The sequence below is a fragment of the Ursus americanus genome, chromosome 16 (assembly GCF_024610735.1).
Source record: "Ursus americanus isolate L20-20 chromosome 16, mUrsAme1.1.p, whole genome shotgun sequence".
Taxonomy (NCBI): Eukaryota; Metazoa; Chordata; class Mammalia; order Carnivora; family Ursidae; genus Ursus; species Ursus americanus.
Window position 1 is genome coordinate 16,829,566 of NC_142142.1, and position 121,896 is coordinate 16,951,461.

A 121,896-nucleotide genomic window follows, 5' to 3' on the forward strand; every position below is an offset into this window, starting at 1 on the left:
TGTGAGAGAGTGGTCAAGTTTCATTCTTTTGCATGTAGCTGTCCAATTTTCCCAGCACCATTTATTGAAGAGACTGTCTTTTTTCCACTGGATGTTTCTTCCTGCTTTATCAAAGATTAGTTGCCCAAAGAGCCGAGGGTCCATTTCTGGGTTCTTTATTTTGTTCCATTGGTCTATGTGTCTGTTTTTGTGCCAGTACCATGCTGTCTTTGTGATCACAGCTTTGTAGTACAGCTCGAAATCCGGCATTGTGATGTCCCAGCTTTGTTTTTCCTTTTCAACAGTTCCTTGGAGATTCGGGGCCTTTTCTGTTTCCATACAAATTTAAGGACTATTTGTTCCAGTTCTTTGAAAAATGTCCTCGGTATTTTGATGGGGATAACATTGAAAGTGTAGATTGCTCTGGGTAACATGGACATTTTAACTATGTTAATTCTTCCGATCAATGAGCATGGAATATTTTTCCATCTTTTTATGTCTTCCGCAATGTCTTTCAAGGACTAGAAATCCTTGCAACAGCAATCAGACAACAAAAAGGGATCAAAGGTATCCAAATCGGCAAACAAGAAGTCAAAATGTCTCTCTTCGCAGATGACATGATACTCTATATGGAAAACCCAAAAGAATCCACTCCCAAACTATTAGAAGTTATAGAGCAATTCAGTAATGTGGCGGGATACAAAATCAATGCTCAGAAATCAGTTGCATTTCTATACACGAACAATGAGACTGAAGAAAATCAGGAAATCCATCCCATTTACAATAGCACCAAAAACCATACGTTACCTTGGAATTAACTTAACCAGAGATGTAAAGGATCTATATTCTAGAAACTATAAATCACCCCCTTCCTTTTCTTAACACTGGAAAAGTAACCATCAAAAGAAATTGGCTATATCATGGATTTCACATGCTCTGGAAGCAGTTCATGTGTAAAAACTGTTGATCCAGGAAGTCTGGTGCAGAAATGATACCATTATCTCTTTATCAATTACTAAGGAATATAAGGAAAGGAAGAGGAAAGAAGAATGGAATTAACATTTAATGAGCAATGAATAGTGCTTCTTATCCTACTAGGCCTTTGCTATACAATTCACATCTTTATATATGACAATAATAGTAGCAGGGTAGATTTGTTACCCCCTTTATAGAATGAGAAAACAAGGTCATCAAGATTACACAATTAATACATGGTAAAGCTAATATTTAAATCTGATTCTGATTGACACCTAAATCAATCCTCTTTCTACTATATCTCCATTGCTTTACAACAAATTAATGACAAATATGTGAATCTTCCTCCCAAATTTCATCATTTTAAACTGAGGTTTCTTTCAAGTCTAGCTCTTTGAAAAGCCCTAAGCTGAGGAAAGACCTACAGAAACATACATGTTTATGAACTTCAGAACAAATTTCACTACAGAATGTAAGTTTCCTAAAAGCTGCTCTTACACAGCTGCACCCCAATTAACCCCAGATGAAGATCTTCTCTATCACAAGGGGAAGATTTTGAAGGGTCAGTTGGGGAAGTGGAAGGCTTAGCTGAACATTTGGGTCTTGTAAGCCCCTTTAAACCTCACGTACATGCTGACTTGGTACTTTTTTCCAAAGCTGCTATATGTGATGAGTCCCCCAAATTATATCCCAGTAAGAAATTAAGCCTTGTTAATGGGAAAGGAGTATCACCCACTTTTATTTTCATGCAAATGGTCCCAGCAGAATGAAAAGGGGGACAGTGAAAGTGATGACACTGATCTAATTATCTGCAGGCCAGTATCACCAAGTTCTTGAAAGGAACCCACAGAATGGCCTGACACAGACACACAAAACACAGCCAGGAAACAATTGGGACCTTAGCAACAAGGCGAAAAATGGCTCCTCTGTGCATAAAGAGCTGTTTTATGAGCATTTCTTGTTACTTTCCATTAAGTCCCACTACCTCTTCCAAAGAAGGCTACAGTCTATTTTTAATCGATGCTCCATTGCCTATAATCAGTGACATGTACCATTCCAACTTCTGCTTTCCGGCCTATTGTCCTCTCACACAGCTTCAAGCCCTGGTTTTATGGGAAATGTAACACATAAGAATAAGACTTCAGTGGATACAAAGCCTCAGCATCCAAACACAACCTATCCCTCGTATCATCCTATTAACCACTAAGTGAAGCCAGGGTTAAAATAAGGAAAATGAAATCCAAGGAGATGAGGCCACTTGACAAAACATTCAAAGCTAGCAAGTAAAAAGAAAAGAGCCCCAAGTCTAAGACTCTTTTCACTGCACCATACCGCTGCTGTGTTAAGATATCAACAAAAGGAAGAATGAGAGGTAGACTCCAAAAAGCAACATTCAGTGCAATTCAGCAAACATTTTTCTGATTTATGCTTTAGTTTCCTCAATCCAGCCTGCTTTACCTGGGTTCCAAGGCCCTCCTGACCCCTACTGAGGAGTGTCTTCTCTAAAGGGAGCATCTTCTCACCATTACCTTCCAATCTGCGGCTAACTATAGTCCTATATCAAATCCTGGCTGCCATATCCCCTCCTTGTAATTATCTAAGTATTGTCACTACCTGGGACCAAATCCTGCCCTGCCTTGTTTCCAGATAAAAGCCTTTACCTCCTAATACCAGCTCAGATCAAATCAAGTTCATCAACATCCCTTAGGCTCTTGGCCATGTCCCTCAGGGATCAGATTTACAGAGAGTTTACTTCCCCTGGCCCTGCCTAAATCCAGCTCCATCCACTTCTCTAGGGTCTGCTGTTAAGGTCCCACACACTCTAGCAGAGGCAGTATCCCATAGGCAATTACCATAGCCTTTGGAGTCAGGCATTCAGGCCTGGATTTGAATCCCATTGGTGAGCTAGGCAAATTATTTCAGCTCTATGAACTTCTATATTCTTATCTGTCTGTGGAGAATGATACATGTACTTTGTGAGGAATCAGCACACAGAGATAGTCTAGTAAAGGCTAGATGTGTCCAAAGTCATAATTCTCATTTATATTTAATCAAAATTCTTCCTACTTTTATTTAAGAATAACTTCACATTCAAGTTAAATGGTGATCAATTGCCTTGCTACTTAAAAATAGCTAACAGTATTTACGAAGTAAATATTATTAAATGAATGATTAAATAATTGAATGAATCAAACCATTGGATATACATGGTATAAATGAATCAGTTCAGTTAACAAATATATATTAAATACTATCACGTCCCAGATACTATGCTGAGTTCTAGATGAAGAGCAGTGAGTAAGATAGACAGGATCTCTGCTCTCATAGAGTTTACAGTCTGACACTCTCTCCTTCCTTTGGTTTTTGATACAAAATCTATGATAACATTCAACAAAAAGTATTGGAATTATTTGCTTTGGAAGCTGTTTCTTCCATTGGCTTGTGGGCACCATGAAGGTAAGAGCTGGGTCTTTGAAATACCATATGATTTCATCCATATGTGGAATTTAAGAAACAGATGAACATAGGGGAAGGGAGAAAAAATAAAATAAGACGAAATCAGAGAGAGAAGCAAACCAGAAGAGACTCTTAACTGTAGGAAACAAACTGAGGGTTGCTGGAGGGGAGGGAGGAGGGGGATGGGGTAACTGGGTGATGGGCATCAAAGGCACGTGATGTAATGAGCACCTGCTGTTATATGCAACTGATGAATCACTAAATTCTACCCCTGAAACTATTAATATACTATATGTTAATTTCATTGAATTTAAATTAATTTTTTTTAAAAAAGCTGGGTCTTCATTAGCTGCCCCAGGGCCTGGTAATGATTCATGACTTTATGTACTAGCCCAATTTCCCATTCTTAACAGAGATTTTGCTCTCTCTCCTCTGGACTTTCCTCAAGTGTGCACATTCCTGTTTCTCTTCCCTGACAAAAATTCAGGCAGGAGACTGCCCTAGAATTTATCCCCCAAGATCTGGTGGGAGTGGGGGTTTGGGCAGGGAAACACTAATGTGCCCAGTTGCAATTTATGGATCCAGAGGGTGACTTTTAATCGTATACGTCTTAAAGGAAAATGCTGATGTTGTAACAGAAAAATGAGTCCAAGATAGTATGTCAACTGAATAGAGCGAAGGGGTCGATGAGAGTCAAACCGGGCACCGAGGAATAGGCCCATGGTGACACCCAAATTAATTCTGGAGACCAGGATTTCCGGCTGCTCCCTTGCTGCTCCTGCCATGCACTGGAGTCAGTGGCCTTGGTTAGTTGAAGGAACAGAACTATGTGTACACTGTCAACCTGTGGAGCGCCAAACCCACTCCAGGACCAAACAAAATTTGGACCAAGACTAAGTTAACTTCAGAGTGGTCACTCATTTCCTTGCCAGGAATATCAGCTCTGCCTTCAGGGGCTAGGGCCTGACTAAAAAAACGAATTTGATCAGCAATTGGACACTTGTACAAACAAGATATGCCGGAGTTTCTTCACCTGCTTTCTGGTGCCACAGATGGGGGAGGACAGTTAACACACACTAACAATAATATGCTCTTACTTATGATGGAGAATGGGAAGCCTACATGCAATTTTCTTGCAGTGGTCATCATAAGCCTCTGAGAGCATGTGGTTTTCAATTATTTCCCAGAGAAACATTTTGGAGTACATGATGCCCAGTAAGTAATTTCATAAGGCAGATAGTAGCAGAGCTGCTGGGGTTGGGAGTGAGGATCAGAGGTCTGGAAGGCCTGCTCAGCCCCCTCCTTGTCCCTCGCAGTTGGTAGGAGTGGGGGGAAGGGAGCAGGAAGGGAGAGCGAGCTGGGGAAAGGATGAGGACGTTGTGGTTCATAAAGAGAAACCACAATGCTGCAGAGCATTGGGATTTCATATTCTTTCAGGGTATTATATGCCAAAACAATGGTGAATGAGAATGGTCAGGAATGAGTAATAACTGGCTGCCAGGATCCTTGTTAACCATGGTGATTATCTCCCAGCCAAAGTCAACAGGCAGCAGACTGATAAGAGACACATCAGTTCTTCTGTTCACAATTCATTTAGAGCTTTAAAAAAAAAACATGGAAGCCAATTTATTCAGTCAAGCTAGGCCTCTAGTCAGCAGGAAGGCATTTGTTCCTTATCCCTCATCTTCCCCGACTCTTCAAAACCAGAGAAGAAAAGGTACCAAACCAGATGGTCAGAAAGATCTGCATTCATGCTGGACCTTCTTTCAAAGGCTCTGGAAACAGAAGGATGCAAAACTGTATCCACCTATGGCCAAACATCTTGAGGGTCCCCCTGTCCCACCACACCCGGCTCTGGGCAGCTGCTTCCCAGCTGCAGGGATTGCAGCCCTCAGACTGCAGAAAGGGAAAGAAACTGTTGCCACTTACCACCTGTCAAAAATTCAGACTCCGCTTGTCCTGAACAGCAGTCAGACACAAAAAGGCAACCATCAGTCAGAGGATAAGAAGAACATGAGGCGGGCCAAGGGGCCTGTATCCCACTTGCAGGGAGAAGAAAGGAAGGTAACAATGTTTGCCACTGTCTTTCTGTCTAAATAGGAAGGTAAAGTCTTATGATGTGTGTCTCTCTAGGAATAAAAAGATCAGGCTGAAGGTCTCCATTCCACTTCTTCACTGTGTGCCTTCCATAAACTTACCGGAATGAAGACCTGTTTCCTCCATCTTGTAGAAGGAGGATAATATGAACACCTGCTTCCAGGTTTTTGTGGAGGTCAGCTAAGAAATGTGATAAAACTTGTGAAGTGTAAAGTACTGTATACGTGATTATCAAGAGTATCTTAAGACTCTCTGGAGATTATGTGTTTCTGAGTGTGTTTATCATCTTACCATCCCCTTGTTTCTGTTCTCTCCTGTGTATAACCATGTTTGCCCAGTGGGACTGAAGGAATCAGCAACTTCAGCACTGCCTGGGACGACAGCCTGATTAGATCACCACAGCAGCTGTGAGGTAACACAAGGCTTTGATCATTGACAGGCTGGGGGTCCTGTGTTTCCTCTTACCAGTTATGTGACGTGTGACACACTATTATTCTCTAAGTTTTTGTGTAACGTAGGGCTAATAGCATATACTTTTGAGGTTAAGTTTAAGTGACATACCGCCTAAAGTGCCCAGCTTGGGGCACCTGGGAGGCTCAGTCGGTTAAGCAGCTGCCTTCTGCTCAGGTCATGATCGCAGCGTCCTGGGATCAGTTCCGCACTGGGCTCCCCGCTCAGCCAGCAGCCTGCTTCTCCCTCTCCCTCTGTCCCTCTCCCCTGGCCTCATGCTTTCTCTCTCTCAAATGAATAAATAAAATCTTTTTTTAAAAAAAAGAATTTTAAAAAATAAAATTAAAAAAAGTGCCCAGCTTATAGATCTTGCTTGTCCAGATCACTAAGACAAAACATCTGGAAACTGGTACTCCAGTTAATGGGGATGTAGATTTGACAAACTACCATTTCATGTTTTCTTTAATTGCTCCAGTCTTCCTTAAAAGTTGAAGGAGCAAGAGGATTTAAAAATTTCAATTAAATGGTATCTCTTTCTCTTCTGGTTTAAGTCTCTTTTGTGTATCCTGGTGTCTTTGTGGTAAATGCTGAGGCTTTCCGTTTTCTCCTCCTTCCTCTGATCCACCCCAGGAATGGCATTAGGGTCTGTGAGGAGGGGTGACTTGGGTTGGGGGCAGCTGGGGAGGAGGGCCCTCATATCTCTTCAGGAAGTTCCTTATGTCTGGCCCCTAGACTGGTGCACAGAGGTGTTACTGATCCTACCAGATCTCTGGGGGTATCATACCCCCAATCTCAGCACATCTGAGCCCCATAACCAACATGAGCAGAAACTTCCAAATAGTGTGTATTCAGGCTGGGGGCTGGGGGAACCAGCAGTGCTATCTTATGCCATCTAGCTAGACGACTTCTTAGCCACAGCTCCTGACTCTGCTTAGACTCAGTGTTAACCTGAATGCACAACTTCTACCAGAGGCTTGTGGCATCCCTGGACCCTGGTCCCAGGCCACTAGTTTCAAAGCTTTCAGTTTCCTCACACTTACCTGAAGACTTCTATGGTACATGCACACACACACACACACACACACACACACACACACTCCCTACACACATACCTCAAGATCATACCCTAAAAAGGGGTCAGGGGGATGAGGACTCTGGTGTATATCTTCTCCTATCTCTTCCATGCTCTCTCTTCTTCCAACATTAACAATGCTAGGAGAGGTGGAATGACTGCCCTGAAGGGCAAAACTATTTCCTGAAATTTTTGTTTCAATTTTACATGAATATATTCGTGTCTCTGTGTGTGTTTGTGTGTGCTAGGTGATGATAAAAAATGTATTTATTACCATGAATTGTGGTCAAAAAGTCTGACAATCCCTGGCTAAAATTAAGTTCTTGTTAAGAAATTTAAGCTTTGCTTTTGATATATAAGAGTAGCTTAAGACTGCTAGAAATCAAGCTTTTCTTTCAAAAATGCCTGACTCTCAAAACCATTGTCTGTCTAAGGATTCAGCAAAGAATTCAGGTCTGAAACTAAAAGCTGAATGATGGGCACTTGACTTTAGGTGGTATCTGGCCTTCCAATGAAAGATAACAACATTGAGTCATTGAGTAAGAAGCCACAAGACAATAAAATTTATATTAAAATTCATCAAATGGTCTAAAAAGTATGATCCTCGATATACCCTGCAGAAAAGCATGTACATCACTGGCAGCCCTGGCCCAAGGACATCACCAGGATTCCATCACTTGTTAATCCCTGATGTCTTGACAGACATCTCAGAATCAAAGGTGTTCTGAGTGACGTCTATCCCATCACAAATGGTCTATTAATAATCCAGTGATCATCTTCAGCCAAACTGAGTTATTCATTATTCCTAGAGCCAAATTTAGGGATAGGGCAGCCAGGCCATTTCCCAAGACCCCAATTTATAAAGAGAGTGAAGGCAGGTCTGGATTATATAATGTCAACACAAACAGTTTTAAACAAGTAGACAGCTGCCCAGTTTTGCCAGAAAAAAACATTCACTAATAGAGTCAGGAGCAAGCCTCTGAGCACCTTGTGCTGTATGGGAAGAGTGCCTTGGAGTCTGGGTTAATCCAGGTAAAACCACCTCTCTCAGAATTCTGTGCTCCTGATGGGGCCCTCACCTCTCTCTCCTCCCCTGGCTCAACACCCATAGCCTCATACTACCATCTGCCTTGAGACCATCAGAGTTAATCTCCTATGCCCTTTATACCTGCTAAAGTCAGACATCAAAGGGAGTCTGGACATCCTCATCCTCTGGGCTCTCATCTGCACTTGGTTCTCTATATCTTCTTTTCTGATGCCACTGACCTCAGGAGGTACCTAAGGAAGCCCTTCCACTGTATCCCCCTGGAAATCAAAGCCAGTCATCAGCAAAACCCTTGCATCCTCAATCTTGTACTTTGCCTTTGCTTTCTTGTTTTAACAGAAGCCTGACCCTTCTGGGAAGACATTGCTTCCCCAGCAACCCTCTCAAGTAGTTGGTTTTCTTTATCTCCAAATTCCCTGGACTATGGAGCTCAGGTGGAGAAAATGTTCTCCTTGCCCATTATAATGCCTCTGCATCTCCATAAAACTCCTAGTTTTAAATCATGTCACCAGACCATACTGCCCACTACCCACTCTTGGTTGCTGTCATCTACTAACCTCTAAGTCATGCCTCCTCATTTCTTGGAGAGTGTACTTCACTTTTATTCTCACTTAGTTATAATTCAATCATTTCAATAATTATAGATGTTCCTCCCGATATTCTGGTTTCAGTGTTCCCTGACCTCATCTCCTCCAATGATATTATTCTACAGTTCAACCTCGCCACTCATTCCCGTAGTCTTACCCTACACCTTACTATTATCAATAATAGCATTTATCTAGTCTCAGTTTCAAACATGCCACCTTCTGATCACCACTGCCTCTTATCCTTCCAGTCATAGTATTCCATGTCCAAGAAATCTTTGACCACACAGTAACCTGCAATCTACAGATTTCACTCCTTTTCACTACCCCCCACTAGAGCACCCTTCTGTGGCTTCACTCCTCACTTTACCCAGCTCAGAGTCTATACTCTGTCATAATAATTGCTCCTTATGTGCACCTTCAACTCTCTTTCCCCTTTCTTGCTTCATTGTACTCCTCTTGAAAACTCCAATCTCAGTGAAAGCCACCTCTTCACTTCTCCCAGACTGCTTCTGACCAGCTGAACCTGGTTGGAGGTAAACACACAGCTGTGCTGACCAGTCTGCCTTTCTGTTCATGACTCCTAAACTGGGGCAGACCCTTGGAACTGCTCGGGAATCATCTCCCTGATCTAGGCACTCTCCGGCTTTCTTAAGGAAGTATCTCACATGTTTTCCTCTCTTTAAACCGCCACCCCTTCTTCCATCATTGTTTCCTCTCTCTCAGAGGAAGTAGAAACAGTCAATAGAACTTCCCAAAGCTGCATCAGCCCATTTGCCCTCATGCGTATGTCTGTGCCTACATTCTCCACCTTCTCTCCTGTTACTGTGAATAGTCTTTGCTCCTTCCTAGAGCCAATTCTGCTGGCTGTATTTTGAAAGCATCTAAAATCCAACCTCTTCTCCATACCCACATCATTACCTCTTTGGTCCAAGATACTAAACCTGGTTTATTCAATAAACCTCCTAACCAATGTCCCTATTTCCTCCCTTGACTCCTAATTCTAATCTCCAAATTTTTACAAACGTGTCAGATTGAGTCACTCCTCTGCTCAAAACTGTTTAGTGGTTCCCATCTCCTTCAGAATAAGAGCGAAGGAACTTCATAGAGTAAACCATTCTCTCTTCTCTGAATCCTGTATGTACCACTGTGATAATATTTCTCACACTGAATACTAATGAGCTTGTTTACCGGTCCATTGTTGCCCACTCTGTTAATTCCTTGAGGACCTGGGTTGGGGGCATTTTCTTTTTCTTTTTGATTTTTGGTATTCCCAGCTCCTAGCCCAATGCCTAATACCTAGAAGGAGATCCATAAATATTCACTTAATTTTAATTGCACATAACCACTGTGAGTCTGCCTAATCCTAATTTTCCTTGAAGAAAAGTCCCAGGTATATTGCCAACTAGACTATAAACTCCATGAGGATAAAGAGTGCATCTGCTTTTTTCACAGCACCTACCATGACACCTACTACACACTGGGTGCCAGGTAAATGGCTACTGAATGAGTGAATGATGAATAAGTAGTGAAATAAAGGTCCTACACCTCAGGCTAACTACCCCCTCCCCTCAAATGTCACTGTCATCTCCAGAACAGCTCCTTGTACTTTTCTGAGAGAAGGCTTAGAGTTGTTAACTTCTTTCAGCAGTGCCGAGTTGGCAAAGGGGAACTGCGAGCCCCATTTCCCGGGCTTAGCTGGCTGGGCTCCGAGCTCCATGGCTGGCCCTGGGGTAGGGGGAGAAAGGGAAGGGCAACTATAGATCACTGCTTCAGTGAATGAGCAACACTTGCTTCCGCAAAGAAAATATCTTCTCTGTTTACCTTTACCTCAACTCAGAAGAGCTCCTGACCAGCCAGCTTTGTCCCCAGACTCTTTCTCCTCAATCTCAGGAAGCCAGGAGCCAGAGCCCACTCCCTCTGTTCTGGTGTGTGGTCTGAGTTTCAATTCTGTCTGGCAGACAGTATGGAGGACCCCAGGTCAGCGGGGTCATCAGAATGCTAAGAGGAAATCTGATTGATGAGCAAGTGTCAGCAGGAATGAATGGGAGCCTTAATTAATGACTTCTGCCCTGTTTCAAAGAAAGGTTCCCTTACACCCAGTTCTCTCTTTTCTCTGAAAAAAAAAATTGGGGTGGGTGAGGAACTGAGGAAGAAAAGGAGGAAAAAACACCCCTATAATCCAAAGTTTTCTAAATGACATAAAGGAGACTTCAAAGACAGACATGGTCAGTTTTTTATGTGCAAGACTGGTTCAGTGATTCTCTCCTCTCTTTGTTTCCATGGACAGCTAGGCTCCATTCCAAAGCTAAAAAATAAAAGGCCACATTGTTCTGAGGGGAGCTAGCTTTTACAAGAAATTTCCTCCTCACCACTGGGGCAAATTAACTGCCTCGGCCCTGGGTGCTCTGGGAGCATTTCTTCCAGAGCTGGCTCAGCAGGCCAGCCCCCCATTCCTGCCCTGCTCACTCTCACCAGAGGAGAAGCATACCCAGTCCACTCAACAGACTTTGAAAACTGACTGGCCTGGTGAAAGATCACAAGTCAGAGTGGTAAGTGTGGTAACAGAGGCCTGACCATGTGCAACAGAGGCATCATTAGCTTACAGAAAGATTCTAAGAATGGGCGGTGTCTAAATTGAGGCTTAATTCAGGAACTTTAGTTTATAACTCAGCATTGAACATCTGCCACATGCCTGGTCAAGGAGCTGAATGATGGCACAGAATGTAAAGAGGAAAGTTTCAAATCACAGCTTAGCCAGTCACTTAAACTCTCTGCTCCTAGAATCTCACCTCTAACATGGATTTCATAATATCTATTTCCAGGAGTTGTTGAGGAAGTAATGAAATGAGACAATATAGGCAAAATTCTTATATATAGTACGTGCTTGGCACATAGAAGTTAATCAATAAATGATAGTTTAGAAAGGGGAAGGGCAGTTAGTCCCTCCCGGGAGCCCTGTCAGTCTAGGGAAAACAACAAATATGAAAAACAAATAGTCCTATTGTGCGTCTAAGTCAGTTGTGGCTGCTGTAACAAATTAGCATAGACTGGTGGCTTATAAACAACAGAAATTTATTTCTCACAGCTCCGCAGGCTGGAAGTCCAAAGTCAGGGTGTCAGCACCGTCAGATTCTGGTGAGAGCCCTCTTCCGGGTTGCAGGCCGCCACCTCCTTGCTGTGTTCCCATTTACGAGGGCTTCACTCTCATGACCTAATTACCTCCCAAAGGCCCCACCCTCCTAATAGCATCACATTGGGGGTAGGATTTCATGAATTTGAGGGTAGAGGAATACAAGCATCCGGCCCATTGCATTCTGTGATATTACAAAGGCTACAAAAGGTGTGCACAAAATATAAGTATGAAGTAGAGTGTGCACAAAATAGTAACCCTCAAGGGAAAGTTTCCGCAGATTTAACAAAGAGCCAAATTCGATCTGAGTGTTGAAAATGGAGTAACAATTCACCAAGTAAAGGAAGCTGGGAGGACCATCTGTGGGGGAGGACTAGTGAAAGGATATCAAGCAGCTACTACGGGCTGTATGAGTGGAGATTCCATAGCAGATGGGATATTGGAGATGACAGAAGCCACAGAACTGGTCAATGGATTGGACATGGGTTGAGGGCAATGAAAGAAGTCAAAGACGGCTGAGGGTGGGCTTGGTGGCAGGAAGATGGTGATGCTCCAAATTAATCTTACAAGAAACAAGGCAGAGCTGCTCACTCAGGGTAAAGAGGAAAGAGCAGATTGAGTAGATCCACGAATCCCAAACAATGGGGTAATTTAGATGCCTTTATGCTTCTGGAAGTGATGATCCAGAGGGAGGAAACCTGGCCAACTTTGCTCAACATCTTTAAATTGTAACAGACCCCACACTTCTGCAATTCCATCACCTGTATGAATTACTGTTGAAACCCTCATCTGAGAGCAACCCTGTCAACCAGGTGAGTACACCTGCTTTCGTTTAAAGAGATGAGACAGCTGGAACAATGAGTAGCCTTTAACTGAAAAAACTATATGTCTGTTAATGAATTGACTTAAGTGACTTAACTGATTGTGTTTGAGTTAAAATTCAGGGATTCAGTTTGCTGAATTTTGCAAAAAACTCCTGAAACTAGAAAGTCAAAATCAGGTCTATGTAAAGTTAATCTACAAAAATTACTCTTTACAGATAGTTTTTTTTTGACCACTTGTACATTTTTTTGCTAGAAAATACATGCATATGGTAAAGAAATTCTCAAGGTATGAAACATTACAATGGAAAGGAAATCTACCTGTCCGCCAGTGATTCCCATTTATCCGTTCCAGAGGTTAACTACCAATTTCCTGTGTATCTTTAAAAAGAATATATTACCTGGCAAAATATATTCTACACTAATAAAAGCTTGTTTGCATACTTTTTATTTACACAAATGTTATTATACTATACTCACAGTTCTGTACCTGTATTTTTCCACTTAGCAATTTATCTTAGATATTGTTCCATATCATTATAGATAGAGTTGTTCTTTCTTTTTCACCATCTTAGCATTACCAAAAAAAAATCTTTATCAAATATTCTGGTGTATTTTTATATAAATATTCTGGTACTTTGCAGTACCAGAATAAAGCCCAAGAAGTGGATTGTTCCTTATTTATAAATTGTATATCCTGATTGTTGAGATTTGTCTTAGTGAGTTATAGATGTTTTTTATACACTTATCATGTGTCAGGCACTGTTCTAAGCATGTTACATAAATGAATTCTTTTGGTTCTCATAATAACACCATAAGGTAAGTTCTATCATAGCATCCCAATTTTCTTCAATGAGGAACAGAAGCTCAGAGAGGCTTAATAGTTTGCCCAATGTCACACAACCACAAAGTGGTAGAGTTTATATTTGAACACAAGCATTCTGCCTCCAGAACCCAAGGTTAGCTGTTATGCAATACACCTTCTCAGCACTGTACCCCTCTTTTTCATCTTATGTCCTCCATGTACTGTATGGCATTGGATGAAGGAGGGCACACATGAATACTTGACCCAGTAGGGAGACCAAAAGTGGAGGAATAAGGCAACTCAGAACAACAACAACATAAAAAGTGCTGCCCCTCTGTGCTCTGTCAAAAAGGGATAGAAAGTAGCAAACTAGTTTAGAGGAGATCAACTTGTGGCCAATTCACAACTAGTGAGTCCTTAGGCCCAGGGTAATCTGCATGAGTCTTAGAGCCCCTTGAAGAACGCTAATAAGAAGAGCTTCATTCACCAAGGTATTTCATTAGGAGTCTGGAGGCAATTGGAACTGCTGTCTTTCAGAGACTGTGCTCCAGTAGGCTGTTCTTGCTCTGGGTTTTACCCCCTTCCCCACTCTCCCCAAACCACTACCACAAATGCATTTCATAAGAAAAAGAATTGAGAGCTTTTATATCCATAAGACATAGAATTTGAAGAAATCCTTGAATCCCAATCAAAAACAACCCTCCACTTGCTCATCAAGATGGGGAAACCAAGGCCCCAAAGAGGAAGTGACTCATAACAGCTCTTTCCATAGCAGCCAGACCTCAAACTTTGACTCTGGTTCCCACCCCAGCACTTTTTATACTGCTGGGGAAATATAATTAAAAACAAACTCTCTTCCCAACCCAGAAAACTTCTCCACAAATGTTGAAGAGAAAGAAAACAATTTTATTATTGAATAAGCATTAAACCAGAATATGATGCATATAGGGGCAATCAATCCACAAAGAGATTATAAAGACAGAAAAAATCTTACCCTCTTATATAGTTTTCTATGAGCGGAATTTTTTCCCTTAAAAATTCATAGGTTGACACCATAAACCCAGCACCTCAGAATATGACTGCATTTGGAGATAGAGCTTTCAAAGAGGAAGTTAAGGGGCACCTGTGGCTCAGTCGGTAGGGTATGTGACTCTCAGTCTCAGGGTCGTGAGGTCAAGCCCCATTTTGGACATGGAGCCTACTTAAAAATAATAATAATAATAAACAAAATAAAAAAATAAAGAGGTAGCTAAAGGGAACACCCTAATCCAATCTGACTGATAGCCTTCTAAGAAGAGGAAATTTGGCACACAAAAAGCTACCAGGGATGTGCACACAGTGGAAAAGTCATGTAAGGACACAGTGAGAAGGCAGCCTTGTGCAAGCCAAGGAGATGCCTCAGAACAAACCAAACCTGCCGACACCTTCAGCCTCCAGAAATGTGAGAAACTCTATTTCTGTTCTTTAAGCCACCCAGTCATAGTATTTTGTTATAGCAGCCCTAGCAAACCAAGAGCCAAGCAGATGCAATCCATTTCATGCATGTTCTCAAGATAAACAATAACTAGTCCTCGGGTAAGAGGACTTGACAGCACCATCTCCCACACACATAATTCATCTTAGATTCACCTGGTAACTGAGGTGGCCATCCATGTTGGCTAAATGGCTTTATAAAAAAATTAAAATATAATTTTCATATCCTTATGAAAAGAGGTAGTTTTACAACTTGGAGCTAGGCACCCACTGAAGTTAGGTTCCTACCTTTCCCATAGAACTGGGATGTAGGGATGCTATCTTATTCCCTTGATGATTAGGTTTCAAAGGGAGGGTTCACAAGATCAATGGTGGTATCATTGCACGGCAATGTGAACCATACTTAACCCCACTGAACCATTCACTTTAAAATGGTCAACATGATCAATTTTACATTATTTATATTTTACCACAATAAAAAAAAAAAAAGAAGTCCTTGAGAAAGACATTCCTGGGTTGTAAAACTGGCAGGATGCTTTTTAAAAGATCTATATACATCTGAAAGTGTCTGAGAAAGCTGAGAAAGAATTTATAAGTTTTCTAAAGAAAATGCTGTAAGAAAAAAAGAAGGAAAGCCTTTCCTCTAACTCTCAACAGGGAGAATTAAGTCTCTTATTTTTAATTTGTATTTGCCCTTAAAATCTGAATCTTATTCCCTAATTTCACACTTAAGGAAACTGAGACCCAGAATGATGAAAGAGCTTGCCCAAGGTCACCACTTGGTGAATGGCAAAGCTTGGCCTTGAAGTCAGGTGTCCTGACACCCAGGCTAGTGCTCACTTTTGAGATCCCTCCAGAGACAATAAAGCCCTTATACCTGCGTCTGGAGAGGCAGCATCTTATCTTGCAGCTCACTGCCTGGCTACCACGCATCTTCAGTAGGCAATATCCTTTGGCAGCCTCTGTGTGGTTAGAGCCAACATGACGTCTCATCTCAGTTTGGGCCAAATACAAACTACCAAGAAGCCTCCTTAGGGTCCTCACTCCCTGCTGCAAGGGAAGGAGAATGAGACCGTGAATCGTACCTCTGCCCCAGCACCTAGGGAAGTTCTTCTGCTTCCCTCCCTAATCTGCCTTGACTTGGACAGGTGGTATAATTTCTGTACACCCCATCTGCGTCTAAGCCAAGAAAAGTCCTGCGAACATAGTACAGAGGAAACAAAGCTTGAAGGGGTCAGAGGAGAAAATCCTCTGTGTGCTTGGTTCAATGTGATTCCACCTCCAAGAGCCTGGATTATATTGTTACAAGTACTAACACTAACAGCGACTACATTTCAACAACACTTAACAGTTTCCAAAGTATGGTAAAACCATTATTATCGTCACAACAACTCCCTGAGTAAAAAAAGGAAGACTTTTATACATACTCACCCACCTACCTTCCTCTTCCCCTACCACACACACACACACATACACACCCCACTTCACCTTCCAGTCAAAATACACACATACATGTTTCCCCTCACATCACACCCATTTTTTTTTAAACTTTCAAGACATTCAGGAGGTTGACCAAGATGGCAACAGAGGGGCTTTTGACCTCCCCTCCTCCCATGGACACACTGAATATACAGCTAGTCAGGGCAATTTCCTCTGAAAGAAATCCAGAAACCAGCCAAGCAACTCTTACACATCAGGCAGATGAAAAAATGCCCACATTGAAATGGGTAGGAAAGGCTGAGACACAGTCTCATTGTAGACTTTACCCTCAGGGCAGTGCCATGCATTTGGGAGGGAAATCCTAAGTCCTGGCTTCTCCCTCAAGTGCACAGAGTTTGGATCCCATTTTTAGTGCTCTAACTCTTAAGACTCCTGAGTGATGGGTCCCAAAAACAGCTGGCTCTGAAAGCCAACAGGGATGACATTCACAAGTCCCACAGAACTATAGTAAACAAAGAAGCAGTTCTTAATGGGTGCACCATTACTCACTACAGCTATACCCCCTGGGATCAGGGCAGAAGGAGCAGGCAAAAATGCCCATTTTCCAGTCTTTCCCTGAAAGGAGTCCATCTATATACTTTTGAAAGCTGCTGCCTAAGGGTCAGGCTTCTAATTTACCACAGTGAACACCTTCCCCACTTTCTCCCTCTCGCCTGCTCCAAGTCACCAGTATCAACCTGGAAGGGGGTATACACATGTCTGTGCCCAGTTTTTGCAGCTACCACCCAAGAGATGGGTTCCCTTATCATCTGCCTTTGATAGCCGATAAGGCTTGCATTCACAAGTCTCACAGGAGTGTAGCAAACCAAGACAGAGTTCTCAGTGAGGGCAGGAGTATATGCCTGTGGCTACACACTTGGGCCAAGCACAGAGGAAGCAAGGAGAAACTTGCAGAGATGTATGTCTGCAATCTCACACAGTGTCTGCCACAGAACAGAACTCCATACATACTGAGTGAGTAATTAGGAATGCGTTTATGATGGCTAAACCATTTGGGACTTTTGAAGCAAGAGAGTGACTTAAGATCTGTGTTGGAAAGGATTACCCCGACTCTAATGCGTAGAATCTCCTAAAGCAGTTTTTCTTAACCTTGGCACTTACTGATATTTGAACTGGTTAATTCTTTGCTGTGGGCTGTCCGGTACACTGCAAGATGTTTAACGACATCCCTAGCCTCTAGCTACTAAATACAGTAGAATTCAGTTATGAAAGCCAAAAACGTCTCTCCAGAAACTGGCAATGTTCTTTGGGAAGCAAAACTGCCCCTTGATGAGAACCACTTTCCTAAAGGGAAAAGAAGATGAAAGATCATTCTGGTGGCCATTCACCAGATAATGTTATAGGAGGAAGTGCACTCAACGTTGGTTAAAAACATCTACAAAGTCCTGGGCACTACAAATATTACCATATTTTAAAGAGGAATATGGGATAAGAGAGCCCTACCCCACACCACCTGCCCCCAGAAATCCCTTCAAGATTACCTGAGGTCAAGCTCCCAAATGATTAAACCCTAGGACAGACACCACCATTTTCCCTGGCCCCATTTGAGTACAGTGAAGTCTAATTCCCATGCCATGTCAAAGAGGAGTATTTGACATTACTCCATGGATATTAATTTAAGTTATTCAGGGGAGGCCTCAGAATCACTTTTCAGTCACCTCCAAGGGAAGACAGAGCAGAATTTTCCTTGGCACAAGCTGGTCAAACTTCAGGACTCGGTTGTCTTCTTCCTTTGTCCAAGCCCTCATCCATCCTTGGGGACCCTCTCCAGGACCACACAACAGCTGGGCTAAGGGCTAAGGCCTAAATGCTGGAGCTGGCCAGCATTTCTGGGGAGGTCCAGCTCAGAGGGCCCCGGCAGGTGACTCTGCATTCACTCAGCAGCCTGGGGGCTCGGTTGACTCCTCTCTGCTCCCACCAACACCCGCTGGTTGCTGCTGGTATTAATAACCTGAGCAGCAGGAGACTTCGCACCAGAATCAGGGCTGTCTGGATAATTATCTAGTGGCCTAGGACCAGTCAGTAAATTACTCTGTGACCTGGGAATTCAGCAGGTTACCACCATCACTCAGGCCTGCTCACTTTATTGCTCTCCCCTCCTGCTGCCCTGGCATTTATTTGTCTAGTTTACATTCAGAGCATTGATTTCATGCCTTTTGTTTTCCATCTTGGAGGTAAGAAGTAGCCCCTTTGAGAAGACTAGTTCTCAGGTCAGTGTAGTGACATGGGGAGGGGGAATATTGGAGGCTTTGTTTTGTGCAATCTTTTAGTATGTCCCCAGCACATCAGCACCTGCTCTCTGTAGCACTCCCAAGTGTTTTCCAATCTTTTTTGTCAGAGTTGTGACACATTCCACTAATCTACCTGTTTATGTAATCTTGCTTATTGGGGAAAGGAAAGTCAGAGAAAGAGAATCTCTGTCACTCCCACCTCACACACTACATGTCAGCTATAACAAATGGGAATAGTACATTCAAGCTAGTGCTCCCCAGTGCAGTAGTCTTTCTCCTCAGAGCATTTGCTCCCTTTATCTAGAGCACTCTTTGCCCTCCCCTTCACCACACTCTCACTCATCTTTCAGGTCTTAAGTGTCACTCCCTCACCCAGAAAGCTTTTTCTCACCCATCCGTTACACTGTCCAGTAACTCATGCCCCTTTAGGAATACCATAGCCATCCTAAGGGTTTTGCATTATTATAGGACCTGTTTTCTTGTTTGTCCTGTCTTTCAGATTATGAGCTCTGTAAGAACAAGAACCAACCCACATCTCTGCAAGGCCCCCATTTAAAGTAGCCAACAAAAATTAATAAATAGACACAGGAAGGTATCCCCTAACTCTATCCTCCAGAAAAACCTGATTCCCAGCTTCAGTTCAGCGAAGATACTCACTTACATATCCAACACCATTCTCCAAAGATGGCTGTTACGAAGTTTCCCAGTGGGGAAACTATAGCTTTAGCTAAGGACTTTATTTTACCCATTTCCTAGAATTATCTACTACACATCTCCCCTCTTTTTGATTTACCAATTTTTTTTTATCAGAGAGAGAGTGACCACAAGCAGGGGAGTGGCAGGCAGAGGGAGAGGCAGACTCCCCGCTGAGCAAGGAGCCTTAGGTGGTACTCCATCCCAGGACCTTACGATCACCACCTGAGCCGAAGGCAGCGGCTTAACCGGCTGAGCCACCCAGGCGCCCCGTCAATTTACCAGTTTTTATAAATGTACCTGAAGATAATCCTGTATTTTTTTGTAACTCTCATTAAATGTTTACTTTCACTTTATAATCCATCTAAAAAACACAGATATTCCTGGATTAGCTCATTAAACTGCTTCATAACCTTTCTGAAGACATTTGTATGCAGTCAGCCTTGATTTCTTCTTACACTGAATGAATTCATGATCTCTTATGTGCCCTCTAGTCTGAAAGTTTTCTCATTCTAAAATTTGAAGTATATTTTGTACTTCTGCACCATAAAGGTGGCAACAATTCCCACTTTGCTGCAAAACCCTTTTGACAAACATAATATACATCAAGAAATTAATTAAAATAAATAATTTACCTACTTTTTTCACACAGGTACAGTGATAGATCATAATCTGGCTCCTATGTACTCCTCCAACCTGCCCCACTCCACTACTAATCACAAACTTCTTTCAGTTCTAGTTCAAACTGCACAAATGCTTTTCTAGCCAAAGTACATTTACCTATGCTATCCCATCTGCTTGGAATGCCCTTTCTCCTCTGTATACCTAGAACATTCCTAAATCTGTTTTGAAACCCAGCTACAGTTAACTCCTCTGGGAAGTCTTTCTTGATTTGATGCATAGTCCAGCATAATGAGTAAGGCTTTAAACTATCAAGTCAGACAGATCTGGGGACTCTAATTTGGCTCACCACTTATCACAGTGGAAATGTGATTTAGCTGATCTAACCAAGCCTCAGCCTCCTCATCTGTGAAATGGGCATGACAGTTCCTACTTCACAGGGCTATAAGGACTGAATGAAGTAACTTAAGCATTTGGCTAAGCTCCTGGCAAATAAAAAGCACTGTATAAGAGTTAGCTATTATTATTGACCCTGAGTTAGAAATAATCAATTCTGATGCACATTTATCAACTGAATTTTACATGTCTGCCTCCCCTACAAGACTGTGACTTCCGTAAGGGTTAGACACCTGTTCATATATGTATTCTCAGAATTAGGCATCATGTCCAGCATATAGTAAGTAGCCAACAAATGATTTGTTGAGTTAAAATGAATTATACATTTAGAAGAGAATTCTTAAAGCAACAATTAAAAATAATACTTTAAATAAAGTAAGATAAAATTTTTTTAAAAGTGTACAATGTTATTTGACAATATGCTAGATTGACTCTGGCACTTCCATACTTATGTTCACATTTTCAGTATGGTTCTCACAGTGACTTTAAGCGGCAGGAATTATTATCCCGAGTTCACAAATTAAAGAAATAGACTTAGATGGATCTAATTTTGGCCCAAAGTCAACAGAGCAATTTGCAGAATCCAAACCTGTATCACTTTTCTCCCCTCTTACGCTTCCTTTTCCCCACCCATCTCCCTACCTCCACGCCGGCCCCAAAAAGGAACAGCTAAGCCACTCTTTAACTCAGGTGTAAGATGTTAAGCTACTACAAGTGATCCTTCACCCAGCACTCCATGAAAGCAGGCGCTAAGACCTGGGCCCTTCTCAGAGGTACCATTCCCGCTGATGACCACAGCCTCAGCTTTTCCACACACTGTGGAGAAAGTAGGCATATGTTGTATGTTTTGCCCTCAGCGTTCAAAGGAAAACACTTGTTTTCTGCCAGTCCTTTGGGTTCCTCTAGACTTTCCCTGTGCTTTTGTGCAGCTGAGAAGGTGAAGCGTAAGGGTATCAAAAGTGGAAAACAGTCCCTACCTCAGGAGACAGGCATTTACTAGAAGAAAGAACCGACCAATGGCTTCCCAGAGCATTGTTCAGCCACATTAGAGAAGGGATTAAGCAGATACATTCAGCTATTCTAACAGATTTTCTTTAAGCCTTGAATACGCCTCTCACACTCACTCAGATAATCACATTAGTTTTGTCATTAAAAGCTCCCTTTTATACAAAGTACCTAAACCGCTTAAACCACCCAGAGAGGTTGCATATATTATCAAACACCAAGACAAACAAAAGGGATTTTCTGTTCCACATCTCAGTCTTCCTTAGTCCTCAAAAAATTTGGGAAATAGAGGAAGAGATGATTTTTGAAACAGACAGTGACAGGACAGCAATTCTCACTCCTCCCTTCCCTTGGCAATGGAACTGGGAAGACCGGAAAACTCCTTCAGCACTGAGGCCAGCAGAAAACAAAAGTTAAGACAGAGATGAAGACAGTAGGGCAAGGAGGGGGTAGAAAGAAGCGTGCTTGCATCTCTGCACAGGAAATTGCATTTGGAACCAAAGAAGAGTAGAAAAGCACAAGATTTGGGATCAGACAACTGTTGCTTACTAGAACTGGGGCCATGGTTCGGGGTGGGAGAGAGTCACATCATTTCTCTTGGCTTCATGATCCTCCCCTATAAAATGGAGGTAATATCTGCCTTGCCTCCCAGAGCCCCAGGGATGTTGAGGGGCTCAAATGAGAAAAGCAGGCAGCAGAGTTCTGAGATCTGTAAAGTATGATACCAGAATTAGAGGGGAGGTTTCCCTTGGTTTTTGGTGCGTGGTACATAATGTATACTGATTTTTTTGGTGATGGGTAGTGAGGAGGGCATGTGTTGCATGGTGCACTGGGTGTTATACGCAACTAATGAAGCATTGAGCTTTATATCGGAAACCAGGGATGTACTGTATGGTGACTAACATAATATAATAAAAAAACATTAAAAAAAAAAAAAACACTGGGCCTCTTGAAAACAACCGGCCTTGCCTTTGAATTCTTACTATCTAACACTATAATGCATAGAATTGCCATTCAGTAAATGTTTCAATGAACAAATGATAAATGAACAAACAATCTAAAGAATTACAGTTATTTGGCCCAGGAAAGGTAAATTCAGGGAGTAACTTAAGAATCAGTCTCTACAATAAAGGTTATTACATTTTAGAGAGGAGTGTGTCTGTACTAAACATTCTGCTATTGTATTATTTACAATGTAAGACTAATGCGTAAATTGAATTAACGATGTTTTTCATCTCCTTTGTAGGGTAAAACTTGAGGAAAGGGCCTTAAATTACAACAGAGATTAAAGTTTAGACTAGAGTTTCTCAACATCAACATTATTGCCATTTTGAGTCTAATAACTCTTTCCTTTGGAGGCTATCCTCTGCATAGTAGGATGTATACTCACTGGATACCAGCCTACCCCCAAGTTGTGATAACCAATAATACCCTCAGACATTGCCAAATGTTCCCTGGTGGCAGGGGGGCGGGGAGGGGGCAAAATTAATACCAGTTGAAAACCATTTGCTTATAGTATACTAAAGTCTAAATTCCTGCTGGTGAGGGTTTTTGTGGCATCAGAAAAAGAGATGGTGGAACTCTGACCGTAAGTTCCTTAAAGAGAAAGCCCATGGTTTATTTTACTGATTTATATTGTACCTTCCATTCTGAAGGTAGGAAGTTTGATCAAATGAACTGACATCATGGTAACATAAAAAACATCTTCTGTCAATTGCAAGGGAAATTTCTTTTTAAGGTTTTATTTATATATTTGAAAGAGAGCGAGAGAGCATGAGCAGGAGGAGTGGCAGAGGGAAAGGGAGAAGCAGACACCCCGCTGAGCGGTGAGAACATGGGGCTCGATCCCAGGACCCTGGGCTGAAGGCAGACGCTTAACCAATTGAGCCACCCAGGCACCCTCTTTAAAAAAAAAAATTATTTATTTGAGAGAGAGAGCATGCATGCAGGTGTGGGGGAAGGACAGAGGGAGAGGATCTCAAGGAGACTTCCCACTGAGCATGGAGCTGGACGTGGGGCTCAATCACAACCCTGAGATCATGACCTGAGCTAAAATCAAGAGTCAGATGCTTAGCGAACTGAGCTATCCAGGTGCCCCACAAGAGAGATTTCTGAAACAGGAATCTGATAGATAGCCTTTGATGATGAGAGAAGGAAGCCTTTTACTTATCATCTAGCTACTTCATATAAGTGCCCATATTCAAGGGCACTTATTGTACAACCTCAGTGTCATAGCACTTTACATAGCATCTGAGCAAAAAGTTTCATTTAGAGTTTAATTTTCTTGAAGTTATTGACTTGATGGTTTTCTGTAAATCTTTTTTTTTTGGCTATTTATCTCTAGATTTCAGGAGCTACAAAACAAAGAAAAATACTCATTAAAATCATCCCCCGAAGCTACAGAGGAAGTTTGATAACAGATGCAAACAGCTCTGCAGTGGAAGAAGCATCTGATTCCTTATCTCAGCTCTGCCTCCACCTGGCTGGTGAGCTACCGTTGGTCCCACAGTAAGTTAACAGTATATTCAGGTGTCTGAGCTTGTTTTTTTCAAAATACTTCATTTGTGTTATAAAACATCATTCCTTCACCTTCTTCAACTGTCTACTAAGGCATTAGAAACTGGCCAAGAAACATCTATCTGGCAAAATTTGGGCTGAGAGTGTTCCTCCAAACACTGTAACATCTATTTCTAGATTAAGCCAGATCAGCAAAAAATATATATTCCAGGAGTGTGTGTCATTACCTCATTATAGAATAATTGTTGTATTACGGTGTTAAAACTTCCTCTAGGGGCACCTGGGTGGCTCAGTCAGTTAAGCATCTGCCTTCAGCTCAGGTCATGATCCCAGGGTCTTGGGATCGAGCCCAGGCAGGGCTCTCTGCTCAGCGGGGAGCCTGCTTCTCCCTCTCCCTCTGCCCCTCCCCCTGCTTGTACTCTCTCTCTCTGCCAAATAAATAAATAAAATCTTAAAAAAAAAAAAACTTTCCTCTACACTAAAGGATTGTGTATGGACGAAAACAATGAAATTTAGCAATATGTATAAAGACGATGAAGATCTCATCACATTTTTCCCCTCTCTGAGGCTCCATCAGGAAATTCCTGCCTGGGCTTCTCCAGATTGATTGGTCTGGTTTATTTTTATGCAGAGTATGAACTGCTTAACTGATTTTGTCTTCTTCTTTGCAGATGGCTGCTAGAAAACTTAGCCAAATTTTCTTGGCCCGTCTTTAAAAAATATATAGAATTCCATGGCAGTATTTCTCAAGGAGTGTTTGGCAAAGCACTAGTTCCTCAAATGTTGTTGAAAAAGGGGTTCTGGATCAAATAAGTTAGGAAAATGTTGCATTCTTCACAATGCACATGGTGTATCAAAGCTTGAGAGATTCTGTAGTAAAGATAATCTGTTTAAATTTACTTTAAACATTTTCAAACATTTGAAAATGTTCAAACATTTTCATCATGTATACCTTCTTGATGAAATACCCACTAACATCTGGCCTTATAGCATTCTGTGGAACCTATTTGATAAATGCTGCTTTACGATTTGCATTCCTAGATCCACTTTACATCTCTAACCCTTTTAAATCTCTTCTGTCCCACTCTTGGTGTGTTTAATGTATATCTTTAGGACACCTTTAGAACCAGATGTGACAAAAATTTAAAAATTAATATTAAATAAACATGTTAGCTATATGACCTTGGGCAGGTAACTTCTACACTCCAGGCCTGAGCTTCCTATTAAAGGTTTCAGCCACATTAAACATACATGTAGAACTAAATGATCCAAGACTGCGTTTACACTCTGCAACTGGAAGCTTCCATCCTCCCATCTTCATTAGAAGGTAACAAAATCTATTGGAACCAGCCCTTTCTTTGACTCTTTGCACTGAAAAATGGCTTCAGATATATCTATCCATTCGCATGTCTCTGTTTCTAATGGACTAGTTCCCGCCTAACCTCAAGACAGAGTTACATTCAGCCCCCTTGACAAAGGGTGCCAGGTTCACAGAGTGGAAAAGGGAGCCAGGAGCATACTCAGTTGAAGAGAGAGTAAATCAGGAAGTCCAAGTTCTAGCGGTATTGAGTACTAAGACATCCCCTTTCCAAAATCTAGGAAAGCCTCGGACAGGAGGTCACATGGGCACATCAGAGCTGTGAAAGGAGCTTGGCTACAGAGACCGTGAGAAAGCTTGGCCTTTCCACACTGAAATGTATCTACTCATATAAATTTACAGAGGGCCTACTGAGACCTGGCTGCCAGACCCCATCCTAGATGCTGATTACTAGAAAAAATAAGTCACAGTTCCTGCTTTCAAAGAGTTTGGTTTTCCTAAAAAGAGGGTGAGAACATTTAGCAAAGTATCACAATTTGGGATATGTATACTAAATTAGAGGTAGTTGGGCACCCTTTAAGGTACTAGAGTTGCAAAGATGAATAAAACAGACAATCCTTACCTTGGTGGAGCTTACATTGTCACTGAAATACTAAGTATGAACTTTGTTCTTTGAGAGCATAAAGAAGGAAACCATTCATTCCCTTTAGGAAAACTGAGAAAGACTTCACAGTGGAAGTAATCAAGTTGACCTGGGCTTTGAAAGATGCACACAAGTTTGTCAGTGAAAACATATTGGAGGGTAATGCTAGGAAAGGAATTTCAGAGGAAATTTGGAGTGACTGAATGGTAGGGCATAAGGAAAGTAATAGGTGACAAGCAAGAACAGGAACTGAGTGCAGAGAAGTAGATCTCAATTTAAGCCATGGTTGTGCCACAGCACAAGTGGTAGGTTGGCTAAGTGGTGCCATATGTACATATGTTTAGGGCTTAATTAATGTATCATGGTAGGTACAATACAGTAGTGGCTCCTGAAGTTTCCTGAACACTAGTTCCTTGAACATCCTATGCTTTGATTACCATCTATTCACCAAGGCTTTCCAGCCCAGACTGGATTCCAGATCTTTACATCCAACAGCCCTACTTGACAGCTAGCTCTAAATGTGGTTATTTCAAATTGCATAAAACTCAGCCTGACAAAACTGAACTGAACCCATAGTCTTCCTGCCAAACCTGGTCACCTTCTACCCTCTGGTGCTTTTTGCCAATGCACAGCACTACATCTATCCAAGTGCATAAGACAAAAATCATCCTTGACACCTGCCCAACTCATATGTCAGAGAACACATCACCAAATCCCATTGACATTCCTTACTAAATCTCTCCCAAATTCATTTACTTCTCATTGCCAACTCTACCACCCTAGTCAAAGCTACCCTCTTCTCTAACCTGGACAAATGCAAAAATGATGTGGTCCCCACATCACATGCTTGCCCCCTACAATGCATATTCCAGCATGACCTTTTTAAATGAAAATGTGTTGTCACCCCCAACCTAGAATCATCATTGATTTCTCATTCCTTATAATGACTCCTAATCATGGTCTACTTGAATGAGCTTTCTCCCTGCCCAAATATGCAGATTCATCTTATGTCACTTTCCCTGTGGGCTGCTATCCTACAACAGTGGCCTTATTTCAGGTCCTGGAATATGCTACACTCTGGGCTTTCGCACATGCCATTTTCGCCACCCCTCTTCCTATATAGCTTCCATTCACACTTAGATCACAGCTAAAACATCACATCTCTAAATAGCATTCTCTTCTTCCTTCAGACTAGATCAGATTCCCTGCTAATAACCCCCACTCTTCAGGGCACTTATACCAACTCGTTGTATAACTTGCCATTTCATGTCTTTCTACCACTAGAACATAAACCGTATTAGAACAGATACTGTGTTTGCTTTTTCACCATTGTTTTCTCCAGGTCCCAGAATGTCTTATGCCTTGTAGATGCTCTCTGAGAACAGGAAAAGCTTCATTCTCCATTACCATTTTGGAGAGTCACAATGCATATTTATAGACTAAAAACAAAAAAGAACAAGTATTTAACTTTGTTTAACCCATCATTTTCCAAACTAGCTTAACTGTGGATATTTTTACTACATAAGTATTGGCATTTTGTTGGATACTTATGTTCTGGAAAGCACTGTGAGGTAAATATATATATATTTGCCTGAACTGCTTCCTCTCCGTCCTAAACAGTGTATCTCTGAAGCCGTAGCTTTATAACCCCATCCCTCCCTAAACACCTAAGAGTTGTAGGCTTGTGAGGTGGTGCAGCCACAGGGGCCTGAGGACATCATGCTGTGAAGTCATCATGGGCCTTGTACCAGCAGAGAAGCTGGTCTGCAGAAAAGAATGAAGCAACCATGGAAAGAGACGCTTAAGGCAAGGATCCCACACTCAGATGGAATCAGGCAGGATAACAGCAGTGAGGTGAATTGATGGAGCATTTCCTGTCTCGAGATATTCAAATTCAGAATTCTTTCAACTGGTGGTTCTTAAAGTATGATCACCCAGTATCACCTAGGAACTTATAAGAAAGGCAACTTCCCTGGGTCCACCCCCACAACATACTACAAACTCCGGGGTGAGGCTCAGCAATCAATGTTTTAACAAGCCCTTTGGGTAACTGTGATGCTCATATACATTTTATACTGCTGGCAAATTATAAAAATCTGAGGAACAAATCTCACCCACAGGCTGGTGACCTCTGTTGAAAGTGAGATGAAACAGAAAGTAGCAATCTTGACTTTTCATGACTTTCTAGACCCTGGTTCCACCCCCTCATAATTCCTAGTTTTATTCAAATCCTGGAGCTATTCCTGCATAGTTTCAATAAATTCCCTCTTTTGCTTAAGCTGGTTTGGTGAGGTTTTGTTGCTTATCCAAACAGACATTTCATTATATCAATTTAAAAAACAACAGCAAAACAAAACAAAACCTGGATTCAAGTTCTGGTTCTACCAGAAATGAGCTGTGACAAGTCCTGTCTCTCTGGGCCACAATGCCATCACCTACAAATGTGAGTCTGGACTGGATGATAGCTGAGGTGCCCTCACCTTCTAATATACTAGACTAGACGTTGATTCCTCTGGGTAATCTCTTGATCTTACAGATCCCTTAAGAAAAATTCCTATTTCTTTAGTTATATCTATTGACTCCAGGTAGTTAAAGTAACAAAAATAGAAATAAAAACACCCCAATTCTTTAGGTCTCTCTTTCCTTGTCTTTCAAAAGCATCATTTATTAATGAGAGAAATGCTTTAAATAAGGTTTATTTCATGTTCCAATTCTTTTTCAATTTAAAATTAAATTCTAGCATATTATAATTAGGCTAACTTAAGGTTGCTGTCTGTAATGAAACATACATTGAAAAACACGTACATAAGACCAAATTATACTTGCATAAAAATATAGCAATTTTTGGCAATACGTCTCTTCACAAAAATGTAACTCATCCAAACAACCAATATTAAATCAAATGGCGAAATATTTTAAAGATCCTAAACAAGTATAAGGTTTCAAGGAAAATATCACAAAATCAATAGTACCTAAAATAAACAGTAAGCATCTCCTCTATTAAGCCCTTAAACCCTGCATTATATAACTTCTTAGGTGATACAGAATAAAAACTAGTATTGTTTCAACCCTTAAATTCTCACTTCAGCAGACTTTTCTCTGATGCTGAAACTAAAATAGTGACCAAATGCTTTGATGGACAACTCATTACAATGAGAACTGAAGGCTTCCGAAACCAGACAAAGATTTTTTTCTGTATCTCCCAGATGCCAGGAAAGTAAGGGAAATATTTCAGTTTCCCACCCAAGAATGCACTCTATATCTGCAATTTAAAAAAATAAGTGCTTTAGAAATGACTGAGCTCAAGGTACAGTTTTTGAAAAGCAGAAAATGTTCCCAAGGCAGGGTGAAGAAAAAAAAATTACTGAGAGAAAATAAAAAGAAACAAGGGGGAAGAAATCTTTCAACAGAGTAGAAACTGTTAGTCTCTCTCTGTGTCCCTGAAAGGTTTTGATCCAACCCTATTTGTTATCCTAGAAAAGCTCTTCTGAAGAAAGGTTTCAGTGTAAGAACTGCTTGAAAGAAGCCAACCCCTTGGAAATAGGAATGGCTCGGCCATTTATTAATGTCAAATATGCTGCCTGCATGAATTAGTCAGCTTGTCTTTTGGAAGCCATACAGAAAAGTTCTCGTGCACCTGCCTCTTAGGACCCTGACACTTCTGACTTCAATGACAGCAGTAACAACCACCAGAAAATAAAATTTAAAAAACAAAATGCTGAATATAACTACATTCTATCTTCTAAATAGTTGATTCATCAATTTTTAAAGGCTTCTCGCTGAAGTATCGTCAGTGACTGCAGTATATAAAAGCTTGCTCGGATGTAAAAGCAAAAGCAAACAGAGTCATTCTCCTAAACTGGCAAAATGTAACCAAATTACCACAAAACTGACCTTAGGAACAAAGAGAAATGGAGCAAAAAAAGGCCAGATTTCTTACTGGCAGTACCACAGTGGCAAATATCCCAGAATGGAGAAAAGCTGCCAAATAGAAGAGAGAAAATTAAAGGACTTTCCAAAAGCAGCCAAGCCCAGTGCACACAGCATTCCCAACAGCTGGAGTGAGCTTCAGAAGCAACACACAGGTATAAGGTCCAGCCTTATTCTTTATTTACAGCACAGTTCAAAGTCATTAAATCAAGTACAAAAGAAATGGCTTCCATTTCCTGGATTGGCATCAGAATCCTTCCTACCAGCTGCAATTACATCATTTTTATCTATTTTCTGCTTTTCTTTTTTTCGGGGGGAGGCATGGTGAGTGACAAATGGACCAAAGAGACTTTAACCTCAAAACCAAAAGAAAGCCCTGCTTGTGGAGAAACAAAGGAAGTGACTCTCCCTCTTGGAAAAGGCAGTCAGGACCTCTGCTCCAGTTATGAGGGCCACTGATGGTGTAGGAAAGCTGTCACAAAGAGATTCTTCCTGGGAGTGGCGTGAAGATGGCGAGGACCCGGGATGGGACGGCTGCTGTCCCCACCATCACCCTCTCTTCTATCTCAACCTTCGCCCCACCAAATCTAATGACAAACAAGGAAAAGTAATTACATGTAGAAAACCAAAATGAATGGGAACATGGGTAGAATGAACATAAAAGAAACTGAAAATGATCAAAATTGCTCAGTGCTTCTTTCTCAGACTGGCATAGAAATCTCTGATCCACTGCTTCATGTGTCTAACTTCCATGGAGCGGGCTAATAGCACGGTCGTGGGATCAAAGGCATTTCTGGCTCGGAGATCTAGATGATGGGCCCCTTCTGGGATGGTGATTGCAACCAAGGTGTCTGTGATATCCTTGGTTACTCCACCTCCTGACCAGGGGTCTAGTTCACCATTGCTAAGTGAGGGAAAGAAGAAAAAATAAGATTGTTAGTTTTTCATAACTATACCCGGATAAGATAGGAGAAACCTATTATATGCATAACATCTAAAATTACAAGTTCATAACCTGGGGGATTTGATCTGAGAATCTAATCTGTCATATAAAAAGCTGCTTCGTGCTGGAGTTTTGTAATATTTCTGCAAGCAGATGCAAGAAACAGAATTAGAGAAGGCTAAAGGTGGTTCTCCATGAATCAACCCAGATTATACTAGGACTCGGAATTCAAAAGGCTGAATTTCAATCCCAGCTTCACCCCTCAAAAGCCAGATGACACACAAGCTACCCGACTCAGTTTCCTCATCTGTAAAATAGAGATAATAAGGCCGACATCTTAAGGTTGTTATAAAGGTTAAAACAGATGGTAGGTATGGATGTACTGAATAAGCACAAGTGTCAGGCACAGAGGAGTCCTTCAATTTATACTGGTTTCCCTTGTTTCTAGGACCCAACTACCAGAGTGATTAAAAAAAAAAAAAACTCTCATATTTAAAAATGCTACCTATCTCAGATGTAAAAACAAACTAACGAAAAACTGCTTTTTTTTCTTTTTCATTTTTTTTAAAGATTTTATTTATGAGAGAGAGAGAGCGGGAGAGAGAGTGAACAGGAGAGAGGAGCAGAGGAAGAGGGAGAAGCAGGCTCAATGCTGAGCAGGGAGCCTGACTCGGGGCTCAATCCCAATGACCTGAGCCTACAGGCAGATGCTTAACCAACTGAGCCACCCAGGCACCTCTTTTTTTCTTTTTAAATAATACTTTCATCTTATTACAGTACTGTGGGAAATAGGATGGTAGAACTGAAAAAATTCCCCTGGATATGGAATCAGGGACTTCGGGCATTACTCAAAGATCTTCAGTTTATATTAGCTTTTAAGTTAAAGAAATGGTATTTTATTAGTCTTGGCTGGTTCACACAACATTTCAGAATGATGTAAACAGATCAGTCATTAAAACTGGCTATTTAGTTTAGCTGAGTAAAAACCCAATATTCCACTGGTAGCATTCTTAACAATATTGCTAACATTTACATTTCGTATAAATGGAATTATACAATATGTAGTCTTTCGTGATCAACTTATTTCACTTTGGCATGATGTTTTCAAGTTTCATTTATGTTGTAGCATGTATCAGTACATTATTCCTTTTTATTGCCAAATCATATTCCATTGTATGGATATATCACATTTTATTTATCCACTCATCAGATGCACATTTGTATTGTTTCCACTTTTTGACTATTACGGACAACACTGCTCCCATGAACATCTCCATACAAGTTTTTGCATGGGTGCAAGCTTTCATTTCTCTTGGATATATACCTAAAAATGGAATTTCTGGGATATATGGTGACTTAACCTTTTAATGTACTGTCAAACTGTTCCCAAAGTGGCTACACTATTTTACAATCCCACTAGCAACATATTGTTTCAGGATTTCTTTTCCTTTAGTGCCCGTGGCTCTTGGTCACACCACTTCAAAGAATGAAGAGGTAGACCAGATGAACAGTGGTGGGCAGCAAAGCAAAGTTTATTAATAGTACAAAGCTCCCAAAGAGGGAGGGCACCTGAGAGGGTTGCCCTCAGAGTTTCTAAGTCCAGGCATTTTTATGAGATTTCTGGCAGGTTGTTTTAATCTGATTAACCCTCCATGCACCTGTCACCCAATTAGGTTTTTGTCCATGCACTCATCTACCTATTAGGTAGTTGTTCACGTGAGGAAGGGTGGAGGGCTCCTTCCAGAGTGGTGTTTCGAAGACTTGGGGATCAAGAGGTCTGCAGCTGCCACTGCCCTAAGGCATGCTGGCCAGCCACAGGCTACCAGATCAAGCTCTTTGCTTAAATACCCAACAGGCTGTTGAGCTGTACCTGGGGCCAGGTTAGGACCCGAAGGCCATTTCCTTCTTTTCTGCCGTATACAAGTTCTAAGTCCTCCCAGTAGGAAGACTTAAAGCTGGGGCACTGAGTAAAGCCTAGAATAACAGGATGGGGTCTTTTTCCTTTTAAAGGTAGTTTCCTTGTTTTTTTTGTTTTGTTTTGTTTTTGTTTTGTTTTTGAGAACGAGAGATAAGAGTCTGAGTGGGGCAGGGGACACAGGGACAGGGAAAAGCAGGCTCCCCACTGAGTAGGGAGCCCAACGTGGGGCTCTGATCCCAGAACCCTGAGATCATGACCTGAGCCAAAGGTAGACGCTTAACTGACTGAGCTACCCAGACGCCTCAAAAAATGTTTTGGCAGCGGCCAGATTCAAACCCACGTCCCCAAAGAGACTGGAGCCTTAATCCAGCTCCTTAGAACCCTCAGCCACACTACCACCTGAGCATCCTGAATCAAGGCTAGTTTCCTCTTAAACGCCCCCCCCCTTTACCCTGCCTGCCTTTCTTCCAACTATCCTCCATTAATATAAGGGTTTCAATTTCTCTATATCCTTGCCAGTACTTATTATCTTTTTGGTTATAGCCATCCTACATAGTTGTGAAATGGAATCTCACTGTGGTTTTGATTTGAATTTCCCAAATGACTTACGGTATGGAGCATTTTTTTCATGTGCTGAATGGCCGGGTGTATATCTTCTTTGAAAAAATATCTATTCAGATCCTTGACTGTTTTTAAATTGAGTTATCAATTAAAATTATTTGATCCATTTTGAGTTAATTTTTTTATATGGCTATGAAATAGGTATCCAACTTCTTTCTTTGGCTTGTGAATATCCTTTCTCCCAGTATCATTTCTAGAAAAAAAACTATTCTTTCCCCAATAAATTGTTTTGGTCCTTGTCGAAAAATCAATTGACCATACACATAACAAGGGTTGATTTCCTGATTATCAATTCTCTTCGAAAGATCTGCATGTCTTTCTTTATGACAGTATAATAATGTATTGATTATGGTAGCTTTATAATAAGTTTGAAATAACGAAGTATGAGTTCTTCTTCAAATTTGTTCTTCCTTTTAAAGATTGTTTCGGCTATTCTGGGTCCACTATATTTTTATATGAATTTTAAAATCAGCCTGTCAATTTATGCAGAAAAAAAGCTGAGATTTTGATAGAGATTACACTGAATTTGTAGATCAATTTGTGGAAAATTAACACCTTACCAATATTTCTTCTTCCACAAGAACATGAGATGCCTTTCCTTTATTTAGATCTTTAATTTCTTCCAACAATGTTTTGTAGTTTTCAGTGTATAGGTCTTATACTTCTTTTGTTAAACTTATTCCTAAGTATTTTATTCTTGATGCTATTGTAAATCAAATTGCTCCCTAGCATTATTAACTCCACACCTGCATAAGGTGGTTTAGAGTTTACAAAGCCTTTCACATTTGATTGTTACAACAACTCTGTGAGATTGGTTTAATTACAACTCTTTTATAAATGAGAAAACTAGTATCCAGAGAAATTAAATGACTTGCCCAAATCATTCGGCTAGAAATGGCAAATCTGAGATACAAAATCAGGTCTTGTAACCCCAGTCCAATGCTCAGTCTTATACTACATTGCATTTCATGGACATGGGTTGGAAATGAACAGCACATACCCTCTTGACTTGTGTGGTGCAGAGTAAGAAGAGCATGAGCTTCGGGATTAGACACACCTGGGTTCCAGTTCCAGGTCTGCTTCTCAGCTTCCTAATCTCATGGAAGTTTAGATTCCTCAAAATGAAATAAAGACTGAAATACCTAGATTTAAGAATCTGGCAACTATTAGATCACTTTCTCCTGATACTGCACCTCTTGGTATATCTTTATCTACATATCACTTGATTTCACTTACAGAACATTTTTATGTGCATTCTGACATTTGTTTCATGTACATTCCAATTTGCTGATACTGTTACAAAGCCTGAAATAATAAATCTTTAGGGTCACGTTATCAGATATACGAAATAGTTCCCATAATCTACATAACCACTTTTATAAGTCTCATCTTTAAGTACAATCTATACACAGACTACTATCAAATAATGCCTTTAACGAGGACCTTTCCCCTAAACTTCAAAGGCAAAATTCAACTGCCTACTTGACATTTTTACATGGAAATCTAATTAGACATCTCAAACCTACCAGGTCCAAAACAGAGCTCTTAATACTCCCCAGCTCCCAACCAGCCCTCTCACTATCTTCCCAATCTTTGTTAAAGGCAACCCTATCCTTCTAGTCAGGCCAAAAAGTTTGATGTCACTCTTTAACCTTCTCTTTCTTTCACGTCCAATCGGTCAACAATTCCTGTCAGTTATATCTTCAAAAATATATCCAGAATTTCAACACTTCTCACCACCTCCACTGCCACTGACCCAAATCACCATTATCTCTAGCCTAAATAATGTTTTAACTGACCCTCCAGCTTTTACTCTTATCTCCCTGCTTAGAGCAGCCAATTTGATCTGGTTAAAACCTGAATTAAATTATGTCACTTCTTTGCTCAAAACACTGAGTTTTCCCATTTCACTCAGACTAAAAACCAAAATCTTTACTAGGATCTACAAGTCTCTACATGATCTGGGCCCTCTGTAGCTTCTGATTTTCTCTCCTGCTACTCTCTCCCTCATTAGTTCCACTCCAGCCACACTGACCTCCTTACTAGACCTGGAAGAGAACATGATAAGACATGTACCTCTCAAGGCCTTTGCCCTTGCTTACTCCTTGGTTTAGAGTGTTCTTACCCCACCAACCCCATAGCTACCTTCTTCCACTAGATCATTTTTCAAAAGTTCCCCTTTGGTGAGGTGTTCCTTGGTAACTCTCATCTAAAATTGCAAACCTCGGGGTGCCTGGCTGGCTGAGTTGGAAAAGCATATGACTCTTGATCTCAGGGCCATAGTTTCAAGCCCCACATTCACTGTAGAGATTACTTAAGTAAATAAAAGAAATAAAATAAAATAAAATTGCAAACATTTTCCCTTCTCCCGACATTTCACGGCCTCTCCCCTGGTTTATTTTTCCTCCTTAGCACTTAGCTCCTTCTATCATATTTATAGGTACAACCTTTACCTATTTCTCCAACCAGAACACCATGAGGGTAGGGATTTTGTCTCTTTTGTTTATTACTCTATCCACAGTGCCTAGAACCAGGCTTGGCACATGGTAGGAGCCAAATATTTATTGAATGAATGAAAAAAAATGTAAGTGTCTAGCTGTCTGTGGCCTTGTACTAAATGCCCTACAAAGGGATCTATAAATATATGTATGCAAGTTCAGGAACATGAAATTACCTCAGTACTTTTTACAAGGGAAACCAGAGTTAATATAAGTGATTAATATAAATACAGAGAGACTGAACTTCACCTGTGTATACTAGTGGCAAGAACAACAAATTAAGATGATCTAAGTTGTATACCCTTACCAACCCATGACCTTGGGTAAGTCATCAAACCTCTGTGAACCTTAATTCCCACATGTATTACAAAAAAAAAATTATTTTTTAAGGTTTTTTTAAATTTTAGAAATAGAAAGAGAGAGAGAGAGAGAGAAAGCAGCAGGGAGGGCCAGAGGGAGAGAGAAAATCTCCGCTGACTAACCCCTCAGCCTGGAGCCCCTAACAGGGCTCAATCCCTTGACCCATGAGATCATGACCTGAGTCGAAACCAAGAGTCAGACAGCTTAACTGACTGAGCCACCTAGGCAACCCCCCAAAAAAATTTTTTAAAGAAAAGATAATGCCCCTCCCTCACAGAGATACTGTGAGGTTCAAGTTAAATAATAATGTGACAGTAAGGTATAAACTATAAAATAATACACAAATGTGCAGTATTATTATAATTATTATGATCATATTCCGTAAGCATGAGAAGTGTTAATACTTCTGAGAGGTAAATGAATCATGAAAAAGGATGTGAAAGCATATCTCACAAAAATTTGGCCAGAAAAGTAATGTGATCAACTTTTTCCAGGTAAATGTACAAACTAAATGAGAAAATAAGCACTTAGGTACATTATATATATGTGTGTGTGTGTGTGTATATTTGAAATACAATTTTAGTCTACGACCAGATCACCCTCGTCTGATCTCAGAAGCTAAGCAGGGTCAGGCTTGGTTAGTACTTGGATGGGAAATACAATTTTAAACTCCCTGTTCTAGGGGCACCTGGGTGGCTCAGTCGGTTTAGCATCCTACTCTTGGTTTCAGCTCAGGTCATGATCTCAGGGGTCGTGGGATCCAGCCCACCATGGGCTCCCTGCTCAGAAGGAAGTATGCTTGAAGATTCTCTCCCTCTGCCCCTCCCCCAACTCATACGCTCACCCTGTCTCTCAAATAAATCTTTAAAAAAGTCCCTGTTCTAGTCTCACCACACCTTTCTTTACAAACCAAATTAATTCAACTGCACCTTAATAACATCGTTCTTGGGGGAAAAAAAAAACCACTTCAAAAATGTAGATTTTTGATTTTGTTAAAAACAAAAAAGGTAACTCACATGCAAAACAGCAGCCTTAGTTTTCAACTACCAGATAAATTCTTAAAGTAAACTATACAAGGGGTTAGATTCTCTTAAGTGAACAAATAGCCTTTATCATTATTCCAATTTGACAGGACCAACCCAGATAGGAAACTCTCCATTATTTGCAAAACAAAAAGCCATCCCAACAGCCACATAATAAGCAAACTGCATTTGATTTAAAAGGTCATCTGAATCAGCCCAGTGGCTTAGCAACAGTGTTTGGAGTTGCCGAGAGACCTAAGATGCACATGGACTTGAATTTCTTGGTCCTAGACACGTGAAAGCCAAACCAGCCACTGGGACATTTACCAAAAAAAAAAAAAAATACTGGCTTTCATGAGAGAGTCTAGATGCCTGGATAAAATTCCCAACAGCAAGCTTCTAATCACTGGCAACAATTAATTTGCCTGAGAAATGATATTAAACTAACCAGCTCCTCAGGGACTTCCTTTTGGATTTATATTTAAATAACTAAGCATGACCATTGGTAAGATAATTTCTTACCAGTTGGAGTTGGGGGGAAAATAAATCCTTCTAACAAAACAACTGTGGAATAAAAAAAAATTACTGAAATAGAATGATTAATGGCTACTATTTATTAAGTCCTCATTCATTCAACAAATGTTTACTGAGTATGTACCATGCATTCAACAGTGAGCAAACAAAATCTCTGCCCTCATGGTGCTTACTTCCATGATAATCTATTTACTCATTAAAGTAACCCTGTTTCGTAGTCATTATTTCTAACTTATACAAATTGGCAATTTGCCTAAGGCTTTCCAGCTAACTTGGTCTCCCTGACTTCAAAACCCAGCCTTTTAACTTAACTGACAAACCTCCTATCTGATAAATAGACTGAACTTTCCATTCAGAAAAGCAGTCACAACTGGATTTGTGTGAGATGACCTAAGGAGAGAGGCATGGACATAAAGATACTTTCCACCTGGTTCCTCAGACATTTTCTTACTCATCAACCAAAACCTTTTTCTAGCTAGTAGCCACTAAGTAGCCAGAACAGAGACACCTAAGGCTGTTTCTTTACTTTAGCAATGTGTTTTCTTCAGAAAAGCAGGAAAATTTTGATTTTTTAATAACTTTAAAATTTTTACATTGGATTTCTCACACCTAGCAGCATAAATATTTCTTTTTAAAAGTAGACTTGCCATTGCAAAAAGATAAACCAGTATCTTCACATAGTCCTGCCTTTAAACTTTCATATGCCTCTGAAGACTTTCTAAGCTTTGTATTTTGTTCCTTGTTTTTATCAACACACACATTTCTTGGGCATCCAATATGTGCCAGTCACTGGAGTAGGCGTAAAAGGCACAGATACGATTAAGACAAAGTCTCTGCATTGAGAAGTTTACAAACTCATGGGGCAGAAAGAAACACAAATAGATAATTTCCACACAGAGTGGTAAGTGATATTCACAGGCCTAGTGAAGCTAAGGGGTTGGGGGAAATCTAAACTCCCTGGGATTAGGGAAGGTTTCTTGGAGGATGCCTGAGTCTTAAGAAAAGGAGAAAAAGAGGAAGGGAAAGGACATGCAAAGACAAACAGTTCCCTGTGGCTAGGACATAAACTCAAGGCAGAGAGTGTATTTCCATTTACTCATTCAACAAATATTTTTTGAGCATACATATTTGTCAAATCTGGGCCAAATACTTCCTTGGGTTAACTCTTAAGTATCACACAACACTGTGTGGTGAGTGGTATTATTATCATTAGCATTTTACAGAAAAGAAGACTGAGGATCCAAGAGCTTAAGTAATTGTATTTAAAACAGCTCATCTGACCTTTGCACAGTTCTGTTAGAAAGTCTCACCTTAATATGGAGTTAAAAGTTTAAATACCATGCGGAGATAAATTACCAAAGGAAAACAAGAAATTGACAAAGTACTTCCTCTTCTGAGGAACAAAAATGAACTTGGACACCCAAAGTTGTGTTTAAGCCTTTTTCAGTCCTTTAGGTCCCTTCATGTTTTCCTGATTTCACACACCCTACTTTGGCACAGTTTCCTTAAATAATCTATATTTAGATTTATTTGCTCAACCATCACTTTATAAGGTTGAGCTAAAGAGTATAGTTTTGAAGAATCCTACTGAGAACAAGAAAGACAATTTAAAGAAATTAAACGAAAGAATCTTTAAGTTTTCCATTTAAGTGTTTCACCTTTTATTTGGGGCAGGTACCCTGCTGGGTGAGCAAAACAGCTTGAATCTAATAAGACGGAGGCTCTTTTGCAAAGTAGGCAGTGCCACCAGCCTAAATCCAGAGAACAATCCTTCAGCTATTGGCCATGTCCAGAAGACCAAATTTAACACTCGTTTTAAAGAGCTTGTAAAAGAATGACATTTACAGTTTAAACAATGGCTCTAGGTTAAGAAGTATATATACTATCTCGACTATTTCCATGTAGATTTGGGGAAATTTTTTGAATAATTGGTTGTTATCTTAAGAGCTGACAGCCTTGTGTTCAAACCAAAATATGGAAATTTTAAAGTCACAATCAGATACACACAGGAGTCTACTCAATTAAGTCTGACATGAGCCAATACCAAATACACCCCTTCTAAAGAAGCAGTGTAACATAGAAGAAAAAACACAGGTTTTGTAGTCAGACAGCCCAAGGTTGAAATGTGGCTTTACCACTCAGTAACTATAACAAAGCTAGATGAGGTTTGGCAACTGACTAAACACAGTGACCTTCACTTTCCTCCTCAGTGAAAAGGGGACTGTAACAACTACTTCACGGAACTGTTGTAAGGATTTAATACGGCAATTTATTTAAGGTGCTTCACATAGTGCCTGAAACAGAACAGAGTAGGCACCTAAAAAGTTTATTTATTAAATAAATATTAAAAAACCTTTATTAACAATTAACAATAGCAACAACAGCAACACAAATTGAGAGCAGCAGATGATGCTTCATTTTGTGCTAGCGTTTTTTTTTATAAAATATTCAAATTTTGTTGCTATTATCCTTTAAGCACGTTGGTAATAGAGTATAAAATCGTATTTCTTACGCAGCATCCTCTGTCTTTCAAGAAAGACATGACGGATACCACTACTGCATTCTATATTGTTTATTGTCAGCATTTTTCTTGTTCTATCTTCTCAGCTATTCTACAAATATCTCCATCAACCGAAGTTTTTCTTTGCATCAGTAAAAACTCACCTAAAAATGATGTTCGTGTGTGAACTGATGTTTTTGCCTCCATACATAGTAATGATCCAGGCAGGCCTTGGCCTTACACCCCACTGTTTGAAACAGTCATCAGAAAATTCCCTCAAGTTCCATAAGTGAGGTTCAAACATATCATCAATACCATTAGTACAGAAAGGCATGACCATTTCTGTGCAGGCCTAAAAAAGGAAACCGAAAGAGAATCCAATAAGAAAATGAGGAACAGAGTTAAATAAATTATCCGAAGTCATACAGCTAGTAGCAGCAAAGCTAGGGTTTGAACTCAGGCAGTCTGGCTTCAGAGCACCTGCTCTTTACCTCTGTCATACCACCTCTCATTATTCCTGGAAAGGCTCAGCTGAGAAGTTACAGAAGTTAAGGCTATATATTCTTCTTTTGTAAACTGCTTTCCTTCACATCTATTATCATAATTAATCATCAAAACAACTCTGGACGGAAAGTATTATTAATAGTCTCATACAGATGAAGGAATGGAGGCTCAGAGAGAGTCAAGTTAGACTGCCCCTCTTTTCTGTATCCATAAAATGCTTCATTTATAGGACTTACCAAGATCTATTGTAACATAAGTATCTTTTTCACTGAGCTATATTTGAAGGAGAGATCTGTCCTATTTACCTTTGTATCTTCGCAGCCTAGAATGTTGTCTGACATGCAGTAAGTACCCAGAATATCTTTGGTGATGACTAAACACAGGAAGGAAAGAAGGAAGTAAAGAAGGAAGGAAGGAAGGAAGGAAGGAAGGAAGGAAGGAAGGAAGGAAGGAAGGAAGGAAGGAAGGAAGGAACTTATCCACAGTCTCACATTGTAAGATAATGGAGCCCCGATTTGGATCCAGGTTAATGACAAAATCTTGTGAACTCTGTTACAGTACAACCATATCAGTGAAAAGTAAGTTTCACTTGAGGAAATGATACACACTTACCTGATAGCTCCAACCCTGGGTTCCCAGACTGCTAGTTGTTGTCTCTGATATATTCAGGCAGCTTGCCTGGCCTGAATAATTGTAATAGACATTCAGAGCTTGGAAAATATTCTGCAGAAGCTGTGCATCAGATACACTAGGATTTTTCAAATACTGGCACACTACCTGTCATTTTAAAGAGACATAAAGGAAGAAGAATAAGAATATATTTATAAAATCATAATTTTTAATGAAAAAAAGAAGTATGATTTTGATTTGCCTATAAAACAATCTTAAACATCTAACAGCACTGCTTGACAATTTTTATCTCTTGAGTATAATCTTGTTCATAAATGAATAAATCATTACTCTACAAGTATAAAATTTAAATTACTCTCTTAGCTATAGAAATAAACCAAAGACATTTGCACGGCATGCAAAGTCCTCCACATCTACCACTGTGGCCTCATCGTTTGTTCCAGTCCAGCAAAACCATTCCCACCACACCAGGCTCTTTCTCTCCTCTTTGTCTGAAATACCTTTTTCCCACTCTCCTACTCCATTAATGTCTGGCAAACACCAATTCATTTTCTATGATACTTAGCTCAAATATCACCTCCTCTATAAGGCCATCATTAGCTATGCCCTCAAGTTGGAAAGAACTAAATCACTCGCTTTGTGCTTCTACTTATGCCCTGTACTTGTTTCTAGCACAGCCCCTATAGTACTGCACTGTACTCATTTGATTCCATAACCTCTCACTCAGCACTCAGCAAAGTAACTGACAACTAAATGCTAGCTGAATGAATAAATACATTTTTATGAAACTGTAAAATTTATAATATTTCTTATGGAGAAACTATACGAAGCTCCAATGTCCATGGTGTGATAAGAAGCATACCAAGTACCAACCCAGCTTCCAAATGTTCTGATCACTAGACTATAATCAGCGCCCGAAATTCTAGTATTAAAAATCACAGACAATACTCAAGGTTAGGAGTGAAGGCATAAGTGACTAGACAGGGGCATGGGGAACTTTCAGGGGTAAGGAAATATTCCATATCTTCACAGAGGTCTGGGTTATACAACAAACAGTTCACTTGCAATTTGTGCAATTCACTGTATATAAATTTTATCTAAAAAAATCATAAATACTGAACTCTAGTTAATGATGATAAAGGTGAAGTGTTCAAGAGAAGTGTACTGAGAAATGAACCACGAGAGACTATGGACTCCAGGAAACAAACGGAGGGTTTTAGAGGGGAGGGGGATGGGGGGATGGGCTAGCTCGGTGATGGGTATTAAGGAGGGCACATATTGCATGAAGCACTGGGTGTTATACCAAAACAGTGAATCATGGAACACTACATCAAAAACTAATGATGTACTGTATGCTGACTAACATATCATAATAATAATAAATAAATAAATAAATACCTGAAAACGTGGAAAAAAAAGTGTATTGATATCTGCAACTTACTTTGAAATGCATTTAAAAAATAAAATGGAATGAAGGATAGAAGGATGGCTAGGCAAATATATACATGCTAAATCAAATACAGCAAAATACTTTTCTAGAATTTAGGTGGTATTTTTATGGGTGCTCACTGTCCAATTATTTTAATGTTTTCATATTTGAAATTTTACACAATAAAATGTTGGGGGAAAATCACAGGCAATGGAATCACAGCGGAAAAACAACAATAACTACTAATTACTGAGTTCCGGGTTTATAACCATTATATCATATAGTCTTCAAACAATCTTATCAGATATATTATTGTCCACTATTTTGCACAGAGAAACTGAATCTTAGGTTAAACCACTTTATTTGAAGTCACTCAACTGGTAAATGTTAAGATCTAGATACAACCCCAGATCTCTCTAGTTACGAAATACACATCTTATTCATCATGCTACACAGCTTAGAAAGCTTCTCTTGTAAAACTGCAAATAGCCACAATGGCAAGGAAAACACATTCATTAAGCTTGCATCCTCTATTAACATCCTGACATGAAGTCAGTGATTTGGCCCTTTCTCATTTCATATGGAAAAAATGTATACAGCAGGCAAGTTCTGATTAAAAGAGAGAGAGACGTCCAGAGAAGAAAGAGCCAAGAAAGAAAGAGTCTAGTTACTCTACTTCAGGGAGAGACTCTGGGCAGCAGAAGCCACAGGGCCTGGGCTGGGGATGTGCTCCCACTCAGGAAAGGAGGACACTGAGAAAGGAAGTGAACAGCAGAAAGCAAACCCAGTCTCTCATCACAGTTTTGCTTAGGACCAGTTTCCAGCAACACCTTTCTGATAAAAAAAAAGAAACACGAAAAGGCAGAAGAAATGAATCAGGGAAAATTCAATGTCTCTCCCCAAATGTATTCAGCACAAAAACATTTTTGTGAAATGTTAAAAAGCTTTCATAGTCAAGTAATTTTAAGAAATGTTATACTGGCAAATGTGAACAGTTTACTTGACTGCAGGATTCCTCGGGGACTTTAATATGCTCAACTGCAATGTGTCTTTCCAAAAGGGAGATAGAGCATGCACTATTCCCAGTAAGTTTTGGAAATAACAAGTGAAAGAAAAGTCAGAAATTAAGATGTCCAAATAACTTGGATATACCTTAAAAAAGTAACAGCAATTAAGGAGGGCACGTGTTGTGATGAGCACTGGGTGTTATACACAACTAATGAATCACTGAACACTACATCAAAAATTAATGATGTACTCTATATTGGCTAACTGAACATAATAAAAAAATTAAAAAATTAAAAATAAATTTTTAAAAAGTAACAGCAAGGTCAATAAGAATAAGATACACCTAAAAAGGTGTACATAAAGAAACAGAATTGAGCAAACCTATCAAGCCTAAAGGAATAAGAAAATGCAAGCTGAAGAAAAAAAACCAGTGTTTTACTGTTCTGACAACTTTCAATTATTAATGGTAGGTCAAAAAATGCCTAACATTTGAATAGCACTTTTCTCAGAACATGTTCCTAAGAAATATGCCAATCAGAAATAAGAAAATATGGAAATCAAGAACCAGTCACAGAATTTGTTGAATTACTTATTGCCAGCAGTTGATCAGCATTCCTTCTTGACTGTGGACACTAACAGTGGACTCAGCTCTTTGCAAATGCAGCATAAAACTATGGAATGGACCCATGGAATGCATAGAAGAGCATTAAGTTCGAGCATAGCTCAATAGAAGAGGCAGGGTAACCAATGTAAGCTGGGCAGGAGGAAAAGGGAGTGCTGATGGGCAACAACAAACAAGTAGCCTAACGCTTTGGAAAAGAACAGTAGCAAGTTAAGTGTGACTCACATGCTGGCATCAGATCCCCTCTCAGAGCTAGAACACTGGCCCTCTGTCAGGCAAAGAAAAGGAGTCCCCATGAATAGCCATCTCTGCAAACAGCAGTTACTGTCACTTCTTAAAAGACACAAGCATGGCTGGGGACTGGCACCAGCTGACAATACTTGGGTTTCGGCAGCCCCAGTTACACAGAGAGAACATCATGGTCAGAAACTTGGCATCTCATAGAATTCCATGTCCAGATTAAGGCCACCCCTGGGTCCACTGTCCTCTGTGAGGTCAGGGCTCCTTTGGAGTACTGGGTCCAGCTCTGAGCACCACACTTAAAGAAGGACAATGACCAGGATGGGAAGTTGAGGAAAAGTTGAAGCAATCCTACAATTGCTCATTTGTATCATTCCCAATCTTTCACACTACAAAGGCTATAATATAAATAACCCTGGGGCTAAAGCTTTACATTATAACCTTAATTGTTTTATTGAGATAATTGACTCAAAGGAAATAAACATTTTTAAAAAGATTTTATTTATTTATTTATTTATTTATTTATTTATTTAAAAAAGAGAGAGAGAGAGAGAGCAGGAGCAGTGGGGAGGGGCAGAGGGAGAGGGAGAAGCAGGCTCCCTGCTGAGCAGGACCCTGGAATCATGACCTAAGCTGAAGGCAGGCGCTTAACCAACTGAGCCACCCAGGTGCCCCAGGAAATAAACACTTTTAAGGCCTTTGCTACACCCTGTCAAGCGGCCTTACAGAAAGAAAGTACCAATTTATAATTCCACTGGTACACTAGATAATAGAAGGCCTAAAAAATATCACTTAAAATTTTTTGTAAAATATTTACAAATTTACTAAGGGAATTTTATTATTTTAGTGCTCCTAAAGTTCCTTTCTAGTTCAAAACCTCTGTGAGTCCAGGTATCATCCTCTAGCATAAAGAACACAATCTCTACATATCTTTATGTACTTTCTTAACAATTATGGTAGTAAACAATGAATGAAGCTTTAAAAAAAATACTGAATTTATACTAGCAAAACCTCAGCACTATTTCCATGCTTATTCAAAAGGAGATAATCATGGGGCGCCTGGGTGGCTCAGTCAGTTAAGTGTCCGACTCTTGATTTCAGCTCAGGTCATGATCTTGGAGTTGTGGGACCGAGCCCGCACTGGGCTCCATACTCAGCGCAGAGTCGGCTTGTCTCTCTCCCTTCGCTTCTCTCCCCAAACCTGCTCACACAACCACTCTTTCTCTGTCTCTCTCTTCCCCATTTCTAAAATAAATAAATAAATAAATAAATAAATAAATAAATAAATAAATAAATAAATAAATAAATAAATAACTTTAAAAACAAAACACCAACAAAAAAAGAATAAAAGGAGATAATCATGTGCTTTTATTAAAGATCCACAGAATGCACAAAACACTTATATAAATGTTAAGTTGGAACCACATGAAATTGCCATGTTTATAAGTCAAACACAGTCAGATATCAGCTTCTTTGGTTCAACCTCATCTAATACTCACTTCACCTTAAGCCTGATAATTTGCAGTTACTAGCCAGTTGATGAGTACAAGCACTTGGCCTACTGATTGTTTATTTAGGGGCTATGATTTACTCAGACAACAAGGAAAGAGTCCCTGCCAACCACTTCCATTCAGAATACTCACCACCCATGTAGCCTCTGTACTATATTTTCTATTTATTTTGTGGACACTATCAAATTAGCTTCTTCCAAACAATTTCTACATAAGGTATAGCATCTCTACTTATGCCGTAAATTCACTGATATGAGGGCATCTGGGACTGAGGCTGCTAGTACAACTAACGAATATTCCTTGAGGTCAGGTACCTTCTCTACAATGAGCCAGGGAAAAACATAAGGCCATCTGCATATCACAGAGGAGAAAACAAGCTCGGAGAGGTCTGGCTACAGATATACAATCTTAAAACTATGAATACAAGTTCTGAACCCAGACTTTGGCCACAAAGTCCTGGCATAACACTGTCCCTCTTTTTTATATAACAACAATAATAGCTATTGTTATCATTATATAACTAATATCAATTTAGTGTTTACTATACACGGGGTCCTATTAAATTCTCATAATAACCCTAATAAGCATTACAAGTACTATATCCCCACTTTGCTGATGAGGAAACTAAGGCACAGAGGGGTTAAGAAACTTGCCCAAAGTCATACAGCCAGGAAGTAGCAGAGCTGGGATTCAAATGCAAGACTCAGTCTGGAGCTTCCATTTGTAAAAACCAACACTACACATATTCAACTTCAAAGTTGTAGTATAAGAGAAAAATAACACAAACAGTGCCTAAATATACCTATAGTCTCCTGCTTAATTTTTTAAGCAAATTTTTTATTCTTAGGTTATCTTTATATTTTTCTAAGTTTGTCTTAGGTAACAATTTTAATAAAAGGGATTCTGTGGCAATATAAAAATCATACAACTTTTTTACTATGCAACAAAAAACTGTAAAATAGTAATTAATATGAGGCTCAACAATCAACATATGAAATAACTTAATTTACTTTCTATTTCCTAGAACATAGGTGAACATTCAGGAAAAAAAACTTAAAAAGAGCATTACACATCCATTTTAATAATTCTGGTTTTAAAGAGTACAGAAATAGATAGAACGTTCCAATCTTAGTACCAAACTAATTAGCTCTGCACCCAAATATTCAAATTCTGCCCTTTGACCCCACATACACTAGAGAAAGTAAAGATAATGATTTGTTTAAAAGCTTTATGTGTCCCCTTACCTATAAGGATATGCATTTGAATAAGAGAAAGAAAAGGGGGCAAAGAAATTTGTTTTAAAAGAAGGAAAGAAGATAGGTTAAAAAAAAAAAAAAAGACCAACCTCCTCTCAGAAAGTTCGGTCCATCCACATTAGAGAAAGGATTAAGCAGATACATTCAGCTTTTCTAACAGATTTTCTTTCTCTAAGGTTTCAATACCCCTCTCACACTCACAGATAATCACATTAGTTTTGTCATTAAAAGCTCTCTTTTCATAGAATGCACCTAAACCGCTTAAACCACCCAGAGAGGTCGCATACATTATCAAACACCAAGACAAACGGAAGAGATTTTCCATCTTATGTCTTATTATTTCACTATATCTATCTGCACGCTCAGAAAGCTAAGCCAAAAGATTTGGTGAATTATCAGCTACAAATTTAACTCAAAATAAACAACCTCTATAGTATCCTTAAAAACTGCTCTTTAGTGAGAAGAAACCTAGCAGTTTTTATGCTGACAGAGCAGTCAAATGACAGAGAGGTTTTCTATTTCCCTTTTCTCTTCTTCCTTGTGTTCCTTCAGCCAAGTCCATGATTATTTCTGCATGAATGTTGCAGCTTCTGTTAACAGTAAACAAAAGCAAATGGAGTCTGAGTGCGCAAAGCCCACAAACAAATTAAAAAGAACGATACTTGACACGGAAAAGGCATTCAATCACTGCCTATGGATCCTTCAGAACCATACAAGGTCGAGGCAGAACTGGAAATCACCTACTTTTTTTCATAACTCAACTGTTACATATTATCTTACTATCCTAAGCCTGAGTTACAGACTTAGAAAAGGACGGCTGTTTGTCAGCCCTTTAAAAAGGAGGAAGTGTATCAGAGGGAGGAGGAGTCCTGGTTAAATGGAACTATCCAAGTGAAAGAGCGGTCCCCAACCGGGTAGTGTTCCTGGGATTAGTGGGTTGGGAGAACAGAGAACGAGGTCAAGAAAGGAGAAACAGAATGAACAGTGAAAGAAAGTGATCTGAAGCTAAAAGTTTGGGAGGGAGACATGTAGGAGAAATATTCTGAAATCATATAGGATGGAAATGGAAATAGAGGCAATGGAAATTTCTCAAGCAGAGGGCAGAGAGATTTCTTTTGGTGGGGGTGCAGGCAAGAAACAGAGTCATAAATATATTATAAGCAATCAAGAATTCCTTAATATGCCAAAAGAAAGGATAAAACCAGTAAGAAATAACTGAAGAGAATGACAAGAAGTAGTCTTGAAGAAAAGTAAAAGGTGACTGTCGGGCAAAGACACAAGTTACCTTGTCTTAAACTTTTATAATGTATATATACAAAGGATAAAAGAAGGATTGTGCTAAATCAAAAACAGATGACAAAATATTTGAGATATACTCCACTAACTTTGAGTGAATATTTAGGAGAGAAAGGATAGAATATTTATTTACATTTAAGATGCAACAGCAAAATATCTCAAAAGGAACATTAAAGAAATGGGGAGAAAAGCAAAGTTAGTGTTCCTTGTTCCAAATCATAAACAAATGAACACTAAAAAGCGGTATTCCTCTGGCTTTTTTCTAAATCAGGGGTCGGCTCCCAGGCCAAATCCAGGCTACTGCCGGTTTTATAAATAAAGTATTATTGTGACATAGTGCTTCTTATTGATTTATATTTGTCTGTGGCTACTTTCTTGCTACAGCTGTAGAACTAAGTAATTGTGGCAGAAACCGAACGGCCCACAAAACTATCTACTTCTTTAAAAATAAAGTTTGCCAAGGCCCACAAAACTATCTACTTCTTTAAAAATAAAGTTTGCCAACCTTCATTCTAAATAACAAAGGAATTCCCCATATGTTTTTATCACCTGACAACTCATTTGTTCTTCAAGTGGGCATAAAAATGCAAACGTAATTCTCACTTTGTACAGAGAATACAGTTAAATCTGATAGTTGTCTAAATGCGGCTGGTGATCCACCCAAAACTTCAGCCAAATCCTCTCCTAATCCAGTGCAATATGGTGGAAGATCAGAGGTTCTGAACAATGGTAGACCCAAGTTCAAATCCCACTTTCACCATCTCTTCACTGAGCTTAAATTTCCTCTCCATAAAACTCCATAAGTTTCCTCCACTGTACCTCTTTTTCCTATATTATAGGGATTAAATGGAATAGCATATATGTAAGTGTTCTGAAAATAGTAAAATAATACAGATAAGGCACTATTAGCACAAAGACATATATGGAGGCTAACTGACCCAAATTTAGTTTTTTCTCATTATTTTGATCCAGTTTTTCTTACCATGAGAGAGATCAGTTCTTTTAAATAATTCTGTATTGTCTAAAATCAATTTAATTCAATACACATTTACTTCCGGCCTGCTATGTGCAAGACATCCACTTGGCATTCTACTTTTTAGATGAAGAAAAGTATCTCTAATAGCAAATGACCTTGTTCCATTTGGGTTACAAAGTTTTAAGCAAAATGTTCATTTAATATTAAGTTCAAAAGGACTGTTTTAAACTAAAAGTGGTTTTGAAAACTGGTTCTCATATTATCAAGTTTATTTACATTTTCAGCACTCATTCTAGCTATAGTTTCAGTTATATTCTCTAAACTTAACCACCAAGTTGGCTAAACTTTGATTTTAAAACTAAGAAGAATGTTTTTCATAAAGAAATGCTTTAAAGGGGATACACAATAAAGAATTTTGGCGTGTAAAGAACATAAAAATTTATGATGTAATGTGTCTTCACACTTCCCAGAGCATTTTCACATCTAATATTTTATTTGATCCTGAGCACAAACCTACGGAGAATGTAAGTATAATTATCTCACTTTGCAGAGGAAGACGTGGAGGTTGGGAAGAAGACAGCCTCGCCCAAGATCACACAGCTGGTAAATGGTGGTTCTAGATCAAGGATCCAGAGTCAGTACTGTTTCCACTTCACCCTGCTGCATGGAGATCACTCCTTTATCATAAGTGTAGAACTTAGAACACATTAGCAGTTGACTGAATCATGCACTGTGATAGCAGTTGCCATTTATTAAGCACTAACCATATATGACATAAGTCTACGTGTCTCACATACATCACAAAGCTGTAATAAAGTAAATTGTCCATGCAAAGTGGACAAGACTTGGCATATAGTAATCATTAGCAGCAACTCCTGGTCTTACTTCTAATTCATACAACTCTATAGTCTATACATTTTTGTCTCCTTTATTCAAATGAGAGGGAACTGATGTTTAGAAAAGATAAGGGATGCCTGGGTGGTGCAGTTGGTTAAGGCGCCAACTCTTGGTTTGGGCTCAGGTGGTGATCTCAGTCAGGATCATGAGATGAGCCCCACATCAGGCTCTGCACTCAGTATGGAGTCTGCTTAAGACGCTCTCTCCCTCTCCCTGTTCCCCCTGTACTCTCTCTCTAAAAAAAAATGATAAATAAATCTTAAAACAAGAAAAAAAGAAAAGTTAGGTAAGATGTCCAAAGTGAGTAACCAGAAAGTGACAGAAGCCAGGCTTTCTGCCCAGGTTAGTCAAACCCAGAGCCCTTTGTCACTGGAGATTCCTTTGATGCTAAAAGTCACAGAAAGCACCAGTTTAAAAAATAAAACAAAATTCTGAAACTAATAATATACTATATGATAACTAACTTGAATTTAAATTAAAAAAAAAAAGATGCTTTCTAAAAACAAAAATAGAGAGAGAGAGAGAAGTTCATATTAAAAGCGATGAAAGGACATTTTCCTGTTACCTTGATAGGCCAAGCAGGCAAAGGCTGTAAAAAGTCAGACTCATAAGGGTAGTCCACCATTGCCAGATTTATCCAGGTTTCAGAGATCCAGGCTTTCAAACGCTGGACATCCTCAGTATTTGTTAATGCAGTACATAAGTCAAGGGCTTCAGAAAGCCAACGCAAGCCAGCACCTGAGAACAGAATCACATTGTTGGGAATCTAAAAAGCACTACTTGACAGAAGACTTTACTTGGTATTTTAGAAAATTCAATCTTCTATACCATTTCTCCAAGAATGCTCTTTCAACATTCAATAAAATACTTTTAGAGCCTCTGGATAATCCCATGATAAATAAGTTGTCTATCCTCATGGAGTTTGCCAGAAATTACATGAATTATTCCCTGCTTCAAAGATACTGTTGAAATAAGTAAATAAACAAATGGAACACTAGAGAGCAATCAGAATGTGTAAACCACAACTAAATAAAACAAATCGATGTTTCTAACATAGCGTCGAGCAAAAGACAGCAGACACAACACATACACGCCATGTTCCTGATTACACTGGATGATGAATATACTATTATACCATACTGATTATGTTTTCCCTTGTGAAAATTCATCAAGTGATGTATTTTGATTTGTGTACTTTTTTGTATGCTTTACTTAAATAAAAAGGTCACTGAAAAACTGCGAAGTGTTGAAATTAACAAGTGAAAGGTAAAAAACTCTGTGATTTCATTCTATTAATTAAAGCTTACCTGTTCTTGCAAATCGATTAATAGCATCCCAGGAGCTGCGGATGGTTTCTGAACAATTTGGACCACTTCTCTTAAAATCTTTAGTTACAATCTCCATAAATACACCACAAGGTACCAGATTACCAAAATGCCAGATGGGGGCAGAGGCTGCTAGAGCTCTAAATGGTGAGAAAAATAAGAAAGGAGAAAAGAAAAAAAATGTAACTCACTGAATTCAAGTTTTAAAATTGAAACTGATATTGAACAAAAATGGTGAGAAAAATTATAGTTGTTAATGAGATAGAAAGTAGAAATATCAGTACAACAGAACATGTTTTACCCAAAACAAATCTCTAAGTATGCCTTGACAATCATTAAGAAGTGCTCATGTCCAACATAAATGCATTTACCCAACCACCATATGAGGATATTTCATCCTGAACCAGGCTGCAAGCATGCCACCGTAAGAGCCCCCTACGGCAATGACAGGTTGATTTTTAGCTCCTGGGATTGTTCTTTTCAAGTGTTTGATTAACACTGCAAAATCAGCCAGAGCTTGTTCTGATGTCAGAAAATTCAAGTGTCTGGAATCCTAAAGAAAAGTAACAAAGAACACGTATAAATGTGCACATAATAGCAGCTTAGGCATAGCATAGATCCAGGAAAAAAGCCAGTCAGATAAGCTTTTCTCCAAATAGAATTTCTAGGCAATTGAGTTAAAATGCCCAGTCAACATAATAGCAATGCTGATTTAAACAAATCATTAAAAAAACAATTTTAAGTTTGTGGGATGAACATAATGTATTTTGCATTCAAATGTAATTTCTATTAAATGTTATTTACCAAAGATCTCGTTGAGGTTGTTGAAACAACAGAAATAATCCGTAACTTACATTTAATAGCAAATGTGAAAGAATACAATTCTCAGCTTAACAGACAATTGCTGTATTATAATTTTTCTTTTAGAACTTGAAACATTTAAAATGGCTACCATACAGGCAAAGGCAGACCAAATCCTGTGAAAAATTGAAGAATCATCAATAAATCTCATCCTCCCTAATCGGAAAGATAATTCTTATGTCTGATATACAGACAACTGGAAATTACCCTGTTGTTTACAATATAAAAATATAAAATATAAAAACCAATAGAGCAACTATATTCAGGCATTAGAAAACAGGCAACACAAGACATTGATCCCTGAGAGAAGGATACTCATAAAGTATGTTCCATGATCATCTAATTCTCTGCCTAGAGACAACTGCCTCACTTCAACATAAGGAGGTAGAGTCCTGCTAAGCTGAGGAGGCTAATAAAGTATCTACCTTTAAAAGATAAGGCCTAAGTCCTCTGTCTTTGAGCTTGGACTGGACTTAGTGACTTGGTTCTAATCAATAAAATGTGTCAGAAGCGGTATGTGACTTCCAATGTTAAGTCATAATAAGCACTGGAGTTTCTATCTTGCTCTGTTGGATTATCGACTTTGAGGGAAGCCAGCTGCCTTGTCACAAGGCCACCCAAGTAAGCCTTTGGAGAAACCCTGGAAGAGACAAATTGCAGCCTCTTGCTAACACCCAGCAACATTTTGTCACTCATGTGGATTCTCCATATTGTGGAGAGGGTTCTCTGGCACCAGTCAAGCCTTCAGATAACTGTTAGCACCAGCTGATACCTCAACCTCATGAGATACCTTGAAAAAGAACCTCCTAGCTGAGCCACTTTTAATTCCTTACCCACAGGAACTATGTGACAATAAATGTTTATTGCTGTTTTAAGTCACTAAGGTTTGAGGTAAATTGTTACATAGCAATAGCTAACTAGTACAGCTATATACCTATTAGACTGTCCTATTTGATCTTCACGCTTTGGTCTCACCACCCTGTTTGACTTCTGCCATCATTTGGCACAATCTGAAATCACATAGTTCCCATCTTTCCTCTTTCCTATGTATGTCACCTACTCCTTTAGCCTTCCCCCTTATCCAAGATGTATACCTTCTGACCTCTTATCTCCTTTCTTATTGTCTGTGACTAGTCTTTTACTACCAGTTTTCACGGCACTATGTATAGTTGAGTGCGATTTTCTTCTAATCCTCGCATAATATTTGTAATATTATCTCCCAAGCTACTGACAAATTCTGTAAGCACATGAAGAGAAAGAATCATATCAAAGAGAGCCCTCTCCATTTTGCTAACAAAGTATGAACCAAAGGGATCTAGGAGAGGATATTATGTTCCTGTCTGCAACAAGCTGACTACTTCCCAATGATTTCAGAACCTATCAACTCTCCTAATCAGATAATTATGCAGAATAAGAAGCTAAAGAATAGAATTTCCCATGCAGCCCAACAAATATCAGCAAATTGTTCTGCTTTTCATTTACAACACAAGGACTTTTTCTTATTTATTTATAATATGAGCCAATAAAACCCCTGAGAACAAAAACTAAAACTTTCAAAAACAGGCAGCCTAGAAAATTACTGTCCCCAAGTTCTTCTAACTCAGAATTCCCCAAAAGGATGGTATGTGTATACTGGTAGTATGCATGATGGTCTTAGATAAGGCTCAATCTTTTTAAAATTCATACTTGTTTTAATGTCATTTAGAAAAACATAACTAGTACATAAAGCCCTTGTTAAGACAATGAAAAGTTGGAAAAGTGAGTTGCTTAAAGAAAAATATTACATAAATAATAGTGCAGATGGCAAATTCATACACCCAAAATCACAAAGGTAGTACATGAGTGACTTAGTTGTGGGAAAAGTATCCTTTTTATTAGATATAGAGTCTGTAGTCAAGGCCAAAGCTCCTTGTGAGATCAGGAAAGGCCAGAAGGGAATCCAGGTGGCCTGCTGGACTCACTGAAACAGGGATAATTTGTCCTCATTTTATTGAAAAATATCTTATTAAACATTTGAGTCCTCATTCTATTTTTCCAGTGGTAGACCCAGTAATATAAGTGTATAATTTAGAGAGAATTATTTACTGACATTTTTTTTTAAAGATTTTATTTATTTATTTGACAGAGAGAGACAGCCAGCGAGAGAGGGAACACAAGCAGGGGGAGTGTCCTCCTAGCAGAGGAGCCTGATGTGGGGCTCGATCCCAGAATGCTGGGATCACGCCCTGAGCCTAAGGCAGACACTTAACGACTGTGCCACCCAGGTGCCCCTATTTACTGACATTTTTGAAACAATGAGAAGCTCCCTTCACAGTCTCTGCAGCCATAACTTAAGATTTCGCTGGTGAGAGTTAACCACATCACACTGAGTTAAAGACAGACCAACATTATAAATGATAATATTATGGTTTTAAAAAGGCTTAATCTGTCTGCATATAAAAAGGAAAGATTAAATACAAATTTTTGAAATTTCAAGCTGATCAAATTAAAGCTATCATTTCTTTCTTAGAGTGGGACATGTTATTAGAACATGTAATATCCTAAACTTAAAAAAAAAAAAACTTTTAAACTTAAAAATAAAAAGTATACAGGCACACCTCAGAGATATTGCAGGTTCAGTTCCAGACCACTGCAATAAAGTGGATATCGCAATAAAGCAAGTCAAATGACTATTTTGGTTTCCTAGTGCACATAAAAGTTATGTTTACACTATACTGTAGTCTATTAAGTGTACATTAGTATTATTTCTAAAAAGATGTACATACCTTAATTTAAAAATACTTCATTGATAAAAAATGCTAACCATCATCTGAGCTTTCAGTGAGTTTTCTGAACTTTCATCTTTTTACCAGTGGATGATCATGCCTAAAGGATGATGGCTGCTGACTGGTCAGGGTTGTGGTTGCTGAAGGCCAGGGTGGCTGTGGCAATGTCTTAAAATAAAACAACAATGAAGTCTGCCACATTGATTGATATTTCCTTTCATGAATGCTTTCTCTGTAGCATGTGATGCTGTTTAATAGCATTTTACCCACAGTAGAACTTCAAAATTGGAATCAATCCTCTCAAACCCTATAGCTGTTTTACCAACTAGGTTTATATAATTTTCTACATTCACTGTCATTTCAACAGTCTTCACAGCATCTTCACCAGCAGTAGATTCCATCTCCAGAAACCACCTTCTTTGCTCATCCATGAGAAGCAACTCTTCATCTATTCAAGTTTTATCATGAGATTGGAGCAATTCAGTCACATCTTCAGGCTCCACTTCTCATTCTAATTCTCTTGCTCTTTCCACCACATCTGCACTTACATCCTCCACTGAAGTCTTCAGCTCCTCACAGTCATACATGAGGGTTGGAATCCACTTCTTTCAAACTCCTGTTCATGTTGCTATTTTGACCTCTTCCCACAAATCCTGAATGTCCTTCATGGCATCTAGAATGGTGAATCCTTTCCAGGTTTTCAATTGACTTTGCCCATATCTGTCAGAGGATTTACTCTCTGTGGCAGCTACAGCCTTATGAAATGCATTTCTTAAATAAGATTTGAAAGTCAAAATGATTCCTTGATCCAAGGGCTGCAGAATGGATGCTGTATTAGGAGACATGAAAACAACATTCATCTCCTTGTACATCTCCATCAGAGCTCTTGGGTGACCAGGTGCATTGTCAATGAACAATAATATTTTGAAAGGAACTTTTTTCTTCCTGAGCAGTAGGTCTCAACAGTGGTTTTAAAGCACTCAGTAAACCATGTTGCGAACAGATGTGCAGGCACCAAGGCTTGTTTTTCCAGTTACAGCGCACAAACAAAGTAGATTTAGCATTGTTCTTTAAGGCCCTAGGATATTCAGAATGGTAAATGTGCTACATTAACCCCTAACAAGAGAGTCAGGCTGTCCTTTCGAAGATATGAGGCCAAACATTGACTTCTCCTCTCTAGCAATGAAAGTCCTAGATGGCATCCTCTTTCAACAAAAAGCTGTTTTGTCTATAATGAAAATCTATTGTTTAATGTAGCCACCTTCACTAATTATCTCAGCTAGATCTTCTATATAACTTACTGCAGCTTCTAAATCAGCACTTACTGCTTCATCTTGCACTTTTATGTTACGGAGATGGCTTCTTTCTTAAATCTCATGAACCGAACTCTGCTAGCTTCAGACTTTTCTTCTGCAACTTCGTCACCTCCCTCGGCCTTCATCAAATTGAAAAGAGTTAGGCCCTTGCTCTGGGTTAGGCTTTGGCTTGAGGGAATGTTGCGGCTCGTTTGATCTTCTATCCAGACCACTCAAACTTTTTCCATATCAACAATAATGCTGTCTCACTTTTTTGTCATTTGTATGTTCACTGGAATAGCACTTTAAGTTTCCTTCTAGAACTCTTCCTTTGCATTCACAACCTGGCTGAATGACTGGCACAAGAGGCCTAGCTTTTGGCCTCTCTCAGCTTTCAACACGCCTTCATCACTAAGCTTAATCATTTCTAGCTCTCTACTTAAAGTGAGAGACATGCAACTCTTCATTTCATTGGAACACCTACAGGCCATTGTAGGATTATTAATTGGCCTCATTTCAATGTTTTTGTGTCTCAGGGAATAAGCAGGCCTGAGGAGACGGAAAGAGATGGGGGAATAGCCAGTCGGTGGAGCAGTCAGAACAGATACATTATTTATTAATTAAGTTTGTCATCTTATGTCAGCATCTTAGATGACTGATCACAGATCACCATAACCAATATAATAATAATGAAAAAGTGTGACATATTACAAGAATTGCCAAAATGTGACACAGAGACACAAAGGAAGCAAATGCTGTTAGAAAAATGGCACTGATACACTTGCTCAACACAGAGTTGCTACAAACCTTCAATTTGCAAATAACACATAATCTGTGAAGTACAGAGAAGTGAAGTGCGATAAAACAAGGTATGCCTATACTTACCTTGAATGATTTGTTACCAAAAGGTAGGGACTCCCCATAGTATCGATGTTCTGCAAACACCAACATAGCCTTCAGTTGATCAGCCACATCCCACATGAACCCCTGGGAAGAATTTACAAATCCACAGGATAAAAATCAAGATATGAAAAAAGTCATCGAACCTTTTGGCAACTCATATGAAATGAATGTTAAACCAGACCAAAGAGAGATCTAAGAAGCTGCACAATTTATATTTGTTCTATAGATTAAAAAATTGCTCTTTCATTGTTACACATCAATCTCACACTATATCAGAGTGAAACAATTAAAAATAAGCCCAAGTCACTCAAACACTAGTCATTCCAACTCTCCTTATTCTAACACTCTAACTAATCATTAATTAATCTAACTAATCAATATTACATCAAAAATTGTCTTTAGGGGCGCCTGGGTGGCTCAGTCGTTAAGCGTCTGCCTTCGGCTCAGGGCGTGATCCCGGGGTCCTGGGATCGAGCCCCACATCAGGCTCCTACACTGGGAGCCTGCTTCTTCCTCTCCCACTTCCCCTGCTTGTGTTCCCTCTCTCGCTGGCTATGTCTCTCTCTGTCAAATAAATAAATAAAATCTTTAAAAAAAAAATTGTCTTTAAATTGCACTGCGTACCAAATAGTCTAGGAAAGAACTGAGGATATCTAAGTTAGCTGCCTACTCATAAACATTTACAACAGCAAAGAAAAAAAAAAATACAAATAAGCATACTGGACTCCCTTAGGTTCCATATTAATTTTATTTACTTGAAAATAAGCATACCTGGCAATAGCTAATAATAATCGACTGCTTACAATGTGTCAGGCACTGCTCTAAATACTTCATATATATTAATTCACTTAATTATCACAACAATCTAGGAGATAGGCACTTTTATTATCCCCCATTTTAGAGACAAGGACGCTGAGACACAGTAGTTTAAATATTCTGTGACAGTCACACAGCATAGAGCCAACATTCAAGCACTGGCTGTCTGGCTTCACAGAACAATCATCAAGTACTGTTCGACCTCCTATGTCCACACTTAATGCTGGTGATTAATCAATCACTACTGCATTTTTTTCACTTACCTCAAATGGTGCCCTCAGAATCCTCCTTGACAAAGCACTCTAGGCAGCCAACATCAATCGATTAGATTTAGATTTAGCACAGATTAAAACTGTTTGTCATTCCTAGGGCACACTGTTGTTTTTTAATGAACTGCTGCTCCCTAACAACAACTAAGAACCTCTAAAAGGTTCTGCTCATTTTGATCAATAAATGAACAATGAAAAGATCTGTATGCATGTGATGATGGAGAATTTAACCTGTTATCTGTGATGATTTCAATAACCCCACTTTCTCTCTTAACACCTTGCCCATTCCCTGACATTTACCTGCAGATCCTAGAACAACCAGCTCAAGCATGCCCTCCTCTGCCTGCCCCATTTTGGCACTGCCCATCATTCCCACCTCTCAACACCACTGTGCTAGGCATAGCTCTCTATTGCTTGTTGCAATATTTGCTTATATGAGTGTCTTACCCTACCAGACTATGAGCTTCTTACGGGTAAGGATCATCTATCAAAATAGCCCCACCTCTGGGGAGCTGAACTCAGGCTTTGAAAGGAAGCCATTTAATTGAACCGATTCACATTATAATAAGTGATTATTTACCTGCATCTATTTCAGGCTCTTTTTATTTTTCAGAAGAGGTCTATGTAATATATTAACATTTAATAATATATAGCATTGTCCCAAGTCCCTCTTATTTAGCCCTCACAGCAACTCTATGAACCAGATTATTAATATACCCATTTAGCAGATAAGAAAACTGAGGCACAAAGTAAGAAACTGCCCAAAGTCACACAGCATAATGGCAAAACCAGAATTCAATCCTTATCAGTCCTTATCAGTCTATCACTCCTGACCATTCTGCTACAGTGTCTTTTAATAGATGAATGTCCAGAATATGTGAATATGCAACCAGAACATTTTAGTATGTACAGGGACATGTCTAAGGCTGGGAAAAAACCAGGACTCTCCTAAGGGTCTACCTCTAGCCACTTCCTGGAACTGCTCCTACACTGTATTGCTCTTTCTCTCTACCACTTCTGAGGCAAGCCTTAAATTATGGTGCAGTGTCTGTCAAAGCAGTGGAGGCAGGAACAGCTGCCTATCTATAATAAAGAAAAAAAGGAGGGGGCACCTGGGTGGCCCAGTTAAGTGTCCAACTCTTTTTTTTTAATGTTTTTTTTTTTAATTTTTCATTTATTTTTATCTTTTAATTTTTTTTAAGTGTCTGACTCTTGATTTCAGCTGAGGTCATGATCTCAGGGTCATGAGACTGAGCCCCAAGTTGGGCTCCACACTGAATGTGGAGCCTGCTTAAAATTCTCTCTTTCCCACTCCCTTTGCCCCTTCTCTCTCTCTCTCTCTCTCTCTCTCTCGAAGAAGAAGAAGAAGAAGAAGAAGAAGAAGAAGAAGAAGAGGAGGAGGAGGAGAAGGAGGAGGAGGAGGAAGAGGAGGAACTGGAAAAATAACTGGACAGGAGACGCTGCCCCATGGCCTTGGCATAAATGGGAAGTCACACAAGAGAAAGAAAAAATCTAAAGCAGCCTCAGTTGTTCCATAGAAAAAGTAAGCAGGAATCTGATGGAAAATAAATCTTAACTTCATTTGTCACTGATCTAAGGGAAATAGACACCCTAGGATCTCATTTCTCAGAGAATTACTTTATTTTCAACTAACAAGACTCAACATTCCTAAGAAAATAATCAGAAATGGGAAATGCAATAACAGTATAACTGGGTTCATATCTTTGCTTTCAATTCAGTTTAGTTCAACAAACATTTACTGAGACCTCCTGAATACCAGGCACTATGCCAGACATTGGCAGTGGAAAAAATATAATTCAGTCTTCACTTTAAGGTAACCCACAGACTAGCTTTTTGGTAGAAAGTTGACATTTTCTAGTCATAGCTTTGGAACATAAAAAAGGAAAATTTTTTCAAGTGTCCTTCTAAAATAAATGTTTGTTAATGGATTTAAGTGTTATTATAAAAGATGATAGAATGTATAGTCAGGGAAGCAAGCTAACATCTATACAATTTTTTAACCCTCACAAATATAAGAAAAATAGAATAGGAAAGCTAAATTAAAAATCCTATTTGACAATCAAACTTGCATTTTTTTTCTCTTATTTGCCCTGGCTTTGTTTAGGTTTTATCCATTTATTCATTTAACAAATATTTATTGGGTAGCAACTATATGCCTAGCACAGTTTTAGACTGAATATACAACACCAAACAAAAATTCATGCCCTTGTGTTTACATTCTAGAGACCATAATCAAAATGGTCTACGTGCAATAACATTTTTTTTTTTAAGATTTTATTTATTTATTTGACAGAGAGAGAGAGAGAGCACAAGCAGGGGGAGCAGCAGGCAGAGGGAGAGGGAGACTCCTGGCTGAGCAAGAAGCACAATGTGGGGCTCTGTCCCAGGACTCTGGGATCACGATCCGAGCCAAAGGCAGACACTTAACTGAGCCACCCAGGCGCCTCTGCAATAACATTCTTATTCCATGTCCCTCATATCATTATTCATTCTAGAAATAAGATGGGATTTTTAAAAAATCTAAGATTCAATTGTCCAAAAATAATATTTCATTCTTTCACGTATAATTCTTTAAGGCAGAACACATAGGCTTATTGGATATCTGTATCCATTCTTTTGTGATCTGCCCATTCCTATGCTTCTGCCATTTTTCTATTATTAGTGAGTTTTATCTGTTATTTTCTAAAAAGCTTCACAATTAATTACAGTAATACTTGGTCATATATACTGCAAAACATTTTTTTTCCAGTTTGCCTCAACGAAAGGCAAATTGAGCATAGGGATTTGTACATACCGTATTATTGCAAAACCAGGTAATGTCCCCTTCATTACCAGTGTAGAAAAGTATTGATCCACCGTTTTTCTTCCAGTGTTCATCAGCTATTAGGTACCGCTGTTTAAAAGTTTTATCAGCAGTAAATCCAAAATGATCAACCTATTACAAAAACAAAAGTAGACAAATTTCAGAGGAAAGTAATTAAATGAGTTCAACAAAAAAGTAATTAAATTTATTCTTCCATTAAAATCAACCTATGTTACAAAAATAATCACAAAACTTTTTAAACTTCACTTTAGTTGCAACAATAATATTGGCACTGTTATTTTGAAATTACTTTCTTTATACTGTAAAATAAAACAATGTTAGGGTCACTGGCTGGCTCAATTGGTACAGCATGTGACTTTTTTTTTTTTTTTAAGATTTTATTTATTTGACAGAGAGAGAGACAGCCAGCAAGAGAGGGAACATAGGCAAGGGGGGTGAGAGAGGAAGAAGCAGGCTCCCAGCGGAGGAGCCTGATGTGGGGCTCGATCCCAGGACTCCGGGATCACGCCCTGAGCCGAAGGCAGACGCTTAATGACTGAGCCACCAAGGCGCACCAGCATGTGACTCTTGATCTCAGGGTCATGCGTTCAAGTTCCACGTTGGGTGTGAAACTTACTTAAAAACAACAACAACAACAAAAACAAAAACAGGAGCGCCTGGGTGGCTCAGTCAATTAAGCATCTGCCTTCAGCTCAAGGCTCAGGTCATGATCAGTCCTAGAATTGAGCCCCATGTTGGCTCCTGCTCAGTGGGGAGTCTGCTTCTCCCTCTCCTACCCTACCCTCCTCCCCCGGCTTGTGTGTGCATGCACACTCTCTCTCTCTCTCTCAAATATATAAATAAAATCTTAAAAAAAAACAACAACAATAAAAAAAACGTTATCAGTATTCAAGATTCTCAGTGTAAGAAAAAAGATAACAATTATAAAATGAAGGAGCTATTTAAAAACACAGTAACTTTAAAACTGAATTGGAATCAGAGATATGAATCCATTAACTTTTAAAAATACATATATCCCTGGGGCTCCTTGGTGGCTCAGTTGAGCCTCTGCCTTCAGCTCAGGTCATGATCCTCAGGACCTGGGATCACCCCTGCTCAGTGGGCTCCCTGCTCAGTGGGGAGTCTGTTCAGTGGGAGCCTGCTCAGTGGGCTCCCTGCTCAGTGGGGAGTCTGCTTATCCCTTTCCCTTTGCCCCTCCCCCTGCTTGTGTACTCTCTCTCTCTCAAATAAATAAAATCTTTAAAAAAAATAAAGATATCCCTTATGATCTGTATTTTCATTAGCTGATTGAAACACTGAATTCACAAAAATCTACTAGTTCAGAAGGATATCAAAAAAGAAAAAGCAAAATATACAGCCATTTGCCACCATTTAAGGTGTCAATTAAACCAACTCCTAACTTAGAAATTGGGAATACAAAAGTAAAGAACTCAACATTTAATCTGCCTTTCCGGTAGAACTGTGTTTCAAGGTACCAAACAGTCCCAGTTAATGAAAAAGAGCTCTTTTCAATCAAATGTTAGCTAAAGCAGAAGGAATGACAAAATCAAACAAATGATAGTTTTGCAAACCCTTATGAAGTTACTGATTTGAGCAAGAATCACCACATTGTGTTAAAAGCATTAGGAGAATGAATGATAGGAAAATGAAGATTCATATTTGTACCAAAGTAACACCCTCTTGTCACATGGGCGAAATGTAATTTTATAGTGGAAGGATCATCACCTCAATCTAGTGATCAAAATTAGCATTGCTAACAGTGGGGCAGGCATGGATTATGCACCTCCTCAGGTCGTATGACAAAAGCAAATTTCACCTATGATAAAATCATGCCAAAAATGTTCAACTTGTATCTTTTTCCAGCCTTCAGATCTAATTTCTTTTAGATCTAATTTCCTGTTTCCAGGAAATACACAAGCTAAAGACACTCTGAATAAGCAATCAGACAAATCCAAATGTGTGGTAAGACAGTGGTAAGGCAATGTCATGATAAATAAATAAACTTTAAGGAAAAAAATAACCAGATGCAATGCATGATTCCAGGTTGTATTCTGGTTGGAACAAATGATACAAATGATAATTTAGGGACAATTAGGTTAATTTGAATATGGACTAGGTATTAGACAATAGTAATGACATTAATTTTGTTAAGAGTGATCATATTGTGGCTGCATAAGTAAATGTTTTTATTTTTTACAGCTGTACATTGAAGAATTTAGAGATAGAAATGTCATGCTGTCTGCAATTTACCTGAAAATATTTCAGCATAAAAAAGTAAGATGAATTTAAAGGAAGAAAATTTAATCTATACTGAAAGAGACAAAACACAGGATACTGAGACTTTGCAAGACTTAATATAAAACATGTCCAAAATGATAAAAATGACACACTAATTTTAAGCTTAAAACAAACTTTAAATTTAAATTTTTGAGATTTTTGAGATTTTGAGATTTTTTTTTTACCCTTCCCTTAATAAACTCATTCAAAATATAATGATCAAATCCTACATCATGGTAAGATTCATGTGCAACTACCTGAATTTACCATAGTGTTATGCCATAGTGCAGAGCCCCACTGAGCCTTTAGGATCATGTGCCTGAATTTCCCCAGTACTTTGGAGACAGAAGTGAAAATGCTGCATCTGGTCTGGGGCAGACCAGGATCCCAGTGCTGCTCCAGTGCTGCTCCAGACTGTCTGGTTCAGACCTAAACCAGGCTCTGCAAGACTTCCCTAGGCCGTTCTAAAACAGATGGGACTCCTCATACCCAGCTCCATCTACACACACATATCTACTTCACATTATTCCAGAGGTCCCAAAATGCAAGTTTCTCAAAACTGCACTAATTGCATACTTTCTCATGTCCATGATCATCATTATATATAGTCCTAAAATATAAGCTATTCTAATCTAAAGACTGCCTACCTAGGGATAATAAACAGTTTGTATTGAACAGGCATATGATAATGATGTCCATGTGCTAAAAATCCCTCCCATTGTATATGTTAATTCAACATATATAATCAATCACTCATTCAACAAGCATCTATTGAATCGTCAAGTTCCTGTTCTGGGCCAAGAAGTAAGCTAAGCAATGGGATAGTGTTGGCTGAGCCACAACACCTACATTTAAATGAATCCAACTATACCCATTCACCTAAAAATAATGGAGAGCAAGAGAGACAGTGGAGGGAAGAAAGACAAGTGATTCCACTTGCCTCCATTCAGTTAGTATAGTGGTCCTGCATGCGAGGTCCCCAGAAGTCAGAATCAGCATCACCTGTGAATCTCTCAAAAATGCAAATGCTCTAGCTGAATCCCAGACCTACTGAGTCAGAAACTGTGGAGAGTAGAATGCAGTAGTCTGTGATTCTATTGTACAGCTGAAGTTTTGAGTTAGCCTAGGCCCTCAAATAGGAGATGAATCTGCTATTCTTTCTTTTGATCTAGGTTTCAGAATACCTCTAATACTATAAGCATCTCACCATGCCGAATGAGAGTCTGGTGTTTAAGGATGTGCATTACCACCCAACATGGCCCCCAAATACAAGCCAACCTCATCATTTAAGCTCAACAGGAAAAACCATGATCTGTTTCACCAAAGAAGGAAAGACTGGCTGTGCTGGACTTAAAGAAAGAAGGTTTATGGCTCTCTAACAAGACGCCTTACTGTGGGATTCTCAAAGATTATTCCACTGTAGTGATTTTCACCTTACCTACTGACTTTAGAACCCAGGCTTCTTGTAAAATGAGATATTGCTGTACCCTTAAAAAGTAGCCCACAAAAAAACATATTTCAATAATCCAATCTAAAGGTTTCAAATTTGAAAACATGGGTATGTGTTTATATATAGTATGTTAAACATAAATGGTAAAAAAAAAATTCTTGTCAGAGGAAAAGCTTCCATCTAGAATTATAAGGGTCACCAAAACTTTAGAACCAGAGAAAGTCAAACTTCCATGTGTGACCACTGTCTGGCCACGCCTGCTCCTAGTAATTCATCCCTAATTGTTTAAATTGGGAGAAAAAGGGAAGAACTCTGGTATGGTAGAAAGAAAACAGGTTTGTGAATTAACAGACCTGAACTTGAATCTCTACCGTGAGGCCTCAGGCAAGTCACTTCACCTGACCCAGTATCTTCCTATATAAAATAAGGATAACACACAATTTAAAGGATTGCTGTGAGGATTAGAGAAAATGTACCTGAAGTATCAGGTATAGTTTCTAATATATAGTTCTCCTCTCCATCCCATTTGCAAACCAATCCTAAGCATGGAGTACTTAGATAGGGTAAATAAGGTAGAGGGCGATGATAGAGCTCTTGACAAAAGAAAAAAAAAGTTCTTCATATAATTTTAATTAGTACCTTTGGAATGTCGAAGTCTCCTATTTTTTTTTTTTTTTAGTGTTTCACCTAAATATTAAGTATTTACAAAACAGGCTGTTGAAATCTCCTTTGCAAAACATTAATGTACGGAATTTTCCTGGCTCCTTCCTTGAGGCTACATAATGCAGATAGTTTGCAATACCTAAGGGTCCAGCACACTAGGGACAGTGTGCCCTCTGCTGTTGAGAACTGAGACCCACATGCCACTTTCAGCTCTGTGCTCCTGAATAAAGAGATTTTTATAAATCACAACAGGAAAGGGGACAAGGGCTTTATAAACCATTTGATCTGTGTTGTTCAACTGAAGACACTGGGCTCAAAGAGGTCAAGTGACTTTGCCAAGGTCACAAGTTAGAGGCAGAGCTGGAACTTTTAATTAATTATTTTTGCAATTTGATTTATTGAAGTAATTAAAATAAATAATAGTTGCTGTAAAAGCAACAAAACATGACCTCAAAAAAGAAACACACCTCTAGTCACATACAGTAGTTCTTTCTAAAATATAGTCCAAGAAATTTCAAGAAATACTTCTCTCCTTCCCCTTATAGAGAAGAAAGAGATCCATAAGAATGTGTAGGCAAAAAGGAACAAAGAAAACATCCTTTAAATAAAATATATTGCAGCAAAAATAAATATTTGGACTTCAAAACTGTTCAAGAATAAAGTTCATATTCAGAAAAGCCCATTAGAACATTACATGTTTGACATAATTTGGGTGGCAACTTGGGGGTGCAGGGGAGAAGGGAAGGCAAATAACATAGAGCACCAGCTACATGCCTGGCACCATGCTGGTGCTTTATACAGATCACATCATCTTCCCAGCTACCCTCTGGGGCACTTTCATTACACTAGTTTTACAAAAAGGCTGCTGACACTCAGAAAGGTCAGACAACTTGCCCGAGATAACATAACTAATAAATAAAAATCAAATACAGTTTTTCCTTTTTAAAAAAAAGATTTTATTTATTTATTTGACAGAGAGAGAGGGGGAGAGCATAAGCAAGGGGAGCCGCAGGCAGAGGGAGAGGCAGGCTCCCCGATCAGCAGGGAGCCCAATGCGGGGCTGGATTGCAGGACCCTGGGACCATGACCTGAGCCGAAGGCAGAGGCTTACCTAACTGAGCCATCCATGTGCCCCTCATATACAATTTTTTCAAATACTTTTATCCCCTACTCAATCCTACCTCCAACAAAATCCAGCCTGATTTTTCACTGTAACACACTATTGCAGAGAGAGCGGACTACCAACTAACCTTAAATAGGAGACACTAGAGTATCTTTCTTCAAATTTGTAAAATGAAGGACATATTCCCTAGACATTTCCTAACAGTTAAACTGAAGAATATGTGGAATATTGGTCTTTTCACTGGCCTAACTCAATAATTGTTACTATACAACTATTTTTAACTCATTTAATTAGGCACTTATAAAAAACAAAATCACACTAACTCTTACTCAGTAGTTTTTCATTTTAGAAAACTCAGTATTACAGTTAGTTTTATTTACGCACCCAGATATATGATCATAGCTACCTGAAATTTTACTAAAGATAGGAAAAGTATACTTGGAAATATATAGAACAACAACAAAAAATGGAGTCACACCTCCAATAAATCAAAGAACCCTGAAAGACGGCTCTCTGGTCCCCAATTCTAATCCAAAGATGTTAAAATGAAATAAGACCCACTTTCTTCTACTTGATATGTATGTCCTGTATTAATTTTGGAAGTGTGGCATTACATTCTGTTAGAGTTCCTAAATGGAGACACATTGTTTCTAGGGAAGGTTGATCTCCCCTGGAGGGGAGACACCCTCATGTTAGAAGGATACAAGTTTTCAAAGAAGGAATCAAAACCTGGAAGGAAGGTAAGGTTTAGGCAAGCCATAGGTCCATAGTTGAAGGACGAATATCTACAAGTGGAGTACTACTAAGTTAAGTTATCCCTCATACAGGAGTAGCCCAAAGCTAAAACAAGAAGGGAGAGCAAACTGTATCTTATGAGAATGATATTTCCACTTTATTATGTCAGGGCCACGTAAAAATCCTGCATAAATGTTCTATATTTGCTTATCTGTATTATGAAAAGAGAAAGGACTGGAGAGTAAATGTGACTTCAAGAATTAAAAGGGCAACAATATCCTCGAGGATAGTATGATAGTGACAAAGGAAATGACCCAAATCCCTCCAAGAAGGAGGTGAGTCTAAGAGACAGGATTGTCCTTCTCTTCCCAAAGGGATGTTTCCTTCATTGCCAACCTTAGCAGGTATAGTTTCCATTTTAACAAGGAAGGGCGAAGTTTCCTCAGATACACCCTTCAAATGAAATCATCATTCTGTGTAGTAAGACACTGTTTTGCACACACCCTTCTGTCCATATCAACCAGGAGAGAGAACTGTATTCCCTCCTTCTATACTTTTTTCTGTACTCCACCTTAAAAAGGAGACTATAAGAAATAATTTATTTAAAAAGAAAATGACAAGGGGGCAGAGAAAAGAAGTGATATGGGAGAGTCCACTGTAGAAAAAAGTTAGACTATCCAGCCTCCTATATTTATAAAAGGATAATTAAAAAGGCAAGAACACAACAGCTACCACAGCATACCTGTATAAGACAGATACTTTATAATTATTAAATGAAGGCAGTTCAATTCTTCTAATCAGTGGTTCCTCACATTTTTATGTATGAAGTCCTCTTATTAATGTTAGAATTTACATACATGTTCTATTTTAATAGTCTGTGCTTGAGAAAATACACACAAGAGAAGCTAATATAAATTTAATACTGGTATAAATGAATATACAACAGCATCTAATTACATTTGAAAAAATAGTAACGCTGGGCAAGAAAATGGACTCATGTACCCTCTCCATTAACTGTACAGTGCTGGGTAACTCCCTTTTGTTCTGACCAAAGACCATTAGCCCCAGAGGGGAAACACACTCTAAATTACCAAAACTCTACAAACACAAAATACTCTCTGCTCTACTGATAAACCAGAGGTAGAGATATCCTGCCCTCAAAACATCTAAAACATTGCAGTAAGTCAAGAAATAACATGTTTTGTCAAACAACAGTTAAGTGTTGCATCAGACGAAGATTCTGGCATCCTCTGTTGGGTTTCACAAAGCACCACATGATCAATAAATCACATGTTCAACTCCCAGTGGCTTTAGGAAGCTTTGTACCACTAGAATTACCTGGCCACAGTTTAAGTTCTCAAATTAGAAAGTCCTGTAGTGATTACTAAACATATAAATTTTAAGAAATGTTACATCGTCAGAGGGCGCTGTTGTATAAGAAGTAAAGGGGGAGAGGCCATTAAGTTTTAAATACTAGATTCATGAAATTTCAGATTAGATCTGAAGTTCGCTCTTTAAGTGGAAAAAAACTAAAATACAGAGATACCAATTATTTTAAATCTCTCTTTTTAAAAAAATAAATATTCATATAATTTAAATACGGCATTCATCATTCTTTGTTTTAAAGTAAGGTTTCAAAAATTCATGCTTTTAGAATAGTGGTTACTCTTGTAGGGGGAAAATGACTCTAAAAGACAATGGCGGGATTCTAGAATTAGGATGGAGCATTTTTCAGTATGTATAAGATAATCAACAAAATAGACTTATAAACCTTTAAGATTTCTTTTAAGGTATATGTATTATTTTCTAATGTATATATGTTTACATTTCTATTTCACTCTAATCATATGTAAATCATACTGCACTAAAACACATCTATAGTAGATTTTTCTTTCATTTAAAAATATGCGTATTGAGTGTTCATTAAATGACAGGCATTAAGAGAACTAAGATAGAAGTCCATCTCTCAAGTTTTGAATTTAACATAAGCGGTGAACATGCTAATAAACAATCACAGGATGGTGTGGTTACATTCTACAAAGTGCTGTGGGAGCTCAAAAGAGGAAGTTACCATCCTGCCTGAGGCAATCCTGCAAGGCTTCACCAAGGAGGGAATATCTGAGCTGAACCCTAAAGAGTGACAATTTTTTTTTCAGGTACAGAAGAAACTGAAGAGCATTTCAAGCAAAGGGAGCAAGATAAGCTGTGCAAGACAAGCATATTAAGGAATGTTGTTCTTTTATGGCAGGAGGTATATCATTTATGAGGGGAAGAAATGGGAGATAAGATTATATTCATCGGGCTGCCTCCAGATATAGATATGAAAATCTTCCTATCAAGAGAAACCTAACGGAAATTTGAGCTTGCCTCTCTAAACCAACATTGAATGAAACTGGTTCACTAGAAATAGACCCTTAATGAGGCAAAGACTTTTACCTGGTTTGTCCACTAAATCCCCAGTGACTAGTATAATGTCTGGCACATAATAGAAGATCAGTGAATACACAGAGAATGAATGATTGTATGCATACATCCTAGCTTTGCTACTGGTATAAAAAAAGACCCAACATTGCTTCAGAGACCAGCATGATTCAAAGCAATGAGAATGGAGATCAAGGTGCCCAAGAGCAAGTTTGTGCAGGTTCATTTATTGCATGGGTCTGTTACTGACTTTGGAAGACTTGCAGAACACTGTAGCTGGCTGTGCCTTTTGCCCAGTGACAAATCACATGCCCAAGGGGGAACTGAAGCATAAAATCTAAAGCCAACTCACAACAGTTTAGTCTTATATAGGCTGCTGAGGACACAGGAATTGCATGCCCTTTGCTGGGAGTAGAAACAGGAAGATAAATAACTATGAAATTAATATAGACCAAAGGCCAGCATCTGGATAGAGGGGCAGGAAAAAAACTAATCAGCATTCTTCTGAAGTATATATCCTAAAATATACTAGTCTAGTCACAGTTTTTAGGGCTGGAAAGGATCTAAAGGTGTGGCTCTCAGCCAGTGCACAGTATCTAAGTTGAATGACCGCTTTCTGTCAAATGTACATCATAAGGGCTCATTTAGCAGCATACTGGTGTTTGGTAAACCTGAATATGCTACAAAATGTTGATTTGATCAATGTGTAAGATACATTTTCTCAACAACAGAGTTTTATAAAGAAGGAAGAAACACATAAGAGGTATGTCCAAGAGCAAAAAGTGGTTAGAGGGAATAGTTGAAACTATAGATAAGGAGGCATTTCGTGATGCAGGGGGATTCTGAGGAGGCAAGACAGAATGGGGTCAACAGCAAAGATGGAGGGATTTGACTTGGACAGGCAGAGGAACCTCTCCTCCACTGGATAACAGACGGGTACAGGAGGAGTTCCATTTCTAGGTGGAAAGGGAAGAAACTGAAGGGGTTCCAGCTAAAATGCCTTACACAACACCTTTACTTTTTTAACCAGTCAAGTAGGGGGCAGGGCTGTCTATCGAAAGACCATAGTGTTGCAACGATTTGAAGACAGAAGTAAAAGTATGACACGGAAGAAGGAACTGATGCTTAGGCCTCCAGAGGGTCCCTGAGGTGGGGGCTGAATTTGCAGGCACAACCTGCCTAGTTATAGGTTTGCTTCAGCAGAGGTTCACAACCTACCGGTAGGAGTACACACATTTAACGGCTGGATAAAACTAGAATGTGAATTCCATAAAGAGCATGACAGTAGGACCAGGGTAAAGGGAACTAAGGTCATTCCTGATCTCCATGCAAACATGAATACCTAGAACCACAAGGTCCTCTACACCACAGACAAATGTTGCTAAAATCCACTTGCTGACTTGCAAGACTATAATATTTACTCCATTTTATGGAGTAAAAAAAACCTTGACAGAACTCATATATACAATATATAAGTATTTCAACGGTAATCTTATAAAAGTTATATAGTGCTGTGTATTACCAAACACAGTTTTACATGTTTATATTCTCCTGCTTTGTTAAATATAATATGATGTAGTACTAGTATTTTTCTTCCTTTATACTCTATTGTTCTGAATGCTTCTGGACATGCAAAATATTCTTCTGGTAGCATTGTTATAATTGTATACCATGCCAGATCTTCTGAGCTGGCATTGGAAATAAAGCCTAAAGGAGCCAGCCAGAGGAAGAATTCCAGAAAGAAGAAATGGAAAATACAAAGGCCCAGAGGACAGAATGGAATCTGGTACAGTATAAAAAAATAGATTCCACCCTTACCCCTAAAAAGGCAAAACCATGCTTTCCACATATAGGGTTATAGTCCTGTGGAGTATGTAACACCACCCAATATTCTGTAGTTCCCCTCCTCTGAAGGGACAATCTTCCTGCAGAGGGCTGTGAGGACTTCTCAGATCTTACCAACAGAGCAACCCTCGTTCTAACCCATATAACATCATTTCTGAAATGTTCATATCATTCATATCCCATCATTCATGGATGGCATACCCAGAATCGAGTGCAATGCATGAAATGTGATCTAATGAAGTATCTTGCTCACCACTGGCTAGAAGGAAATAATCCGTTAGTATGTTTATAGATCTAGCTCCACTAATGCAGCCTACTTTAAGAGTTCAGGAAAGGTGTATTGGGTTGAATAGTGTCTTCCCCAACCCCTCAAAAATTCATGTCCTTCCTGGAAACTCAGAATATGACTTTACTTGGAAATAGGGTTATTGTAGATGTAATAAGTTGAGGTCATACTGGAGTAGGATACTTAATCCAATATAACTGGTGTCCTTATGAGAAGAGACAGAGAGACAAATACAGAGAGGAGAGGGCCATGTAAAGACACCGATGGGGGCAACTGGGTAGCTCAGCTGGTTAAGCATCTGCCTTCAGCTCAGGTCATGATCCCGTAGTCCTGGGAATGAGTCCTACATCGGGCTCCCTGCTCAGCGGGAAGTCTGCTTCTCCCTCTGCCCTTCACCCCACTCGTGCTCTCTCTCTCTGTCTCTCTCAAGTAAAATAAATAAAATCTTAAAAAAAAAAAAAAAGATACCGATGAACAAAAGAAAGATAGCCATGTGACAACAGAAGGAGACACAGAAATCAGGTAGCTGAAAGCCAAGGAACGCCAAAAATCGTCAGCAACCACCAGGAACTAGGTAAGGCATGGAACAGATTCTCCCTTTGGGCCCCCAAAACAAACCAAATCTGCCAAAACCTTGATTTTGAACTCCTGGCCTCCAGAACTGTGAGAAAACAAATTTCTGCCCCCCAGTTTGTAGTACTGTTACAACAACCCTAAGAAACTAACACAGAAGTACTCTCCATGGAGTGGCATTGGAAGTAAAGCCTAAAGGAACCAGCCAGGTGAAGAATTCCAGAAAGAAGAAATAGAAAATACAAAGGCCCAGAGGACAGAAAGGGCTTACCATGTTAGAGAAACAGAAAGGAGACAAGAGGGTCTGGTGCATGATGAAAAAGAAGGGAGAATAGTATGGGATGAGGCTTAGGGTAGGGAGTTTAAATTTAACATTAAGAAAATGGGAAGCCTTAAAAGTTTTAAGGCTTATTCTGATCAAGGGGTGCCTGGGTGGCTCAGTTGGTTAAGCATCCAACTCTTGATTTCACCTCTGAAATCAGAGGTGAAATCAAGATCACTATCTCTGGGGTCGTTGAGATTGAGCCATGCATCCCAAGATCATGAGATTGAGCCCTGCCTGCTTCAGGCTTATGATGGGCATGGGGCTCATACTGGGTATGGAGCCTAGGTAAGATTCTCTCTCTCTCTCTCTTTCTCTCTCTCTCTCTCTCTCTCTTTCTCTCCCCCTCTGCCTGTCCCTCTCCCCCACCCCACGTCTCTCCCCTTCTCTAGAAAAAAAAAAAAAAGATTTGTTCTGATTCATGTTTTAAAGAGATCACTCTGTTTATTCTGTGGAGGTTGGCCTGGAGAAGGAGATGATGTTTTAAAAAGGGAGAAAGATTAAACAGAAGGTTACTGAAAGGTCCAGGTGAGAGATCATGGCAAGACTGATAAATAACCTCAGTTTCAACCCAAGTCACTTAAATTGCTACTTATAAAACATGTATAACAATGTTCACTTTCCAAAATCATAATACACCCAATTAAGATAACAATCAAAAAGGGCCCAGTGTATAGTATCAGCAGTATAGGCACAACAGCAATTGGTAAAAGGAAGTCTTTTGAACAACTGTAACCACCACTGCTGCTCCTCAATAATGGATTCTGCACTGACCCTGACTGTGGGCATTCTAAATAGTAAGAGCCCTACGAAACTGCTGCAAGAGTTCCAAGGCCATCAGGCTCCTCCTGGCACTTAACGGAAGTTTATAAAGTCGATCCTATTTCCACCTTTTTCCTCCAAAAACTACTTTAAAAAATTGTACAAAGTGAGACTCCAAAGTTCTCAAAGTTATAGTCTCTGTTCCCCTTTGATGAGACAAAAGACATAAGGGACCACAACCGTTACCTCTGTTAAATTAACAAACTACTTTTTTTTAAGTGGTACCTATGAACAAGATACTACAACACAGTGCTAAAATGCATCTCCTCCTCCCCCATGGAAGATCTTCTGTGAATCACATTGTGAGAATCACTGCAACAAAAATCTACAGCGTTCTTTTTTAAAGATTGCTTTATAACTATTTTTATTACATTGAATAATACAAGATTTTTAAAGTTTTAGTACTTCAAAATATTAAACTTTATGAAATCATCACATGAAAATCACGCACAAACAGAAGCAACTGAAGAAAAGTAGCTGCCTAAGCTTTTTCCTGCTGGGGAACTCCAAGCTCAAAATTTGCAGTACTGATTTCACCATAAAATGGCCTCTCGAGACCTTTAATCATCAACTTAAAAATACACGCTATAGTCTACTCATTGTTTTCAGCATTCATCCGGTCTGAGTGATAAGGACACTGTAAAAAAGATAAAGGAAAGGAAAAGGATATCCTCAACTGAAACCAAAAAACTCAGAACAATGACAAGTTCAAACATGACCAAGTTGCTTCTTTGATTACTTTCAGGTTCTTTTGCCTTTGTGGCACCATCTTGTATAGTAACTGCCCAGAGTTAATAGGATGTACAGAGAAGTGACAGTGAATAGTTATAGTCATTCATTCATTTAACAAACATTTCTTGAGTGCCTACCATAGATAAGTGCTAGAGAGACAACAGTGGACAAGCCAGATGTGGTCAATGCCCTCACAGGTCTTACAGTCTAATGAAACAGATAACAAACAAGCAAATACACACACACTTGGAGACCACAATTGTGCAGGCTTAATTCCAACAGAGAATACAAAGGTAGATCTGATTTTAATATAGTGGTCAGAGAAGGGGTCTCAGAGCAGACAATAGTTAATTAAGCCTTTAATCTCCACAGCCTTCAGGGGCGCCTAGGTGGCTCAGTGGGTTAAGCTTCTGACTCTTGATTTTGGCTCATGTCGTGATGTCAGAGTCATGAGATCAAGGTCCACGTGGAGCTCCATGCTCAGCGGGAGTCTGCTTAAGATTCTCTGTCTCCCTCTGCCCCTCCCCCCTCTGCTCATACACTCTCTCTCTAAATTAATTAATTAATTAATTAAATCTTTTTTAAAAAGTCTCCACAGCCTTCTATCAGGTATGCCACTGTGTGAAAAGGTCCAAGGGGCCATTTCCAATGTCATTTCCTACACTAAGCGGCCCTTGGCCTTCCTGCCTTCTTTGTCTTCCATGTTAATTTTAGTTCTATTATAGCATTTTTCTAGTATATTCTTTCACTATAGTTATTTATATACACATACTCTACACCTGCTATACTGTTATTAACCAAGACTAAAGTAACCCTATATAAGATGTCAGTATCTGTTGATCAAATCATGTGTATTAGTCCCACTTGCCCCTATGAATAATGCAAGGGCCACACCTAAAGCCTAAAGATACATCCTTTCATCTGTTCTTCACAGAAACTCTATGAAGTGTAGAGGGTGACTTTTCCCACCACATCATACCACCTCCCCTCTCTTGTTCACATCTGAACCCCCACAGCACAAAGCACAGTGGGCACAGGACTGTTTCATCAATGACTGTTGAACTGAATTGAGTAGAAAAAGTGAGAAGTGTACTGCGACACTAGCTGAACTTGGGTTAACCAGTTAACTCTGTTCTCATCCCTTGTCTTACCAGTGACACTCTGTTATCTTATCAGGTGTGTTAGTCACAGGAAATATGAACAGATCCAAAAACTGTCAAGTTAAAATCCAACTCAGCTTTGAAAGGGTAGAAGAGTGTTAAACACAGAGGTGACTCTGATTAATATTGATTCTTCTCAACAACTACAAGGCCCTTTCATCCTCCCACTACTTCCTGAATGCCTATTGTGCGCTCCTGGCTATACTGCACACAAGGATAAAAGACAGAGTCTTCACTCTCGAAGAGGTCATAGTCTAGGTAAGACAAGGAAGCAAAGAAACTATTTCTACACAAGGGATGCACAGTATGAATGCAGGTAAGCAAAGGATGTTTGTTATAGCAGCAAAGAGGAGATACAATACAATGAAGGCAAACTCAAAGGATATGATAATGCCTATACTGGGACCCTGCCCACCTCTTTTCCAATCTCATCTTCTACCACTTGCCCTCTCCCGCTTCATAATTCAGAAACCCTCTGGACATAATATGCTTTCTCAAGTCTCCAGGCTGCTGCACATGAAACTTCCCCAACTGGAATATTCCCCTACATTACATGACATTACATGTCATTACAGAAAACTCCCAATTCATCCTCCATCCATCCATGTGTTCACTCAAGCACTGTCCCCTCCTTAAGGCTTTCCAGGACAACCCTAGGCCCAGAGGAGAATGCTGCTTCTCCAGTGGAAAGAGCCCAGCTTTGTAGCCTGACAGTTCTGAGATGAAATGGTGATTGTGCCACTTTCAAGCTAGGTGAATTTCAGCACATTTTTTCACATCTCTGAACCTCAGTTACCTCATCTGTAAAAGGGGTACTAATATCTTCCCTAGAAGGTTGCAGGGATTCAAGGTAGTATTTGTATAAATCCCTGACCACAGGGGCACCTGGGTGGCTCTGTCGTTAAGCATCTGCCTTTGGCTCAGGGCGTGATCCCAGAGTTCTGGGATCGAGCCCCAAATTGGGCTCCTTTGCTGGAAGCCTGCTTCTTCCTCTCCCACTCCCCCTGCTTGTGTTCCCTCTCTCACTGGCTGTCTCTATCTCTGTCAAAAAAAAAAAAAAAAAAAAAATTCCTGACCACAGTAAAGGCCCCCAATTTACTGAATTATAGCAAATACTCCCTGATGATTGATAGCTATCAGTAATTACACCTTGTGGTATTCAAACACACACACACACACACACACACACACACACACACATTACAACCATATGAATATTCTGACATGTGACCCCTGGGAAACCTAAACCTAAAAACTAGTCTGATGATACGTTTTCTCCAGGAACAATTCTGTCCTCATTAAGGCAGAAAAAATAATGTAAGATGGCATTTACATAACGGATCTTCTATAAGAGAAAAGAGCTGCCACAAAGAATATAACCAAGAGAAGATTCACCTCAAAAGCTCATTTCATTTAAAAAGAAAAATCATTAGGAAATTAAAAAAAAACCCAGCACATTCTAAAGGAAATTACTCAGGAGTAATTATATTACTCAGGAGTAGTAATTATAACCTCCCAACACTACTTACTATAGGACATTGTCTCCCTTTAAAACTATAATCCAAGCAGCTTACAATGAGAAGGTAAACTATTCACCAGCAATATTTTTATCCCATAGTCTAGTACCTCTTAGAGCTCCCCATTTTAAAAACAGTCATTTTTGTTAGTCCCCAAAATGCATGACTATTAAAAAAGAAATCTTCTCCCTTATGGTATCCTGCTTTGCTCATTAATGTTCAGAAATACAGTACAAGTCAGGAAACCTCAATTATAAGCTCTGCTCTCGTGCAAGCACAAAACACTGAGAAGGAAAACAAGATGGTGAATAAAGAGGAAATGAATGTAAAGTCCAGGATCAGATGGCTTCACAGGGGAATTCTACCAAGCATTTAAAGAAGAGTTAATACCTATTGTTCTCAAACTATTTCAAAAAACAGAAGAGGAAGGAAAGCTTCCACATGCTATAAGGTCAGCATTACCCCGATACCAAAACCAAATAAAGACACTACAAATAAACAGAACTAAAGGCCAATATCTCTGATAAACATGGATGTAAAAATCCTCAACAAAGTATTAGCAAACTGAATCCAACAATACATTAAAAAAATCATTCACCACAATCAAGTGGAATTTATTCCTGGGATGCAAGGATGGTTCAATATAAGCAAATCAATGTGATACATCACATCAACAAGAGAAAGGATAAAAACCATATGATCATTTCAATAGATGCAGAAAAAGCATTTGACAAAGCACAACAGCCATTCTTGATAAAAATCCTCAATAAAGTAGGTTTAGAGGGAACACACCTCAACAGAATAAAGGCCATATATGAAAAACCCACAGCTAACATACTCAATGGGGAAAAACTGAGAGCTTTGCCCTTAAGGTCAGGAACAAGACAAGGATGTCCACTCTCACCATTTTTAGTCAACATAGTACTGGAAGTCCTAGCCACAGCAATCAGACAACAAAAAAAATAAATAAAAGGCATCCAAATTGGCAAGGAAGAAGTAAAACTTTCACTATTTGCAAATGACATGATACTATATAGAGAAAACCCTAAAGACTCTACCAAACCAACTACTAAAACTGATAAATGAATTCAGTAAGGTCACAGGATACAAAATCAATATACAGAAACCCACTGCATTTCTATACAGTAATAATGAAGTCACAGAAAAAGAAATTAAGAAAACAGTCCCATTTAAAATTGCATAAAAGTAATTTTTAAAAACTAGGAATAAACTTAACCAAGGAAGTGAAAGACCTATACTCTGAAAACCATAAAACACAGATGAAAGAAATAGAAGAGTATACAAACTAATGGAAAGATATTCCATGCTCATGAATTAGAACAAATATTGTTAAAATGTCCATGGTACCTAAAGCAATCTACCAACAGCATTTTTCACAGAAGTAGAATAAATAATCCTAAAATTCATATGGAACTACAAAAGATTCTGAATAGCCAAAGCAATCTTGAAAAAGAAAAAACTGGGGGTACCACAATCCCAAATTTTAAGATATACTACAAAACTATAATAATCAAACCAGTATGGTACTAGCACAAAAAACAGACACATAGATCAATGGGACAGAATAGAGAGCCCACAATTATATGGTCAATTAATCCTCGACAAAGGAGGAAAGAATATCCAATGGAAAAAAGTCAGTCTCTTCAACAAATGGTGATGGGAAAACTGGACAGCTACATGCAAAAGAATGAAACTGGACCACTTTCTTAGACCACACACAAAAATAAACTCAAAATGAATTAAAGATGTAAATGTGAGACCTAAAACCACAAAAATCCTAGAAGAAGGCACAGGCAGTAATTTCTCTGTCATAGGTCATAGCAACATCCTTCTAGATTTGTCTCCTATGGCAAGGGAAACAAAGGCAAAAATAAACTACTGGAACTACATAAAAATAAAAAGCTTCTGTACAGCAAAGGAAACAATCAACAAAACTAAAAGGCAACCTACTGAATGGAAGAAGATATCTGCAAATGGCATACCCAATAAAGGGTTAGTATCCAAAGTATACAACTCAACACCCGAAAAATGAATAATACAATTTAAAAACAGGCAGAAGACTTGAACAGACATTTCTCCAAAAAAGACATCCTGATGGCCAAAAGACACATGAAAAGATGCTCAATATCACTCATCATCAGGGAAATTAAAATCAAGACCACAATGAGATATCAACTCACACCTGTCAGAATGGCTAAAATCAAAAACACAAGAAACAAGGGATGGTGAGCATGTAGAGAAAAAGAAACCCTCGTGCACTGTTGGTGGGAATACAAACTGGTGTGGCCACTGTGAAAACAGGATGAAGGTTCCTCAAAAAATTAACAATAGAATTACCACATGATCCAGTATTTCCATTACTGAGTACCCAAAGAATACGAAAACACTAATTCAAAAAGATGTATACACCCCGATGTTTATAGCAGCATTATTTACTATAACCAAATTATGGTGGCAACCCCAGTGTCCATGGATAAATAAATAGATAAAGAAAGAGGTGGTATATATATATATATATATATATATATATATATATACACACACACAATGGAATATCAGCCATAAAAAGACTGAAATCTTGCCATTTGCAACAATATGGATGGATCTAGAAAATATAATGCTAAGTGAAATAAGTCAGAGAAAAACCAATGCCATATAATTTCACTCACGTGCAGAATTTAAAAAACACAACAAATGAACAAAGAAGAAAAGAGGCAATCAAGAAAACAGACTCTTGTAGAGAACTGATGGTTGCCAGAGAGGAGGTGGGGGGGGGGATGGGTGAAACAGGTGAAGGGAATTAAGAGTACATTTATTGTGATGAGCACTGAGTAATTTATAGAATTGTTGAATCACCTGAAATCTAAAATGTACACCTGAAACTAATATAACACTGTATGCTAATTACACTAGAATTGAAATGAAAGGAAATGAATGTATATTATTCCTATGTGCTTTTGCAAAAAAAAAAAAGTAATAATAAAGCACAAAAAGACAAAAACCAAAAAATTCTGAATGATTTAACTATGAAGGGAAAATTTCTAAGACTGTTAAGAGATACCAACTGCCTTCTCCCCCAAACAGAATCATCTTCTTACAACAGGAAGTAGTTTTCACCATGCAATTCTCACTCTTTTGAAATCTTATGCTGTATATATAGATATCTATGTATATATCTTATAATACTTTTTGTTCACCCTATAGTAAAGGTTTTTGCTTGCAGGCCTTACCTCTCCATTACATGAGAAATATTCATCTTTATAGGATCCATATAGTCTAGATTAGTGTTTCATAAGAAGGAGGTCGTGATCCGTTCATGGTTGTAAACTCAAGTTAGTAGGTGCTACTCAGCAGCTTGGCTACAGAATCTTAAATTATGTCAATCGGGAAATTTTAAAACTCTAAATGTCCTGAACCATTGTGACCCTGTGAGGATATTAATTCTAGAGCATGTATGCTTTCTACTTGAGAGATAACTAAATCACATTCTAAGATGTAATTACAGTTCAGGCAACAAGAGCCATGTCACAAAGTTAACGTATAGTTAACGAATGTTACAGACAACAAGTATTAGCGGAGCCCAGGGAAGGATAGCTCACACTAGGCTGGGTCAACTGGGGAAGGTTTCCCTGAGGAGGTGGGGTTTAAGCAGAGCCCAGTAAAGGTCTGAATTGGAAACGAGGAGGGGAGAAAAAAAACCATAGTGCCAGCTGGCTTGAACTGAGGCTGACAGAATAAAGGGACTGAAGAGGTTATTGTAATAGCTTAGCTTGGAATTGTGTGGGTTTATAAAAGCTAGTAACCCTGGAAATACAAAGGAAGGGGCATAAAGTAGGAAGGAATCATGGAAAGGTCTTGGTGGTTAATTGGACTTTGGCATAAGAGGTGAAAGTGAAGGAATCAGATGATTCCAAAATACTCTAATCCTGGGTGACCAGAAGGAGATTAGTGCCACGAACAGTAATGTGAAAAAAAAAAATCAAAGGAATTTTAGAAGGGAGTGTTATGTAATGACATTAATATTTTTTATAAAAGTTTAACTTGTTTTGAACACCTATACTTCTCAGTTGCACCTAACTATCCATATGAGGGATACTAACCAGTTTAAGCAGCATTCTATTCTTAAGGCACTCGCTACTTACAAGAACCAAGGCTGAGACTCAGCCAGTTATTAAAATATTGAAATCTTTCTATACCAGTTAGCAAATAATTATCTCAGCACCTTGAGTGATGCCCACCCTCACTCTATGCCCACCTGTCCCACTGTCCCAGTTCCTTCTCCAGACCTGAGGCCTAAAGAACTGACCCATGGCTCTGTAAGAGGCCTCAGCTCTATGAGCAGCTTCTGTTCTAACTGGGCAGTGTGTATGCCATATTGGTAGTACTAGGCAAAATATAATAAAAGCAAATGTTAACAGCATTCAGAAAAGGGAATAATCACCTCAGCTTGGGCCAGTTATTCATTTAAACAACTGTTGAGGGTGTACACTGTGGATATGCTGATAGGTGTGGTCCCAGCAGTCAGGCTGCTCACATCCTAATACAGAGACCAATATATAAACATATCATTGCAATCCAGAGTAGCAGCACAAAAGAAGTATTTATGAAGTGCAGTGGAAGAAACGAAGGGGATATTAGTCAATACACAGCCTGGGAAGAGAAACAAAGCAGTCCCATAAAGCTTCACAGAGGTGATATAAGACCTGAGCTATGAAGGATGGACAGGAAGGAGTGCCAGGCAGAGAAAAGAGGAAGATAAACCATTCCAAGCAGAGAGATACCAGTACTGTATGGGCCACATCCCAGCATAGTGTGTATAAAACAATGAAATGACCAATATGTAATGCCTAGCACACCGTGTAAGAAATAACAATATACATAAATATTAGAGATTCTTTTCTAGCAGAGTTATTTCTCTGATTTTGTTTTTAAAGGCTGATTCTAAAATTCATTTGTTTTGTCTAAGCCTATATGAGTTGAACAAGGGATAGGGCAATCAAAATATCCTAGGAGGTATGGGGTGAGGTAGTTTGGAATTTTAAAATGAAGCACATGGAATTCACAAATCAACTAGAGTTGTCTGCACATCTTAGATGTGTTTAAGCAAAGATGAAACAAGGACAGTGAATTAACTGGGAGTGTGAAGTAGAAGCAAAAAACAACAGGCAACCTCACTACTTTTCCAATTAACAAAGAAGAGCTTCCTGGAGGGAAATATTTTTTAACAGAAGGGAACAAGAAAGTGCTAAACAGTCCAGATGCCTTGAAGATTCAAGAAGTATTTAAAGAATAAATCTTCAGAGGAAGACCAACAGGCAAGAGTAAAATGCATGTATATGCTTATCTCTGGAGTGTGAAATGGAGAAAAGTCATCTAGAGAACAGAGATTACAGATAAATGACTACAAATTCAAACTAATAAAAGGGTTTGGCAATGTTACACAATTAACTACAAAAAGCCCTTCTGGAAATCTTTAAAAATCATGATCCATATTTTTTGGAGAGTCACTTCCCTAGCATCTTAGCCAACATTCATTTCACCATGTTACACTCAAATTCTTCAGAGATGAACCAAAACACTGGGGGTATGTAAGTAACAGCAACAGGCTCTTTTATACCTTGCCTAACGTTGGATATTTGCATTTAATGTTTTCAATAACACAGAACATGACATGCAGTGTCATTCTATCAGCACATCGGCACATGTACAAAGCTTGGTACTGCAGCCTCCCAGATCCACAGATGAATAAGACCCAATGTTTCTGCCCTGAAGAGATCACGGAGAGGTGGTCAGCAAATAGTTATTACCTTCTCTTTTAAACTATGGTCATTTTCTAGAAATTAGACTACATAAAAATGCAGACAGAAAGCCTGTTTTGGTGTGCACTAGCCACACCATTCATTGCCATTTAATGCCAATTGTTTAAGAGAAAGGAAGCATCCTAGGCCAAGGTGAAGCGAGTCATCACCACTGCTTTCCGAAATTGTTGTATAAGCTGCTCCCTCGAAGGAAGAGGCCATCAGTGCTCAGGAAGTGACAGAGGTTTCCGGCAGTTTTAAAGGATAGTGTCTGCAGTGTGACCCATGGTTCAAACTGCATAAAAATAAGAATTCACTGACAAATGATAACAAGTACTTCCTCACTTTCCTATCGGCTGAATCAGAGCCATTGTTTGGGTTGTAGTTCCTTGTTTAAATTAGGTTATTAAATCACAATGATGCTGGCCAAACATGCTAGTCATAAGCCATCAGGAAAACTTATCAAAAATACCAGTGTCAAGGTTTAAGCACACGCGCGTGCGCACACACATACAAGCACACACATACACACACACACACACACACTTCTGCACTAATAAAATCTGATCATTACCAAGGGTATCTTTCAAAAGCTTTGTTTTTTTTCTCTCCTGAAAACCAAAAATGAATGTACTGTAAGGTAGCAAAAAGAGAAAGGAACTTGCAGACAGATATGAGTTTGAATGCCAATTCTGCCATCTATTAGAGCTATTGGAATTTGAACAAGTTACTTCATGTCTGTGGGCTTGTTTTCTTATATGTAAAATGAAAAAAAAAATAGTACCTATCTCAGAGAGGTCTTTTTCTTTTCTTTCTTTCTTTTTTTTTTTTTAAGTGGTCTCCACACTGAAGTCACGGAGCCCAACACGGGGTCTGAATTCACCACCCTGAGTGGTGCTCTCAGACCTGAGCTGAGATCAAGATTCAGATGTTTAACTGATTGAGCCACCCAGGGCACCCCTCAGAGACGTCTTATGATGATTAAGTTGGATAATACATGCATGCAAGTATCTAGCAAGGACCTGAAGGAACTGAGAGCTTGATGTATTACTAGCATATTTTGTAGAGCATGTTTCATTAGCATGCACGTCCCAAATCTGAAACCACTGCCAAATATACTCACAAACATATACAACGGTATATGTTTAATATTGCTACTTATGAGGAAGAAATTGTCCCATAAAACTTTTTTTTAAAGATTTCATTTATTTATTTGAGAGAGAGAGAGCACATACACATGTGCGCAAAAGCACACACACACACACACACACACACACACGCACACGAGTGCATGTGGGGGGAGGGGAAGAGGGAGAAAGAGACTCTCAAGAGGACTCTGGGCTAAGCGCAGAGCCAGAAGCGGGGATGCATCTCATAACCCTGAGATCAGGATCTGAGCCAAATCAAGAGTTGGACACTTAACCAACTGAGCCACCCAGGTACCCCAGTGATTTAAAACTTTAGCAAAAAAACCCATAAAAAATGAAAAAACTTCAACAATTTGTTCCAACTTTTCACTTAAAACAATATAACCTTGCAAAGCAAAATTTTTTTAAAAAATTTGCAGTTATCATGGAACTGAAAACAGCAACAAGGCAATGACTTGGTGACAGTGAAAGTCTCTAACACACTAAATATCATATGGCCTGGTATGTGATACGTTTTTGTTTCTGACTTTCTATTCAGTGCTGTGACGGTGCAATATACCTTTAGTTACACATTCCTCACTATATGAATTATGTAGCTCTGAGGAAAGGTACATATCACAGAAATAAAAGGTGACTGAATATCTTATTTCTAAAGAATTTTAAAATAATCTGTACCATCACTTTCATCAACCCATATGCTGAAGATTATAAATCCACATCTCAAAGGACTACTTATTTCCTCTTGGGGGTCAGAATAATACAATTACAATCATGGTTCAAATAGCCAGGTTTTTCATAAAAGTAGTTAAAGAGATTAGCTTAAATTTTCAGTTTAAAATGATAATACTTTATTTGGGGCGCCTGGGTGGCACAGCGGTTAAGCGCCTGCCTTCGGCTCAGGGCGTGATCTCGGCGTTATGGGATCGAGCCCCACATCAGGCTCTTCAGCTATGAGCCTGCTTCTTCCTCTCCCACTCCCCCTGCTTGTGTTCCCTCTCTCGCTGGCTGTCTCTATCTCTGTCAAATAAATAAATAAAATCTTAAAAAAAAATGATAATACTTTATTAAACAGAAGAACAACACTATCATTCTAAGCATGATGTTTAAAGATGAGACTAGGGGCACCCGGGTGGCTCAGTTCGCTGAGTGTCCAACTCTTGATTTCGGCTCAGGTCATGATCTCAGGGTCCTGGGATCAAGCCTCACCTGGGGAGCCTACTTCTCCCTCTCCCTCTGTCCTTCCCTCCACTCATTCTCTCTCACTCACACACACACACACACACTCTCTCTCTCTCTCGCCCTCTCTCACTCCCTTTCTCTCTCTCTCTAAAATAAAATCTTAAAAAAAAAAAAAAAGATGAGACCACTATCCTGGCTTTTAGAGAAAACAAAATAAGTAGGTATGGCTACCTGCACTTGACTTTCTGATCAAGGTAGACTTTCAAAAGCAAAGTGCCAAATGGTGACCTCTGTTCCTTTGAGTTAGTGGACAAAAGAGGAACATTCAAATGGAATAGAAGATGAACATACAGCAGTGACTAAGTCATGCAGCACAGATAAGCAACATTTACATGAACTTTAATTAACTTATTCCAAGCCAAATTTTGTATACAGACTGTTGGGAAAGCTTAAAAAGGAGGATTCCCTAATGGAACTAGGGTAAACTGTACTGAGCACCAAACTTAAGGGGACAATTTCTAAAGTAGTGACCTCACTCCTGCCCCACCAGTTTAGTCTCCTCCTCCTTTATTTCTTGGAGAATACTTTTTTGTGATCATCACTGGAGGTCTCTTAACATCCTTTACTCTAGAATGTATACAGTCCTCCAAAAATATCTCATAGTCTGTATCTTAGAAGGTTTCATAGTCCCCTTCTGCTGTTAACATGGTTCATTTATTTAAAGTGCATTCATTTAAAAGTCTTCTTTTTGTAACACAAAAGCCAAGTCAGAAGAAGTTCTGTATTGTTAAAACCTCCATTATGATTTTTTTTTCTCTCCAAAATTATCCAGCCTGCTGCTAGAGAATTGAGATTCCTCTTGATTTAACTTTATTACTGTCTAATCTGGATTTCCTTAACAAATGTGACCTCCACACTATCTCTAATTTAGGCCATGAATTACACCATCTTCTGTCTATTCCAGAAATACAGCTAGGACAGAAGCAACATAGATCAAGGGCTCTGATGTCAACAGAGCTCAGTTTAAATCCTGGCACTATCACTTATCATCTATGTGATCATGGATATATCACTTTACCTCTGAGCCCTTTATTTCTCTATAAAAAAGATGTAGTACCTCCTTGCAGGGCAGAAGATAAATATATTAAGAGCACTTAGGCTGTACCTGTCACAAGGTGATGCATTTATTCTGGTCAGCAGAGCAATTCTTTGCCCCTTACCACTTCAACACCAAGTTACATTCTTAAAGTTAATGAAAGATTCAGAGAAGGAATACCTGCACCATGCGTGAGCCAATGGAAATAGTAATAATATCGACCTCACACTGTTGAGGGCCCACCTCTTGCCTCATAGAGGCTGACCCCCTGTCCCAGTATTACTGACCTTTCAGTTCCTCCAACATGGACGGCTCTTTCCTACCTTAGGATACACCCTCTACCTGGGAAGAAATCTCAATCATCTCCCTTCTCCTGGCTAACTCCTATTTAGCTTCCCAGTGTCTGCTTTGACACCATCACTGCCTATAGGATTCTCTAATACACAAGACTCAGGACTCCATTGTAGATCCCACAACAAGCTACTCCCTTAAAGCATACATTGTCACACTTGTAATTACTTATCACTATGTTCTTTCCCACTAAACTGTAAACTTCATGAGGTCTGTCTTTGCATTCCATGTGGGCATCCCCAAACATGAGCAACAAGAAAAAGAACATCATGAGTTTGACAGAGACAGGACAGCTGATCCTCTCCAGGTGCAGCACTGTGTGGCAACTTGGAACCGACACATATGTAATAGAAAGTAAGGATTTACAAATATACATACTTAATTGGCTTCTTTTTGCAAATGAATGATAAAAAGTACTGCTTTTACCTTAGCTCTTTAATAAATATGGGCAGTACACAATTGCCACAGAAGTAGGCTTTAAGGGGACACTCTTCCTAATGTCTTCATTCTTTATCGTTTCCCTGGCCCTCACCCAGACACAAAACAAAGAGCAAACTTGGCTGCACTCCCTCCCATGATTCTTTCTCTGTACATATGTGGGGAGAAGGGTCAATACAGACAACTAGCTACAGGTTCCAGATCATCAAAATAAGAGAATGTGAATAAGTGGGCCTGTTTTTATTTGCCTGGCATTCTACATTGTTTCCCAAAAAGGGTTTTAGACAGTTGAGAATCAAGTTTCCATACCATTTCCCTCCCTAGACACACACACACACACACACACACACACACACACACACACATATGCACACCTTCCTTATCTCAATGTATGGGGAAGCAGGAAAGGAGAGAGGGGGAAAGATACAGATTCAACAAACATTTATAATGATGATATTCTAAAACTATAAAAACTATGGGCAGTATGCTGTGGAATATGGATACTTACAAGATAGAGTTCCTGCTTTAGAAAGGGAGTAAGACAAGGGTACAAAAGATTTTAACACAAGGTTAGAACAAAACATGTGCCGTGAGAGAAGTACAAAGATAGATCTGACTGATCACACACTTTCCAGGAGATTAAGAAATACCTCACGGAGGAGGTAGGCAGTGTCTGAGATGGGGCTTAAAAAAAGGATAGGATTGATAAAGGGGGGAAGGGCATTGGGAGGGGTATTCCAGGCAAAAAGAACAATGTGGGCTAAAGCATAGAAACAGGAAAAGAATGAGCATGTGTGAAGAATAGATTAGCACACTGGAAAGGTGGGTTGGGGTCACAGGGTGGAGGGCCTTGAATGCTACAGGATTTTGTTCTAAATAAAGCAAACAATCAGCTGGGGCACCTGGGTGGCTCAGTCGGTTAAGCATCCGCCTTCGGCTCAGGTCATGATTTCAGGGTCCTGGGATTGAGTCCCGCATTGGGCTCCCTGCTCAGTGGGGAGTCTGCTTGACCCTCACCCTCTCCTTCTGTCCCTCCCCACACTTGCTCTCTCGCGCTCTCTCTCTCAAATAAATAAAACCTAAAAAAAAAAAAAGCAAACAATTAGAATCATTGCAGGCTCTAAGGAGAAGACTGCTTGATGGGAGAAGAGGTGATTAATGTGACCCACGGGGACTGCAGTAAAGGACTAACTGCAGGAAGCAAGGAGGACCTTCAACCTCACATAATCCACCTTTCACTGTCCCTCACCCCATCCTCACTCCCTTCCTTACTTGGCTTAAATTTCATGGTCAATGAATAAATTACTCCCTTGGATATGCCCCTCAATCCCCATGTCTCTCTGTCTCTCTCACTTTCTTTTACTGATTTGGCAAAAGGATAATCATGGTTAAAAAGAACTCTCCACCAACTTTCCATTCATACCCAAGAAAGTAAATGTAGCTAAAGAAACATACAGCCTATCAAATGGTCTTACTAACATGCATGAGACTTCAAAGCTGCCTATTAATCAAACTGTAATTCCGTAGTCCATTTACTTTCCTTCCCTGCTAGAGGAGTTTCTCTGTTCTCTTTGCTCCTCACTGTCTTCATCCCCTGCTACCCTCTCCTTGGGTATGTCCTTCCAGCCATATTGGCCTCCTTGTATTGTTCCTGCCAGGCACACATCTGTCTTACGGTTTTGTACTTGCTTTCCTCTATGCCTTGAATGCTCTTCCTCCTGCGCCTAGAAGAGTGCCTTGCAAATAGGAAGAACTTAATAAAAACAGCATAAATGAATTTGGAAACACATTGTATATTCAAGTTTCTATTTTGCTTTTTTCATTTATCATTAATTCGTGAACATTTCCCACATTACCAGATATACTTCAAGACCATCATTTTAAGGCATAATAATGTTTCATTTTATGGATGTACCACAAATTATTTACAATTTGGGACTGAGAAACCAGGAGATTTATAAGTGGGATATTTTGGATGTTTCTTCCTTCAATCTTTCTGAAGCTTGATAGTTTCACCTCTAAAAATGAACATAATATCTACCTCACAGGATTGTTTTAAAGACTGAATGTGGAATATAAATAGATACAGAGACGTCAGTTTTGAAAACAGAGGCATCATGATGTCAATTGAATGAAAGATCATAGATCTTGGAAGCAAAAGATTAAAATATATTGTCCCTCAATAGCTTGATCAAGTCACTTAACCTCTATGAACCTCAATTAAACCATCTATTTTTTTTAAAGTGATTGTAGTAATTAAAAGCAGGTATGTAAAAGAGTTTGAAATAATACCTGCCCCAGATAAGACAACCAATAAATGTTTACTTATTCACTGCTCATATACAACAATGAGGACTTTTCTTAAATTGTGAACCAGAATAAAAAAGATATAAAAAAAGATTTTTATAACTCCTCAATAACATACACATTGTCAATGCAAAAGTTTCCTTTTGATGGACACTTACAAAGCATACTTCAGATTTTTTACATAAATCTCTAGATCAATTTTGTTTCCTTTATTATGAAAAAGACAGGCAAAACAATTATTTTAAATACTGAGTGACAGTATGAATAAATAAATTCCTTTATCGCATGCTTCAATGTATATACACATCAGGTCAGTCAACTATCATGATAATGATAAATTGAGCAAGAAAATGTTAAGTAGACCACTCTCACTTCAGGGAATTTTTTGCTTTTTTTAAGACTTATTTATTCATTTATTTATTTGACAGAGAGAGAGAGAGACAGAAAGAGAGCACAAGCAGAGAGAGCAGCAGAGGGAGAGGAAGAAGCAGGCTCTCTGCTGAGCAAGGAGCCCGATGTGGGACTTGATCCCAGGACCCCAGGATCACAACCCAAGCCGAAGGCAGATGCTTAACCATTGAGCCACCCAGGCATGCCAACTTCAGGGATTTTTTGGAAGCAATCTGTAAACTGCAGCCACATAATGCCAAGACAATACACGTGTGTCAGTCCTCTTCCATATTTTTCAGATGCAAGCCTGAGTATGTGTGACTGGAATGGCCAACAAGTATGTGAAGTCCTCTAGGATATAATCATCTCTGCCTTCCTGGGACCTACCCCAGTGCCTGACATATAAAAGGAACTGGATGAACATTGAGTAGGTGGATGGGTGGTTGAGTAAGAGACTAATTGAGTATGGTAGTCATTTGTGTTGTTTCTCCTTCTAGGATCGCCAAAGTCAATATTTTTGGTCTCCCCACCCTGTCCTTAGATGCAGCAATATAATCAGTTTGGGCCAAGGAATTATGAAAGGAAGTGACATGTGCAATTTCCAGACTGGAGCATTTATTATTTTTCTATGTTCTTTTTTCACTGCTAGGGTGATCATGAAAGCGTATGTTGAGAGGAGGCCTCCAAAAGCCCCTTAGTCTCTAAGTGAATGTAATGAGGGAACCCTCTGCTCACCCCAATGGAAATAGTTTGAGTCATACATTTTGGGGGGTTTAAGTCACTAAAATTTTGGAGTTGTGCTACAGCTGCATAACCTAGCCTATCCTGACTAGTACAAAAAGCAAGGTAATGACATTTGCTTTAGAACTAGAAACTCTTTAGAGTTTATTTTCAGAAAAACAAAATGAGACAGATGAGCAATACATCTTGAACATGTAATTCAACCTCTCTGTATGATCGTTCTCTCACCTATAAAGTGGAACAATAATAGCATCTACCTCATCTACCCTCAGCTATAGGGATTAAATAAATGAATGTCTATTAAGTACTTAGAACCTAGGGCATATAAAGCTTTCAATAAATAGTAGCAGATTATTAGTATCACTAGTGCATTCAATAATTTATACACTACATATTTCATTTTATTCTCCCTCCTCTTACTCCTTATTAATTTTAATTTATAGCCAATTTTTTCCATTCAAAAAATCTTTATTAAGAACTACTATGTAGGGGTGCTTGGGTGGCTCAGTCGGTTAAGTGTCTGCCTTCAGCTTAGGTCATGATCCTGGAGTCCCGGGATAGAGCCCTAGGTCCTCGTAGTCCAGCACTCAGCGGGGAGGGGAGTCTGCTTCTCCTTCTCCCTCTGCTTCTCCCCCCTGCTCTTGTGCTCTCTCGCTTGCTCACTCTCTCAAATAAATAAATAAAAACTTAAAAAAAAAAAAAGAATTACTATGTAGAGGGCACTGTACAATGCTCTTGGAATATGATGATAAATAAGATAAGCCATACCATCAAGGTCTTTTCCTTCCCTATGATTCTTTTTTCTCCAAGCCACCCATAACCAAGCAAACTTTAAAATCATAAATATAAATACAGTGGTCTATGTTATAAATACTTCGTTAATGGTAAAGCTGAGTAATTTTAATTTAAAAAAACCCTTTACATGATATGAATCTGTGTCTAATGTAAAGTTCAGATGGAAAAACTGTTTAGGCCACTGTACCAAAGGCAATTAATGGCAAGGGGAAAAACAGAACTTGTACTCAAATCCCCACCGCTCCTAATACAGGGCCATATACACAGGAAGCACTCAGTGAACAGAATCACAGATGGATCACAGGTCATCAGATCCCATCCTCTTATCATACATAAGAGATCTTACACTGAGATCTAGAGGTAAGCAACTTGCCCAAGGTCAATCCATGAGTTAGTGACAAGTCTAATACTAGAACCCAAACTCTGAAAATGTTTTAAGTGCTTTAAAGTCCTTGCAATATGTTATAGAGGGATATAAATATGACAGTGCAAAACCTTAAAATTAATTTTTACTGAAATTACATTTTAGTATTAACTAATAAAACATCAAAAGTTATGAGAAAGATAGTGTTGATTTAGTATTATGATAAAATAGAGAAGATACTTGCAAAAATCTAAAAGGATACATTCATTACCATATTGTCCCCACCACAATTTACCAAAATGCAAAATAGCATAGAAAAAAAATAGAAATAGCTTCCTATGTTTTTTGTTACATATCAGTCTTGTGTGAAAGAAAATTATTTCAAACAAGGAAAAAGTTAATTTCTTTGCCTTATTTACAAGTATATTAAATTATATCCCACTGATAAAAAGGAATATATATACTATTTATGTAACTGAAGAGAGTTCATACAGATTTTCAAATTTTGCAGAATAACTATTTTAGGTATGATAAGTGATGATTTGAATATTTTATTCTGTGTGGAGAGGGTTAAGTTAAAGCCATGTATATTAAGAAACCACAAGATAAAATAAAAATATTTACCATTTATTGAGTAAAATGATATATAAACTGTGCTATTAAGTCCTTTACACATACTACTCATCTCACAACAAATATGTGAGATGAACAGTACAATTATCCCCATCTTGCTGATTATAAAAACAGATGTTCAGAGTAACCTGTCTGAAGTTACTCAGCTAATGGGAGAAACAATTTGTTCTCAAACTTGTATAATAATTAATCTCTACCAAGTTCCTGACTCTTCATAATTTAGATCAAAGTTATTTCATCATATCTAAGGGGTAGACTACATGATCTCTAAGACCCCTTCTGGCAATGATTCTAGGTGTGAAAACAGAAATCAATTTAGAAGTCACATAATATTTGTGACATATACTCTGGGCCTAAGGGGAAAGCCATCAATAGATGAACCAATAATAAAAAGTAGAGAAGAGGGGAAAAAATAAAAAGGAGAGGAGGAGGAGAAAGATCAATACTTTACTAGACATTAGGGCCACTGAGGCATGAGTGGAAAAGGGGAACCCGGAGTAGGAACTAAAAGAACCGTAAGGGATGTACACAAATAGAAAGAGCTCAGCCCACTGATGTGACTACCACACAGCAGACAGGAAGGAGCTGTGGGAAGGCTTTACAGAAGTCAGTGGCCATGAGCTTAATGTTAGGTCAAGATGCAGAGTTCTAACATAAACACTGGTCAGTAGTTAAACAGGAATAGTTGAGTATAGATTACTGACCACTAAGTTCCTAGAAGAGGCATTACCACAACTGTCATGCATTTGGATCAATGTGAAATGCTAACACTATGGGGAGTGTGGTTTTAGGACAGAATGGGGAAGAAACCAGCATTTACTCAATTACGTTCCTTAAGTTCCTACCATGTCCCAGGCATTATGCATGTGCTTCATGTGTTACCATATTTAAAACTCACAACAATCTTGGTAGAAGTGATGGTTAATTTTACATGTCAACTTGGCTGGGCTACATATTTGGTCAAACATTCTGGATGTTTCTATAAAGGTGTTTTTTTAGATAGGATTAATATGTAAATCAGTGGACTTTGACTAAAGCAGATTTACCCTCTATAATGTGAACGGGTCTCATCCAACCAGATGAAAGCCTGAATAGCCAAAAAGACTGACCTCTCCTGAGCAAGAAGGAATTATACAAGCAGGCTCTCTTTGGACTCAAACTGCAACTCTTCTCTGGGTCTCCAGCCTTCCAGTCTACCCTGTAGATTTTGAACTTACCAAGCTTCCATAATCATATGAACTAATTCCTTAAAATAAATCAATCTCTATGAAAAGAGGGATACACACACAGAGAGACACATTCTATTGGTTCTGTTTCTCTAGAGAACTCTGACTAATACAGTAAATATTGTTTCCTAATGACAATGAGGAAAATGAGACCCTCAAAGGACCCATTCTTTTTTCCCACTACATCACACAGTAAAATGCCCTCAGGACTCACATTCTACTCTGAGGGGCTAGGGTGGGAGATGGAGGGTAATGAGAAGAAGGAAAACCTTGTAACCACAAGCCATAGATTCCAAGGAGCCACTTACAACTCTGACATCACACATGTACCCAAAGCCTGGATATGACCAAGTGATGTACTATCCTTTGTCTGGTCTCCTGATTCGGTTACTTTGGATAACCCCGCCCAAAAAAAAAAAAATTCCTACTAAATCAACAACATCTGAAGACTTTGAAAGAAGGTAAAAAATAATTAGTGAAGAATAGAAGTAAAAAATAAAAAGAAAAATAAAAAATAACTTGTGTCAATTAAATGATGGTAGACTTTGCTTTATTTAGGCTTTTTTTTGGATAGTAATTCATTCGCTCCCTCAACAAATATTTATTTTGTACTTTATATTTTTTATGGGCTCTTCTGGGTACTGGAGAGTACTATCTAGCTATGGGGGACACATACAAAGTCGTAAGTGTGCAGAGCGAAAAAAGACCAACTAAGTTCCCCTAAAGTCAAGAAGGCTTCACAGAAGAGGTCACATTTCACCTTGGATACAGGTATGAGTTTAACTTGAGGAGAAGAGAGACAGTATTTCACACTTTCCGACACTGTTAAATTCAATTGAGCCTATGTTCTATGTTGCTAAAAGTATATATGTGTGTTCAGAAGCGAAGGGGAGGGAAAAGACCAGGGACTAAACCTTTATACCCAGACCATTCGTGGAACTTATGTGTACATTAGGACAGCTGGGAATGGCCTGGTCAACTGGACAGATATAACTACACATAAAGAAAATCATTACAAAGGTTAATAAAAATTCAAACTTGAATAAAAACCGAGCCTTACAATTCTAATAATGATATCTATTATCAAAGGGCACAAAAGTATTTCATGTCCTCTAACGAAAAAAAAATTGAAGTTGAGTTTATACAGACATAGTCAGTCCCAACTAAAAATCTATGGTCCAGAATTGGCAACTACTATAATCATTATTATGTAATAAATACATATGTGGAAGTTTCCTCAAAAAATGAAATAAAACTCAACTGGAGTTGATGTAAGGAAAATTATTATAATGGTAATAAACATGTATGTGTCCTAAAATATAAACTAAGCCAGAGGGCAAAAGGTGGCTGAGTAAAGTCAAACAGATTTAGCAAATGACCAAAAATAGAAAACGAACTGACCTTAAATTATATTTCTAAATCGTTAGGTGGTCAAGAAAGGAATGTGTAATGAAGGAATATAAATTAAGGGCTCACAGATCATTTGGTCTCTTCCCCCCTTTCGTTTCCCTTTTTCCTGCTGATAGTTCTCTTTTTCATCGGTGTGTTTTTTTGTTTTTTGGGTTTTTTTTTTTTTTGAGAGAGAGCACAAGCACGTGTGCACAAGTGTGGGTAGGGAACGGAAGGGGAGAGAGAGAGAGAGAGAGAGAGAGAGAGAATCTTAAGCAGGCTCCACGCTCAGCTGGGAGCCCAACATGGAGCTCAATCTTACCACCCTAAGATCAAGATCTGAGCTGAAATCAAGAGTGGGACACTTAACCGACTAAGCCACCCAGATGCCCCCCTTTCATCACTTTTAAAGAGATTTCAGAGATCCTCATTCCAATAGTTCCCCTTCAATCTTACTTTACCAATAAAACTCTGCAAATAATCATATACAAAATCCCAATATATGAAACAGACCAAAGCATAAAGCTCAGGCTCAAAGAGTTCAGGGAGAGAGGGGTTACAGGAGCACCTTAACTTGGCCTCCATTTGGGCTTTCACCCACCAACCCTCTGAGACAGCTCCCCAAAAAGCCCTTAATTTTCCTCAGTAGAGTGTGTAATATGCTGTTCTTTATTCAACCCTCTCAATTTACAAATGAAGAAATTGTAGCCTAGAGTTAATTTAAGTAAGTTGTCTGAGAAAAAGTCCCCTGTTTCCTGGTACCGCTGCTGAAATAAAATGTTTTCTCTTCCTCATAAACTGTAACTTAAATTTCTGGGTTAAAAATAATTTCTTATAAATTACAAATTCATGCAATCCATCTATCGAATTCAAAATTCAGGGCCAAATAGTTTGCTGGGGACTTGTTATCTATTTTCATTTAACCATCACCAAATCCCCAGATCAAGAAACTGGGTTCATTTTTTTTTTAAGAGATTTTATTTATTTACTTGAGAGAAAGAGAACATGCAAGCCAGAGAGAGCACAAGCGGAAGAGAAGGAGAAGAAGAAGCTGACTCCACGCTGAGGAGGGAGCCCTACACAATCCTAGGACCCCAGCATCATGACCTGAGCCTAAGGCAGACGCTTAACCAACTGAGCCACCCAGGCGCCCCAAGAAACCGGGTTCAGAGAAGTACTGTAACTTTCCCAAGGTCACAGAACTAGCAGAGTGGAATGCTGTTCTATTCGACTCTAAAAGCCAAACCTCAGACTTGGCATTCTTTCCAATCCACACCTTTCCCTGATCTTTGCCTATCTTTACACAGGCTCCCAGAAATACAAAACCCTAAGAGATCTGTCATTTTACACAGGATGTACTTTTCTATGCAGGCTTGTAAGAGAGTGCCTCATGCTTCAGCCAAGCACAAAGGCATCAAGCCTATTTTAAACTTCTAAACTCAAGCTTCAGAACCCTAAAGATGCTAACCCCCCTTCTCAAATCTTGACTTTCCTCTACAACCTCCTCTACAAGCATGGGCTACACATATGTTCAGTCTTATGGAGACTAGAAATGGTTAAAAACTCTTAATCAAAGGACTACAAAATCAACTTTGAGCTAAGCAAGAGATGACAGGCTGGTGTTTTAGGTTTAATGCTAAATATTATCTATTAAGATATTGGAAATATCTATTAAGATACTGGAAATATTTAGAGGCTGCTTAGGGATACAGGATCAGACTGTCACCACGGAGTAGGAGGCAGAGTTGGCATTAAACAATTTTAATTTGACGGGAGATCAGGGGAATTTGAATTAGGGCATCCTCTGGGAGCAGAAGTTGAAGCGACTGTCATAGCCAATTACAGAAAAGAGCATGGAGCCAGAATTGATATTAAATTATTGGTAACGGGAGGAGAGACTTTAAACAGAACTGAGACTTGGTGCCACCCTCTGGAAGCTGTGAGCCAAAGATCGGAAAAGTCCTAGGTATTAGGGGTCTGAAATTCCGGGTGGGCTACTGTGCCTAGGCTCGGGTCTATTAGGCCGGACACTTCGAAACCCCAGTCTTCCCCCACGCCCACCCTCCCCCCAACACGCCCACCCTCCCCCCAACACACCCCCGCCTCACCTTCTGTTGGATGTAGTGAATCGAGTACTTCTTGGCAACAGTATGGCGGGTTGTGAAACTGGTTGACCAGCGCAGGCTGCTGAGGGCCTTCATGGCCGGCGGTACACGGATGGCAACCCCAGGCGTCAGGAAAGCCAAGAGCAGGAGTAGGACGGTGGGACACCCCATGGCTGAGGCTGGCGGCTGCAGTGCGGGTGGGAGCGAGACCGGCAGATGCCGGGAGCTAGAGCCGAGCCCAGCGGGCAGCTCCGCCCACCGCAGATAAGCTCCTCCCCGGTGAAACCCAAAGCCATTCCGCCCAGCAGCAACTCCGCCTAAACCTGGTCACCCAAACCACACCGCCCCCGACACCGAGGGCGCCGCAACTTTTCATGTTCCTCTCGTGCAGTCCCCTCTTTAGAGTCCAGCTTCATTGCGGTCACAGTCCAAGTCGACCCTTACCATCCCAGGACCCCCTCCTACCTGACCGCCGGCATCCCATCCTTTCCTAGAGCGCTCCACAAGCCCACCTTTCCTGCCACTCCCTGTCTGCCTCAATTCCATTGCCACACCCCTTGCCCTCCGCAAACCCCATATAATGATGATAATAATAATAGCTACCATGACAATTTCTTGAGCGTTCTCTACATGTCACTTTATCGCTAGGCATAATGGCACACACATCAACTCATCTAACTTAAGCATCACAGCAATCTGTGTGTCGTGTATGATTGCTACTCCCATTTACAGATGAGGAAACTGAGGCCCCGAGAGAGGTATACGGATTTGCACTGGGTCACTTAGGAGGCAGGGGTGCACGGCTCCGCAGACCGCTCGGTCTGGCTCCTTGCACCCCACTTCCATTTAGTCAGCCAACCACCTCCTGTGGTATTCTGTCCATGGATCACCCCAAATCTCCGTGTTGCCCACATAACCCATCCCTTAACTGGAGTCGCCGGAGGCCAGATAGCCCCCGAATCCCGCTAAGTCCTGGTCCCTTCTTCCAGGATACGCCCCCTTTCTTCTCCCAGCTCGGGGTAGCCCGCTTCAGGCCCAGCTTCCACAGCCCCTTCCGTCTTCACCACGCCACCAACCCCCTTTGCCCAGCTTCCACTCCTCCTTCCAGTCACCCTGATGAACCCCAATTGGAGGGGCGCTACCACCCCTTCCTGGGATCCCTACGCTACCCCCAAAACCAACTTTGTAGACTGTGCCACTACTCCACCAGTCAGAGAAGAACATTCGCCAAACCCTGTCTCTACCCACAGTTTGACGAAAATGGTCGTTCCCAAAAACTCACAGAATGCAGTATTCAATCTCCACCCTCGGCGGCGCCTTCTTCTGATTGGCTGTGAGGAACCACCGCCAAAGCGTCACTTCCGGCGGAAAAGGACGCGGGAGATTCGATTGGAAGGCCCCTGGCTCGTCGCTAAGTCCCAAGAGTCTGCACTAACGAGCGCTTCCCGGGCAGGCCTCGGTCTTCTGCCTCAGGTGAGGAGCTGTGGGAAGAGATTCTCGTGGCGCGCAAAGGGCGAGACTCCTAACGAGGTCCTCAGTATCGTTACAAATGAGAACTAGAGCATTGTGTGTTGTTTTTTTCAGGAGTTAGGCTTTTCTGTAAAAGGATCCTGAGTAAAGAGGAAAAAGTTGAGTCATTTAAATTTTAGGCGGTGCTGTTGATAGAGTTCAGCGAGCGTTTACTCAGCATTTACTAAGCTATCGAGCTAGATGTGGGTGAGCGTGTGGAACCGGTAACACAAAGAGGAAAAGTACTACTCCAGTTTTTGAGGTGCTCAGAGATAGGGATTTAGCAGGCTATGCCGAGTACGGCGTGCCGAAAAGGGGTCTTTTCCAAACTGCTTTGATGGCCTAGAGGGAGAAGTGCTTATCAGTGTGCCCAAACCGAAAACTTCAAAGCTTTCTTGATTCCTTCCTTATCTCATATTCAGCTAGTCATCACCAGCCTCTTGAATATCTCGAATCCATACAATTCTCGCCACTTTTTACACCAAGACTGCTACATAGGTAGGTGACCAGCCTCCCAGCTGGCTCTCATTTCGATCCTGTTACTTTCCAATCTAGTCTCCACATTGCCAGGCTACATGATAAGTCGCAGATCTGATCAGGGCACGCCCCGTTTAAAACCTTTCCTTGCCTCCTGTTTGCCCTCAGGTTTAAGTCTAAACTCCTTCACATATTTTAACAGGGCCCTTCTTGTCTAGGCTTTTCCTACCTCTCCAGCTTTGTTTTTCACCACTCTAGCCCTAGGCTCCAGCCCTAGGAAATGTTGAGTTCCTCAAGTGCACTAACCCACCTCACCTCCATACCTCTTCTAACCCCATCCCCACTTTGGCCAATTCTTACTGCTTCCTTAACTTTCACTTTATTAAGACTTTTAAGTCAGAAAGCCTTTCCTGACTTGCAAGACTGGGTCACAAAGTACCCAGTAGTCATTGCAAATAGTTTTAAGTGCCTCCCTTTGCCAAGAATTACCAGGTACTGGGATTACAATGGTGAACAAGTTAGATTCCTCACCAAATAGAACTTAAACCTTTGCCTTGCTCTTTGATGGATGGAGTTAAGGATAACAGGTTAGGTTGGTCTGGGATGGCCTCTCTGAGGTCTTAAAACACAAAATTCAGCCAAGTAAATTTAAAAATCTAATTAGCTTTATTAAATGATCCAGGTAGCATGCTACCTAGCAAGTAGAAGGAAGCTCAGAAGAGTTGTACAAAATAGAAGGTTTTTATAGGAAAGAGGGCGGGGTGAGAAAGTTATTAGCAAAAGAAAGGATTGTTCCAAGCAAGGTCACTTTCCCTCTGGGGGAAGAGTGGTGAGTCTTATGCTGATTACCTTTGATAAGATGGAGAGAGCTCTTGGTGGCCTTGATCCAGAAAATCCCTTAGTGACCAGTTAAGACAATATTTCTGAGGGAGATTGAAAACTGCAATTAGATTAGGTATTAAGCGCCGGTTTGGGGACTCTGCATAAATGACTCCATTTGGGGTCTGTGGTTTTCTTTTTAACAGAGGGGTTGACAGCGTAAGGCCTAAAAGATGAGAATGATCCAGCCATGCAATAGAGAAAAGGAGGAACATTCCAGAATGAATAGGTTGTACAAAGGCCCTAAGGCAGGAAAGAGCTTGGCATCTGAGTGTTCAAGAACTTAAGGAAAGACTAGTGCTGCTTGGAACATATTCAGAAAGGATAGGTCGTGAGATGGGCCTTGAGAGATGAGCCGGGACAAGATCACACAGTTAAGAGGCTAAAGCAGCTGCAGAAGCAACAGGTGATTAAGATGGTGGCAAAATATATGGGTGGAAGTGGATGTTGGTTTTAAGATACAGAAATAGATCCAAGGACATACAGATGGGAATAATGTGGGACTTGAGGGGAAAAAGAATTAAAGATGATTCCTAGGTATCTGACCTGACTTAACTGGTTGAAGAGTAGTACCATTGCCGAGATGGAGAAAACTGTAAGAAAAGAAAGTGATATTTGTCTGATTGGACCAGGGGCCCCCAGATGTGGGGCAATGATCAGGTAGAAACCAGTGTCACAGGCAGTGAAAGGATTCACCCAAAGCGGCACGAAGGAGATAAAAGTTTATTGAATACACCACAAGGGAGCGGCAGGCAGGACAGCAAAGGAGAGACCCTCTGCCGAGAGAGTGAGTGGGTCTGTATTTAAAGGGGGGAAGGTGGGACACCTGGGTGGCTCAGTGGGTTAAGTGTCTGGTTTCAGTTCAGGTCATGATCCCAGCGTCCTGGGATCAAGTTCCACGTTGGGCTCCTTGCTCAGCAGGGAGCCTGCTTCTCCCTCTGCTTCTGCTGTTCCCCTTGTTTGTGCTGTCTCTCTCTGACAGATAAATAAATAAAATCTTTTAAAAAATGAATAAAGGGGGAAGATGAGGAGATGTGGCAATGTATGGAATTTTCCCTTTTTGGTAACTGTTCCTGGTTCTAAGTAGCCCGTTGGTCTGTTAGGGCCTATGGATATTTTGAGGTAGGTGGCCTGATGGGCATGTCTGTATTCAGCCGGTTGGTCACTGCAGGCCCTTTTGCCTTGCTCTTCATTCAGCTGCTCAAGCCTGTTCTAAAAGCAGTCTCTACAAAGAAGTTTAAGAGGAAACTAAGAATTCAAGTTTTTTACCTATTACAACTTGAGATGTCTATGAGACATCAAAATAGTTGGCTGTCCATAACTGTCCCCTCCATGTGGAAGTCTGGAGCTTGCAGATATTTTATGTACCTTTGTGTCATTTCCTAGTAGTTACACATTGTCTTAGACAACAGTTTATAAATGCCCTGAACACAAGAGCCTGTGTTTTCTATCTCTAACTCTATCCTCCCCATCCCTAAAATAGTACGTCATCTACCACAAATTCAGTGGACAAACTGTGTTGTACTAAGAGATTCTTTGGTGATTCTTGGGGTTTTTGTGGTTGTTGTTAGGGTTTATTTTATTTTAAATAGGCTCCACACCCAACATGGGGTTTGAACTCATGACCCTGAGATGAGGGTCACGTGCTCTACAGACTGAGCCAGCCAGATGCCCCTTCTTGGGTAGTGTTTTAAATGTATTTTTCACCAATATTTCTCCAAATAAAAGAGGGGGGTTTTTTTGTTTAATTTTCTGTTTCCTGCCTTCTCATCCCTTTCTAGAATTTTCTGTTAATGTCAGTAAGTCATTTCTCAAGGAGTTGTTATAACCACTTTTAGAAAAATTAGAAAAAGTATGCACCCTTGAGAGTGACCATTAGGTCGTTTTATTGAACAACTCAAAATAGTTGAGGCCTCTTGGCCTGTATAATATGAAACAGGAATCTGAGAGCAACAAGGTGACAGATTTTCTTGCACAGCAAGAACAGTTTTGGGAGTATAGAGGCTGCCCCGAGATGGCATGAAGACTATTTTAAAAAGCAATCGAAACCCAGCAGATTCAGGAAAAGCTCTTTACTTCCCCTCCCACCCCCATAACTGCCTAAAAAGAATTTAGATAGAAGACCTCATCCAAGAAGAGAGCTATCACCACACATATCTACATTGTGATATATAGTAAAATACAATAGAAAGGAGAAGCCTAGCAAGGCTGGTTCAGTCAAAGTCCTCTCTTATTCCCATTGTTTCTTAATGGCCCAGCAATCATTTGTTTACCAAACATTTACCCTTTTTTACTTTTTTCTGAGGATTGCATGCCTTCCCTTGGAAGTCCTGGACCCCTACCCACTTCTACTTAGTTTAGGATGACATATGTACCTTAATTTGCCTGACTGTCTTTGGATTTTTCAGGTCTGTGTGGATTCCCTGTTAGGTACACATGCTATTATATTTGATTTTCTTGTTAACTGTCTCATATTTTGATTCTTAGTGGAGCTAAAAGAACCTTGAAGAGGACAGGAATTCTTGTCCTCAGCAATGTTGAACAGTTAAGTTTTTCTCCATGATCGAACATTTAATAAGAATCATTCTAGATTTTCTAGTCTAGCCCAGAGGAGAAAAAAATTACATCAGTGTATATACATATAGGGGCATGGTTTTTCATATTAAGGCGCCTTTTAGGAAATTGGTAGTGAAGGAGTTTAGCTAAAAGGTCCCCAGATAATAGAGCAAAGATTTACAAAGTTATCTGAAAGGGACTGTAATGCTCTCAGGCTTTATGATTTAACTGTAACCATATTAATCACAAGTGTTGTTCACCATCACACAGCCTCAGTGGCTAGGCCAGTGATTTTCAAGTGTGGGCAACATAAGCACAAATTTCCATGCAAATTCTCAGGCCCTCGTCCCAGATTTACTGAATCAAACTCAAGTTGGGGCCCAGAAGTCTGTTTTATCAGGCCCTCTAGGTGATTTTGATGCACACTAAAGTTTGAGAACCACTTGGCGAGTATGAAAATGGATGGTAATTAATGAGTTATGTATCTGGGCCCATTGACAAAACCGTCTCTAGAGAGAAAAGGACGCATCAGCTGTATTAGCCTGATTCCATTAAAATATTTGATTCACCTAACGCCCCTTCTTAAAGCAACTTTCTCTTTATAATTTGGCTTAACATATCGTTATACCCAAAAGAAAATGTGGGTTTAAGATGTGTCCCTTCCTTGTGACTGTAATTTTTCATGGTAAATTAGTAAAGCATCTTTGGATATGGTTTAGATCCCCATATAACTTGATTAGAAAGAAAGCAAGTATTCCATGTTAAATACTGGACCCCAAGTATTTTAATAAATCTAAGTCAGAGTCTTCTTCATTCTTGGACATTCCTGGGAAATCTTCTGGGACTTCAAAAGCTCCCTGAGGCCCTAATTAGTTCCCATCAACCTATCCGAATATGCACATTTCTCCCCCTCTATCTCGATCTTCTTGTTTCTATTTTTATGTGTGAGACATTGAGAGGACCCAAGATTTTCTTTGTATTTCTGAGTTGTCTACGTTGTATTTTTATTATATTTATTGATTTTTTAAAGTATAAAAGTAATACATTTTCAAAATACTTTAAACATATAAAGAAAATAAATATCACCTTCAATCTGACAACCCTGTGAAAATAGTTTTCAAAAAAAGATTGTGTATTTGCCTAACTATTCTCCCTCCTCCAAGCTAAGACTAGATTAGTCCCCTTATTATATTTTCTCATGGGATTATGTACATTTATAGAATTTGCCACATTGTCAGTTAAATTTTTTATGTGATTATTGTCCATTTTGCCCATCACTTATCCCCAATACCTGGTAATTAGCAGCTGCACAATAAATAACTGATAAATTGAATTGGAATATGATTTACTGGCTGTGGTGGAGCTGAAAAAATTAAATGTTTTATCACCATCCTTCCCAATAAAATCAAGAAGAAAAATAAATTGCAAGAGATACTCTACAGGAAATTGTTCCCAAGTCCATTGTAAGGTTTTCGTAACTTTGGTATTTACTTGTTCCTGATGCTTCATTCAGTTCTCCATCAAACATGAATTCACCATGCTGCAAGTCAAGCAGTAGAGAGAGAGAGATAAACTACAATGACAAGTATCGTAAACAAAATACTATGAAAACAGCAAAAAGAATAACAGTGACTGCCTGAAAGGATCTTACTGGATTTGTATCCACCAGAAAATTAATAAGAAGCCTTTTTCCATCTTCTGGGGCTTACCAGGTGAAACACAAATAGTAAAAATAGTTTACTGACCTTTTTCATTTTAGTTCTCAAATTGGCCATTAAATTGTAAATACTGTAGTTTTTTAAGACATACTTATTTGATCCACTAGAGGGCAATAGACCCTTAAAGACAATTTAACCAACTTTACTTTAAAAATACAGCAATTAGTACTTGCACAATTAATTTAGAAATTAATCCCAAATATTTCCGCTTGTGTTTTTCATTTGTTGGTGAGCTGTCTGCCCAACTGGACAGTAAGCATCTTATTTTTCATTGTTTCCCCTACAACATTTAGCACAGTATTCTAGTTATCTTTAAGGTTTAATCCATTTCGTTAAGTTTGAATTTTGCAAAAGTTCTGTAAAGAGTATGATTTGATAAATGCCCATATAGTTGTGGTACAAAATAAAATTTTATTTTAGAGCCCTAAAGAAGATAGTCTCTGCTCATTATATGACCTCAATTAAGGGGGGGAAATGAAAATGAGGATATAATGCAAATGATTAAGTTTTAAATAAGGTACTATATATGAAACTACTCTGTGCCCTGTGATGTATATACAAATATAAGATTATTTTGTGATTTGGTAAAATTGTGTTTTATATTTAATGGTATATGGTAAAACCAGCTTGGGAAGAAGAAAGCTGAAGATCAGGATGGAAGTTAACAGCTGAAGTTCAGATCAACAGTTTTTGAGCTCGGCCTTGGGAATATAATGAGGTGGTCCTTCTAAGATCTTACCTTGTTCCAGGAGAAAACATTAAACAGCTAAGTTTATTATGATGTGATAAGTGGCAAGTTAAAAAGTAGGGTTCTTTACCGGGGAAAGCTTCCTGGAGAAGGCGGCCCCTAAGAAGACTTCTTAAAGAAGAATAAGCATTAGCCAGGAAAGTAAAGTAACATTTTAGACAGAGGAAGAAGGAAAAGAAGCAAAGGCAGAGAAATGTAAAACATATTGTAGTAGGGAAGAGAACAAGGGATACAACTCCGATTATTTTTTTGTGTTCTCTTAAGCATAAATTACTAACACGTGAAGAATGAGAGAGAACCAAGAAAAAAGGCATTAAGGAGAATAAAATCAAATGGAGATGACTAGACAAAACAAATGGTCAGATCTCTTTGTTAATAGTGGAAGACTTTTTAAATGGTCTTTAAATTAAAAAGGAAGGAAATCCTATTATGTTGCATATACCTACTCTTATAAAATTTTTTCTTAAATTGCAAAATTCTGCTTATAGTTTTTTATTCGGTGAATATTGATTAAGAACATACTTTGTGCTATGCACTGGGGTATATAGTAGAACACAAGATAGACCACATCCCTTTCTTCAAGGAACTTTCAGACTAGTAGGGGTAGAACAAACAAAAATAAGATGATATGTGCATTTTCATGGTTGGATATATCACAAGCAGGATTAGTACTATGAAGGAATAAAATGGGTGATGTCAAAAACTAAGAGGAAAGGTGTGTCTACTTAAGATAAAGTGGGGTTCTCTAAGGGGTTATATTAGAGTTATGGATAGAAGGATGAGAATGAGCCAACTATTTGAAGAATACTCTAGGCAAAGAGAAAAGCACAAAATCCTGAGAAGAGAAATTAGTGTGTTAGAGGAGCAGAAAGAAGGCTAGCATGCATTGAATTGCAGAGATTAAGCAGGAGAGTGTTAAAAGGTGACGTAAGGAGGTGGGGCTAGATGACCAAGAGCCTCATAGGCCATTGTAAGGAACTGAGGCTTCATTCTAAATAGCAAAATTTTAAGCAGATGAGAAACGACATTTTTCAGGTAGGGAGCTTTGCCCAACTCTATCTCCCAAAGCTCATAGGTAAGTGTACTGCCATGTTGTACCCTTCCCCAAACTGGATTTTAGAGGAGATATAGAGGGAGGAAGATGCCTTTGCTGACCTACATTCCATCATTTGTTGTGTTGGAAATAAACAAGGTTAGACGCACTAGAGCAGTATTTTGTGGCCTTCCTGTCTTCCCCTTGTATTCCATTCACCTACTCTACTTTGTCCTTAGAGATTGCCATGTGACCTAGATGACAACAAAATTTGGGAATACGTATCTTCCTACAGTAGAACCTTACTAGTCATGTATCCTAAGGGTCCCAAAACAAAGATGACAACAAAGAATTAGGATTAGTTTTTTTTATTTTTTCTATGTTCTCTTTAATAACATAGGTTAGTAATTTATATAAATCCCTTTATGTTTCTTCTTTGCAAGTTTTCATCTTACTGCCTAGGTGGTAAGATTTTATTTTCACAGAAATGTTTTGATTGATAGAATTGGTATCGTTTTAGATTTCCCTTCCATAGTCACCACATTTCTACATTTATGTCTTCCTTAGGAAGAGCTATATTTAAGATTCTATTGTGATTTTTAGACTAACTTCCACTTTGTTTGATTTTGCCAGTCACAGGAACAGTCGCACCCATTTTCAGAAATTGAAACCTTTGCCATGTGTTTACAAATGAAAAATTTATTGATATAGGTCTGTCTTAAACATGTACAGAGACTTTTATTTCAGAGCATTTATATTATGCTATACATAAGCTAATCAATTTTTTAAATTTTGATGAACCAACATTTGACTTTTTAAAAAGAAGTTTAAAAAGAAGAGAACATTGCTGTTGTTCTACTTCTATTAGTGTTTTATACAAGGATCTGAAAGCACTTTGTACTCTCTTTTGACCATGTAACATTTTTAGTTTTCTGTTTGCAGAATCAGAATTGTCTTTTTTTTCTTCAAGTTGTCTAAAAATATATACACTGAAATCTAATAAAGTGATTTTTTTTCTAGCCTAAAAGAACCATTACCCAATTTAGGTTCTTTAAAAGAATCACATAAGTTTATTTAAGTTCCTTCCTGTTAATGGAAGAAAAAAGTTCTTAGAGCTCTTCTACAGATGTGAAAAGGGCTAAATGATATCATTCCTGAAATACAGGGATGCAGCATTTATTCAAAAACAGAATATTTGTTTGAGCTACCTGTTTTAAATCTTATTTTGTTACTATTAATACTTTCAATTAGGCAGAAAAATAAAATGAGTTTTCCAATATCTTGACACTTATCACAAAAAACATCTATTCACTTTACAGTGGAGGCTAAGTTGTTTTCCTAAGAAATGAGTTATGTACATACAATTGAAGATTTGCCATTCATCCCGTGGCTATTTTGTTTTGCAGGCCACAGTGAGAACATATGAATAGAGGAAGAAAATTTCTTCTGGCCTCAGTTCTTGCTCTCCAGAATTCCAGTTTTATATATCCTTCATGTCAGAAGTGCTTGTCTCGGATAATCCTGGTCTCCAAAAGGTAAAAGTAAAGTCTGTAAGCATGAGAGAGGAAATACATGTGTACACTGTAGATTTCCTACAGCTCAGGGGCAGATAAGGATTAAATTCACCAGGGCACCTGGGTGGCTCAGTCAGTTAAGCATCTGACTTTGGTTCAGGTCATGATCTCAGGGTCCTGAGATGGAGCCCTCCTACAGGCTTCGTGCTCAACGGGGATTTTTGCTTGTCCCTCTGCCCCTCCCCCCACTTGTGCTCACGTGCATTCTCTCTCTTTCTCTCTCAAATAAATAAATAAATAAAAATACTTGGGGCACCTTGGTGGCTCAGTAGGTTAAATGTCCAACTATTGGTTTCAGCTCAGGTCATGCAGGGAGTCTGAGTTTCTCTCTCCTCCTCTGCCCCTCCCCCCACTTGCAGGCACGCAGGCGCGCTCTCTCTCGCAAATAAATAAATAAATCTTTCCTTAAAAATACTTTCTCTCTACCTAGAGGAGAGAATATATAGTTATAGTAAGTACTTGGTAGTATATAAGTAAGAATAGCCTGCCAGCAATATTCTTAGTCAAGTTCACATTTAATAGAGAGGGATTAGCAGTTCCAGCCCCTGTCTAGACTAAGGGATCCTTCTAGTAGTTATCACTGTTCTTTTATTGAGCCATTCTCTCAAGCATTCATTTGTAAACTCAAAAACACCCTGTTTGTGTTATTCATCATTAAATCTGTGTTATTCATCATTAAATCCTTAGCATCCAGTCCAAAGGTCTAGTTCATAGAAAACACACAGAAAATGTTTAAGTAAGTGAATAAATGACAATATGACAGTGTTTATAAGTATACTTAACTGCAGTATATCATGGTGATTAAAAAGCATAATTCCCTGGCGCCAAACTCCCAACCCTGTCACTTGAATTATCTGGGCTTCAAAATGGGGAAGGTAATATCTGCCTCATAGGGTTGTTATAAGGATCTAATGAGTTAATGTACACAAAATGCTTAGAACATTGTGTGGTACATAATCAGTAGTCTATACGTGTGAAATATTTTTTAAACTGTTTTGTTTTTGTTTTTTACCAAGTCATTTCTTATCAAGATAATCTGCAACAAAAATTTAGGTTGAACAATATTGCCATTGTTGCCTCTTTAGCCTGGTAATAACAATAGATAACATTAATGAATGTTTACCATATGCTAAGCACTATGCTGGGAGCTTTATATCTTTTAATACAATAGCTCCATGAGTGATGCTTTTGTTAATGCCAGCCTTCAAAGGAGAAAAATAAAGCTTAGAAACTTAAGTAACATGCCCCAAATCACACAGCTAGCTAGTTAGTGGCAGGAACATTCAAGCCTAAACAATTTGGCTGCTGTCTACATTCATAATCACTATATTACCTTCAAATTAGCAGTGGAATTTGTATCCAGAATGACATCACTGCCCCCTCTCTTTCCCAGAGCTTAAGATGCCCTGGATAAGGGAGCTCTGATTGAACAATTTAGGTATACAACAGATTGAGCAAAGAAGGGATTATGAGGATCCAGCTGTACTTAAGTCAGACTTTAAAGAAATTTGCAAACTATAAAACAATGCCACTCTCTTGACACTAATTTTTTTTATTTTGTAACACATAATTATTTTTCATAAAAGTAAGGTTTTTTTGGTTAACCATGCAATGAATCTATTATATGAGTGAATTAATAAATATTTTTTAAAAAATAAAAAAAAATAAATGTTAGTACGGAGTAATTAGTCTAGAGCTTTTTAAACTTTAATACGTGTACAAATCACCTGAGTTGCTTAAAAACATTTGTAAACTGCAAAATGCTGATACGTATTTTTCTAAGATTTGCTAAGAGCTTTACATTGGACCTGAATGTCTTCTTAATACATAAGGGTAAGGTTAGATGAATGGATTGGCATGGAGCCATTTTCACTGTGGCAAAAAATAATAATAATTAGCACAGATTTAGCGATGGTGAATCAGTAACTTATACAAAGGATTAACTCTTTGTTCGGAGTAGTCACCTTGTGAGCTATGGATTTTAGGCTCCCCCTAGTGGCTTTCTGCAGTAATCAAAATTATACAACTATCTCTAACATTTTCTATTTGCATTTTGCCACTCATTTTTAAGCCAGATCATTAGGGACATGAAGGAAGAATTAAGTCCTGGGATTAACCATTATCCTAAGATGTATTAAGAGGTCAGTTTGCTAAATTAAGAACATGAAAAATGGCTATCAGAGTTATAAGACATTGCAGACAACTAGAAAGGAGGGAAACACTAAGTAGAAGTGACAGTAATCATCACAGTATTTAATATAATTACAAGGAAGAAGCAGACTGACACATTAATTTGGCAAGATCTGCACTAGATCCTTCCTGACTTTTTTCTGTTCTTTTTTTTTTTAAGAGTTTATTGAGAGAGAGAGTGTGTGTGTGCATGCATGTGCATGCACATAGTGGTGGGAGGGAGGGACAAAGGGAGAGGGAAAGAGAAAATCTCAGACTCCCTGCTGATCCCAGAGCCTGACCTGGGGGTGGATCTCACCACCCAGAGATCATAACTTGAGCTGAAATCAAGAGTCTCACGCTCAGTTGACTGAGCCACCCAGGTGCCACTCTTTATTTCTTTCTTATACTTTGTCACATTTAATTCTTCAACCTTGTTTGTTTGTTTGTTTGTTTGTTCGTTTTACAAATTAGAAAATCAAGGTTTAAGTAATTTGTAACCATTCCAAGACCAGACCACTAGTACGGAACAGTAGAGTTACAGTTGACCACAGTAGTTTTTGACAAGAAAGCCTTTGGCCATAATTATATATCCCTTTAAAAAGATGTTTCACACCTAATTTCAGTAACCTAATAAATTCTCAGCATATTCCAAAGAATTAAAGAAAGTACAGGTTATTCTTATATGGTGAGAAAAAGAAAACTAGGTACTTTGTATATAAATATTTATTGAATGTTTCAAGATTATTCATTATTCTCTTAACAGATACTGTTCTCTTAACAAAAGATAGACACTAAACATCAGGTCTTCTGTTGGTGTGGTCCTCATTTCGTTGTTTACTTTGCCCCCCAATTCCAGACTATAATAAGCCTCAATTTGTTAATTGTAATTTAGCTACCTAAAGAATATCTTTCTTCCTCCTTTCCCTCTCTCTCTCTCCCTCTCTCATGTGCAGTTTTTCTTCGTTATTTTTTTCCTTTTTTTAAGTAGGCTCCATGCCCATTGTGGGGATCAGACTCACTACCCTGAGATCTAGAGTTGCATGCTCTACTGGCTGAGCCAGCCAGGCGCTCTTTCTTCAGTTTTCTATCAATTTGGTGCTATTTCATTTAAGTCAGTAAAAGTAGTTGTTATGAATAGAGAAGATGAAAAGATGCTGACCTGAAATCATTTAAGAATATGTTATATAAGTAAATTCGTACACAAAATGTAATTTTTAATCTTTACTTTTCCAGATTTATTTTCCATAGTATAAAAAAAATTAGTAAACATCTCTATAGTTTTTTTTTTTCCTCCACTCTTCCAGGTCTCGTTGTCCAAAATGTGGCTCTACTGGTAAAGCTGAAAATGCCAGTTACAGATACAAACTTTCCTTAAAAGTTGCAGAATCAAACAAATTGTTTGGCATTACTGTATTTGGAAGCTGCTTAGATGCATTTTTTGGTCTTACAGCCACTGGTTTGCACAGGTAAAAATATTTAAAGCATTTTTTTTCCTAGCTACTCCTTTAGTATATCAGTAGAATTTGAAGATATGTGTTTCTAAGGGAATATGCATTTAGTTGAAAGATAATCACTTGACCTCAAATCATTGGTTCCTTTAAAAGATAATCAAATAAATAGAAAGGTATTTATTTCCTGATTACCTATTGTGATGATATTAAACCAAACTCCTTTTATTCAGGGCAACTAAGCTGTCCTAAAAATATTAGTTTACAATAATCCAGATTAGAGGAATATAAGATAAGAAAGTTAAATTGTTTCAAACTAAAGGATTATCCAAACCAAGGTTAGCTTTCAAGTAGCCAAAGCCCCTTAAGATGGAAAAAGCATTGAGGGAATATTTGCATGTCGGAGGTTGAAAATTTGTCATTTCTCTCACTTGCATTGCAACTTCCTCTGCATAGTTTGACCTATGAAGGTGTCCTGAGATGTAAGAATGATACAAGCAATTAAAACTTTTTCTTCCCTTCCATCTTCTACTCTCCTCCCCTAATCACTTGACAGAAGAAATCTCTGTCTGTTTCCTTGTAGTTGAGAGCCAACAGGATTATCAAAGGAGGAAAGACTTCCTTCTGCTTTGAGGGCTAAAGATCCCACTGCTATTCCTATTGCCACTTTTGGAATAAATGCTGGGCCTGATTACTAGAGAGGCATCTACTTTATACACACTTGATCATTTTTTACTTTCTAAGCTATGGGAAACTAGAGGGAGCAAAATGCCTACCTTTTTAAGTCCTTTTTTTTTTTTTCTATATATAACTCCAAAGGTTTATGCTGCATTTTCAAACTAATTGTATTTTTTTTGTGGCAAGTTAAAATTTCAAAGCTTTTGTCTTCACATTTTTAATTTTCTTTCCAATCAAGGTACATTCAGGATCCTAATGAAATTTCAGAAACACTGGACAGTGATGCAATTCGGAGCCTATTAACTAAAGCAGTTGAAATTTGCTTTGTTGGACAAAGCTTTATTTTTGGAGTGACGGTAATTGAGACTAGCTTTCTTTTTAGTATTTTGTTAACATTTCCATTGTAATAAAATAATTTGAATTTTCTGAATAGTCTTTAGGAGTCATAAATGTGAGGGTCTGTAGAAGCACTTTAAACTATGTAAAAATAGGCTAAATGTGATCTGTTAAAACAACATGTGTGACAGCTTCCTCTTTCAAAAGTGAGAAGAGCCCAGTTCAGATTCTTTCAGAGCTTTACAAATCTAAATTTATTTTAAAGTCAGAATAATTAGATATTTTGTTTTGATATTTGGTGTTTATTTCACTCTCCAAATTTTGTTTCAATTCTGTAGTAAAACTTGTTATCAACTCTTTATTAGTTTGAGTTTATCATCTGTAAAAGGAGGAGAGAACTAACATGGAAAGCAAAGTATCTGAGTATTGGTTACTCTAAGAACAGGTGGGAAGGATGGTCTTAAATAATTACAGAAGTGATTGTAGAAGTTATAAGAATATACTGACCCTGGAGGAATAATCGTTTTCTGTCTCACCTATGCTAAAGGGAACAAATGGAAATTTTGCCCACACTTGAGTCAAGGTTTCATGGAATAGAGCATTCTACAGCTGAACATTGAGAAAAACTCAAAGTAACAGTGAAATCAGGAGCTACAGAGCTTTTTGTTCTTGTTGCTGCTGCTGCTGCTGCTGCTGCTGCTGCTATTAAAATCTTAGCTGGTTTATGTTCTTTTTTTAGTGAGTGTGAACTTTTCCTTAAACATTCAAAGTTTCTGGATTCTATTGAGAAATATAATAGTAGGTACTATTGAGCAACTACTGTTTGCTTAGCACTGCAGTTTTTCTTGTGTTATTGATAATAAAATAGTCCTGCATATTTATCCTTATTTTATACATGAGAGAACTGAGGTTCAGAGAAGTTAAATAATTTGTCCAAAGCCCCAACACTAGTAAATGTTAGAACCAATCTCTTTACTCCAACGTTTATTTCTATTACTTATGCTACTCTACCTATAACACTATAGGAATTGAAATTATAGGGGTAGGAGTTATAACTGTGTCTCTTTTAACCCTGTTTCACCTTTGAGTCAAAGGAAGAAATTTTTGTTCTCATTTAAATTCATTTACTTCTTTCACAGAATTTTGGAAACCAACATGGACAAGGTTCAGATTCCAATAACTTCTTAAAGCAATGCTCTGACCACAAGAGAGAAGTTACAGCATTAGTAGCTTGCCAGATTGTTCTACCAGACCCAGGTGTTTCAGGCTTCTCTGTCATTGACTATTTCCATCAGCTCTTGCAGCTTTCTGATTTCAGGAAACTTGATAGTGGCTCCCAGGCATCAAATAGCCACTTACTTGGTTCAGAACACACAAATAGTGATCTCAGCAACATCTGTGGCCCTGACAGCAGTTCTTGTTTTTTCAAGTCCCATAGCAGAGATAATTTTTCAAGATTCTGGCAGGCATCACTTGAACTCACTTCCATTCTTTCAAACCTAACAAATGATGATATTTCAGCTTCAGAACAAAGGAAGGCCATTGGTACTCTTCACCAGAACAGAAAGTGCATCTCTTTTGTGGAGGCGCCAGGTTCCAGTAGCTGCCGTGATGCCTTTCAGGGTTCTTGGAGCCTTGTTTCATACATGGATAAAAAGAGTACAGCACAGAAGTTGGGTGAAGAACTTGGCTTACAAGCTTATCAGCCCATTGCAGTCCGTACCAATCATGAAATCGGAGTTACTGACTCTAATTTTTTCCCTTTGAAAATGCAAGAGCCCCTGGAGTCAAATAATAAAGCTAGCCTTCAGGAGAGATCTACGTGTTGTCCACCTTCATCACTCAGACTTGAAGAGATAGCTAGTAGTTCCCAGGACTGTGACCCTGAGATTTGGGATGATCTGCCATTCTCTGAAAGCCTGAATGAGTTTCTGGCAGTTGTCGAAAGTGAAATTGCTATAACCCAGACAGATGCCAGTAGTAGGAAATGTCATCTAGATCATGACATCAATAGATTACATGCAGACCACAGCAGGTTATCTATGACTTCCCAGAGAACTACTGGAGCCATGCACACATCGCCTGTAGCTTTAAGATCATCTCAAGCAACCGTCAAAGCAAGCTGTAGCAAAGATAACTTCCTTTCCCACTGTGAAGCAAATCCAAGTCCTAGTGTTCAGGAGTCACAGTCAAATAACGCAGCAGAGTCTGTCTCTATAAGTAGTAATGGAAGTGATATTTCTGAATATTTTCCGCCAAATACTTATCTGTCAGCTCTATTTCCATCTTCAAAAGGTTCAGGAACAACAGGTACTCTTAAGTCTACCAGAATTCCACCACGTAGGGCTAAAATTTCATTTAGGAGCAATACTTCAGAAAGTGACCATTCTTATCTCAATAGCAAATATTTCAAAAGATGTGGGGAAAAATCACTTTCAGAAATGAGTGAAAAGTTGGTAACTTTGTGTTCAAGGAGCTATAATAATATTTCTGACCTTTGCAACTTAGAAAGTAAACATTATAGGTGGCCAAAGAACCAAGGTGACAGTTTTAGAATCTGCAGGAAACTTACATATCCTTTAGAAGCACTTTGCAGTAGTCCAAATAGAAGTACAAATACACTGAAAGAAATGCCTTGTGGACATATCAACAATAACTTAACACAGAACTATTCTGGTCATGAAGGTAGCTACAATGCTTCTGCTGATCTCTTTGACGATAGTGCTAAAGAAATGGACATTACAACAGAAATTACCAAAAAGTCACAGGATATTTTGTTACAGTGGGGAAACTCTTTGGCAGAAAGTCTTCATACAGAATCAGATTTCTCACTGAGATCACTTCCTGAGAATTCCAGCCACTTTTCACAAAAGTTATCTTTGCAAAGCATATCTGCCTCTGTGTATCCAAGAACATGTTCTTCTCCACCTCATTTTCAGGCAGATTCAGAATATGATTTGGGAGATAGCCAAGACTTTGTTCCATGTTCACAGTCAACTCCAGTTGCAGGATTCCACCAAACAAGAACTCATGGGATGGAAGGAGCTTTCAAAAACTTACTTGCCTTTTATTCGGATCTTGATGTTAACTGTAAAAAAAGAAGGCTTTCCTCTGAAACTGATGTACAACAAGCCACCCCTAGCTGTCCAAACAGTGTGAAGACACCCAGCCAGAAATTCAGGAGCCCTGTTAAACCTGGTATTCCACAACCAGGGGTTTTCAACAATAGTCCTATTGCTGAGTGTTCTGAAACTGATAATGAATGGGTCCCTCCTACTACAAAAAAAGTTTTTCCTTCAGAAATGCTTGGATTCCAAGCCGGGGGTCTAAGGAAATGCTCCGCTGCCTGTGATTCTCCTGATCAAAAAGAGTTACCAAGAAAGAAACTGAAATGTGTCAAACGAAGAAGTTCAGGCTGGCTTTCCAAAGAGTCAGTTTTGGGACTTGGTTCTTGTTCAGAAGTCCAGTGTTGCTTTCCATTTTCAGAAAAGTGGCCACCTTCCGTGCCTGAGTCTAAAAGTGGTTGGTCTCCTGAATTATTTTCATAAAAAGTCAACCTGAACCCAGTTGCTAAGCTTTTAAATGTAGGTCTGTTTGGAAATCTTCGCCTCCTGTGGTATGGAAAGCAATCTTGATTTTTGAAAACTTGAACAGAAGCAGATAGAAAACAGGCATGTAAATCCGTTGTTTTTTCCCCAGTGTTTTGTCCAGAATGCACTCGTTCAAATACTTTGGCACTTTATCTTATTGTTGATTGTCCTTGAGTAATATTGTTAATTTTGCTTGTTAAAAGTATTTGTTAAGATCACATGTACATTCAGAAATAAAGCTTTTGCAAACCAAACTTAAGGTCTAAATTGTTATGAAAATGCCTGCTATGTATTAGGGCCAACTGCTGTGCTGAATTTGTGATACAAAGCTACGAGATCAGTAATCAAAAGATTTTAGTCTGCTGGGTAAGACAGACATATAATAGACAATTTCAGTACAATGCAGTAAATGCAATGATAGAGTTTTTTAATGGGTACTAAAACATTTATGATGCTATGGGAGCATGGTAGAGAATCAATTAACCCAGCGATATCTATGGGCTGGGGATAAGAAAGGTAAATAAAACCTTAACTGTTTAGAGTTAAATGTGACACTGTCGGTTATTTTATTTAGTATTTATTGAATGGTTACTGCATACCAGGCACTGGGCTAGGTGCTAAGAACTCAAAAATGAAAATCAAGCCGTTCCGTCAAGAAACTCATGGCCTAGTGTAAACAACTAGCAAGCATCTCTTAAGTTCTATGATAGGAGATAAGCTTGAAGAGCTTAGAGGAGCAAAAATGGATAGAGTATAGACTCCTTAACAGCATCTAAGCTGCACCCTGTGAAATCTTTTACATATGTAAAATATGAAATCTTTTATGTCTTTTGCCGTTTACCACCGCAGCTATTCCAAATCTTCACTCTTCATACCTCCAACCTACACTACTCCTTTCTACATGCATCATGGAGAAGATTGAGATCACTTGGTATTCCCTCAGCTACCCACTTGTCTGTACTCGTCCACAGCTTCTTTATTCTCAGAAGGTGATGCACACCTTCTATTTAGTGCTAATCTTTCTTTTGGGCTGTTATTACACCCATCTTTGCTTTCTTACTACTGACTTTTGGCTCTCCCCCCCCAACTTTTTATTTTGAAAATTTACAAATACAGAAAATTTGGAAGAATAGTAAAATGATATAACATCTACACATACCACTTAGATTGAATCATTTTTAACACTTTGCCTTTCGTGTATGTGTGTATTTGCTTTTACTGTATCTGTATAGATATATAGTTGTTTTTGATGAACTGTTTGAAGATAAGCTACAGATACGACATTTCACTCCCAAATACTTTACCCTGAGTTTCTTTAAAGTGAGGACTTTTTCTTCTACGTAACTGCAATATCATTATCATACCAAAGAAAAATAACAGTAATTGTCCAATGTCATCTAATATTCAGTCCATATTCAAGTTTTTCTACTTGCCCTAGATCATCTAATAATTGATGATGTTTAACCAGGATTTCTGTAAGTTTCATCCATGGTGTTTCATTGTGTTTCTTGGTTGTTGTTTTTTTCCCTAGAACTTTACCTTTTATTTTTCACCACATTGACTTTTTTTAAGAAATCAGACCATTATTTTATAGAATGTCCCACTTCTTAGATTTGTATGTTTTCTTCTTTATAGTATCAGTATCTTGACTCTGTCCCCCAGTATTTCCTATAAGAAAAGCCTGAAGACTTGATTAGTTTCCGGGTTTCGGCAGAGATATTTCCTGAGTTATGTTGTGTATTTCATATCAAATCATATTAGGAGACAGGGTCACTGTATGTTAGTGATACTACATTAGATTGCTTGGTTCATTTGTTGCCTACCAGATCTCACTATTGTAAAAGTACTTTTTTTTTATTCAGTTGCACTCATTCTTTTTAATACTCTGTATAATACTCCTTGCTACATCCCTGCTAGTTACTCTTGTTCACAGCCAGTCTCCTTTAAAAAATAGTAGCTGTCAACTTATACAGCATTCACCGTTCAACCTGCTGCAATCTGTCTTTCCCACCTCCGGTGTATATAATGTCAGTGGTTTTCTAACCCTGAAATCCAATGGATTTGTCATTTCTTATGTTACTTGATCTCTTTGCACTTCTTCCTTTTCCAAGTTATTATTCTCCTAGTTTCCGGTTTTGCCTAGTTTCTGCTCCTCTTTGATCAGTGCTGCCTACAGGGCAGATATTTTTTTGCAAGGCATTTGTCTATATAACAATTTGATTTTAAACTGGATTACAAAATTCATGAGCCCACGTAAGATAGAGTGTTTTGTCAATAAAGATTTAGAATACTGGATAGAGAAAGAGTACAAGTTTATTGCTCAGTCAGTGCATGTGAAGATTCTTCATAGTATATAGGCCCCATCTTTTCATCATCTTTATTGTCAGGTGCCATTCCTGGCTAATTTCATATCTCCCACTGCAATAAAAGAATAGTAATGCAGTTATTCACAGTGCTGACTCTTAAGAACGTGTTTGTATTGAACTGTATGGATCTTGCCTCTACAGTTCCCTAATACCATCTATTTAATGCTGATTATGTCATTACTTAATGATGTTGCATCCATTGTGTCACTGAATACTGGCTTTTAGTGACTCTATCAAAGGTCGTTACCATGCCTCATTGATGATTACCAAAAATGCACATCTCACCCAGAATATGCAGTATTCATTTTCTGGTCATATTTACCATTTGGACTTATATAGCATAAACATAGAACACATATTCCAACCATGTCTTCTCTTGAACTTTTTAGGCTGTAATTACTGCATTCCTAGACCGTGATCTCTTGGTCACACCCAGGAATAATAGGCAAGAGGCCCAAGGGTGGAGCAAGAGTTGGTTTCATTTGTGCAAGGAACACCCATTCCTTCATCAGCATGGCTTAAATCCAAACCTGGAGAGCAGTGTCATTATCAATTGAAACAGGAGAGGACACTGATTAGAAGGGACAATTGCCATTGTGGAGCAACAGTCTTAAAAAGCCTCAGATGAGATGGGCCTGGCCTGACAAGGTGCAGAACCTGCAAAGGGATAAGGTGATCTCCCTAGGTCCAATGGCAGGAAGTGAACAGGGTAAAGAACAACTGCCACCACCCTCACAAGCCTGGGGTTTACATACCAGAGACAGCACCATAGTTGGAACAGGCCAGACCGGTGAGAGCCAGTGCACGGGCCCACACACACACAGCTCAATCCTAAGGGTCAGTGGTGACATTTGGTAGTCCAGAACCTGGAATTCATTTGTCCAATAGGAGAATCACTTAAAGCACCATTCTTGCAGCTCAACTACATACTGTCATGGGAAAGAAATACTGCTTCAGTCAGCAGGAATGGCCTACTGTTCAGACCCAGGGTAGTTCCATAGGTGCAAGACCCAGAGCTCAGGGCATGTGCTCCACACCCAGCACGAGTTAGAGGGTTAGAGAATACCTCAAAGGGGAGAAATGGTGCCTATGCCAGGCACCAAAGTGAAACTTAGAGAATTTTAAGAGGTACTTCCAGCAACAAGATCCCATGTGGGACCAGATCTGGGTTTAGGTTGCCTTGCTTAGTCCCAGGAACTGGAGAACTTAGAAAATCTTGGAAGGCACTCTAAAGCACCAGTCCTCTGAAGCATGGGTACTTTGGCAGGAACCCTGTACACTTGGGTCTCAAAAGTATTGTCTGATCATCTCCCCTTATTGTCTTTGCCTTTTTATTTGCCTACACTTTAAAAGATGGTGCCTGTCAGTGTTCTATTATTGGCCCTTCTACATGTACTCTGTGGTTGAATTCATCCACTTAATCTACAGTTACCACCCATAGCCTGTTTAATCCAAAGTCTCTCTATCTAGACTTTCCCCTGAGATCACACTTGTATGTTAGTATTTTTGTTATCATTCAGTTCAAAATGTTTAATAATTTCCATGTGGTTTCTTTGACCCATGAGTTTTTTTACAAATGTGTGTTTTAGTTTTCAAGCATAAGGTTCTTTTTCTAGTTATCTCTTTATGAATGACTTCTACCTAAATTACATTGTGGTCAGAAAACTTACTCTATATTATTTCAGTCCTTTGAAATTTGTTGAGAGTTGTTTTGCGGCCCCATCTATAGTCAGTTTTTGTGAAGTTTCCATGTATGCTTGAGAACATGCATTCTGCAGTTACTGGACACAGTATTTTTTATGTATATATTAGATATGTTAATCATGTTCTGATTATTTGTACTGATTTTTCCCCCATTCTAGCAATTATCAAAGGAGGTATTTTTAAATCTCCCTCTATGTGAATGTGTTTTGCATTTTAGTGGGTTTTTTTTTTTTGAGATTGCATTATTAGGCACAAATTCAATTTTGTATCTTCCCGATAGACTGAAAAGTCCATCTTGAAAAGCTCATCTCATCACCATGAATGCTTTTTTTTTTTTTAAGTAATCTCTACACCCAATATGGGACTTGAACCCATGACCCCTAGATCATCATTGCATACTCTATGGATAGCCACCCAGGTGCCCCACCATGAATGCTTTAATGTGCTAATATCCACTTGTTATTACAATACTACATTAGCTTTGTTTTGGTTAGTATTTGCAAAAGGTTTTGGGGTTTTGTTTGTTTTCCATTTCTTTTTGATCTTTCAGTATCTTTACGGCTTAGATGTGTTTCCTATAAAACTCTTAGCTGGGTTTTCTGTTGTCCAGTTTGAGAATCTTTGTCCTCTAACAGAACATTTAGTCCATTAGCAATGTAACCAAAATATATTTGGGTTTGTCTTCTTTCATACTTCCTATTTATCGTGCCTTCATTGTTTCTTTCCTTCTCCTTTCTTTTCTGATTGGTTTTTGTTGTTTTGTTTTTTATAATTCCTGTTTTTCTTTCTCCTAGGTTTGGAAATTAAATACTGTTTGTTTTTGTTTTTACCTAGGAATTACACCATGCACCCTTAGTTTATCAAAGTATAAAGCTAATCAATGCTTGTAATCCTTTCCCAAAGACCTTAAGTCATTTTCAATCCATTTACCCTTCTCTTATATTTATCATGAATTTGAATTCTTTGTTTTTTACCCTATCAGATACTAGTTTCTACAGTTCTTTATTTGTGTTTTGTTTTTGGATTTACCTATATATCTACCTTTCTCTTTGCTCTTTAATTTATCTTACATCTTGCACCATCACTCTCCTTTGGTCTGAAACCTATCCCTCAGAATTTCTTTAGTTGAAATTCTCTTGGTGGGAAACTCAGTTTTTGTTTATTTGCTTGCTTGCTAAAGGCCACATTCACATAAGGTTGAGGTTAATGATATCCAAGATGGCTAAAACAGAAACCTAAAAATGAGTGGCTGGAGAAGCATTTTCCCACTCTGGAGATCTAAACTTAAGGTACGTGTGTTTGGCAAAATACTCCAATTTTTGTAGGTCTTAACCAGGTTATTTATCTCAGGGCTTGCAGTTTGGCTGGTACCAGATGAAGAGATTGATTGAAAGTATTTGAACAGATATTAATTTGAATAAGCTGGATAGATATGATAAAGTTAACTGGAGTCAACAAATGCCTTTGACGGTGTGTTCCAACTCTCCTTGAAGTTGATACAGTTCCTCTAACATTAAACCTGTAACTGAGCAGCCAATCAACCTGAACTCTACAGTATCTGCTATAGATTGAATTAGGTTCCTTTTTTTTTAATTTATGTGATATTTTTATT

At 38.9% G+C, this 121,896-nt stretch overlaps 2 protein-coding genes across 3 annotated transcripts; one reads left to right on the plus strand and one right to left on the minus strand.

The window, feature by feature from the left end:
• Nucleotides 1-29,903: 29,903 nt before the first annotated feature.
• Nucleotides 29,904-98,833, minus strand: PRCP (prolylcarboxypeptidase). 2 transcript variants are annotated; one of them, XM_045815587.2, is made up of 10 exons: nt 98,779-98,833; nt 97,500-97,682; nt 61,560-61,700; nt 57,642-57,743; nt 52,207-52,388; nt 51,818-51,975; nt 51,076-51,248; nt 41,258-41,422; nt 40,306-40,493; nt 29,904-30,649 (listed from the first exon to the last, which is right to left on the minus strand). In XM_045815587.2, the coding sequence occupies exons 2-10, from the start codon at nt 97,665-97,667 to the stop codon at nt 30,433-30,435; spliced, it is 1,494 nt and encodes a 497-aa protein (XP_045671543.1). In that variant the 5' UTR covers nt 97,668-97,682; nt 98,779-98,833; the 3' UTR covers nt 29,904-30,432. The 2 variants fall into 2 exon arrangements, with proteins under 2 accessions (XP_045671543.1, XP_045671542.1); XM_045815586.2 differs by lacking the exon at nt 98,779-98,833 and adding an exon at nt 98,679-98,754.
• Nucleotides 98,834-98,873: 40 nt separating this feature from the next.
• On the plus strand, nt 98,874-116,679 carry DDIAS (DNA damage induced apoptosis suppressor). The gene is made up of 5 exons (XM_045815627.2): nt 98,874-98,969; nt 107,823-107,951; nt 111,467-111,628; nt 112,527-112,644; nt 113,764-116,679. Exons 2-5 carry the CDS (start codon nt 107,839-107,841, stop codon nt 116,170-116,172), a joined length of 2,802 nt encoding a protein of 933 aa, XP_045671583.1. The 5' UTR covers nt 98,874-98,969; nt 107,823-107,838; the 3' UTR covers nt 116,173-116,679.
• Nucleotides 116,680-121,896: the final 5,217 nt, after the last annotated feature.

What these genes read in the sequence shown, in the direction of transcription:
- DDIAS (XM_045815627.2), top strand. Translation starts at nt 107,839, where the DNA reads ATGAATAGAGGAAGAAAATTTCTTCTGGCCTCAGTTCTTGCTCTCCAG. An exon ending in ACAGCCACTGGTTTGCACAG is followed by an intron (nt 111,629 to 112,526) that starts GTAAAAATATTT and finishes TTTCCAATCAAG; the next exon opens with GTACATTCAGGATCCTAATG. An exon ending in GCTTTATTTTTGGAGTGACG is followed by an intron (nt 112,645 to 113,763) that starts GTAATTGAGACT and finishes CTTCTTTCACAG; the next exon opens with AATTTTGGAAACCAACATGG.
- PRCP (XM_045815586.2), bottom strand. Translation starts at nt 98,720, where the DNA reads ATGTTCTTCTCTGACTGGTGGAGTAGTGGCACAGTCTACAAA. An exon ending in TTCACTACATCCAACAGAAG is followed by an intron (nt 61,701 to 97,499) that starts GTGAGGCGGGGG and finishes TTTTTGTAATAG; the next exon opens with GTTGATCATTTTGGATTTAC. An exon ending in CACACGAACATCATTTTTAG is followed by an intron (nt 30,650 to 40,305) that starts GTGAGTTTTTAC and finishes TCCCTCACTTAG; the next exon opens with CAATGGTGAACTAGACCCCT.